This window comes from Salmo trutta, chromosome 1 (genome assembly GCF_901001165.1).
Source record: "Salmo trutta chromosome 1, fSalTru1.1, whole genome shotgun sequence".
Taxonomy (NCBI): Eukaryota; Metazoa; Chordata; class Actinopteri; order Salmoniformes; family Salmonidae; genus Salmo; species Salmo trutta.
In genome coordinates, this window is record NC_042957.1 from 54,844,850 (window position 1) to 54,986,218 (window position 141,369).

Consider the following 141,369-nt stretch of genomic DNA (forward strand, 5'->3'; position numbering starts at 1 on the left):
TGATAAATGGTATATTTTTAGATTCACTGCGCAAAATTCTGGATGAAGTACTTTTCATTGTTTATTTCCAACAAGAGAGGACTATATTTGGGCCCATATGATTGTTATTTCTTCTTTGTCAACAAATATTAATGCTGACTGTGCAAATGTTATATCAAAGCCAAACGTGTATGTGTGTGTGTGTGTGTGTGTGTGTGTGCGCGTGCGTGTGTGTGTGTATGTGTGTGTGTGTGTGTCAGCAGAGGAAGGGGAGGACCCTCCTCAGTGAATTTCATAAAAATAAAATTGTAAAACATTTACAAATGTATCCTTTTTTGTTAAAACATACTAAATATAATCACGTCACCAAATAATTGATTAAAACACATTATTTTGCAATGAAGGTCTGCAGTAGCCTCAACAGCACTCTGTATGGTAGCACCATGATGTAGCCGGAGGACAGATAGCTTCCGTCCTCCTCTGGGTACATTGACATCAATATAAAACCTAGGAGGCTGATGGTTCTCACCTCCTTCCATAGACTTACACAGTCATTATAACAACTTCCGGAGGATGTCCTCCAACCAATCAGAGCTCTTGCAGCATGACCTGACATATTGTCCACCCAATCAAAGTATTAGATAATTCATCTAGTACTGAAAGCATAAGCTACAGGTAGCTAGCACTGCAGTGCATAAAATGTGGTGAGTAGTTGACTCAAAAGAGAGAGAAAGACAATAGTGGAACAGTTTTGAACAAATTCATTTATTCCAAAATGAAGGAGAAGCAAGAGAGAGGTAGAGAGATTCTCATTTGTTTTCACTTTCTGTTTCACTTACTTAGCTAGCAAATGCAGCTAGCTAGTTTAGCTTACTCAAACACCCTGTTTAAATAGAGGGATGCTATGTTAGCTAGCAGGCTATGACTATCCAACACAACACTGGAACTCTTCCAAGTCAAGGTAAACTTTTGGTTTTACTCATTTAATGCCACCGGGGCCTGCCAGTGTAAGAGCTAAACTGCTTACTGACTGTACACTGTAAAGTTACTGCATGATTGTAGCTGGCTTACTAACGCGTTAGTTCTATTAGCTATGTTGACTATGACCTTACTTTAGCTAATACGGTGACAACGATGTAGGTTGTGTGTAGCAGTTATGATATGGTTTGGAAGGTTTTTTCGCCTGGTCACATACAGCTGATGTGTTATGTACTGAAGTACTTGAATTTGTCCAATAGAAAGTCTCGTTTGCAAATAAAATCAAATTGTATTTGTCACATACATGTGTTTAGCAGATGTTATTGTGGGTGTAGCGAAATGCTTGTGTTTCTAGCTCCAACAGTGCAGTAATATCTAACAAGTAATATCTAACAATTTCACAACAACAATACACACAAATCTAAAGTAAAGGAATGGAATTAAGAATATATATATATTTGGGTGAGCAGTGTCAGAGCGGCATAGACTAAGATACAGTAGAATAGGATAGAATACAGTATATATATATATATATATATATGAGATGAGTAATGCAAAATATGTAAACATTATTAAAGTCACTAGTGATTTCAAGTCTATGTATATAGGGCAACAGCCTCTAATGTGCTAGTGATGGCTATTAAACAGTCTGATGGCCTTGAGATAGAAGCAGTTTTTCAGTCTCTCGGTTCCAGCTTTGATGCACCTGTTCTGATCTTGCCTTCTGGATGGCAGCGGTGTGAACAGGCAGTGGCTCAGGTGGTTGTTGTACTTGATGATATTTTTGGCCTTCCTGTGACATCGGGTGCTGTAGGTGTCCTGGAGGGCAGGTAGTTTGCCCCCGGTGATACGTTGGGCAGAACGCACCACCCCCTGGAGAGCCCTGCGGATGCGGGCGGTGCAGTTGCCGTACCAGGCGGTGATACAGCCCGATAGGATGCTCTCAATTGTGCATCTGTAAATGTTTGTGAAGGTTTTAGGTGCCAAGCCAAATTTCTTCAGCCTCCTGAGGTTGAAGAGGAGCTGTTGTGCCTTCTTCACCACACTGTCTGTGTGAGTGGACCATTTCAGTTTGTCAGTGATGTGTACACTGAGGAACTTGAAGATTTCCACCTTCTCCACTGCGGTCCCGTTGATGTGGATAAGGGGGTGCTCCCTCTGCTGTTTCCTGAAGTCCACGATCATCTCCTTTGTTTTGTTGACGTTGGGTGAGAGGTTATTTTCCTGGCACCACACTCCCAGGGCCCTCGCCTCCTCCCTGTAGGCTGTCTCGTCATTGCTGGTAATCAGACCTACTACTGTTGTGTTGTCTGCAAACTTGATGATTGAGTTGGAGGCGTGCGTGGCCACGCAGTCATGGGTGAACAGGGAGTACAGGAGGGGGCTGAGCATGCATCCTTGTGGGGCCCCAGTGTTGAAGATCGGCTAAGTGGAGGTGTTGTTTCCTACCTTCACCACCTGGGGGGGCGGCCCATCAGGAAGTCCAGGACCCAGTTGCACAGGGCGGGGTTCAGACCCAGGGCCTCGAGCTTAATGATGATCTTGGAGGGTACGATGGTGTTGAATGCTGAGCTATAGTCAATGAACAGCATTCTTTCATAGGTATTCCTCTTGTCCAGATGGGATAGGGCAGTGTGCGATGGCGATTGCATCATCTGTGGATCTATTGGGGCGGTAAATAAATTGAAGTGTGTCTAGGATGTCAGGTAATGTAGAGGTGATATGATACTTGACTAGTCTCTCAAAGCACTTCATGATGACAGAAGTGAGTGCTATGGGGCGATAGTCATTTAGTTCAGTTACCTTTGGGAGAGGGAGAGATTGAATATGTCCGTATTCAGCCATATTCCCAGTCACCTCGCCATGGTTAAATGCGATGGTTCGCGCTTTCAGTTTTACGCGAATGCTGCCATCTATCCACGTTTCTGGTTAGGGTAGGTTTTAATAGTCACAGTGGGTACAACATCTCCTATACACTTCCTGTCAACTCAGTCACCGTATCAGTGTATTCGTCAATGTTATTCTCGGAGGCTACTCGGGAACATGTCCCAATCTGCGTGATCAAAACAATCTTGAAGCGTGGATTCCGATTGGTCAGACCAGCATTGAATAGTCCTTAGCACGGGTACTTCCTGTTTGAGTTTCTGCCTATAGGAAGGGAGGAGCAAAATGGAGTCGTGATCAGATTTGCCGAAGGGATGGCAGGGGAGGGCCTTGTAGGCATCCCGGAAGTTGGAGTAGCAGTGGTCGAGTGTTTTAGCAGTGCGAGTACCACAGTCAATGTATTGATAGAAATTCGGGAGCATTTTTCTCAAATTTGCCTTGCTGTCCAAAAGTTCTTCCCGGCTGTAAGTAATAACCCCCCAAAAAATCTGGGCTAAAAATGTAAGAAATAACACATAAAAAAACTAAATACTGAAAAGTTTCCTAAGAGCTAGAAGCACAGCTGCCCTATTCATCATCGTCATTTTGATGTTCTACTGTTGGGACTAATGATTACATCCTATATCAGCTAGATGTAGGCAAGAGTGTGTAAGGCGGCATTGAATGTGTCTCTGTCTGTGCTTGTGTCACTGTCTGTCACCTAAAAGAAAATGTTGACCTGTGCGCACCGACGTTGTAAACTTTCATTCATAGGCTAGGTTGTAGCAACCACATGATGGTTAGAGGGAAAATTTGAGTATCATGTAGTAGCCTAAACCTATCACTGTTACATTGAACTGGGTGAATGGAATATAAATGACAGTCATCCAATATGCTGTAATAGAAATAAGTCCATGAAGGGGCTCCTGGGTAGTGCAGTGGTCTAAGGCATTGCATTGCAGTGCTAGCTGTGCCACCAGAGATTCTGGGTTCGTGCCCAGGCTCTGTCGCAGCCGGCCGCGACTGGGAGGCCCATGGGGCGGCGTACAATTGGCCCAGCGTCGTCCGGGTTGGGGAGGGTTTGGTCGGCAGGGATATCCTTGTCTCATCGCGTACTAGCGACTCCTGTGGCGGGCCGGGCGCAGTGCACGCTGACCAGGTTGCCAGGTGTACGGTGTTTCCTCTGACACATTGGTGCGACTGGCTTCCGGGTTGGATGTGCATTGTGTCAAGAAGCAGTGCGGCTTGGTTGGGTTGGGTTGTGTTTCGGAGGACGCATGGCTCTTGACCTTCGCCTCTCCCGAGTCCGTACCGGAGTTGCAGCGATGAAACAAGACTGTAACTACTACCAATTGGGGAGAAAAAAGCGGTAAAAAAAATTAAAAATAAGTCCATGCTCATGAAAAAAATAATTGTCCGTCCTCCTCTTAAACGGCATTGACTGCCACTGGAGTGTGTGTGTGTGTGCGCTAGTAGGTTGAGGTAAATGTTTGCAATGTAGAAAGGGTCACAGGAATGAGGAAGGGTACAGTGACACTCATGCAATTTAAACGTTCATTTTACATGTGTTTATAAAAGACTGGAGACATTTTAATATTTAATCAAAAGGCAATATGGATGTCCTCTATAGCTGCACTCACTGGGGTTGGCAAACACTGAATCAATCCTTATGCATCCATCCCTAATCTCCATGGGAAGCCATGTTTAGTGCCAGGGCCTCCTGCTTCTCCCATCCTCTGCCAACACTCCCCAGTAGATACAACACTCCCCAGTAGATACCATGTACATTATCCTCATCCACACCATCACTTACATGTCTTTACAGCCAGCAGGCAGGGGGTGCTTGTCCACTAATGTGGTTCAGTTATTTTCTCTCCTTTTCAACTCAACCCATCTTGTCCACACAGTAACTCTAGAAGTGAAGGTCCCTGCATAGAACATGACTTTGGGTTAATGTTAGTCAGTTCATATTTTGTTATCTATTTACAGATCCTCAGATCATTTTGATAGCTTTTTGTGATAACTAGATTGGTTTATCTTATGATGTCCTACTTAATTTTGTTCAATCTTTATCTATATATCCCTCAGTCAGAAATAGACCAAGGCAATGTGCTTGCCATGCCATCCCTTATATTCTAACTGCTAACAAGCCTATTTGCCAGTGACTGACATTGATTTGATCCCTAAAGCCCTGAGCTTGGCACTGGATTGCTCCTAAGCCAAATTAAGCCTCTATTATACCCACCCCCACCTTCACCCCTCTCCTCCTCCTGCCATGGGAACCCTACATCTTTAATGATGATGGAGAGTTTTGAGCAGCTCCCGCAACACAAAAGCGGTGACATCTGTCTCAGTAAGTGCTGCACTCAAGATCCCCCCCATTTGTTCTATCTCCCCTTCTTGAAAATAAATCTAGAATAAAAGAGGAGTTGTGGGAGGGGCTGCTACAAGAGGAAAGAATAAATCTAGAATAAAAGAGGAGTTGTGGGAGGGGCTGCTACAAGAGGAAAGAATAAATCTAGAATAAAAGAGGCGTTGTGGGAGGGGCTGCTACAAGAGGAAAGAATAAATCTAGAATAAAAGAGGAGTTGTGGGAGGGGCTGCTACAAGAGGAAAGAATAAATCTAGAATAAAAGAGGAGTTGTGGGAGGGGCTGCTACAAGAGGAAAGAATAAATCTAGAATAAAAGAGGAGTTGTGGGAGGGGCTGCTACAAGAGGAAAGAATAAATCTAGAATAAAAGAGGAGTTGTGGGAGGGGCTGCTACAAGAGGAAGCGGGGAGAAGTTGAAACAAAGAACCTTTCTTTCAAAGTGTGTTTTCTGGATAATTCCCCATACAGCATTCCTAACGTTCAAAAAAGGTGTTAGAGTCTATACTTCTCCTCTGGCTCTGGTTTTGGCTCTGTTGCCCAGCTGCCCACTGCTGGTTCCAGGCCCCACTTGGATCTTGAAAGGACATTTTCCCCAGATTAATTTATAAATTTGAAACTCAAACCCATTGAAAAATAGTTTTCAAACTAAAAGTGGCTTGAAAGAGCGTATGATGGTGGACTCATGAGAGATGTTGATATGATCATCATAATTTAGGTCTGTGGCAGAATTTAACTTCATAAGATAACAAATAAGTCAATTATTGAGCATAGCTCTATTTCATATGCACATGCAGTAGCGGTTCTGGGGGGGGGGGGGCAGTGCCCCTGTGACAACAATTTTGGACCCCCTTGTGGCCCCCCTAAATGTGGAGTATGAAATCATTTTTACATAACACATTTTTGCTATCGTTCTTTTTTACATCCGTTATTAGACAGTGGCAACGATGATGATTATGAACATGGTCTTTTGCCTGCTAATGCAGTGAAGAAAACGATATGACAACAATAACGTCTAATGTAACTGGCCCCTCTAACAGTACAACTGGCCCCAGCTTGGCCCCCCAGTTGAAATGGTCTAGAACCGCCACTGAGCTCTTAAAATAGTGTTACCTTTTCCAGCATGACTTCCACTGATAAGACTGATTGGATACAGCCCACATTCTGTAGCATATGGTACAACATTTCAAAATGAAGGCAATTTTGACCTAAACTTCATTATATGCTATGGATACAAATTTGGCAACACAATAATATTTGTTTTAATTATAACACTGACTAGGCCTATAGCCTAAGAGTTTCAAATCAGAATTGGCAAGACTGTCTTTTGCCACAACACCTTCGATACCTCTATGATCCTCTTGCTTATGATGATGGCAACAATAAAGGACAGGCGAGGTTGTAGTCAGCTATGAGCAATCAAATGTGACGGAACGAGGGTCCTCCGAACTTTGCCACAAAAAAATGGCAACCTCCATGCTGTGCAGGAGGACAGCAATATTTAGCTGGGCTATTCGAAGGGTTTCACCCTTAAAATCGTATAATCCTGCCAGCTCACACTGCGGGCTTCTACATCAGATAGCAAATTATAACCCTAAACCACTGAAATTAAATTTGAAAGATCCATACATACCAGATAGGGAAAGCGAGAAAACTCCGGAATGGCAGAAGACAGCGAAGTATGACCGCAAGTTATTCGGGCGGTATGGCTCTTCGTCGGGAATCGACCCTGCAAAGCTGTGGCCCAGCCATGCCCAGCTCGAGGAGATGATAGCAGAGGAGAGGGAATGGAACCCTCCGCTCCAGGTGATGCTGAAGAACGTCGAGGCGAAAACGAAGGAAGCCAATGCGAAACGTCTCGCGAGGTAAACATCCATGCTAACCAAGCTAATACTATCTATCTTTTTAGGACCTGTCAAATGACATGTTTGTTTCTACGCAACGTGCCATACTAGATAACATTGAGAGAAATTGAGAATGGTAATTACTTCATGACATTTGCCTATGTGACTCAAGGCAACTAGTTACATGGGCATGACATCTCTCAATGAGAGGCCTCTTGTATGTATGTATGTATAACACATAAATATGCTCAACAGTCTGATAGGCTTTGGTTCCAATTCATATTGTTCTTTGATAGTGTTGTGGAAGTACAGCATTTTCTTGACAGGTGGATTAAGCTCTGTCTAACCATAACTTTTTATAGTAGCTTTTATGATGACATGATACTTGGCTAACACCCCCTCCAATCTTCTTTTGCAGAGAGAAACTGGTTGCAGCCAATATGGCCAAGATGCCTAAGATGGTGGCAGACTGGAGGAAGGAAAAACGGGAGGCGAAACAGAAGTTGAAAGATGAGAAGGCCCGTCGTGAAAGGCTGCTAGCCGAGGCCAGAGAACGCTTTGGCTATGCTATGGACCCCCGAAGCCCCAAGTTCCTGGAAATGGTGAGTGAAATTGAAAAGGAGGAGAAGAAGAAAAGAAAGCTGATGAAACGTAGACTAAAAGAAGAACAGAGCCATGTCCCTCCTGCTGCTTCCTCGGGCTGATTCCTCGTCATAAGGCACTGACTTTGTAAATATGACTATTTAGTCAACTTTGTAAATGTATTGTTGTCAACTGTGTTTTGAGTTTGCCTGCTATAATAAATAAAATGCACCAGAACTAGGTCTGTCTCATACTTTACTGAGTTATAGACTAGTAGCTAGTATAGGAAGAATGATTTTGTGATATAACATGTTTATTATTGTTAAACAATTACACAATATTTAAAACAGGCAAAATCCACATTACACCACATTTAGCCATTTGGCAAACTTTTCTTATCCAGAGACACAGCAGGAAAAACAAAATCACAATCTTGACTAACAGTCTGTCCTCAAACAGATTAAGGGAAGCTGTATGTCACATTAGGCATTTGACCAGGTGTCCTCTGAGGATTGCTTATAGATGCAGGGGTGGTGGGCCACATTGTTCTGTGTGTACCAATTGTAGAAGTATGCTACATGGTTGGTCCCTGGAGGTAGAATGCCAGGAGTGGTGGTGGTGGGGGGGGGTTGTGCCAGGGGTTGTGCCTTAACTGCTGCAAAAAGCTATACTCTGTGGGGTTCTGAGCAGAGGCCAGGGTTCCTTGCAGGTTGTTGCAGTGAAACTGCATGGTGCCGCTCCTTAGGAGAGTTCACATCCCTGCAGTCAGCATGCCAATTGCATGCTGACTCTCCCTCAAAACTTGAGACATAGTGGCATTGCATTGTGGGACAAAACTGCACATTTTAGTGGCTTTTGCCCCCAGCACAAGGTGCACCTGTGTAAAGATCATGCTGTTTAATCAGCTTCTTGATATGCCACACCTGTCGGATGGATTATCTTGGCAAAGGAGAAAGGCTCGCTAACAGGGATGTAAAAACAAAATGCACAAAAATAAGCTTTTTGTGCGTATGGAAAAGGTGTATCTTTGATTTCGGCTCATGAAACATGGGACCATCACTTTACATGATGCATTTATATTTTTGTTCAGTGTATGAGATACGATTAACATAAAACAGTCAGATCCCAAGACACAGGGATTGAAATTGGTTAATGTTAGGTTATGGTTACAGAGGGATGAGGCTAGGCATGGGGTTAGCAAACCACCATCTGGAACCATATGAAATCGGCAGGCTGTATATAGTGTACACCAGAAATTGAGTCTTGATCTTGAGGATTGTTCAGAGACTACTTGAGACCAAGTAAATTCAGTCATGGTCTCAAGTCCCTGGGTCTGACTCTATGTTAAAAATACCTGAATATCATTGCAACCCTAAGGTGTCAGTTTCCCAGACACAGATGAAGCCTAGTCCTGGACTAAGCTTGTTCAATGGAGAATCTCCAATAGAAAATAGCTTTTTAGTCCAGGACTAGGCTTCATCTGTTAATGGGATACCAGCCCCAAGAGTTTAGGTGAACACCCTACAATTATATCATGTATGTATTATAGGTTTTGTGTATTTGTATGCTGACTTCACAAAATGATTTTCCATATAAATGGACAAAGTATATAAGAATGTAAAACATTTATCCCCTGGCCTTACATAGTGCACACTGTTGTGCATGTAACCTTTATTTAACTCGGCAAGTCAGTTAAGAACAAATTCTTATTTACAAAGACGGCCTACTAGGGAACAGTGCCTTGTTCAGGGGCAGAACGACAGATTTTTAACTTGTCAGCTTGGGGATTCAATCCAGCAACCTTTCAGTTACTGGCCCAACGCTCTAACCACTATGCCGCCCCATGATTGACACTGGGTGTGATGTCATGATCCACTGATTAAGTTCATCAAGGAAGTAGCTGGTAAGTTTATACACAGTATACAAAACATTAAGAACACCTTCCTAATATTTGAGTTACATGGACTCTACAAGGTGTCGAACGCGTTCCACAGGGATCATGGCCCATGTTAACTCCAATGCTTCCCACAGTTGTGTCAATTTGGCTGGATGTCTTTTGGGTGGTGGACCATTCTTGATACACACAGGAAACTGTTAAATGTGAAAAATCCAGCAGCGTTGCAGTTCTTGACACAAACCGGTGCGCCTGGCACCCAGTACCATACCCTGTTCAAAGGCACTTAAATATTTAGTCTTGTCCATTCACCCTCTGAATGGTACACATACACAATCTATGTCTCAATTGTCAAGGTGTAAAAATCCTTTAACCCGTCTCCTCCCCTTCATCAATAAGGGATCATAGCGCAGTCAGTCTGTCATGCAAAGAGCAATGTTTTGTCCACTCCGTGTAAGTACCAGTCATACATCTTTATCTGTAAAGTCACAAAATGTCACCTCTTAATCAAAGTTTATTTATAGGGCAATCTGGACAAGAATGGGTTACACTCGACTGAGATAGTGTTTTATTATATTTTACTGGAGCATAACGGCTTGTAGCAAATGGACATGCCTTTCTTTGTACAAGGTCTTGAGTGAGAGTCTAAACTTTATTTGAAGTAATGAACATTAGAGGTTAGTGAGGTTAAACTTATTTCATCTGACAACTTTACTCTGTATATTGCAGCAGGGACAACATACAGTTGAAGTCGGAAGTTTACATAAACGAGTTAATGACTCCAACCTAAGTGTTTCAACCACTCCACACATTTCTTGTTGACAAACTACAGTTTTGGCAAGTCCGTTAGGACATTACTTTGTGCATGACACAAGTCATTTTTCCAACAATTGTTTAAAGACAGATTATTTCACTGTATCACAATCCCAGTTGGTCAGAAGTTTACATACACTAAGTTGACTGTGCCTTTAAACAGCTTGGAAAATTCAAGGCCTACCTTCAAACTCAGTGCCTCTTTGCTTGACATCATGGGAAAATCAAAATAAAATCAGCCAAGACCTCAGAAAAAAAAATTGTAGACCACAAGTCTGCTTCATCCTTGGGAGCAAGTTCCAAACGCCTGAAGGTACCACGTTCATCTGTACAAACAATAGTACGCAAGTATTAACACCATGGCACCACGCAGCCATCATACCGCTCAGGAAGGAGACACGTTCTGTCTCCTAGAGATGAATGTACTTTGGTGCGAAAAGTGCAAATCAATCCCAGAACAACAGCAAAGGACCTTGTGATGATGTTGGAGTAAACAGGTACAAAAGTATCTATATCCACAGTAAAACGAGTCCTATATCGACATAACCTGAAAGGCCGCTCAGCAAGGAAGAGGCCACTGCTTCAAAACCACCATAAAAAAGCCAGACTACGGTTTGCAACTGCACATGGTGACAAAGATCATACTTTTTGGAGAAATGTCCTCTGGTCTGATGTATTTTTGTTTCAACTGTTTGGCCATAATGACCGTCATTATGTTTGGAGGAAAAAGGGGGAGGCTTGCAGGCTTGGTCGCAAATGGGTCTTCCAAATGGACAATGACCCCAAGCATACTTCCAAAGTTGTGGCAAAATGGCTTAAGGACAACAAAGTCAAGGTATTGGAGTGGCCATCACAAAGCCCTGACCTCAATCCTATAGAAAATTTGTGGGCAGAACTGAAAAAGCATGTGCAAGCAAGGAGGCCTACACACCTGACTCAGTTACACCAGCTCTGTCAGTAGGAATGAGCCAAAATTCACCCAACTTATTGTGGAAGGCTACCCGAAACATTTGACTCATGTTAAACAATTGAAAGGCAATGCTACCAAATACACTCAATTAGTATGTAAACTTCTGACCCTCTGGGAATGTGATGACAAATAAAAGCTGAAATAAATCATACTATTATTCTGACATTACACATTCTTAAAATAAAGTGCTGTTCCTAACTGACCTAAAACAGGGAATTTTTACTAAGATTAAAATGTCAGGAATTGTGAAACTGAGTTTTAATGCATTTGGCTAAGCTGTATGTAAACTTTGACTTTAACGGTACATAAAACAAATGTAGCATAACCTATTGATTATCAAGGTTCTTCTAATACATTTGTTAAAATAACTCTGGGATCAAAGCAATGTCATACGTCTGTCTTATTCATTCACTAAATGGGTGCTTTTGTCAAAATGCTTACAGTAATACTCAATCACTTTTGGAGAAGCTAAAAGCAAAACTACCTCACATCAGAACATACAAGCATTACTTACATTGTTCATAAGGTCATTTCAACATGTTTTTCCCCACAAAAAATGTGGATATACTGTATTCAAATTGTTGAGCAACTGCCTCCCATCTACTGTTATGGGTAACCAGTACAGTGATATAAGTACCACACATTCAAACACTGAAGATAGAAGCTGAACCTAACCACAGATGTAGGATCAGGGTGTTCACCACTCAGTAGGTGGATAAAATGCCTCTGATCTAGAACCAGCAGGTAAAGGCAACTTCTACCAACTCCCATTGAAAACTCAAGTGTTTTAATCAGGGAGAGACCACCATCCATGAAGGACGGAGACTTACCACAAACCAAGTGGTCCCGTGTGGCTCAGTTGGTAGAACATGGTGTTTGCAACGCCAGGGTTGTGGGTTCAATTCCCACGGGGGACCAGTACGGAAAAAAATAAATAAATGTATGCATTCACTACTGTAAGTCGGTCTGGATAAGAGCGTCTGCTAAATGACTAAAAATGTAAAATGATTTGGAGGCAGTGATCAAAGTGGCTGAGGATGTAAAATAGAGCAAGTCTTCCTGGAACGTCTACACATGGCAGGGGAAGCAAGTCCAGTGCTTGCTCAGCACAATGTCACCTGTTATACTACAGTGGTGTGATTTCATCTTGGTCACTAGTGTCAGCCTTGAGTTTGGAGAGAGCAGCATGGATCCTGAACTGGGTGCGTGACTCCATGGAGTACTCCTTGTAGTTAGTTCTGAGGGAACAGAACAAAGTGGATAGGAATCATGAGTAAGACTTAGTAACATTGTGCATGTGTACACCCAAAGCTCCAAAAGTATTGGGACAGTGAAATGTTTTGGCTCAGTACTCCAGCACTTTGGATTTGAAATGATACGGGTTAAAGTACAGGCTGTCAGCTGAAAGTCTACACTTTAACCTCATCCTCATTGTAAAATTTAAAATCCAAAGTGCTGGAGTACAGAGCCAAAACAAAAAGTCACTGTCCCAATACTTTTGGAGCTCACTGTATCTTGCAGAAGTCACCAATCCTGGTCCTGTAGAGCAAAATAGTGTGCAGGATTTTGTTCCAGTCTAGCCTCAATACAACCAATTCAAATACAATTGTATTTGTCACATGCGCCAAATATACCGTGAAATGCTTACTTACAAGCCCTTAAAAATACGAGTTAATTTCATTGTTGGTTAAGAAAATATTTACAAAATAAACGAAAGTAAAAAATAAGAGCAACAAAATAACGAGGCTATATACAGGGGGTACCGGTACCAAGTCAATGTGCGGGGGTACAGGTTAGTTGAGGTAATATGTACATGTATGTAGGGTTAAAGTGACTATGCATAGATAAACAGCGAGTAGCAAAGTGTCAATGCAAATAGTCTGGGTAGCCATTTTATTAGCTGTTCAAGCAGTCTTATGGCTTGGGGGTAGAAGCTGTTCAGAAGCCTTTTGGACCTAGACTTGGTGCTCCGGTACCACTTGCTGTGCAGTAGCAGAGAGAACAGTTTACACCTAGGGTGGCTGGATTATTTGGCCATTTTTAGGGCCTTCTTCTGACACCGCCTAGTATAGAGGTCCTGGATGGCAGGAAGCTTGGCTCCAGTGATGTATTGGGCCGTATGCACTACCCTCTAGTCTAGTGCCTTATGGTCAGAAGCAGAGCAGTTGCGATACCAGGCGGTGATGCAACCAGTCAGGATGCTCTCGATGGTGCAGCTGTATAACTTTGAGGATCTGAGGACCCATGCCAAATCTTTTCAGTCTCCTGAGGGGGAATAGGCATTGTCGTGCCCTCTCGTCACGACTGTCTTGGTGTGTTTGGACCATGATAGTTTGTTGGATGGACACCAAGGCACTTGAAGCCCATCTGCTCCACTACAGCCCCGTCGATGAGAATAGGGGTATGCTTGGCCCTTCTTTTCCTGTAGTCAACGATCATCTCCTTTGTCTTGATCACGTTGAGAGGTTTTCCTGGCACCACACTTCCAGATCTCTGACCTCCTTCCTATAGGCTGTCTCATCGTTGTCGGTGATCAGGCCTACCACCGTTGTGTGCAAACTTAATGGTGTTGAGTCGTGCTTGGCCATGCAGTCGTGGGTGAACAGGGAGTACAGGAGGTGACTGAGCACGCACCCCTGAGGGGCCCCCCGTGTTGAGGATCAGCATGGCAGATGTGTTGTTGCCTACCCTTACGACCTGAGGGAGGCCCGTCATGAAGTCCAGGAGCCAGTTGCAGAGGGAGGTGTTTAGTCCCAGGGTCCTTAGCTTAGTGATGAGCTTTGAGGACACTATGGTGTTGAACACTGAGCTGTAGTCAATGAACAGCATTGTCAAGTAGGTGTTCCTTTTGTCCAATCTCTATTGCACTCTGAGTGCAATAGAGATTGCGTCAACTGTGGATCTGTTGGGGCGGTATGCAAATCAGTCTAGGGTTTCTGGGATGATGGTGTTGATGTGAGCCATGACCAGCCTTTCAAAGCTCTTCATGGCTACAGACGTGAGTGCTACGGGATTCAATCTTAGTCCTGTATTAAGCTTTGCCTGTTTGATGGTTCGTCTGAGGGCATAGCAGGATTTCTTATAAGCGTCCGGGTTAAGAGTCCCGCTCCTTGAAAGCGGGAGCTCTACCCTTTAGCTCAGTGAGGATGTTGCTTGTAATCCATGGCTTCTGGCTGCGGTATGTACGTACGGTCACTGTGGGGACAACTTCGATGCACTTATTGATGAAGCCAATGACTGATGTGGTGTACTCAATGCCATCGGAAGAAACCCAAAACATATTCCAGTCTGTGCTAGCAAAACAGTCCTGTAGCTTAGCATCGGTGTCATCTGACCACTTCCATATTGAGTGAGTCACTGGTACTTCCTGCTTTAGTTTTTGCTTGTAAGCAGGAATCAAGAGGATAGAATTATGGTTAGATCTGCCAAATGGAGGGCAGGGGAGAGCTTTGTACACGTCTCTGTGTGTGGAGTAAAGATGGCCTAGAGGCCCCCCCCCCCCCTTGTGGCACATGTAACATGCTGGTAGAAATTAGGTAAAACGGATTGAAGTTTCGATTTGTTTTTTTATACCCCTTTGGTAGGATAGTCTTGAACGGAGCTCCTCCAATTTATTCTCCAATGATTGCACATTGTCCAATAGGACGGATGGTAGAGGCGTCCCCTGTATCCGCAATACTCGTTAAAGAAAAATTGTCCAGTTCGAGGTGAGTAATCGCTGTTCTGATATCCAGAAGTTATTTTTGGGTCATAAGAGACGTGGGAGAAACATTATGTACAAAATAAGTTCCAAATAATTGGTTAGGAGCCTGTAAAAACAGCAGCCATCCCCTCCGGTGCCATTCTTTTCAACTAACCTATCAACAGAATCTTCATTAGTTTAATAAAGTGTTTTCATGTCGAGCTGGAATGTAAGCCTGCTACAGCTTGCAGGCTGTATTGGAACAACCAGTAAGAGATGACTCACTTGGCTTTCACCAGTAGTTTGATGGCCTCGTCCTTGCGGCCCGTGTCCATGTAGACCACACTGAGCTCCAGCAGAGCGTTGGGCACCAGGTAATGGTCAAACTTGATCTTCTTCTCACTGGAGGTTAGAGAACAGACGGCCATATCATTACCTCTTAGTCGTTTACACTGAACATGTTCATATATCACTGACTGTTCTAAAAACACATCTCTAGACATTATTCATAGTGCATTTCACTGCTAAGAGGTCCAACCATCCTTCATAACCCTGCATCATTCAACTTGCTATGATAAAACATCGGTGTGGTTTAATCAAACAAAGAACACATTGTTTGATTAAATACCATGAAAATATTTCCTTTTGGCATGGATGAGCTTGTTAAAAAGTGACACTCTGGACCTAAGGAAGAATAGCTGCTGTTTTGGCAACGGCTAATGGGGATCCAAATAAACCAATAAACTCATTTTATAACCTCTCAGCAAACATGTTACATATGCGTCGGCATGCATTTACCATTTTGTTATACAACACAGACTCCAGGTGTGTGTAAAAGATTCCCTACGTCACCTGTTGTACACCTTGTTGAAGCATTCCTCTGCAGCCTGAATGCGTTGCTGGTTCTTCAGACACAGCCCCTTCAGTAGGTGGATCACACAGCGGTCATCCATTGAATACTCATTTGCTTCCAAAACAAAAACACAGATTATAAAACCATGCATTCAAAATTACTCATCAACACAGGCTCAAGCAGAATGTGTGTAGAATCTGTCTTCATCTATTCTCTTTTGGTGATATTATAAGAGTGGTTATTGCTTCATGACCAGCTTAGGGAAGCAGGCTGGTTTGGCCCAGTTCAGTCTGACTGCCTGAAACTGGTTAGCCCCAGACAGCATGCAATACCGGGAGATTCCAGCAGGGTGCGCTCTGCCTCCACCAGTGTCTGCAGAACACCCTCGGTGAGCTCTGGCCGCTTGCTGATCATGGAGAAGCCGTTCCACATGTACATCATCTCCTACAGCACAGTGTAGCAAGAGATAATACTGTCAGAACCACACAAATACAAGTGACCCTTACCATTTTAGCAACAGATTTGTGCATGTCTTTATGCAGCTTTGCGTATGTGTGTTTGTGGGGTCTCACCAGCACAGGTACTGGGAGCCTCACTGGGCAGCTAGCTTTGTAACGTCTAGCCTTGCGAATGGCAAACTTCTCTGTGGGTGGAGACTTCCCTGCTATCTTTTGCTTGAAAGTAGACACCTGTCTAAGAGAAAAAGAGAAGGGGCCAGGAAAGAGGGGTGGTCACAATGAAATGGGACTGGGGAATTTCAAGTTGTTTTTGTTGTGATGAGCATGTGTCTACCTGAAAAGCTCCACCTCATCTTCCCCAAAAGGCCTAGCCTCCCCCGAAGCAAGCATGCTCAGGTAAGCAGCCTTCATGTACACATACATGGCCTGAAGGAAAGACAAGCCTTATTCAGTCAGGACCCAGCCATACAGTAAGTAGAGTTTAATAATGTCAAGTCTATTGTGGGGTTAAAATACTGCATTGGCTTTAAAAGCCATACACTTAGCGGGCAGGTCAAATTGACTGAATTCAATTAAGAGTGTCTGCTCAAGTGGTTTTGTGTCATCTTAAATTGGGTCCTAGGCTATACTCAACACTACAGCACACTCTCTTGCCTTGGACCAGCGGCTCTCATTGCTCAGTAGGTCAGCGTAGAAGTAGGCCATCCTCCACACGCACTTGTAGGTGAAGCACCACATCAGCTCCCAGTAGCACATGTGGTGGAACTGCTTCCACTGCTGCTGAGCTTTGCAGCCATCCTCAAACAGCACCACCGCCTGGTGACATATCATCATTACAGTACACCCCACCAGCACACACTGATCTCATTCTAGGCCTATTAATACAAACACCACTGCTAAATATGACTAGAAAAACAGACAGATAATACAAATAGCATAACATAGACATGTAGCTTGAGGCTCACCTCATCAATGTTCCCCTTGATTGCCTCAGCCCTGCCTGCGAAGAAGAGAAATATGGCCCCCTGAAGGGAAGTGGAGAGAAATGTAAACATTCTCTGATAACACCATATATAATACTTTGGCGGTGGCTAGCACTTGTAAAATGACATACTTACACAATGGTAGCTCAAGCATAAGCACCTCCTCTGACTAAATTACCTCTCTCGGTCAGTGCATTACTTACCCACATTACGCCCACATTGTAAAACTATTACTTTAGATTGTGTTTGCCCAGAAGTCTGCTGGTATTGGTACACATTGTGTTCCATACAGAGTTGAGTTTGCTTTGGGCTGGGTGAGAGCCTGGGGAGGAGGAGTGTCACTCACCTGTGGGTAGCGGAGCCGGAAAGGCTTCAGCAGCTTCTCAGCATCAGCCACGTCCCCCTCACCGGTCCCTGTAGAGTGATAAACAACTGAATAAGATGTATGGACAAAACCAGAAACTCACAAACACAGTCTACCCTCTCGTTCTTTCTCTCACTCTTTCACACATGCGTGTATGTGATATGTAATTGTGTCATTTCCAAACAGCCAAGTCAGTTGTGATCTCCATTCACTTCCTGGTTGTGAAGAGTAGAGTACCGAGTATGAAGGTGAGGAAGGTGTAGTAACAGAGCAACAGCAAGGCACACAGCATGGAGCGCAGGTTGTTTGTAGTGGCACCATCATTCAGCTGGGACAGACCATACTCCTGCACACACAACATACAATATATAGTGAGAGGGAGGAGACAAAGACAACCTCTAAAGCAGGGCTGCCCAACACTGTTCCTTTAGAGCATCTAGCAAACCAGACTATAATAATGACCTGCTTGTTAAGGTGAATCATGTTAATTAACTACAGCAGGCTAGCTCTCCAGAAACAGGGTTGGGCAGCCCTGCTGTAAACCAACCACTTTCTAGACACAAGTTAGAATGAGCAACTATACCTTGTCTCCAGAGAAGCCAGCAAACTCTAACATTTTGAGTAACCGAGGTGGAAACATGGAAAGAGTCTGGAAGACAGTACAGAATCCTGTGATACAGCATAAGGTCTGACTGACATGTGTGCTAAAACACGCAATGATCTAACAAATGGACCATTAATGGAATACGGGGATGCTTGTGGGACAAACCAAGTTGAATGCGCCGATCCCAAAAGACACCCCTCCCTCTAAGTGAATGTGGTTGGGTCCTTGGAGAGAGCTGTTAGACTGTAGGAAGGTGTGCAGCTCCCTGTGTCATAAAAGGCATTTATGTCATTCATAGTCTAACATAATTATATTATAGGCTGTAATAATGCCTGATTACACAATAAAAACACATCTAAATGACCGATAACGACAGACACTTACCAGAGAAATGTGCCATTATTGTTTTAACATCTGAGCAGTCTTATTGTAATAGCAGTGCATAATTTGGTAAACAGAATTATTGATTACACCTGTTGATTCACAATCACACTGTGAGCCTGTTTAATGTGAGAACCATTTCTGCCCTTTCTCCTGCAAACTTACTTGTAAATCAGGTAACTGTTGCGTACTTTGATTCCTCCTTTGATAAAACTTACCATGTTCTCATCCTTGAGGAAGAGGGAAAATAAAACATTTTAACAAAAGGTGTCAGTCAACTGGTGAGACAGTAATGTACTGTATTCAAAAATGAATGAGGACAGGGGAAACCTGTTGGATCGCTCTTTAAAAACTATGCACACAGACTCAAAACACCAAGAAGCAGGAACACAAACAATTACAATGTGTTTCATCAACCGATATCTAATCAGTTGGATACAGTTATCATACATACAGGTAACTGTCAAAATAAAGAAAACACCAGCATAAAGTGTCTTAATAGGGCCACCAGAACAGCTTCAAGCCTCCTTGGCATAGATTCTACAAGTGACTGGAACTCTAGGTGGTGGAAAACGCTGTCTCAAGCGCCGCTCCAGAATCTCCCATAGGTGTTACATTGGGTTGAGATCGGATGACCGAGAGACAGACATACACGTGCACCCACTTTAAAGCCCTTATGCTCCCTTGAGACCCCTCTTTCAAAGTAACTGATCTCTTCTAATGGGCAACTAGGCATTTTTACACATTATCCTAAGCATGATGGGATGTTCATTGCTTAACTTACTCAGAAAACACACCTGTGTGGAAGCACCTGCTTTCATTTACTCAAGTGTTTCCTTTATTTTGGCAGTTACCTGTGCATTAATGCTAAACGAAACATCAGCATTATCATTAACCAGGATCAGTAAGATTTATAGTTGAGGACAGGAGGACCCGTCTTACCTGTAGGAAGGTGAGAGCAGCCCTTTGGAGCAAGCATTCAGCATAACAAGCATCAGCATGGAGAGCTTGGAGCTGCTCTGCAAACCCACACACACGGTCAGTGGCTATTTGAAATCTGCCAGAATAATAGGCCGAGATGCCCAATTATAAAAGCGCTCTTACCTTCAGTTAGACGCTCTCCAGGTGATTTACTGATATTGCTAGGGGACTTTCGTCGAAACCTAAGAAGAAATGAGACCAACTATGAGCGTAAGACTGAAAAAATTACATCTCATTGAGCAATGCATGTTTCTCATGTTAATCACATGGGCATTAATGTGGAACATTATAATAACACATGACAGCCTTTCGACCACCTCCAGCAATCTCAAGTGTCCTTGCTTGCTGTAGGCCAGGGGTGTCAATCATTCCATGGAGGGCCTAGTGTCTGTAGGTTTTTGCTTTCAATTAAGCCCTAGACAACCAGGTGTGGGGAGTTCCTTACTAATTAGTGACCTTAATTCATCAATCAAGTACAAGGGAGGAGCAAAAACCCGCAGCCACTCAGCTCTTAGTGGAATGAGTTTGACACCTGTGCTGTAGGCCCTTCAAACTCACCTCTGGACTTCGAAGCCATTTCCAGTGCTTGTTTTCATTGTTACCATCTAAATCAGGAACTGATTTATACCTGGCAATTAATTCTCAGGTAGAACAGAAAACCAGCAGGCTCCTGACCTCGTAGGGTAAGAGTTGAATACCACTGCTGTAGGCCATCAACAGAGCTGCTCTGGCCATGCAAACACAGGCAAATTCCAGCCGGGGCGCAAAGAGACCTGGTTGCCATGTAAATGCTCTCATTTGCCTGCAGGTTATGGCTGATGGACAGGAGACTAATGGCAAATTAGGCCTCACTGTTAGAGGTCAGACCAACTGTCAGGATTTCCCTCTATTTACCTTTTCTGGACGTTGCTTGTGTCTAATATGAACTAATGTGTTAAAGAGGACATGAAACAGATGAGTGTCCATGTATAGTAGCATCCTCACCTCTGGCAGACCTCCTGGGCACTCTTCATGGTGTTGCCTGCATTGACGATGTCATCCTGCTGGAAGGTCATCATAGCCTGCATCTCCAGCACAGTGGCATAGATCAGAGCATGGTACATGCTCTCTTTCACCCTTCAACACAACATCATCATCATCATACACACCTCACTGACAATCAGAAAACAGCAAGTATTTATTGTCCAGCGAACATTTTAATTTCCTTTCGGGAAAAAAATGTGCCTTTCTTCCAATATAGAGACTGGCTTTACCTATTGATAATGAGGAAAGACAGAGTAGCCAACAGCAGACACCTAATTATTTTCCTATTTCACTCCAGCAGTATGGTGTTTATTTTCCAGGGCCTCTGTTCTGCCCGTTGAGCCCTGGGCGTCAGCTTCAGTAAACACTCCATATCCTGGAGAAGTGACGAGGCCTGATGCCTTGGGTAGCAGGAAGTGTGACACTTCACTGTACTACACCACAATACAACATAACACCTCAACAGTGCTGATGCTGCACTAAGTTACACACCACTCAACGACAAAAGGCTGCACAAATATACCTCAAGACACCTTGTACCCGCTAATTGGCCAATGGAGAGTTTGAAGCCCACTTTAGTCTAGAGAGAGTGGCACTGTTACCGTGGCCGCAGTTTGTCCAGGCTCTCACTGAAGTGGTTGTTGAGGAAGAGGTCCAGGGCCTCCATACACTCCTCAAGGCACACCTGCAGGGTCATCTGTGAGGAGCTGCGCACACACACACTACAATGGTTACATGACAGTAAGTATCAGCTTTAGTATTGTCTCTCTTCCTGAGAGAGAAAGAAAATAGGTAATGGAAGGGCTCTAAGGCCCATAGGTAAGGTAAGTTGCCTGCAATTGTGTCAATACACATGCACCCACCTGTTCACAGCACCCGTCACACAGTGTCTCTTACCTTCATTACTGCATTGTTGGGTTTAGAACTTGCAAGAAATGCATTTCCTTGTACGTGTGCACATAACATTAAAACCTGGCACGGATGGATTTGAAGCTCTCTGATGTACAGTAAAAAGAACCTTTAAGAATATCATTTTCGCCAAGCTAGTCCTGTCAATTCTCAAATGTATGCATTTATTTAGAGTCAGAACTCTTAGAAATCAGCTGCAAGATGATCTAAGAAAACCTGCCTTCTTGTACAACTTCAAGATAACTACAGTGGATTTCCCCCTCCACAAAGAGCTCAACATAAAACATATGTTGTGAGGAGTAATATGTGGAAACATGAAATAAACAAGCACTAAACTGAAACTACACTTTACTTGACAGGAATAAGTTAGAAAGGATGAGAGAGTCATGCTAAAATAAAAAGGATATCTTCAGCTATTCATGCATTGACTGGTCTTTTGTTGAATTATTTGATTAGTCATGAATCGGATGTACTCAATCCAAAATACATTTCTCAAATAAAACCTCAAAATATTATTGTTAAACTACCATCTTGACTCTGTCCATCTCAATGTCAACACAACACCAATGTAAAGAGGAAAATAACTTTTTAAATATCTTAAATAACTTCTGAATAAAGTAATGTAACAAAGTTACTTGATCACTAAGTACTTGTATTGACAATATAAAATAAATCTGCGTATTTACATTAATTAAATTGATGTTGAATAACTAACTATATAAACCGAACAACCAATATATATATATTTTTTTAAAGTTCAGTGCAGTAGGCCAAGCTGTCCCGACGTTGAAACTTACTTAGCCGCCGCAGGTGCATTTTTCCCATTGGACATTTTTTATTCCGGGCACTCTGCCCAAAACACCTGTCGAAAAGTAGCCTACTCAGAAGGGTTTGAGGAAAAACATTAACTAGCAAATTGTCTTAATAACAAGCTGGATCGAGGGTTGATTGATTCCGCTTTAAGAACAGAAGTTGCATTGAGCTGTGGAATCTTGTTGGGATTGTAATTTGAGAAGAGTTGCAGAGAAGCGTCAAGTGCTCGAAAGCGGTGTGGGAAAAGAAACGAGAATTGAAACGACTCCTCCTTCAACATCCGCAGGCTCAATTGGTCATGTCTAGAAGGGATATTGCTTTTGTCAAATTGACGTCAAAAGTATACATTTTTGTTGTTGCATTTTAGCTAACCCTAAACATTTTCGTAACTTTAACCTAATTATCCTAACCTGCTACATAAATTATCCTAACCTGCTGCGCAAGTTCTCCTAAAACTGCTACGAAAATGTTTTGACAAAAGCTGTATCCCTTCCAGACAACACAGCTCAATGCCACGAACACTTTGCAAACCTGCCATAACCTTTCATTAAAGAACATACATAATGGCTCAACGTCAACATTGCTATAGTCATTGGTCTATAATATGGCCATGGCCCATTTTATGCATATCTTGGCAAAATAATAGGATAAGAAACTGCAGTTTTCTAACAGCCAACATTTTGTATTAAATCATTAATTCGGGATTATATTATTTGTGTGTTGTTTGACTCAGAAAATAAAGGGAAATGTCACACGCCAAGCCTCTCTTATATGTAACACTGTTCTGTAAACTGTATAACTCACTGGAGATGGAAAACCCTAAAAGTAAACACCAGTTCAAATTAATTCCAGTCCCACTGAAGTTATATAGAGCCTCACGGTGGAGGTGTCATAATATCATAAAAGCTAGTGGTCAAACAGGGAAATGGTTCCAGTCGTTTTTCCACCATTCATTTTTTCCCATAGGGGATTTTAGAAACACTTAAAATAAGGACTGTGTTTCGTGTAGGCTTACCTTGGCGTGATGTTTTGATAGCCATGTAAATCTCTATCGGACAAGGTGAATTTTATCAATATATTCGGCTCTATTTACACTCAGATTCGAAAATGCTAATGAGCATCAAAGTAGACATCATGCAAAACTACAAATCCCTGCTCATCATCTGTAGCTGACACCTTTACTAACAGTTATTTTGTCAATTTAAAGCGTGCACAACAGTTCACAGAATTGTCTATTTAAAGAAATGTAGCCAATTTATTTAATTACTACATTTAACTAACATTAGATAGTTAATCCAGAGATTTTTACCTTCTCGTCCAGGTCATGGGATTTGTAGTTCTTTATGACAGCCACATTAGCAGCTTATTAGTGTTTCATTTTTGGGAGGTAAATACATGCGAGATTATTGATAAAAGTTACCTTGTCTTGGAGAGATTTACACAGTTATCAAAATGTCACGCCAGGGTAAGCCTCAACGAAACACAGCCCTTATTTGAAATGTTTCTAAAATCCCCTATGGAAAAAATGAAATGTGGAAAAACAATTGTAACCATTCGCCCGTTATACGGGTATTATGACTCACACGGTGGTACTCTATAACCAGCTGTTATAAACACCCCCATTTCTTTACATTTGATCACTGAAGAATTACTGTACAATATGTGGACTGAACACCCTTTCAATTCAGTTAGGACTTAATCTAAAGCTCAACCGGCAAGGTTGCAGTATTATTCAACTTTATGGTGAACACTATAACTGTAATGTCTAACTCTGATGTTTGCCTGTTTAGTACATGATGTATAGTACAGTACATGTTGTTGGTCTCCTTCCAATAAAGATTGGTCAAGCATGAGGAAGCCAAAGTCATACACAAAATCCCCTGTGATGTGGACAGACAGTCCTGTAAACACAGGGATTTTAGATGTGGCCTTCAAGTGTCACTTTTTGAATAAGACATATTCTACACATTACGAACAATATATGTATTTTTTTTTATCAAAGCAAAAAATAGATGTACATCAATCAGCTATTTTGTTTAAATAGAAGCAGCTATTGCATATCAAGTCTCCTTAAATGTGTCTTCTTTCTACACTTCACTAATTAATAATTTCACATGAGGGCACTGTTGTCATATTTGTGAGCACTAAAATTAAACTGAGACGATTGCAGAATACACATTTTGTTGGAATTGAACATAACATTGGGGTGGCAGGTAGCCTAGCAGTTAAGAGCATTGGGCCAGTAACTGAAAGGTCACTGGTTCGAATCCCTGAGCTGGCAAAGTGGAAAAATCTTCATTTTTGCCCTTGAGCAAGGCAGTTAACACCTAACAACACTCTTCTCCCCGGGTGCCGATGACATCAATTAAATCAGCCTCCTGCACTTCTCTGATTCAAAGGAGTTGAGTTAAATACGGAAGACACATTTCGGTTGAATGAATTCAGTTGTACAACTGACTAGGTTTCCCCTTCCCAGTGAAAACAAAGAACATAGCTTTAAAAATAATATATTCAACATTTAATATAACCAAAATAACAGATATGATTTCATCTAAGGAAAACACACTAACTTTTATTGTTTAGCAGAACTTTATTGTTGCCTGTGGGGGTTGTTGGTGTCCTCCAGGTGTGGACGGACCCTTTGGCTTCACCATGGATGCCTCATGAGCCCCAACTTCACAAACAAAACCATGGAGGATAACTGCAAAGAGGAGAGGACAGGAAAACAATGACTTGAAGCCAAGCAACATTATCTGATCAGCAACCAATTTCTATAGAACTGTCCTTAACCGATAAGTGGTTAAGGACAGTTGAAATTCGTTAGTATGCGAACAGAGGAGTTTGCTCCCTTCCTCAATTACTTTGTTCGGCAAAGGATACTGAAGCGCATCCTCTGCGAAGTGTTTTGAAATCTGCCACTCCCCCTTTGAATCAGCTGTTTACTCAGAGGAGAAAACATGCACAGATTTTAAAAGTATACGTTACTAATCTTTTTATCTAAATGTATTTTTTACCACTTTACACATGTATTTTAAGATTCCTTCTCTGTAAACGTCATCTGCCTGATGACGAGCTAGTGGAGAAAGAGTCACTTCATACCAGCACTTTTATTTTACACGTTTCCTCTCCTCGACTTCTATCCTCGAATACTTTTGACATTTTCCAAAAAGAGGTCAAATCAAAATCAAATCAAACTTTGTCACATTCGCCGAATACAACAAGTGTAAACTTCACAGTGAAATGCTTACTTACATGCCCTTAACCAACAGTGCAGTTCAAGAAGAGTTAAGAAAATATTTACCAAGTAGACTAAAATAAAAAGTAATAATAAAAAGTAACACAATAAGAATAGCAATAACGAGGCTATATACAGGGGGCACCGGTACCTAGTCATTGTGTGGGGGTACAGGGTAGTTGAGGTAATTTGTACATTTAGGTGGGGGTGAAGTGACTTTGCATAGATAATAAACAGCGAGTCGCAGCAGTGTACAAAAGGGGGGGGGGGGGTCGTCAATGTAAATTGTCTGGTGGCGACTTTATTAATTGTTCAGCAGTCTTATGGCTTGGGGGAAGAAGCTATTGAGGAGCCTTTGGTCCTACACTTGGCGCTCCAGTACTGCTTGCCGTGCGGTAGCAGAGAAAACAGTCTATAACTTGGGTGACTGGAGTCTCTGACAATTTTATGGGCTTTCCTCTGACACCGCCTAGTATACAGGTCCTGGATGGCAGGGAGCTTGGCCCCAGTGATGTACTGGGTCGTTCTCACAGTTGCCATACCAAGTGGTGATGCAACCGGTCAGGATGCTCTCGATGGTGCAGCTGTAGAACCTTTTAAGGATCTGGGGACCCATGCCAAATCTTTTCAGTCTCCTGAGGGGGATAAGGTTTTGTCGTGCCCTCTTCACGACTGTCTTGGTATGTTTGGACCATGATAGTTTGTTGGTGATGTGGACACCAAGGAACATGAAACTCTTGATCCGCTCCACTACAGCCCTGTCGATGTTAATGGGGGCCTGTTCGGCCCGCCTTTTCCTGTAGTCCACGATCAGCTCCTTTGTCTTGCTCACATTGAGGGAGAGGTTGTTGTCCTGGCACCACACTGCCAGTTCTCTGACCTCCTTCCTATAGGCCGTCTCATCGTTGTCGGTGATCAGGCCTACTACTGCTGTGTAGTCAGCAAACTTAATGATGGTGTTGGAGTTGTGTTTGGCCACACAGTCATGAGTGAACAGGGAATACAGGAGGGGACTAAGTACACACACCTAAGGGGCCCCAGTGTTAAGGATCAGCGTGGCAGACGTGTTGTTGCCTACTCTTACCACCTGGGGGCGGCCCGTCAGGAAGTCCAGGATCCAGTTGCAGAGGGAGGTGTTTAGTCCCAGAGTCCTAAGCTTAGTTATGAGCTTCGTGGGCACTATGGTGTTGATCGCTGAGCTGTAGTCAATGAACAGCATTCTCACATAGGTGTTCCTTTTGTCCAAGTGGGAAATGGCAGTGTGGAGTGCGATTGAGATTGTGTCATCTGTGGATCTGTTGGGGCGGTATACGAATTAGAGTGGGTCTAGGATGTCCGGGAGGATGCTGTTGACGTGAGCCATGACCAGCCATTCAAAGCACTTCATGGCTACCGACGTGAGTGCCACGGTGCGGAAATCATTTAGGCAGGTTACCGTCGCTTCCTTGGGCACAGGGACAATGGTGGTCTGCTCGAAACATGTAGGTATTACAGACTCGGTCAGGGAGAGGTTGAAAATGTCAGTGAAGACACTTGACAGTTGGTCCACGCATGCTTTGAGTACACGTCCTCATAATCCATCTGGCCCAGCGGCTTTGTGAATGTTGACCTGTTTAAAGGTTTTGTACATATCGGCTACCAAGAGCGTTATCACACAGTCATCCAGAACAGCTGGTGCTCTCATGCATGATTCAGTGTTGCTTGCCTCGAAGCGAGCATAAAAGGTTAGTCTGATACTGGTCACTGGGCAGCTCGCGTCTGGGTTTCCCTTTGTAGTCCGTAATAGTTTTCAAGCCCTACCACATCCAACGAGCGTCAGAGCCGGTGTAGTAGGATTCAATCTTAATCCTGTATTGACGCTTTGCTTGTTTGATGGTTCGTCTGAGGGCATAGCGGGATTTCTTATAAGCGTCCGGATTAGTCTCCCGCTCCTTGAAAGCGGCAGCACTAGCCTTTAGCTCGCTGCGGATGTTGCCTGTAATCTATGGCTTCTGGTTGGGATATGTACGTACAGTCACTGTGGGGACGACGTCGTCGATGGACTTATTGATGAAGCCGATGACTGAGGTGGTGTACTCCTCAATGCCATTGGATGAATCCAAGAACATATTCCGGTCTGTGCTAGCAAAACAGTCCTGTAGTGTAGCATCCGCGTCATCTGACCACTTCCGTATTGAGCGAGTCACTGGTACTTCCTGCCTTAGTTTTTGCTTGTAAGCAGGAATCAGGAGAATATAATTATGGTCAGATTTGTCAAATGGAGGGCGGGGGAGAGCTTTGTATGCATCTCTGTGTGTGGAGTTATGGTGGTCTAGGATTTATTTTGTCTCTGGTTGCACATGTGACATGCTGGTAAAAATTTTGTAAAACTAATTTAAGTTTGCCTGCATTAAAGTCCCCGGCCACTAGGAGCGCCGCTTCTGGGTGAGCATTTTCTTCTTTGCTTATGGCCTTATAGAGTTGGTTGAGTGCAGACTTAGTGCCAGCTTCGTTCTGTGGTGGTAAATAGACGGCTGCGAATAATATAAAAGAGAACTCTCTTGGTAGATATTGTGTACTACAGCTTATCATAAGGTACTCTACCTCAGGCGAGCAATACCTCGAGACTTCTTTAATATTAGACATCGCGCACCAGCTGTTATTGACAAAGACACACAACCCCACCATCTTACCAGAGGTAGCGTCTCTGTTCTGCCGGTGCATGGAAAATCCTGCTAGCTCTATATTCCGTATCATCATTCAGCCACATCTCGGTGAAACATAAGAATGTTAGTTTTTAAATGTCCCGTTGGTAGGATCTTAATCGTAGGTCATCAATTTTATTTTCCAATGATTGCATGTTAGCAAGAAGTACGGATGGCCTACGGATTCTCAGAAGGCTGCCTGATCTGCGGCCCCTTTTCCTTCATCTTTTCTTCACGCAAAAGGTGGGGATCTGGGCCAGTTCAGTGAAAGCAGGATATCCTTCTCATTGGACTCATTAAAGGAAAAAGTTTCTTCCAGTCCGCAATGAGTAATCGCTGTTCTGATGTCCAGAAGTTATTTTCGGTCATAAGAGACGGTAGCGGCAACATTATGTACACAATAAGTTACACAAAACGCAAAAAAACTAACAGAATAGCACAATTGGTTGGGAGAATGTAAAACGTCAGCCATGTTCTTCTGCGCCATCTTTATCAGGTGAGGAGAGGACGGAGGAGACGACGCGAGGAGTCAAGCAACACCAATTGAGATTCTCCCATAGTATACCTCCATCATACATATGCAACCAGCTGCTGATCCCAGGATGACACTCTGCTCTCTGATCACTGTGATGACCTTACCAAAGCAGCTCTGGGGGACACACAGGGGGCATTTGGCTTAAGGCTTTACAGCTTTAGAGCACCGACTGATACAACATAGTGCAGTGAGGCACTGGGTTAGGTTACCTGTGGTTGGATCAGACTTGGAGTGATGGTGATACAATCACTGTCTGCAAGGGTCTTGTTCACGCAGCAAGTCTTAGGGTAGTTCAAACCCGTGGTTGTACTGAACACAGAGCCCTTAATCTACAGTCGAGTTCTCAAAACCACAGCATTTGAACTAAGAGATGAAAAACCAAATAAAGACATCAAAGACATTAGCTGTGATAACTACTGTCTGGGATGCTCTGGTGGTCAAAGGAACCAAATAGTAAAGCCAAGGCTATTTGGACCTTTCCCCATTCAAGCTTCTCACCTTGAACATGACTGTGTTCCATGCTGTTGAGATTGGGTCTGTTGCCGCTGGGCCCATACAGGCAGTCATCAGGGAATTCTTGCTTGCATCACGTACCACTAATCTAACCTGTCACATTTAGACATCACAGCTTATTGAAAGGCATAGCCTGGCTAGGCTATATCATACAAATAAATCAATAATTTACAGTGCTCTAAATTATGATATAGGTTCGCCTACTTGATGATACAGATGCCAGCATGTTCATTTATTCTTACCAGATTCCTGTACGTAAAGACAAAAATAGTCCCAATGATTTCAGCAACAAACAGCATTGTCACGATGAAGAAAAACTGTTCAGGGTACAGGTCAAATATTGCCTCTTATTGAAGCTTGCAGGGGGAAAAGAGTGGGACATTTACAACTCTGCAGTAGTATAACACAGTAAGACAATTATTGCTTGGTGACTTGAAATTGACTGCACAACTTTTGCCTCTCACCAGCATGATAAAGAAGCGGTTCTCTTTCCAAGCCCCACAGCAGCCGATGAGACCTGTGAAAGACAGCACTGAGCCCATACCAATACAGATGTAGCTGATGTAGATGAGCTGAGACGAGTAGGGGCACAGGACATCCACAAACGTAGCTTCTCCATATCTAATCCATGCGCCAAGCCCCAGCAGTACAAAACCACTTATCTGGAGGGGAGAGGATGGTGATGTTCTTTCTTTTTTTTAATCATCAGCTAATAAATTGCATATGAGTTGTTATGGACCTGTTATTTCTTCTATGTTTTGCCAGATGGATTTCTCAGGCTAGGTAATTTTACAGTGACAACAACAGCAGTTGCTGTTTCTTCTGTGTGTTTGACTTTTGCAATGCATTCACAAACCTACATTTTATGAGAGGGCAACTATATTTCTATAGCTAGCCAAGAACAATTTACATTATCGATTATAGAAGAATGTTCATTATTTGCATTTCAAACACAGACACAGTTCAACTGGGCTTTGTTTGCTAGCTAGGCAACATTTAGCTACTTACAACAAGTATCACACAAAGCAGCAACATCAAATATTGCATCCATGTGTACAGTTTGTCATGTCTAGCCATTTTGCAAATTCGACCTTCTATAATCAAAGGAGAAAAGATATGACAAAATTATACAGAACAGTATAGGCTTATAATAATACTGGCTAATGAGACACATTTTTGGTAAACAGCTGAGAGATGGGGCTGAAGAAATTCATAGATGGAGCTATGGATGCCAAGACTGATCATCCATTAGATCCAAATGTTAACCATGTTTTGAAGCTATACAGAGTTTGTTTAAAATTACATTGTTTACAAACAATGGAATAGATATGCTTATACAATTTGGGGTTAGAATGTGGTAAAGCAGTTTAACTAACTTTAAGCTCATGATACATGTATGAGTTATATTCTTCAAGAGTAAATAGCTAGCTAATAGTATCACTAATTAAAAATATGGATACAAAAATGGATGTACCAATCCCAGATTCTCCCTTTAATAACTAACATTAACGATCAGTTCAAGCTGGCTAGTGTTAGCTAACTAACGTGGCTAGCTAACTATTAGCCTAGCTAGACTAGCTATTGTAGCTAGCTAACGTTAGTGACCTGACTATGGTAGGTAGCTAACTTAGAGGGTTGACTAGCTATGTTTAGATGTTATAGTTAAATTAGCTATCTAGCTAGCACCATTTTAGCTAGATAGCTAACGTTAGCATTAGCTAGCATAGGCAAAATGGTCACATAAAAAATAAGGACCATCTGTCCTTACTTTTAATAGGTCCAGACGATTTAGGCCTACTGCTATTAAGGCCTACTTGCTGGCAACTGTCTGTGTCTGCCTGGCCAACAGGTGTCATATTCTCGGTCCAGTCACAACACTGCGGTCAAAACCAGTACAGTATGAAGAAAGGCTAAAACTGCTTCTCCAATAGAAATCCCAGATCACACTCGTAGGCGATGTCATGGCGACGTTGCTAGCTAAACTCAAGCATAGAAAACGTCATCGGGTCTAACGGTCGTCTCGCGCCAAAATGCGCATGTGCAGGCCGTCAAAATCAATTGCACTCCTTAAAGTTTGACGAAAATGAAAACGTGTCAGTTTGTCACTTTCACGAGGTTGGAGTAATAACATGTTCAACTACTTAACACCTCTCTTGGGCATGTGGGATGGTTCACACTATTCAACAGCCAGTGAAAAATCAGAGCGCCAAATTCAAAACCACAATATGTCATAATTCAAAGTTCTCAATCAAAGGACTATTTTACACCATTTTAAAGGTACACGTCTCCTTAATGTAACCACATTGTCCGATTTCAAAAAGGCTTTATGGCGAAAGCATAAAGTTAGATTGTTAAGACAGTTCCAACACAAGAAAAAACACAGCCATTTTCCTAGCAAGGACAGGCGTCACAAAAACCAGAAAACCAGCTACAATTATGCACTAACCTTTGACGATCTTCATCAGATGACACTCCTAGGACATCATGTTACACAATACATGCATTTTTTGTTCGATAAAGTTCATATCTATATCCATAAACCCCATTTTACATTGGCGCGTGATGTTCAGAAAATATTTTGCCTCCAATACTGCCGGTGAATCAGCACAACAATTTACAAAAATACTCACCATAAACGTTGATAAAATATTAACCTGTTATTCAAAGAATTATAGATGAACATCTCCTTTATGCAAACGCTGTGACAGATTTCAAAAAAGCTTCATGAGGAAAGCACACTTTGCAATAATCTGAGTACTGTGCTCAGAAAAATACACTAGGAAATACAGATACCCGCCATTTGAGTCATCTAAAATCATAAATAGCATTAGAAATATTCACTTACCTTTGATGATCTTCATCAGAAGGCACTTCCAGGAATCCCAGTGTAATATTCATGTGTAAACATACTGAATTATAATTGGATGCATTTTACTGCGTATCATACTGTGCTATGATTGGTTAAGACCACCCAGATGGTTAGGTCATGGTCAGTTGATCATGGTTGGAGATAGGTGAATATGCCAGTTGTAGCTAGCTAATAAAGAGCTACGTTAAGAAATATCCTGTAGTACTACGTTTTATTATTTTGTACAACGCGTACAAAACAAGACATGGTGTCAGAGTAAAAGGTCTTAAAAGATGGATTTTTCTGGAGTTCCTTCACCTCGAATGGACTGGGAATCTACAAACTTACCCGATGCATAGCATAAGTACAAACAGCACGTGAAGCTAATGTTCATGGGTCCTCTGAAGGAAAGAGGAGAAGAGGAAAAGTGCAGCTACCTGCTCCTCTGGATCGGTGAAAAAGGTAGAGATATTTATAACACATGGACGCTTACCGAGGCTGAATCAAAGATACTGAAAGCATGCTTCAAAACGATCGTAGTATATGTTGTGCCAAAGACTAATGCAATTTTCGCTAGGTACAAATTCCATGAGAAAGTACAGGGAGCTAGCGAGTCTTTTGAACAGTTTGTGACTGAGTTGCGTCTGCTTGTGAAAGACTGTGATTATGCAAACAAGGATGAGATGGTCAGGGACCGTATTGTATTTGGAATACACTCACCGCGAGTGAGAGAGAAAATTTTGAATGTTGGGTCTGAGCTAACGCTGGACAAAGCTATCGACATAGCCAGATCCCACGAGCTAGCACGGGCTCGGATGAAAACCATTTCGCGCGGTAGCACAAGTGCATCACGTGAACAAGCAGGGCACGCAGTCAGGCAGACATCAAAGCACACCTCCGGTGCCCAGAGAGCGCGATTTAGAACTGAGAGAGACATAACTCCAAAACAGAGCGACACAGACTCAAAACGCCCCAAAACATGTGGATATTGTGGATACAAAGTGCATGGCAAACAAATCAAATCAATTTATATAGCCCTTCGTATATCAGCTGAAATCTCAAAGTGCTGTACAGAAACCCAGCCTAAAACCCCAAACAGCAAGCAATGCATGTGAAAGAAGCACGGTGGCTAGGAAAAACTCCCTAGGAAAAACACCCTAGAAAGGCCAAAAACCTAGGAAGAAACCTAGAGAGGAACCAGGCTATGAGGGGTGGCCAGTCCTCTTCTGGCTGTGCCGGGTGGATATTATAACAGAACATGGTCAAGATGTTAAAATGTTCATAAATGACCAGCATGGTCAAATAATAATAATCATAGTAGTTGTCGAGGGTGCAACAAGCACGTCCGGTGAACATGTCAGGGTTCCGTAGCCGCAGGCAGAACAGTTGAAACTGGAGCAGCAGCATGGCCAGGTGGACTGGGGACAGCAAGGAGTCATCATGCCAGGTAGTCCCGAGGCATGGTCCTAGGGCTCAGGTCCTCCGAGAGAAAGAAAGAAAGAAAGAGAGAATTAGAGAGAGCATATTTAAATTCACACAAGACACCGGATAAGACAAGAGAATACTCCAGATGTAACAGACTGACCCTAGCCCCCCGACACAAACTACTGCAGCATAAATACTGGAGGCTGAGACAGGAGGGATCAGAAGACACTGTGGCCCCATCCGATGATACCCCCGGACAGGGCCAAACAGGCAGGATATAACCCCACCCACTTTGCCAAAGCACAGCCCCCACACCACTAGAGGGATGTCTACAACCACCAACTTACCGTCCGAAGACAAGGCCGAGTATAGCCCACAAAAATCTCCGCCATGGCACAACCCAAGGGGGGGGGGGGGGTCGCCAACCCAGACAGGAAGACCACGTCAGTGACTCAACCCACTCAAGTGACGCACCCCTCCCATGGACGGCATGGAAGAACACCAGTAAGTCAGTGACTCAGCCCCTGTAATAGGGTTAGAGGCAGAGAATCCCAGTGGAAAGAGGGGAACCGGCAAGGCAGAGACAGCAAGGGCGGTTCGTTGCTCCAGCCTTTCCGTTCACCTTCACACTCCTGGGCCAGACTATACTTAATCATAGGACCTACTGAAGAGATAAGTCTTCAGTAAAGACTTAAAGGTTGAGACTGAGTCTGCGTCTCTCACATGGGTAGGCAGACCATTCCATAAAAATGGAGCTCTATAGGAGAAAGCCCTACCTCCAGCCGTTTGCTTAGAAATTCTAGGGACAATTAGGAGGCCTGCGTCTTGTGACCGTAGCGTACGTGTAGGTATGTACGGCAGGACCAAATCAGAAAGATAGGTAGGAGCAAGCCCATGTAATGCTTTGTAGGTTAGCAGTAAAACCTTTAAATCAGCCCTTGCCTTAACAGGAAGCCAGTGTAGGGAGGCTAGCACTGGAGTAATATGATCAAATTTTTTGGTTCTAGTCAGGATTCTAGCAGCCGTATTTAGCACTAACTGAAGTTTGTTTAGTGCTTTATCCGGGTAGCCGGAAAGTAGAGCATTGCAGTAGTCCAGCCTAGAAGTAACAAAAGCATGGATTAATTTTTCTGCGTCATTTTTGGACAGAAAGTTTCTGATTTTTGCAATGTTACGTAGATGGAAAAAAGCTGTCCTTGAAACAGTCTTGATATGTTCTTCAAAAGAGAGATCAGGGTCCAAAAGAGAGATCAGGGTCCAAGGAAATTGCCCAGCTAAAGGCAAAACTGTACTAAATGTGGTAAATGGAATCACTTTGCAAAAGTGTGCAGAGCTTACCGTGGAAAAACAGTACACACAGTGAGCGAAGATGAAATGTCAATCAATGAGTCAAATGATGAACTGTTTATTGATTCAGTGACACAGAAAAGTCACATATCAGAGACAGAATAAGCCTTTGCTGACATTGAGATAGGAACACAAGGCACAAAGCTAAAGTTCAAACTAGACACTGGTGCACAAGTAAACATTATTCCTCTGAATAAGTACCGCAGCTTGACATCTGAGTGCGAGCTACAGCCCACCATGTGCAGACTGACTGGTTATGGTGGTGAACAGCTCCCAGTTAAAGGCACATGCACTTTTAAATGTAAATACAAGGAAGGTGACATGATGTTGGACTTTTACGTTGTTGACACTAGAGCACCTGCAGTGCTAGGTCTTAAAGCATGTTTAGATATGGACCTCATCAAGCTAGTTTTATCAGTGACAGTACCACTAGAGACAGAAAATGTACTGGAGGAGTTTGCTGATGTTTTTACAGGAATAGGATTATTCCCAGGAGAATGTACCATTCACCTTGACCCAGACGCAACCCCTGTGGTCTACCCACCGAGAAAGATTCCCCTTGCTCTCCGTGCCCGTCTGAAGAAAGAGTTGGAGAGTATGGAGCAATCTGACATAGTCACCAAGGTTACAGAACCAACTGACTGGGTAAACGCGTTAGTGGTGGTGGAGAAACTACGCACAGGCAAGCTCCGAGTAAGCCTTGTTCAAGTCTCTTGGGTCAAGGCAATCAAACGCCCCCATTATCCTTTACCGATGCTAGATGGTATCACACACAAGCTAGCGGGAGCACACTACTTCAGTGTCATGGACGCTAGATCAGGCTACTGGGCTATCAAGCTCACAGAAGAGTCATCTAAGCTCACAACATTCAACACACCGTTTGGACGCTACAGGTTCCGTCGCCTGCCTTTTGGGATTATCTCAGCCAAAGACAAGTTTCAGCGAAAGATCGACAAAGTGTACGAAGGCCTCGACGGAGTTGTGGCAATTGTGGACGACATCCTTGTCTATGGTCGAACCAAAGAGGAGCACGACAGAAACCTCCGCGTGATGCTGCAAAGGTCCCGCGAGAGAGGAGTCCGGCTCAACCCCGAGAAGAGCACAGTCGGCGCTACAGAGGTCAGCTACTTCGGACATCTTCTCACAGCGAATGGAATCAAGCCAGATCCACAGAAGATCTCAGCCATAAAAGAAATGGAGCCACCAAAGAACCGTGCAGAGCTGGAAACAGTGCTTGGCATGGTCAACTACTTATCCAAGTTCGCACCCAGCCTCTCTAATGCTAATGCACCCCTGCGTCAACTGCTAAAGCAGTTCAGTGAGTTTCTCTGGGACAAGCAACACGACATTGTTTTCCAGAATGTGAAAGACTTGATCACGAGAGAACCAGGACCAATCCTTGCCTACTACGACCCCAACAAAGAGCTCAGACTCCACGTGGACGCATCGAAGTATGGACTAGGTGCAGTGCTACTGCAAGAAGGAAAGCCCATCGGCTACGCTTCCAAATCTCTCACAGACTGAAATCAACTACGCTCAAATCGAAAAGGAGCTCTATGCCATTCTGTTCTGATGTAAACGTTTCCATCAGTACATATATGGACGACAAGTCATTGTGGAATCCGACCACAAGCCCCTCGAGTCAATCATGAGGAAACCACTAGCCGCAGCCCCGCCAAGGCTACAGAGAATGATCCTTCAACTACAAAAATACGACTTCACAATCACTCACCGTCCAGGCAAAGACATCTCTGTCGCAGACACACTCTCCAGGAAGTTTCTTACCTACAAGGACAGCAGCCTCAGTGAGGGCATGGACATGCAAGTACACACTGTGTACAGCAACTTACCATGTAGTGACACAAAACTGAAGGAGATCCAAGCAGAAACAGAAAAGGACTCTCAACTCACACAACTGAGGAAAGTCATACAGGATGGATGGCCTGAGGAGAGGAGAAAATGACCTCAGAGCGTCTCAGAATTCTGGAACCATCGTGATGAACTATCACAGATCAACGGAATAATTTTCAAAGGAGAGAAAATCATTATTCCTACCAGTCTCAGAGAAGAGATTTTGGCAAAGATCCATGCTGGACACATGGGCATGGAAAAGTGCAAACAGAGAGCACGGGACATTATGTTTTGGCCTGGAATGTGCAAACAAATAGAGGACATTGTTGGTAGATGCGCCATCTGTCTTGAACGACGCCCCTTATACACCAAAGAGCCAATGTTACCTCACTGTATCCCAGACCGACCCTGGCAGGTCGTGGCAACCGATCTGTTCACCTGGAACAACGAGGACTACATCGTAACAGTGGACTACTACAGCAGATACTTCGAACTCGACAAGCTTCACAGCACCACATCTGCAGCTGTGATACACAAGCTGAAAGCAGCCTTTGCCAGGCATGGCATTGTAGAGACTTCAATATCTGACAATGGGCCCTGTTACAAATCAAATGAGTTTGAATCCTTCACAAAAGCATGGGATTTTACACATGTCACCACAAGCCCACATTACCCTCAAAGTAATGGCCTTGCTGAAAAATCTGTGCAGATTGCTAAATCACTCATGGACAAAGCAAAAGCAGACAAGAGAGACCCCTACCTCAGTCTCCTTGAATACCGCAACACTCCAGTTGACAACTTCAAATCACCAGCCCAGCTGTTGATGAGCCGCAGACTTCGCTCAACCCTTCCCAGCACCAACCAGCAGCTGCAACCTGAGGTCGTCAGCTACAAGGAAATGCATGAAAAACGTGCACAGAGACAACAACAAAAGCGATACTACGACAGGTCAGCAAGACCACTGCCACCACTGATCGACGGAGAGTCAGTTAGAATCCAGGAGCATGGCCTCTGGAAGCCAGCAGTCGTCATCCAGCCAGCTGACACTGAACGCTCATATCACGTCCGCACCGCAGAAGGAGCGGTGTACCGCCGCAATCGTCGTCACTTACTGAACACAAAAGAACAACACACTGATGAGATGAACTGTTCCCCTGAAAGAGAACGTGATGGACTAAACACACACACAGCACAACATTCACCATACTTACCTGCAACACCACAAGAGCTGTTGACTGACACAGAAGCATGCTCAGCATCATATCACACAAGGTCAGGAAGAGAGGTCAAGCACAGAGCTATCCTAGACCTGTGAAATATCAAAGGGTGTAGGCGGATCGCTGCCCTGAAAGAGTTCGACTGTAAACTTGTTATTGAAAGTTCACTTGAAATGCTTTGGTATTGTATTTGTTGAAATGTTAAAATGTAATTTCTACTGTGAAAGCTGAGTTGCTGAGAATCCCTTATTCGGAAAGTAACAGTATGTTGGATCATTGGTTCAGAGTCTGTTGATTCAGTTGGTGTAGTATGCAATATAAATGGTTACTTACCTTGAGTTCAAACTGCAGAGCATGTTTTCAAAAGAATAGCTTAGAATATGTAAACATTTTATTTTGTTTAAAAGAAGGGGGATGTAATATTCATGTGTAAACATACTGAATTATAATTGGATGCATTTTACCGCCGTATCATACTGTGTTATGATTGGTTAAGACCACCCAGATGGTTAGGTCATGGTCAGTTGATCATGGTTGGAGATAGGTGAACATGCCAGTTGTAGCTAGCTAATAAAGAGCTACGTTAAGAAATATCCGGTAGTACTGCGTTTTCTTATTTTGTACAAAACAAGACACCCAGGTCCACAATAAATGTTGCTTTGTTCTATAAAGTCCATAATTTATGTCCAAATAGCTCCTTGTTGTTAGCGCGTTCAGTAAACTACTCCAAGTGTAGGAAGCGTGTGGAAAATGTCACGACGAAAAGTAAAAAAAGTTATATTTATGTTCGTTCAAACATGTCAAACGTTGTATAGCATCAATCTTTAGGGCCTTCATCACTTAGAACTTCAATAATATTCCAACCGGACGATTGCAATGTCTTGAAAAACGTTTTGGAACACAACTAACTCTCACGTGAATGCGTTCCACTGAACGCCAGTACCTTCCTGAGTCATCAACTTCCAACTTCCTCTGTTCGCTCTCTGTTCATCATAGACGCCTCAAACAACTTTCTAAAGACTGTTGACATCTAGTGGAAGCCTTAGGAAGTGCAAAATGAACCCTAAGTCACTGTGTGTTCGATAGGCAATGACTTGAAAGGACTACAAGCACCAGAATTCTCACTTCCTGGTTAGATTCTTCAGGTTTTTGCCTGCCATATGAGTTCTATTATACTCACAGACATCATTCAAACAGTTTTAGAAACTTCAGAGTGTTTTCTATCCAAATCTACTAATAATATGCATATTCTAGTTCCTGGGCCCGAGTAGTAGGCCGTTTAATTTGGGTACATTTTTCATCTGGCTGTGAAAATACTGCCCCCTACCCTAGAGAGGTTAAGACATTGCCTCGAATCTACGTTGTGCCCTTATATTTCACTTCTCTCATTAACTTTTTAAACCACAAACCCCGACCTGGTCGGTTGTCTGTTTCGCTAGCGTTCCCCGAAGTCTCGCGATGTTGCGCCTCTGGGTTTAGTAACTCTGTTGTGGTGAATCTCCGTTTTGCATCCTTTCTGAAGACACTAAAGAAAGAATTTTCAACAGCAGATGGACACCACACAGATTGAACTATTTTAGAGAGAACTTGGACCAGGAAAGATGTGTGCCTTTGATACCAAAATGTGAGTTAAATGTATTTTAAAAACATTGCCTTTATACAATAGTTACAATGCAATAAATCAATGAAACTTATTTTCAGAGCTTTGCAAGTTGCAAACTTTTTATTCATTCTCCAGAGCATGTAGCATCTGTAGAAAATCTATTAATAAAATTATAAAAAGTGACACATATTTCCTGACAGTGAATTGATAGTTATTTTAATATAAACCTTGATGATACTGTGCAAAGTGGAATGGAATTAGGACGCAATGTATTGCTTCAATCTAAATGTAAGACAGCATCATTTTCAGGTGAAATATGTATACAATAAAAGATTTCAATACAAATAGACATTTTCACATATCCAATAATCTCGTACAGGATTTAATTTAAACTGGCTCAGTGGTGGGGCGCCTCTCCTTATCACAAAGCTTCCTTAGATTTCTCTTCAGCCTTGGTGATTTCAGAGATTCTTATGCGTCCATCCCTAGAGTTGTCCTAAGGAGGGTCCAGAGATGCCATCCAGGCAGATGTCTCTATGACCCTCTCTCCATTGGTTTTCAGTCAGTCACTCTTTGAGCTTATTATGCAGTACAAAGTCATGGAGACAACCATCGCCAATATCTAGGGAAACAGGAACAGTAAATAAATGCTTTGGTTATGCTAAAGTTTTGAACAAAGCCCACTGTACACAACTGAACACAACATCACATTATTTCTGTTGAATTTGCATCAAAGCGTCTAAATTTACATTTGTGGTATTTCAAAACAAAAGAGAATGTGACCTTGAAATAGACAGAGGGAGGGAAGGAGTCAACAGTACCTCAAGGGCAGCGATTCCCAATGCCACTGCCACAATGACAATAGTGTTTTCATCAATCAGTTTCATAAGCTTTGGGAAGCAGCCGGTGATTGTCTGTGGGGACACACAAATGTAATACAGTTATTTAGACAGGTGAGGCCACTGGGTGTCCAACTGTAAAGTGTGTTACATTCTCAAATGGGCATTCCATTGATGAGTTTGAGTATGGATGGAGTGTGATTAACTTGTTGAGGTGATGAGTTCAGAGCTCGTACCAAGTTTGGACCCGCACTGACTACAGTGTTAACTCAAAATGACACAACGACTAGGTTCCAGTTTAACAACGTTTACTTCACCGTACATCGTCACCATTATACTCAGGCCAGTTCCATCAACAGTTATACTACTGCGCAGGAGTACTAATAACAGTGATATCACCGTAATAAAATAAATCTAGGGATACTTAAAACATGAACTTAACATACAGCACTTGTATCATCACAAGAGCTGAAAACAGCACTGTGGCAGCACTGTTGAGGATAGAGATGGGTGTATTTTTCAAATGGAGAGTTGGTGAAGTCTGTATAATTGTAGAACCCACAGCACTTTAGCTAGAGTGGACACAGAGACAGATCTTATTAGAACAATTGTGTTGACAAAACTGAATAAGATTTCTAATACACAAGCGCATATAAATGACAATGTTATTTGAGACATTATTTGTAGGCCTAACATCTTATTTCCAAGGTATTAAAACAGGCCGGCAGGATATTGTAAAGTACCGTATCCATAGTAGCATTCCAGAGAGCGGTGACGTCTGAATTTTCTCCATAGTCCTTCCTAATGTTCTGAACCACTTTGGTGCCCAGTTTCTCAATCAACTGACCTACCTGAAAGACATAACACAAATCACACACTCTTAGAAAAAAGGGTTCCAAAAGGGTTCTTCAGCTGTCCCCATAGGAGAACTATTTTTGTTCCAGGTAGAACCCTTTTGGGTTCTATGTTGAACCCTCTGTGGAAAGGGTTCTCATGGAACCCAAAAGAGTTCTACCTGGAACCAAAAGGGTTTTACCGCGAACCAAAAGGGGTTCTTCAAAGGGTTCTCCTATAGGGACAGCCAAAGAAGCCTTTTAGATAGAAAAAAAGGTGCTAAGATTGTAGTCTTTTCATCAAATTCTCCACAGACAGTCTTTAACCCACTTTAGCAATATGAGGAGAGTGAATGGGCTCTATGTACGCTTACCAAGGGTTTAAACACCAGGATAACCACTGCTCCAGCCACCTCTGCAATGAACAACACCAACACAATCACAAAGAACTAGAAAGAGAGGAAAAGGAGACAATAAGAAAGAGAGATTGAGTGGTTGGACTGAGAAAACCGATTACAGTGCATTTACACACATTTCAATTATACTGAACAAAACTATAAAACACAACATGTAAAGTTTTGGTCCCATGTTTCATGAGCTGAAATAAAAAAGATCCCAGAAATGTTCCATATGTCAAAAAGCTTATTTGGCTCAAATTTTGTGCAGAAATTTGTTTACATCCCTGTTAGTAAGCATTTCTCCTTTGCCAAGAGAATCCATCCACCTGACAGGTGTGGCATATCAAGAAGCTGATTAAACAGCATGATCATTACACAGGTGCACCTTGTGCTGTGGACAATAAAAAGCCACTCTAAAAATGTACAGTTGTCACACAACACAATGCCACAGATGTCTCAAGTTGAGGGAACATGAAATTGGCATGCTGACTGCAGGAATGCCCACCAGAACTGTTGCCAGAGAATGTAATGTTCATTTCTCTACCATAAGCCGCCTACATCGTCGTTTTAGAGGATTTGGGAGTAGGTCCAAACGGTCTCACAACCGTAGAAAACGTGTAACCACGCCAGTCCAGGACCTCCACATCTGGCTTCTTTACCTGCGGGATTGTCTAAGACCAGCCACCCAGACAGCTGATGAAACTGTGGGTTTGCACAACCAAAGGATTTCTTCACAAACTGTCTCAGGGAAGCTCGTCTGCATGCTCGTCGTCCTTACCAGGGTCTTGACCCGACTGCAGTTTGGCATCATAACCAACTTCAGTGGTCATGAAGTTGCTCCTCTTTAATAGCGGATTTTTATTTGATATTTTTCTGGATTTTTTTGTTCTTATTCTGTCTCTCACTGTTCAAATAAACCTACTATTAAAATTATAGACTGATCATTTCTTTGTAAGTGGGCAAACGTACAAAATCAGCAGGGGATCAAATACTTTTTCCCCCCACTGTATACTGAATAGCTCATGTTTGAGGTGACCTACCATGAGTAGCATACACCTGCTCTCCTTCATGGCGCCACAGCAGCCCAGGAAACCTACGATCAGCAGCACTGCCCCCACAGCAATCAACAGGTATCCCACGTTTAGGATCTGTTTCATCTCCGCCGGAGCGTCTTTTATACCCTTGAGGAACCCCAGGAGCGAGCCGCTGTCCACCTTCACCCAGATCCCCACGCCCAGGATGGCAGCGCCCGCCAACTGGGGGAAGAGAGCATAGCATTGTTGGGTGGTTTCCATTAATTCAATGAAGACCACATCAACTGCTGCCCTTTGTGTCTTACCTAACATGCACATATAGTGCCTTCTGAAAGTATTCATGGCCCTTGACTTATTCCACATTTGGTTTTGTTACAGCCGGAATTCAAAATGGATTAAATTGATTTTTCCCCTCACCCATCTACATACAGAAATCCCATTTACTGTACATAAGTATTCACACACTTGAGTCAATACTTTGGCTGGGCCACTTTAGGACTTTCATATATTCTATTCTTCATATTCAACGCAGCGTTGCTTTGGATGTATGCTTGGGGTCATGGTACTGTTGGAAGGTAAATCTTCACCCCAGTCTAAGGTCGTTTGCACATCTGAAGCAGCAGGTTCTCATTAAGGATTTGCCTGTATTAGGCTCCTTTCATTGTTCCCTCTATCCTTACCAGTCTCCCAGTCCCTGCCGCAGAAAAGAATCCGCATAGCATAATGCTTCCACCACCATGCTTCACGGTAGAGATGGCGTTAGATAGGTGATGAGCTGTGCCTGGCTTTCTCCAGACATAGCGCTTTGCATTCAGGCCAAATAAATACATTTTTGTCTCATCAGAACACAGAATCTTTTGCCTTATGATCTCAGGGTCTTTCACTCCAGGCGTGCTGTCATGTGCCTTTTTCTCAGGAGTGGCTTCTGTTTGGCCACTCTCCCATAAAGCCCAGATTGGTGAAGTGCTGTAGAGACTTATCCCTCTGGCAGGTTCTCAGCCAAGGAACACTGTAGTTCTGTCAGAGTGGTCATTGGGTTCTTGGTCACCTCCCTGACCAAGGTCCTTACCCGGTTGTTAATTTTGGTCGGACGGCCAGCTCTGGGCAGAGTCTGAGTAGTCCCATATTTATGAAGACCACTGTGCTCTTGGAAACTTTCAACAGTCTTGAAATTGTTTTATACCCTTCCCCAGATAGACTTGTGATGATGCATCTATCTCAGAGAGTTCCTTGGACTTCATGGTAAGGTTAATGCTCTGACATATACTGTTAACGGGGGGACCTTATATAGACAACTGTGTTTCTTCCTACAGTCATGGCCAAAAGTTTTGAGAATGACACAAATATTAATTTTCACAAAGTTTGCTGCTTCAGTGTCTTTTTAGAAATTTTTGTCAGATGTTACTATGGAATACTGAAGTATAATTACAAGCATTTCATAAGTGTCAAAGGCTTTTGACAATTACATGAAGTTAATGCAAAGAGTCAATATTTGCAGTGTTGACCCTTCTTTTTCAAGACCTCTGCATTCCACCCTGGCATGCTGTCAATTAACTTCTGTGCCACATCCTGACTGATGGCAGCCCATTCTTGCATAATCAATGCTTGGAGTTTGTCAGAATTTGTGGGTTTTTGTTTGTCCACCCGCCTCTTGAGGATTGACCACAAGTTCTCAATGGGATTAAGGTCTGGGGAGTTTCCTGGCCAAGGACCCAAAATATCAATGTTTTGTTCCACGAGCCACTTAGTTATTACTTTTGCCTTATGGCAAGGTGCTCCATCATGCTGGAAAATGCATTGTTCGTCACCAAACTGTTCCTGGATGGTTGGGAGAAGTTGCTCTCGTAGGATGTGTTGGTACCATTCTTTATTCATGGCTGTGTTCTTAGGCAAAATTGTGAGTGAGCCCACTCCCTTGGCTGAGAAGCAACTCCACACATGAATGGTCTCAGGATGCTTCACTGTTGGCATGACACTTTACTGTTGTCATGGTAGCGCTCACCTTGTCTTCTCCGGACAAGCTTTTTTCCGGATGCCCCAAACAATCGGAAAGGGTATTCACCTGAGAAAATGACTTTAACCCAGTCCTCAGCAGTCCAATCCCTGTACCTTTTGCAGAATATCAGTCTGTCCCTGATGTTTTTCCTGGAGAGAAGTGGCTTCTTTGCTGCACTTCTTGACACCAGGCTATCCTCCAAAAGTCTTCGCCTCACTGTGCATGCAGATGCACTCACACCTGCCTGCTGCCATTCCTAAGCAAGCTCTGCACTGGTGTTTCCCAGATCCCGCAGCTGAATCAACTTTAGGAGACGGTCCTGGCGCTTGCTGGACTTTCTTGGGTGCCCTGAAGCCCTTCACAACAATTGAACTGCTCTCCTTGAAGTTCTTGATGATCCGATAAATGGTTGATTTAGGTGCAATCTTACTGGCAGCAATATCCTTGCCTATGAAGCCTTTTTGTGCAAAGCAATGATGACGGCACATGTTTCCTTGCAGGTAACCATGATTGACAGAGGAAGAACAATGATTCCAAGCACCACCCTCCTTTTGAAGCTTCCAGTCTGTTATTCAAACTCAATCAGCATGACAGAGTGATCTCCAGCCTTGTCCTTGTCAACACTCACACCTGTGTTAACGAGAGAATCACTGACATGATGTCAGCTGGTCCTTTTGTGGCAGGGCTGAAATGCAGTGGAAATGTTTTTTGGGGGATTCAGTTCATTTGCATAGGAAAGAGGGACTTTGCAATTAATTGCAATTCATCTGATCACTCTTCATAACATTCTGGAGTATATGCAAATTGCCATCATACAAACTCAGGCAGCAGACTTTGTGAAAATTAATATTTGTGCCATTCTCAAAACTTTTGGCCACGACTGTACATCTTGTCCAAACAATTTAATTTGCCACAGGTGGACTCCAATCAAATTGTAGCGACCTCTCAAGGATGATCAATGGAAATTGGATGCACCTGGGCTCAATTTGGAGTCTCATAGCAAAGGGGCGTGAATACTTACACTACCGTTCAAAAGTTTGGGGTCACTTAGAAATGTCCTTGTTTTTTAAATTAAAGCACATTTTTTGTCCATTAAAATAACATCAAATTGATCAGAAATACAGTGTATACGTTAATGTTATAAATGACTATTGTAGCTGGAAACGGCAGATTTTTTAATGGAATATCTACATAGGTGTACAAAGGCCAATTATCAGCAACCATCACTCCTGTGCTCCAATGGCACATTGTGTTAGCTAATCCAAGTTTATCATTTTAAAAGGCTAATTGATCATTAGAAAACCCTTTGGCAATTATGTTAGCACAGCTGAAAACTGTTGTGCTGATTAAAGAAGCTATCAAACTGGCCTTCTTTAGACTAGTTGAGTATCTGGAGCATCAGCATTTGTGGGTTCCATTACAGGCTCAAAATGGCCAGGAACAAAGCGCTGTCTTCTGTGAAGGGAGTAGTACACAGCGTTGTACAAGATCTTCAGATTCTTGGCAATTTCTCACACGGAATAGCCTTCATTTCCCAGAACAAGAAAAAACTGACAACTTTCAGAAGAAAGTTCTTTGTTTCTGGCCATTTTGAGCCTGTAATCGAACCCATAAATGCTGATGCTCCAGATACTCAACTAGTCTAAAGAAAGCCAGTTGATTGCTTCTTTAAATTAGAACAGTTTTCAGCTGTGCTGAAATAATTGCAAAAAGGGTTTTCAAATGATCAATTAGCCTTTTAAAATGATAAACTTGGATTAGCTAACACAACGTGCCATTGGAACACAGGCGGGATGGTTGCTGATAATGGGCCTCTGCATGCCTATGTAGATATTCCATTAAAAACCAGCCGTTTCCAGCTACAATAGTCATTTACAACGTCTACACTGTATTTCTGATCAATTTGATGTTATTTTAAATGGACAAAAAAGTGCTTTTCTTTCAAATACAAGGACATTTCTAAGTGATCCCAAACTTTTGAATGGTAGTGTATGTAAATTAGATATTTCTGTATTTCATTTTCAATAAATTGTCAAATTTCTAAAAGCATGTTTTCAGTTTGTTATTATGGGGTATTGTGTGTCGATGGGTGAGATTTTTTATTTTATTTAATACATTTGGAATTCGGGCTGTAACAACAAAATGTCAAGAGGTATGAATACGTTCTACATTTCTCTTTTCATCATTTTTTATGTCTACATAGGTATTTTCCAGTAAAATGAAATATTTTTTTTATTTAATAGCTCCTTCAAATTCTCTGACATTCATGCTGCATTTACCTTGCAGCACATCACACTATTCTACTCTGTGCCTAATCTTATTTATCTGGTCCAAAATGACATGTCTGTGTCATAAAAAGGAGTAAAAACACAACAAACGTCTGTCCTTTTGTTCCATGTTCTCATAACGTTTTCACATTGCAATTTAGATTCGGTTTTTCTGGGACAAGGAATAAGGATAAGGAGTGGTAAGTGATAAGGATAGATAAGGAGTGTTCTGATTGCCTGCAGATACATTATTGTGAAGCATAACTGAACTCCGTTGCTATTATCATCAATAATTTACTCAAAAAGATGAAAACATCTCCAACTTACAAAGATGATGCCATTAAAGACAAACATCATGATTTTGAGAAAATCGAAGCAACCCATTCTTGATGAATTATTCTGCCTGGAAGAAAAAAAAAAGAGTAAAAGGGTGAGAAAGGGAACATTGTTATGAATAATCATCTATGGTAATGATGAGAATGTTTACAAATTCTATGAGACTTCTGTATCATTAAGATGAGATCAGAGGTCAAAAGTCAACTAAATCTACTGCCTATGTCTGTAGCCTACTGTCTATAGGCCTGTTTAGAGGAGAATGCATAATGACCAAAGGTTCTCTTTAATTCATTTGGGAAGTACTATCTTAACATAACAGCTAAATGATGGACTTCTTATGTTATTTATCAATGACATTTTGGAAATTGTATGTTGAGGGTTTTGGTCAATCTTATCTTGCAAACTTACACCAGGAACATTTCTACACCTCCTGAAAAAACATTTGACTCATATTGAATGATATTGGAAGGTGACGGTTATGGTTTTGTGGACACAATCAGTCACTAAGGAAGCAAATATATATTCTGTCAAACAACAGCGACAAAACATTTCTCTACTACTTTAGCACAGAGTTGTTCCGTGTCATTTGCAATGAGTTGTTATGGCTGGCTAATTAGGTGACGGATTAACAGTTCTACACAATCCTTGATGCTGTTTGTGGTCTCTGACTTGTTAGCAGGAAACCAGCCCTTTGTCATCTACAGTAAGACGCAGGAAGGAAGGAGTGGGGAAAAACACCAGCCACTTAACTTATCACCATATCGTCCTTGAACAGTCAAGAGCGCCCTTGCTTTTTTTTTTACTAATGTCATATGACATTTACTGTACAGTCCACTTTCCCAACACCAACAAGAGTTAAGTGAGCCTTTGCTTTAGAATTAAGGAAAGTCCAAAAGGCAACGACAAGGCAGCATGTCCCACTGTATTTTCATTTAAATGGGCCCCTAAACAGATTAAACATTTTACAAGAGTCAGACCAGTCCCAAAGCCTAATTGTCAGAAAGAGTATACACAGTAATTCACTTGATGTCTCTTCCACCTGGAGCCACTAAATTCTCTATGCAAAAGACATCCAATTACAAGAAAACGATCAAAATGTTCAACATGGTCTGCTATTCAGATGAGAACAGTGTCCATCACCTGTCCAGACTGTACAAAGAAAGTGTAAGGAACTTTATCTTCCTCGCCCTCAGTGTCAATCAGGGGCCTATTAAAACACAGGAGCCCATTACACACACACACACAGAGCAGGTTTATGTCCTGTCCCGTTTTGCTAGTTAAACCATCTGTGGATCATCTCATCGTGCCCTGTTTTATGACCCCATGTGGTGCCCTTTACCACTATGTGTGTTTAGGACTGTCTGTCCCTAGTGTGTCTGACTGCATATGACCCCATACGATGGGAACAGTGATTGAGTGATTAAACGACAGCTAGTTTGTACTGTACTCTTAATAACAGAACAGTAGCACCAGTAGTGTGACAGTGAACTCTGTCAAGGAGTTTCTGATTGACATGCATGTCATTTTCTTTCTGATTTTATGATTAAAGTATCCATAATAGTGTGTTTATCTTATACGGTCCCAGATAGAGTACTTAGAAAGTGAAACGACATCGGCATACAGTACAAGTACTGAGAGATGGATGCTAAACGTCAGGATGTTTATCACTGTGTCAGTGTTTAGCCATGAGCATCAGGTTAGTCATATGAAGGGGCCATAGCGCGCATAGTAACATATCCTGAATTGGTTTTCCCTCTTTCATTCACAGAGTTTTTCCTGCAAGTGGCCACTCATCTTCTGCCTTCACAAAGCCATAGGCAACAGCGGAGTCCATAGTTATACATCACAAGGCTAACAACCACAGTCACATGCAAATGACTAACAAAACATCCCAGCCAGGAGCCATCAACACACAGTACAAAGACACCAACAGAAATGTTGAGGAGTGCCATTTTGAGCTAGACAGTGAATTACAACCTCAGGGCACTGTATTGTAATGAGTCGACACATAATGTTGGTCCTTTCATGTTTTGAAAAAAAATTGACACTTATTTACCATGTTTAAAGGCAAATGCAACACGAAGGTGAGTATAATATACAGTAGCTATGGCCCTTAGGACTTTACATGCTTTTAAAATTAAAATGCAAGAAACACAAAGCAGCTAAATAACCCACAATCCCAATGTAAAGAACATCATTTAGACAAGAGTAACCTAAAAACAAACTCAATAGCTACAATGATCAGGTGAATTTCAGGAAAGTATTCTTTAAGCTGCTGAATAATATGACACAGTGAGTGGCACAGCTTTGTTGATATCATGTTAGGAGTAATGTGGTATTCAGTCATGAAGACCGGGATAATGAATTCATCCACAACGAAGCCGGTGGGGACACACCTGGTGACAAACATTTCCCGGAATGATGATCAAGATAGCAAATGTCTGTTGACAACCATGCCAATTAACGACTAGAAGAAAGAAAGTATATACATCATATTTATCAAAGCTTCATCTCCGTCAGCTGTCATCCCATGTAACAGTTTAACTAATATGGTTCAATGAAAATTCCTAACATGTAGTCTACTCCAAAATGGGAAAGTTTTAAATGTATGAAGAATTACATTGTTGAAGGTGGGTTTCCTCATGAGCCCTGAGTAATGGGGTTTTGGCTTAATGGTAATACATGAAAATATTCCATTCCATAAGGACAAATCTAAATAATTGTCAGAAAGAGTATACACAGTAATTCACTCACAGAGACAAACCCTGTCAGACTCTCTGTCTGAGCTGAGCGTGCTAAAACTCTAAACACTGGACAAATCTAAAAGGATGTCATGAGCTATGTTTCCATCCAATTGGCGACAGATTTCATTTGAATATTCGAAAATGTGTATAAAAACTATGCGCATTTCCCCAGCAGAGATGTGTTTCCATCAAATTGGTTTGCTGCAGATAAAAGGCTGTGTGTGCAACAGTGCACATAAACATATATTTTGCAGATAAATTCTCAGTTAAATCGGTTTCCATCCCATTTTCAACTCTACTGATGGTTTTCTCACAAAAAAGTGCCTTGGGCTACATAAAGTACCACAGCAAGAAAAAAGTGTTTCTAAAAATCCCCTGTGGGGAAAAATGAATGGTGGAAAAACGATTGGAACCATTTCCCTGTTTGACCGCTAGCTTTTATGGGTATTATGACGCCTCCATTGTGGGGCTCTATAGTAAGTGTGTCCACTCTGGTATTGGCACGTGCTAAAGCGTACGTATGAGATTATTATGGACAAAAGAGCGAGATTAAAAAAAAATATATATATTTAAACGGTAGCAAAGCATCGATTATCATGTCACCATAATAAGACCCTCGATATTTATTGGGAAGGCGCATCAACACCTTTCACTATCACCACCCTGTTAAATTAATCATAATTGATTTAATCTGTAACCTAATACAGTTCATGCTTTCCCGACAAATCGTAGTGGGGGACTACAAATCATCGCCTAACTCCCAAATTTACTTCGATAGGATGGTCATTATATCAATATTTGCGCATAAAAGCGTTTCCACCTACATTTCTCGCATCATTTATTTTACCGACACAAAAAGGTCTCACCTTGTCTAGTGTATTTTGTTTTGTCGACATTTTGAAAGTTTACCGAAAAATGTTCTGTTGCCATTAGGCCTGTGCCATTTTTTTATCCGACATCTACTTTACTCGCCTAAAACGGTTGGATGGAAACCTGGTTATAGAGAGGAATAATTACAGGCTTGAGTCAAGGTCTCAGGAGAGGTACAAATAATTAATTGTCAGTGCACCTGACTACAGGAGAATATAAAACACAACATCAAATTACTACTCTATGGAGCATTTTCAACAACCAGATGAGTCAACCCTTGTTATTCTCATTTACAATAGTCTACCCTACAGTGGAGTGGTACAACAGGTTTCGTTGAGACTCAGAGAGGGAGTCTGGGCCTTACCTTCACTGGGTGATGGAGAGCGAATGTGGAAGTCAGTAAACTGGCTGATTTACCTGTGTCCTCGGAGAGTGACCTGTACTGCGTTTTTCTCTCTTCTACACACAAACTCACTCGTTCTCTTCCTGTGCTTCTCGGTGGCTGCAGGTTGGTTGTAAACAGTGAGGGAGGGGGCGTGCTGAGGCAAACAGGTGGGAGTGAGGCAGGTTTCAAGGCAAGGAGCTCACTTCCCTGTGGAGTAGAAGTCCCACCTGAGGGAGTCACAGCAATGTTACAGCTACATACACACAGGCATAAGCACATTCTTCTGTCCCATTTTTACCTGTGGCATCACTGTATATTTAAGTGGGCTTTTGGAGACATGAATGGTATGGAAGCAGAGAAAGAATATATCTATGGATTTTAAAGAAAATGTTCGATTTAATGAACCTGACTGTGAGTTCCATTGAAGTCATTGTTTTGCAGACATAGGATAATTCATCAGTCGGAATGTTTCTCTTGCTTAGAAATTTGCTCAGATGTTGACCAAAGTCTTCCTATGACAGCCTCTAATGAAAAGTAGACTTTCACAATCATGCAGGAATCTGGGTTGAGCTTTAAAAATACCCAAGAGTGACAGTGATGGAGGAATTTGGAGGAGGTAAATTGGAATAAACTATAATAACCAGATGAACTTTGATTTTTCAATTCCCCGCCTTGGATGATAAGCAATCAAACAGTATCCTACCAGTTGAAACAGAACCTTATGGAGTCGCAAGCTTCTGTGAATTGACCATTTCACGGCCTATCTACTTTTCAGCATTAACCTTAAAGTAACTGTCCATTGAAAATCTAACTTTTGAAAGTTAATATTCTGTTAACTCATACCCAAATAACATTGTTGACTCATCCTATACTCGTGTGGCCAAAGCATAAATTGGAGAAAAAAAAACACTTAAATAAAACCTACCTCAAACTTGTATCTCAAACGGACCGTTTAAAAAATGCTTGTATTTCCTCAGAGGGTGATGTCATTCCAACATAGAAAAGCTGCTTTTGAACATACTTAAAAGAAATTGGAAGTAAAACAATTTCACTTATATTGTAATTAATTACCCTATAGGTCATATTTAATAGAAATATGGAAACACTGGACAGTTACTTTAATACAATATTGTGGTAAGTATATGATTTTAGCTCAGGTCTAATGATCAGGTTAGAGCATTATCATTCAAGTACCTTGACTTACTCAACAATGAAATGATTTAGAACATTTGTCATAGCCATTGGTGACATACCTGATGTGTCTTATATTCATCCCACCATGCACTGAAAATGTTTGCCAGTTCCTTGTGTGTGTCAGTGTGACAACACTCACATTATGCCTTTCCTTGCCACATCAATCCCAAACTCCAATACAGTACTCCTTTTTTTATTTTACATTTGTCTCAAACAAATGTCTCTTCCAGAAATATGTACATAATCTATTTGGGTCATATTCACATATTTTACATTGATAATTTCAGTAATACAGAAAACAGGAAAAGAACATAACTATAAATTAGTGTTTCTGCTTTGGATCATTAGAAAAAAAGGTTTTCAAAAACTACATTTGCCATTTTAGAACCACAATACAACATCACTCTGTTCATAGACACACAGTTCAGCAGACAGACCTGAAAGATGATGCAAGACTTTCACACAAAAAGACTACTCCTTGGTCAGGTCAACGACAAAAATGAAAATTTCTCTACTTCAATGTAGGCAGCCCACTTATGTGACAACACAACTCTTCATTCTGAATCCATTGACATGTCCTTTACATCCATGTACATTGTTACAATTACTACTCAAGATGTAATTATCATTTCCCCATGAATATGTAAGTTATGTTAGTTTTGGCATTTTACCAGCAGGCATCAGTTTATGTATTGACGAGAGAACACAAGCATTAACAACAACAAAAAACTTTTTCCCAACAAGTACATTACAACTGTGGATGACAAGTGTATAAAAATGAATAAAAAAAGAGAGAATCTATGGATATGTTAATAATATGATATAGAGACAGTATGGTTTAGAGGCGTACAGCACATTATGTAAACAAATGTGCTGAAATGTACAATATCAACAGCTAGGCTGCCTCTGTGAGCTCTGCAAAGGCTGTGTCCAGCACAGCTTTGAGAGCAGGGTCTAAAGCCCATTATAGTGAGCGAGACTAAGCAATGTTCATTCAAAAGAGTTGCTCTTTCCCCAAAAGGGCATACCCATCTCTATGGGCACTCTTCTTCTTCTTCGTGTCGACAGATTCAGTCACTTTCTGGTCTGACCCTGACCAGTTGATATTTAGTGCACATTCCAGCAGCACTGTGCCTTACGTTGCCTGTTTGTCTGGGTGGCTCTTTAACTTGTGGAACTTAACACTGTCAAGCTTTTCAAACCTCTTGCCACAGTGTTCGCAGGTGAAGTTGTAGTGGGCCTCGGGGGTGTGTTTCTTCATGTGCCAGTTGAGAGATGCTCGCTGGCGACACTGGTACCCACAGATCTCACACCTGCAGAAGAGGTAGAGGGGTGGAGGAGGGAGACGAGATGAAGGGGAAAAATGTAAGATGATTCTAATCTGCAGAAAGTGTTTTTAGGAGTGCAATGTAGTCATTTCTGTTTGAGAGACAAAATTGAATATATTGTACAAAACCAAAATATAAAAATGTGTAGAGAAAATGAAAGAAACTGTCTGGGAGTAAAAACTTGAGTGATCAAAGTGTTTCACTCACTGAAGGGGCGTCTCTCCTGTGTGCGTGCGCCGGTGAACCTCCAAGTGATTCTTCCTTTTGAATGATTTCCCACATGTTTCACAGATGAAGTCTCGGACTCCTACACAAAGTTTGATGAAAAATTCTAATCAAATCAAATTTTATTTGTCACATGCGCCGAATACAACAGGTGTAGACCTTACCGTGAAATACTTACAGGCCCTTAACCAACAATGCAGTTCAAGAAATTGAGTTAAGAAAATATTTACTAAATAAACAATAACGAGGCTATATAAAGGGGGTACCGGTACCGAGTCAATGTGCGGGGGTACGGCATCTGCGACAAACTTAGTTGAAAAATGAGGGGACAAAGTTAGTTGGGCTTGGGCACGGTCTGGAGGCGCAGAATTCAGATGCTTGTAATGTTGAGTCGCCAGGACAGCTCACAACTCATATAGCCTCTCTGCTGATTTGGGCTCTCATCAATTAGATTTTATTTGGAAGTGATTCAGAAACCCCATTAGACATTAATGCTGAAAGCAGTCAATGTATTTAACAGCCATTGTATTTGGTAATTCTACATGGCCATTCTACAGACCAGTGTAAAGTCGGGTGATTTAACAACCAGGTCAGCAATCATTTCACGGGCAGCACGGTTAGATGAGAAGCGATTGTGAAGCATCACCCAGTAAAGTTCCATATGGTCAAAACCATTTGCTTTAGAGATGGGTTGACATTCAAAGCTGCATTATTTAGTACATGTCATAGCAGGATAAATATGAATACATTACTACTAGCTCATGCACCACTGTACAGTATATCAGTATAGCCCAGATTTAGAGTTGTTTGTGCCCACCTGAGTGGATGATCATGTGGCGATGCAGGTGGTTAGACAGATAGAACTTCTTGCCACAGCCAGGGTGGGGGCACACCTTGGTCCTCCCCTTCCTGTGAACCAGATTCACATGGTTCTGCAGGGAACATACAAAGAACAAAAAGTACATATTATGAATCACAGCATAAAATGGTAGTTACAGCAACATGTGTGCATTTTTATTTTCTTTATTCGTAACTTGATGGCACTACAAGGTCAAGGTGTTCCAAATCAAGGCAAAAGCTGAAGTGGAGAGTGCCTAAAAGGGCCTATTTACCTGAAAGCTGCTGATGGCTACATAGACTTGACTACAGCCTTCATACGGACAGTGGAACATCTTGAGCATTCCGTCTGCCTCGATGACAGGACCTCGTCTGCTCCTCCTACATCTGAAATAGAAAAGGGAGTGATGCCCATGGTTCGTCTACAGAAGTGCTCAGAGGAAGTCAAGATGGGAATGAAAATGGCATGTCCATCTAAGTTTGTCTCTACAGATGTGATCCCCATAATTCTCCATGCTGGCCACTCACCTGCTTAGGCCCCTCTGTAGCTCCCTTTCACAGGTGGGCTCCAAGCCATGAGACTCAACACTGGGCTGGAGCAACTCCTTGTCACTCAGGCCTGAGAGAAAAATATCTCAAACCATTGGAATAGCAAGCTATTCATCATTGATTTTTGTCAATGTCAGTATCCATTAAATAAGCATATACAACAATTACAGCATATTCTAATGCATTGTCTGTCGGTGTAAGCAAAGGCTAGAATAGTCTGTGCCAGCAGTACCTGTGATGGAGTCTTCCTCTGTCGTCCTAAAGTCTGCCACTGACTGGCACATTTGGTTGTAAGCCACACCCTCTATGACAGTGCAGGTGACCTCCTCCACGTCTCCACCCCCCATGTTGAGCTGGATGCCCTCGGATGCCAAAGCCTCGTAGCTGGGGCCAGTGATGATGATCAGCTACGAATGACAGGGAGAGGGACATAGGATAGGCTACGTGTTAATATTACTATATAGAGGCAGTGCTTTCAGGGACGACAACTACTTGATTGTGATAAAATTCCAAGACAAATGACTAATAAGTATTTTTTTTTTTACCTGAGAACCATCCAGAGTTCCTCGCTGGTCTGGTATCTCACAAGTGGTCCCCACAGTCTGTAATGTCTGAGAATCAAACAGCTCCCCTTGCCCAGGCACCTGCATAGAGGCTGGGACTGGATGGAGGTTGGTCTGAGTGTCTACACCAACTGTGTCACCCATTGTCTGTGTGGTGTCCTGCTCATTGGCTTTGTCCAGTCTGTCAGTTAAGGATGCAGTCACTACAACACACTCATAGCCATCTTGTGATGTACCCACTCCTTCATCTCTTCTCAGGTACTCCGCCTCCTCCTCTGGGTTGATGTCCTCCCCTACAGGATTGTAACCTGTCTCCTCGTCGTCAGACTCCTGGGCTTGCTGTCTGCCTGCCTCCATCACCACCTCCATCTCCCAGACAGACTGATTCTCAGAGAGATGCTCCATTAGTGGAGTGTCCCTGGATGGGGCCTCCATCCCTGGGAGCTGGCTGAGAGCTGTGGCCTGCTCCACCTGATCCATAGTCACCGGGGCTCCGGCCACTTCCAAATCCCCTCCTGCATCTAGGAAAGAGAAGGGTACAGAATACAGATGCATTTAAATACAGGTTACCTTGTTTATGTCAAATCAGTGGTTCCCATACAATTACATGTGACCCAGAGCAATTAAAAGCCAAATTAGTATCTGAATGTACTGTATCTCTTACCAGTGAGCTGTCTGTGGGCGTCTGTCTCTCTCCTCCTCCTCCTGGTCATGATTCCTCTGGTATCCTCTGTCCTTGTGTCACTATCAACCTCCTCCTCCGTCTCCATCTCAGGCTCACTGGCCCCTCTTGGTGGCGAGGAGAGGTGCTGCACAAATGAATGGTCAGCATCACACTGCCAGATAGCAGAGGTGGAGAATCCAGGTTGGGGTTCCAGAGCTCTGAGCTGCGGTTCATGTGGGCAGGTCTGGGAGTGATCCTGGTACCAGGTCACCATGCTACAAAGGCTAGACACTCTCTCCATTTTCCCTGTAATAAAATAAATATCAACAGTGACAGAAATGTATCAATCAATCCCTCATGTAGGGATACTTTTCTTCATGGGTAAGCGGATACAATACGTTGTTCTTTCTTACCTCTTATCACTTTTGTACATACTTCTGGGGTTGTCTTCCTAGCGGCCAGGAATATAAATATGACGTTATTGCATGAGGATACTGTGTTAACGTTAAGCACTATTGAGTTGATAGCCCGAGCTAGCTAACCCAATTGATTGAAGGAGGTGACCTGGGGGAAAGGACTCACATTTAACAGAGGACGAGAGAGGGGATAAGCTAGCTAAACAATATTAGTTACTATCTAGTTTGATATTCTGATTTTATGTATTATTCGTAAACATACCCTCCGTATTGTTGCTGGTATCTCTCCCCGTACGTGGAGTTGAGCAGGATTAGGTACTCGGCAAGTCCAGCGTCACTCAAACTCGTTCGCCGGCGAAGCTCACTCCAAACCTTGTGAGATTCTCCAAGATAAACTCGCCTAACATCATACTTCTTGCGGGACTCGAGGCGTCTTTGTGCTCGGTCAGAATCCGTGAGCCTGGGACGGCCTCTACAACGTCTCAAAATTGATTTTATTTGATCCCCGGCTTCTTCAGCGTCCAGGGGACCCTCTTCTCCGCCATGGCCATCCGCCATCTTGACAACAGCTGTCTGTTGTTGTCATTCCTAGCGGAAGTTGTCTTACAGGAAGTGACACCACTTGGCGGGAAACGAAAATGTTCTTTGCAGATCACGCATTGAGCAGAACGTTTTATCAACGATAAACCAAGTTCATACATGTAGATAGATAGCCAAAGAAATATATGGCCGACGCATGTCTTTAGGACATTTATCCAACACAATGGAAAAACGAAGGGTTTCAAAATCATCGCACCATCAAAATGCAGTACCTTGGTGGTCGGAGACTGTAGCGTCAACCGTTCGCTGCTGATACTTGCGCCGGGACGGCTGCCTCTGAATTGGGGCTCAAAGTCTAATTTTTCACTCAGATTCAAATTCAGAGCCTTCCAGGATCATTACAATAATCCATGTCCAACCTGAGCCCCGACAATTTGAAGGTAATTAGCTATTTACATACTACTAGGCCTTAATAACAACTACCTAACTAGCGTCCAGCATCTGTGTTATTTGGCACTACCTTGATAAACATAACGTAACACACAACACCATTGAAATCATTGGTCAGCTCACTGACCTAACAATGTCTTATGACATCAAGCACTTTTATTTTGTGCCATGTTCAATTGGAAGATGTAGCAAGTTAATTTGTAGTCCTTTATGTTTGTGAGGTAGGCCCAATGATGGATACTTATCTCTTCTCACTATTCTGCCTCCTAAGCAGATAAGAGCGCTTGCTCTAAGCACCCCCAATCAGTCACAGAGATGTGCATCACTTATCAGCACAAAACATGTCTGATGGGCCCACTGCCAAGTCCATTTTCAGGAAAATGTTTTCCTGAAAAGTCCTAAGCAAACAGTTCTGATTATTGGCATGAATTTATTGCAGAAAATCCCGTTTTCATACCCCAGGTCCTTGGTGCATGAATCAGCCTCTGGATCTGCTGCCCCTTCGTCGCTGATCATCGTGGATGGGCTGGAGGGCTACCTGCGCGGGCCTGGAGTGAGTGGTGGCCTTCAGCAGGCGGAGCAGTCTTCTGCTGCACACGTCTCTGCTCTGCTGTATGACACAGTTGCATTTCTCACACAGACCTTGGAAGAGAGAGCCGCTAGTCTGGCCCCTGTCGGGTCATAGCCTCGTTCCAGTCCGAGTGGGAAGGGCATGCTGGTGGGGACTCCTCAGACCCTGTCCTCTCAGTGTTAGACCGCTACTTCAGGTTAGGTGTACCTTGGACCGGGACTGGAACTCTGCCCCTGCTGTAGCAGGACCACAGGACACGTGGCATGTTTACCTCTCTGGTGTTGGGATCACAGAAGCCCCTATTGCTAAGGATGAGGAGGACTGAAGTCTGGCTCGAGAATGGCGACTGGTCATTTGCCCCAATCGCTCAATGGAGTTTACAATGGTTTGAAATCTATTAAATGACTTACTAGTGGACGAGGAAGAAATAAAAGACATACATTTTTTGCATATACTTATATCAAACAATTGCGTTCCCAAAGACTGAAATGCAAGGGGAACAGTTTTTTTCCAATGAACAAAATGGTTTTCACTAGTGTTTACAAAAGGTTTTCAGCAAGGTTTTTGTGTGAATTAAACCACTCCTCCGACTGAATCGTACGGTTCCTGACTGCTCTGGCACAATATAAGTTGAGTCTGTTCTCCTCCCTTGCCCTGTTGTCGTCTCTCGTACACAATGTGACTTCACATTCAACCATTCAACTCTCATTTACATGACTTTTCTGTCTAACCGTTGTGCCTGTGGCGCTTTCTAAGATTATTTGTCGAGGGAAGATTAGGCTGATGCTATAGCCGGGACAGCAGAGAACATCACGAAAAGGATGCACACGCTTCAATGGGGCAGAAGACTGTGTTGTTGTCATTCTGGATGGCCAGATAGCTAACAACAATGACAAGAAACTGCCATGTGGGGAATCTTAAGTGGCTCGTTTCAGCTAGTTTTATCTTGTTCTTGATACCATGTCTTGTTTTGACTGATGTCACGTCTACGCTAATATGGCAAACATTTGCTAGCTAGCTAACCACCAACTGTAACTGTATTTGAGACAAGTGCTCATTGTACAACATTTATGTTTTCAATAAACATTGGAGACGAAATATAGTGTACATGTTGTCAACAATCTAAGCCAACCCCGTCGATTTTGCCACATAGTTGTGCACCCTTTGGTTTTATTGCTAAACAACCAACCCATCTATACATATTAGCTGTCAGGGGCAATTAGAATGTCTCCCCACGTTTTTCTCAACTAAAGGACAACAAGAACATCATGGTACACAGTTTACAAGCGTTTCGATACACCCGCAATAACATCTGCTAAATATGTGTATGTGACCAATAACATTTGATTTGCTTTAATGCCATACATTTTTAAATCATATTAGTACAAAAAAAAACATTGTGAAGATATCTAATATGGAAGCGCATCAGAATTGATTAACATTTGTTATATTTCAGGCATTATATTGACATTTTTGTTGACCATAAAGAGATACTGAGTTACAGAAATGATAGATTGTTAGAAGTTCCGTATAGGTAATCATCACAGTATTATCATAACATGTAATGAAAAAGTCAGGAAACATTCACCAGTTTGTTTAGAAATGAACACTGAAAATAACTGAAAAGCAAAGGGTTTAAAGATAGACAAATTAGGAACTAGTTAATATTCTAAATGTTAGTAAACAAAAAATAAACAACATGTTTGATTGGAGCCTTTATTCTAAACAAATGTTCACGTTGGTTGTTTTTAAAAGATTTTCCCTTATTTACTAGGCTATGTTCTATACCTGTGTTCTGTGAGGGGATTGTGCTCCTTATCTTCTCTGAACAGATCAGAACCTCAACTCATTATGCTAAGATCTAGGTCACTCATATAAGGAAATTGTAAACTTCACTTGTTATGACGTCAAATACCCTTTTCCCCAATGCCTAGGCTATTCAACTACTGTCCACATTCTAAGGAACGGGACGATATCCTTATCTTGGCAAAGAAACAAAACATGAAACGGATTTATCTTCTTTAGGAAAACAGCCTTAATGTTGGAAGCAAATAATTTTGTTGTCATCCAGAGTCACGTTTATTTATTTTCCAAACGTTTATTTATTTTCCAAACTATAGCGCACAATATTTTACATACAGCAGGTTTATAAAGGACCAAAGAGTTTCATCTGCTTTGTGTTTTCATTTTGCCATGGAAAAAAATATTGCGATACTCTACCACCCTCAAACTAAACTCTGGACCTCAAAGCCAGTTCATCTGCATGTTTTCATTGTTCCCCTCTAGTCAGGGACTGATTTTAGACCTGTGATTCCAGGTGTGTGCAATTAATTATCAGGTAGAACAGAAAACCAGCAGGCTCCAGACCACGTAGGGTTAGAGTTGAGTATGCTTGCCCTACCACATTGAATTGCCATATTCACATGTGCCTATGTAAACAACTGTATTTTTACCAATGGAACAACTTACAATGTGACAGCGTTTTTTCAATCTGCTCATACATTTAGCCAAATCTCAATTTTTGTTTGTTGGGTGGGAGAAATTACCTACATTTTCAACAAACTGGTGTTTATTTAAACCCCCAAAAATGTCATTTTAATTATTTACAGTTTCAACAATTATGGCCTCTCAAAATGTATGATAATATGTAAGATTCAATGAGGCGACAATTAGACAAATATACAAACATTCATACACTAGAACCATCATGACTTTTACAACCTTTGTTGATCTATGCATTGCAAGCAAGAGGTGTACAATAGCATCATACTGAAATGTGACACATTGCCTAAACACATTCCTGCACATCCTACAGTACCTCTTCATTCTCGCAGGAGATTCATGTTAAGACCATGGTTACATCTTAGTGATACTCTTGTACAATACACAATAGACAAACACAATATTTACAATTTAAGTGTCAACTTTATCTAGTTATTCCAATAAAAATATAGAAAATAACCTTATAAATTGACCTACAAGATCCAGTGATCTTAGAATATACACATTACATGTGTTTTATAATATCAGCTTTAGAGTGTTTCAGTTCATGTATTTCTCAAACAGCTGCCTTCCGATTGAAGGGATATTGTGAGAATGAGCTTGTGACATCCAAAGAATTATGAAATCCTTATCAGGGATACTTTTGACTTTTCCTCACCAAAGCCTTTGAGCTTAAATTTTGGTTTGTCTGTTATCGCATAGTTATGAGAGTAGCCTACATCCTGGCTTTTTACATTCCACTGACAAGAAGATGGAGTCAATGTAGAAGCCTTGGACAAACATCCCAACTGTTTTTCAGCTTCATTGGACCTTTTAAGCCTCAGTTCATAGCCTGTTACATAGCTTAGCCTTAATTCAGAATGCAAAGTGGATGGGCGTGCCTATGGGTCTTTTGTGTGCAGGGATCTCGTTCTTGTACTCATTGGTATAGATAACTCCCTTCCCAATGTCATCGATCTTACTCGAACTCATCGGACTGTAATCCATGGAGACGCCTGAGTCGGCCACTGCCATGTAGGTGTACCCGGGGCCCTTGGGCGGCCAGGTGTGGTTTGGGTACTCAAAACTGGACTGGGACGAGAGGCGGCCCGATCCTGAGCTCTGTTGGAGGGAGCCCAAATCTGATCGAGATTCAGAGGATGTCCTTCCAGAGGCAAAGAGAACCTGCAGGGGCAAGGTTTCCTCCAATATGTCGTCCAGAGGCTCCTCCCCACTGTGGTTCTGAGCATTGAGGGTGACGTAGGCATCATGGGACTCCAGTAGAGAAGACTGGGTCCGGGGTGCAGGGTGCTGATGAATAGCCCGGAGCTGGTCCATCGGCCAGTGCTCCTGGGGGGTTTCTCTCCACCCCTCCATCAATGCAGAATCCACCCTCTTTAGCTTCTTGTCTTCATCCTCCTCCTCACCAAGTGCCTCTGAGGCCTTGGGCGGCAAAGCAGAGCTGGGTAAGGCGGGAACAAGGCTAACCTCTGAGAGCACCTCTAGTGGCGCAGGGAATTCCTCGGAATAGAAGTAGGCTGGCCTCAACCATAAGCCTCCAGTGCTGTGGCCCAACCACTCCTATTGACAAACCAAATGAGAAAGGTTCAGGAGTCTGCACTAATATTGAGTCAAGATGAACAGACTACGATACACACAAAGGATATAAATAAACACTACACAAGGTACTTCATACCGAGTTTCATATTCCAAGGATGCGAAGACTAATACTGGATTTATTTGTCTCACCTGAAAGTCACCGCCATAAACCTTAAAGAGGCCTTGGAACTTGCTTTCAGGGGTGGGAATGGTTGGCCAGATCTTCTTCAACAGGAACCTGAGGACAATATTGTACAGCCTTACTCCATAAATACATCACTGAGGATGTCTCTACAAAGGAGATCACTAAAGAGTGTAGTTATAGTGGTAGAATAAAAACTTTGGAAAGTTGTTGTTTATGGTAACTGACCTGCGATGAGACATGAGCACAATGAGAGACAGCAGGGTGAGGACGAGAGAGATAATGAGACTCAGGGACACGATGAGAGGGTCCAAGTCTGCAAATAAGATGGCACAGCAACAAGGTTACACCAGGGATGAAATCCAAGGGAGGGATCCCTCACAAATAGATCAAAGATGTTTAGCTCACGAGACAAGCACATTCTTTTGGTGACCGTGGGAATGTTGCTGCAGGAGAAAGAAGCTTACCACCAGGCACTGTTTCCATCAGTACCGGGTCAGTCCAGGCGCTCCAGAAGCCGCTGTAGCTGATGCCGTCCAGTTTGACACGAATGCGCACCTTGTACTTAGTGCCTGACTGCAGACCACGCAAGATGAGCTCAGAGCTGGCTTGCACCTCCTCCACCTGAAGACGAGATGATAATGCATTGTCATTGACACATCTCCTCCACCTGAAGACGAGATGATAATGCATTGTCATTGACACATCTCCTCCACCTGAAGACGAGATGATAATGCATTGTCATTGACACATCTCCTCCACCTGAAGACGAGATGATAATGCATTGTCATTGACACATCTCCTCCACCTGAAGACGAGATGATAATGCATTGTCATTGACACATCTCCTCCACCTGAAGACGAGATGATAATGCATTGTCATTGACACATCTCCTCCACCTGAAGACGAGATGATAATGCATTGTCATTGACACATCTCTGCCGAAGGCCAAGAAAGGAACGGCACCATTATTCACAAGGACACAAGAAACAAACGTTTCTCTTGTTTGGTAACAAACTTCTACCTCTGATATGCGTGTGTTGTTCATACCTTTCCAATGTGGCTCCCTGCCATGGCGTAGCTGACCTCGTACATCATGCTGTCACCCATGTACTTGAGGGAGGGAGGCAGCCAGCTGGCCTTCAGCTGCCCCTGCATCCCTGTACTCGTCAATGTCAGATTGGCAGGCGGGTCTAACAGGACTGACACACAGACATGAGAAGAAAATGTCATTCCTAAATCCTGAGAAAAAACTAATGGAATAGTCCCCAAAAGTTACCCACAACCAAAACTCTATAACTCACAGACAAGTTCAATGAAGAGACTGCGGTTGTGGATCAGCAGGTCGTCCCGAAACACCCGGATGTCAAGGGGCACAAATAATTGAGTCTGGGACAACCTGCAGAAATACAGCCTCTTGCCGCCTGCTGCTGGTAGGGCAGTTACGGCACACTCACTGCTGTTCTCATTCCTGCAGAGGAGGAGAGACATTTGGATTGTTTACACTTTGTATAAAGTTTCTAGGCTAAATGGAAAATTGAGGTGATCAATCTTCAAAACACATTCATAGCAGGTAGCAACCCTCTACCAAGACAAGGTGAGAAGATATGGTACAACGTAGCAGCAATTATTAACTGAGCGCTTTGCCTGATCATGACTTACTGGTATGTGTATATGAATGAGTATTGTTCAGCAGAGCCAGCCCTTTCCTCATCCTCCTCCCAGAAGCAGGTGAGGTCCGACATCCCTTCAGCAAAGCACTTTGGATTCTCTGGCTCAGCGTGGAGCAGCAGAGCCACTGTGTGGACAAGGGAGGGAAGTCTTAGTCCACAAGGAAAATGTGTGTTGGGGCATTATTGGTTTTGACAATTTAGTAAACACAGGTGAAGACTTAAAGTAAGTCTCCAAACAGCTCCAGAGGAATGACTATTGCTGATTAGTGATTATTATAACTATTTTTAACAGCTATTAAATTCACCAAATTGTGCGAGGAAACAAACTTTTGACAATTGATAACCTGTCTCTATCTTAACCCAAATCTAAAACAAACATATTATGTTGAAATACAAAATATAACATGATTGAAAATAAGCGTTGTAATTGTAAACACTTGTGATACAGAAGGTGACGAAAACAAGTAGGCTATTTGGGAAAATGTGTCCTACCTTTAGTTTCCAAAGCTTGTGCACCATGCACGATGGATGTTTTCTGAGCGCAAAACAATACACAAAATACCAACAGCTTATTCAGGTTATCATTTGTCATCTTTTTGTCTCCTCTGAGAACAAAGCGGCCTACGCGTTCTGTTGTACTGCATAACTGGTAGGCAACCAGCTCCAAACGTCTGTTTTCCCCTTCTCGCTTCGTGAGTCTGTCTCTGAGATACCATGGATAGTGCAACACCGTTGTGCGTGCATCACAGGAGATAAGGTGGGAGCGAGTGTCCAAGCCAAGCTGTTTACTTTTTACACAAACCTAACTGTAGAGGTGGAGCATAAAAAGTATTTTCACTCACGTCTGTGGGCGGGACTAGAGTAAGGTTACAACATGCTTCCAACGGGACAATATGTCCCTCCAAACCACAGGGACCCTTGGAGAAAGCTGAGGGCCACAACACAACTCTAAGTGACAACTGCATTTAGTTGCAGTGGGCTATTTTTTCACCGTGTATAATTGAGGTTCCTTATTGTGAGGAACAAAGGAGGCACGTGGCAGATATACACAGGTAATAGGGTAGGCCTAATATCTGAAAACCCACATGGAGCCAGTGAACTCACAACTCAGCGTAAACGGTCTCTTATCTCTGACCTACACCCATGTTTTTGAGCTCGACCTGCGTTATCTGTATTGCAAGGGGTAGTGTCCCGTGATAAGCATGGGGGCGTTTAGGCTCATCACAACCCTACATCATTTGAATGTAATTTAGCCTGGCATCACTTGACTTTAGTGGGCTCAGGCTGAGGATTTCTCATTTGGCACTAAGGAAGATCACTGATAGGCACCAGTATATGATGTAAGACTACACTATGATGTAAAAATATAAAAAGGTTACAAAACATTGCAAGAAGATTAACTGCAAAGGACACAAAGGCTGTGGATAACTGGTAGGTGACAGGAAAGGGCACCAGGAAACCTCTTATTGTTGAGGAGGACCACAGCAGTGTGGTTTTCTGTGTCGTTAGATAAAAAAACCCACCACAAACCCCCCCTTTATCCAAATGGGGAGGGAGGGAGGACGTAAGGCCATAAATTATAGATGGTATCACCATAAAGACTAACCTAACCACATAGAACATGGGTCTCAAGCCTTTGTCCGCTTGAATGCATAGATGTTGTGCTTTCACAAGTTCTAATCATCTAAACGATTTATCAGGATTGCACAATAAAACGACAACTCAATTTACATTTTGTAATGAAGTCTTTATTTTCATAAACACATTCAATGTATATGCCTTTTCTAATAACATTTTCCATCAAACAGAGAGTCTTAAATAGGAACAAAACAAATATACATTAAGACACAACAGTATAGTTCCCCCTTAATAGTATAACAAACCTATATAACCTATGGAATGCCAGACTACACAAAAACTAACCAATTCCACAGAAAAAAATTAAAAGGATAAAATGATTCACTTACAACTTCAGATTAACATAATTATCAAAAAATATGTTATGGGACCTTTTAATCAACTGACGTTGAAGTATTTAGATAAACTGGGTATCAGTGCATCAGCATGTGACTTAGAGAAGTCCTCCACAGGACTTTCAGTAAAACCTCACCACTTTCAATCCAGTTACCTTCAGCAGCAGAAAGAAAAACACTATTTAAATACACTGACAAACACCACCCAGGAGAAAGCTCTACAACTTGGGCATAATGCAGATGTAATGTGGGTATAGTGTTTTTACACAGCTATAAAAGGTTAACGGTTAAGTCTCCAGTAAAATGTTTCACACCACAACGAGACCACAGGAGATGAACAGGGGAGATCACTTGATACAAATCAGCCAGCTAATATCAAACAGCGAGTCAGCATCAGCTGTGCATCCAGGTGGATAGGTGTCTTTGTGATAAGCAATGGGAGAGAGTAGGTGCTCATGAATACTTTTGGCGGGCTTTGACCCAACCCCTCAGCTTTAGCAGTGCTTTGGCGTGAAAACATAAGGCTGCTATCATGCAGAGACAGTGCCTATCCCTAACTGATGGCCAGTGAACAGTGTGGGGCTAGTGATAGGGAAATGGCAGTGTCTGAGTAACAGAGGGCCGGAGAACAGGGGGAGATGCATATTTTTTCTACTGAAGCCATCCAAGCAGTACAATGGAATGTACTGTACATGCTTTAGGTGCACCATTTGTCTTTCTGTTTAAGCATATGATTTAGAAAATGAATTAGCACGGGTGTCATGCTTGGCCAATCACCACGCTTTAATTAGGCTACTTCATAGACAGTAACTTAGATGTAAGAACAGTACAGTAACATCATGCAAGTAATGCAGGCAGTTTACACTGGCACATCCAGATTACAGGACACTGTTCGAAGCCTTCTGCAATCGGGTTGGAAAGTGTAAGAACAATGAGTAGGAAGGGAGGCACAGAGGGGTGAGCGGGGACATGCCAGAGCAGGCCACGTGAAGCGTGTCAGTGTCACTAGTGTTATACGACTTCCTCCCAGACAAACATCCTGGAGCACAACATTGCTCTAACATTGTTTGGAACAGAATCTCATACTTTTTCACCTTCTCTTTCCCATAAGCCGTAGTGGTTAAAGTCTCAAGAATACTAGTGCACAGTTATTCTGAGGACATGGCAAAATGGCATCTCCAGTGTCACAGAGTAAAGCATGGAGGTCAGGTAAATAAGGAAGCAAAAGGCCAAAGCAGCAGAATAACTCCGTTTTGTGATTGTCTGGATGATGTCATCTTCATTAATAACAGTTCCATCTAGATTTTGATCAAGGACATGACAGCAAAACATGGATTTTGGTTGTATTTTTTTTTATCCGGTTTTGGGGTGCTGTTTTCTGTCCGGTTTTGGATTATGAGAAGTTTAGTCCAATGAATACATTCAAAGCAGAGCACCTAGCCAGGTGGCATCCAAAACAAAAGCACCTTCTGCTCTGTTTGAGTCTTAAACTATTATATTTTCATTAATTAAACTCTGAACACAACAATGACTTAAAATAATGACTACTGGAAACTATTTCATTATGACAAATCTTCTTCACATTGGCACTACTTTAAGCTGATTTGAACTAGCTTTGCTTTAAAAAATAAAGCCATTAAAAAGGTTTCTCACAATAAATACAGTACTTACATTTTTTTGTGTGCCAGAAGAGCAGAGGACGCCATGTGGTAGGGGGGTGAAGGCCACAGTACACAAGAGAGATGGGGCCTTTTCAGGGAATACAGAAACTAGAGCGGGGGATATGTGGGATAACACTGGATGGACCGAGGGGAAGGGACCGATGGTTATCTCAACTAGCTGCTTTATGGTTTTCATTGTAGTGGCTGTGTTAGGGGGTGTGAGATTGGGCTGTAGTTTGAGAGGTGTACTCTCTATACTTCAGGCACAGTGAAGGGGTTTGGTGTGGGGCTGTGAGGAGAAGTGAGGCGGGATTTAGCAGCCACAGCCCCCATGGTTCTCTGGAGGCGAGTCCTGTAGACTGGTGCTCCTGTGATTGGACAACAGGTTGGCATCTCCGCCCATGCTCTCGTTCATCTTCTCACAGATGACGTCTACCAGCCGCTCAAACACCTGCTTCACGTTGATGTTGTCCTTGGCGCTGGCCTCGAAGAACTGGAACCCTGTCAGACAGAGACGGGGAAATTGAGTAGAGTAATTACTTACTGTGGAGAGATTAAGAAAAGCAGATGAGATATTTAGGCTTAAGTGTTCGGTGTCCCCTGCTATATCTGTGTGTTCTCATGAGATCAGTATGCTGTGGTAGTGTGACCTCTTGCTGTATAGCCTTTGCAAAGACTGCATGCTGTTGTGAATGGTACTCACCAAGATCTTTGGCCAGTCTCTGGCTATCCTCTGTGGGGACTAGCCTGTCATCCTCCAGTTCACACTTGTTTCCCACCAGGATCACCTGTGCGTTGTCCCAAGAGTATGTCTTAATCTGAGTTGCCCTGTATGACCGAGGTGAGAGTAGACGAATGCAGTCTGAGAAGGCAGCAGGGTCAATATGGAAATGATGGAACCTTTCACTCACCAGTCCTGAACTGCGTTGAAGGAGTCCTGGTTGGTGATGTCATACATGAGCAGGAAGCCCATGGCTCCTCTGTAGTAGGCTGTGGTGATGGTACGGTAGCGTTCCTGTCCTGCTGTGTCCTGTGGTTGGGTTTGGGAACATGTTAAATTGTGTGGTATTTTGTGAGACCAGAAGGGGGCGATATTGACTAAGACCTACAGACTTGAGATGCTAGAGGTGAATATGTGTGTGTGTACGCTTGTAAATATTCAGGAGGTTTAGAAAAGACTACAATTATTATTATTTTAACATACAAAATGGATATTTGACATAAATAAACATACTTCTGTGATAGTGCTTTGTCCTTTAAATTGTCCTATCAGCCTAAACCTTCCCACCCAAAGCCAGTGTCAACTTCAGACTATTAGAAATTAAAGTGTCAGATACATGATTAAACAGAGTAACATCTACATTTGCCATGTCCATCAACATAACTTATTGTCAAACAACAAACCCTGGCCCACTATGAAAAACCCAGTAAGAACAAAAAGAACATGGAGAGCGTCAGACGTCGATAACAGCTCTCTGGTGCCGCAGAGCTGTAGAGACCTGTTTATCAGAAACATCTTTCAATTAAGTAGAGGTTGAGTGTGATGTCAGGGCTGTAGAGACCTGTTTATCAGAAACATCTTTAAGTAGAGGTTGAGTGTGATGTCAGAGCTGTAGAGACCTGTTTATCAGAAACATCTTTCAATTAAGTAGAGGTTGAGTGTGATGTCAGAGCTGTAGAGACCTGTTTATCAGAAACATCTTTCAATTAAGTGGAGGTTGAGTGTGATGTCAGAGCTGTAGAGACCTGTTTATCAGAAACATCTTTCAATTAAGTAGAGGTTGAGTGTGATGTCAGAGCTGTAGAGACCTGTTTATCAGAAACATCTTTCAATTAAGTGGAGGTTGAGTGTGATGTCAGAGCTGTAGAGACCTGTTTATCAGAAACATCTTTCAATTAAGTAGAGGTTGAGTGTGATGTCAGAGCTGTAGAGACCTGTTTATCAGAAACATCTTTCAATTAAGTAGAGGTTGAGTGTGATGTCAGAGCTGTAGAGACCTGTTTATCAGAAACATCTTTCAATTAAGTAGAGGTTGAGTGTGATGTCAGAGCTGTAGAGACCTGTTTATCAGAAACATCTTTCAATTAAGTGGAGGTTGAGTGTGATGTCAGAGCTGTAGAGACCTGTTTATCAGAAACATCTTTCAATTAAGTAGAGGTTGAGTGTGATGTCAGAGCTGTAGAGACCTGTTTATCAGAAACATATTTCAATTAAGTAGAGGTTGAGTGTGATGTCAGAGTTGCTTCCCTAGAAAAGGTTAACATGAAAAAAAATAGTCAAGCAGGTGAGGGGATTAAATTGGCATGGCAACTATCCTTGGCCGTCGCTTGGTAACCTGGCCTCGGTCCCTCATTTGCATTGGAGGACTTTACATCACTGAATAGTGGGGGGGGGGGTTATGAATGTTTCATTAGGGCTAATAGTGTGCAGGGTAGTCAGCCTGAACAAACTGCCACCGATTTAGAGATTGCAAGAAATAGAGCTGTTCTTAACTAAGAACAGGTGCCGGGCTAGAGAGACAAGTGAGTGTGTGAGACGGTGTATCCGCAGCGGTGTACTTCTGTTAAATGACCTTACCCAGAAGCAGTGGCGGTTCTAAACCATTTCAACTGGGGGGGCCAAGCTGGGGCCAGTTGTACTGTTAGAGGGGCCAGTTACATTAGACGTTATTGTTGTCATATCGTTTTCTTCACTGCATTAGCAGGCAAAAGACCATGTTCATAATCATCATCGTTGCCACTGTCTAATAACAGATGTAAAAAAAGAACGATAGCAAAAATTCGTTACGTAAAAATTATTTCATACTCCACATTTAGGGGGGCCACAAGGGGGTCCAAAATTGTTGTCACAGGGGCAATGGCCCCCCTTGGCCCCCCTCAGAACCGCTAGTGCCCAGAAGGAGAGTCTGCATCATCTCAGGGTCATTTTTGTGTAATTTATGAATGAAAGACACCAGATGCATATCTTATCTGATATGTACAGACATGATCAAATATTTGGCAAGGTAATGGATCTTACAGTAGCACTAACCAAATACACTGTCCCCATGGCTCACACCGTCTCCACTATACACCAAGTAAAGAAAATACTGTCAAAAAGCATATGCATGATGATAATGAGTGTAAAATGGTTGGGGGTCAGAGCCATCGATGTCACTAGGACCCTTCTCAGCATGCGTCACCTGGTCCTGCCGCCCACACAAAGCAGGGACACACACTAAGCCCTGGGCTTTGTGGTTCTGACACCAGGTGTGTCATTGTGCAGTTAACATATTGCCATGTGGTGTATCCTAGAATAAACAGTATGGTTCAGGTTGAGAAATATAGAAGGCTTCAAATTAAACTCATTTGTAAAACCACAAAAATATTTTCAAGCCTTTCTCATGCCACACACGAGGAGGAAAGCTTGCAGCAGTGTGGACAGGGCACCACCTGTACACTCTTCATAGAGTGGCGAGGCTCAGAGGGTTTGAGTGAAAACAGGACACTGTGGATTAAACGCCCCTGGCCATTCCACATAGGGTTGTTCATTAACTGTACACTTGCTCTCGAAGCCAGGGCTCATTTATTGGACATGGTTGCTACTTCCACACCTCCAGTGTATGAGGCAAACTGAGGAGGGTTTTATTCTCCTCTGATTTGAAACTCACTGGATGCTCATCGGATGGCATTCAGTGATCCCAGCCACCACTGACGACATTAAGCCAGATCACGTGTCCTCCGTGGAAACAGGGTCGGTGCGTCAGTCAGCTTGGTTTTGGTGTGGACACGGTTGCTGCTGATTCATCTTGATTGAATACAATACCATATAGGATGTTTGTCTTGTTTAAACAGCATTCACTGTGCGTGAAAATAGTTTCAAGGCAAACACTTTCAGGCGTCAGGGGACTAGGCTACATAGAAATAAATTGTACAAATCTGGTAGCCCTGTAATTCAAGTATTTCCACAGAACCTGATTTTTTCCCAATCAGTTCTTTTGACCAATCAGTTCAGTTCTGAAAAAGATCTGAAAGACCAATAAGTGGAAAATGGATCAGAATTGGTCTGTCTGTCCAAACACAGCCTTGGTCTCTAGAGCATGTGGTGCAAGCAGCAGCAACACATTGCAGTAGCTTGAGATGAAAAACCAAGTTTTCAGCAAAACATACGAGAAACAGAGGGTAAAATCATTGGTGGAAAAAGTACTAAATGGTCATACTTGAGTAAAAGCAAAGATACCTTAATAGAAAATGACTCCAGTGAAAGTAACCCAGTAAAATACTACTTAAGTTAAAGCGTCTGGTTTCAAATGTACTTAATTAAAATGACTAAATTGTCATACTTGAGTATGCAGAATGACATGCTATACATCTAATTCCTTATATTAAGCAAACCCGATGGCATGATTTACAGAAAACCAGGGGCACACTCCAACACTCAGACATCTTTTAAAAATGCAGTATTTGTATTTAGTGAGTTTGCCAGAGGCATTATATTGATAGGTGTGTGAATTGGACCATATTGATGTCCTGACTGAGCATTTGAAATGTAATGTATACTTTTGGGTGTCAAGGAAAGTGTATGGGAGTAAAAAGTACATATTGTCTTTGGAATAAAATGGAGTAAAATTTGTCAAATATTAATTGTAAAGTACCCCCAAACAATGACTTAAGTAGTACTTCAAAGTATTTTTATACCACTGTTTAAAACGCAAGGGCCTTGCAGATGAAAGTTGGTGATTGACCCACTATAGAATTATCAGCCTTCTGTCACAAAAACTCAATTCAATAGCGAAGGATTTGGCCTATGGATTTATATTCTGGTTTAATACAGAAGACAACTTTCCTCTTTTGATGGGATGTGTATGAGAGTCCACTATGATGTAAAAAAAAATGTGGCACAAAGGTGGCAATCATGTTGTAGAGACCATAGCTGGCATGTGGGACAAAATGCATAAGGCTAACTCACCCATATCTGTAGCTTTATCCTTTTCTCATTGCGGAAGACGGTCTTGACCTTGAAGTCTATGCCCACGGTGGAGACAAAGGCTGAGGTGAAGGAGTCATCAGCATAGCGGAACAGGAAGCTGGTCTTCCCCACACTGCTGTTGCCAATGATCAGCAGCTTGAACATGTAGTCAAAGTTCTGGTCAGCCGCATCCTTCTGGGCAGGCTGCTGCTGAAGGCGAGAGTCATTCACTGACGCCATCTAGAGGGGAAGGCAGAGGTGTGAGAGGTGATACTACAGCTCAGGGTGAATTAAACACCAAATCATCAGGTTAGAGGCTCATAAGTAAGCATTTCACTGTAAGGTCTACACCTGTTGTAGTCGGTGCATGTGACTAATAACATTTGATATGAGTCTTTGAGTTTCATACCAATACAACTCAACATTTGGTAGGTAAAATCAACAGGCCAGGCTCAGTCCCCTAAATTGTTATGATCCAGTAATGAAAGGTTGCGGGGAGTTTTCAAAACCTGCTCGTCATAGCTATTATGACTCAGTCACTTGCAGACTGCAGCATCTGCCACTGGGTATCAAATTGCACACCATAAAGACCTTTTAGTGCTTGTCACTCGTTCCTAAAAGTGGGTGTAATGACTGCAAGGAATGGGTGTGAAAGGAGAGTCCATGGCCTCCCCCCTCATCCTCAGCTGAACAATCAGGGCTGCACACCACAGCTTCCCTCTGATGAGGACTGTCTCCTTGGAAACCGGTCCAGAACATAGCCACCAGGCCCATTAGTGGGCCAGGCCAGCTAGCTCAGCATGGCCATCTTAAGAAGTAGTGATATTTAACAACAAAGGGGAATGTAGAGGATGGTCCACAGACAATGTTGTGGGGCAAAGAAAATCTCTTGTTGAAGCTGTATCTCTATGATTCCATGTTTGTGCCCACCGAGATTATAGGGGTGCGAGAGTGAGTCACTGCCCCTTACTTTTAACATGGGGGATGTGCTGTGCGGTAAATGTGTTAAATAAGGCAAATGCATGATGTAAAGGCCAAAAGGATTTTGTAAAGATTCTGTGCAAAAGGCAGGTCTGTACTATAATCCCCTATCACATGGCACCAATCAAACCTTCATCTGACCATTGCTTTGTGGGTCTGAAGTCATTGGATCATAGGTCCCACACTGTGTGTACAAAGAATATGTGGGAAACCCATTGGATCAAATGTTGTTTTCCTCTCAGAACATAAGCCTGCTAAATCCTGGTCACGTCATGCACATTTACACTGTGGCTCAAGAAGTCTTAAGGCAAAATAACATTTGGGGAAACTGTTTTTCTACCCTAAATCTGTGGCAACTGTTGTGCTGCTGAGGCAATGAGTAGCCTACAATATCCAATATCACTCAATTCAATATCCAATTGTACAATAATCATATTATATAATCCATCCCAATGCTGCAGTCATACTGTCCAAATTATTCTAAGATATTAGAGACCAAAGTTACTGAATGATGAAGTGTTGAGAAACACATGGCCAAAACTGTTTGTGGACAAGTAGCATTAGATGACTTTGACCAGGGGGTGATGAATTTAATACTGGCATGCCACCATCTGCCACAATAATCGGGTACATCTCTGACGGGACAGATTTTACATCACTGTCATCACAGAACAGGCCTCCACTTAGTAGAGTTGAAATGGGAGTTGTTATTTATGCACTGGAGAACCATTAGTTCTGTAAAACAAATAAGAGGCCATTATGGTGAATAGGCCTATTGTGGTCTCTCAGCTGGCACTGTTTGCCGAGTAAGGTCCCTGGCTGTTATAGGAAATTAACTCTTGATTGGTTGGCAGCTGTCTGTTCCCTATAAAAGAATGGTCGTAAACACAGGTGGTGATGGAAGTAGGTTAGTAAAATGTAGTGGTTTCAGTATACCTGGACAAGCTCAAATTAATAGCACAATAAGTAGGCCTATACTAGTCAACTCACTCCCTACCAATCATATTGAAAGTTGTCAAGTGTCCATTCTCCATCTCTATAAGCCCTTGATCATGACTCTCAGTTTCATTACATTACACATACGTTACTGGACAAAGGCATCTTCTGTATGGGGGAGTTCTGTTAAGAGCCCCAATGCTCAATCTGAACATTAACAAGCGTCTGTTTTGGAAGCATAAGGACCTTATCTTTCATATCAGTGAGAAATCATTTAAAAAGGTTGAATTGATACACCTTGATAGGGTTAGTGTCAGTGGAGGACGACTCATAATAATGGCTGGAAAGGAGTGAATGGCATCAAACACATGGAATCTATGTGTTTGATGCATTTTAACCATTCCACTCCAGCCATTAGCACGAGCCTGTCCTCCCCAATTAAGGTGCCACCAACCTCCTGTGGTTAGTGTTCCCACAAGGCCATATCTCCATGTTACAGAGCTTGTTTTTGAAGATAAGAGGCGACCACCTGTGCTAATTAGCTATGGAGCGTGTTCTGAACACCTGTGTGTAAGCGTAACTCGGGAGGTGTAGTTTTGTCAGATGGAGGCACCCATAGCTGTATAGATCTGTGACCAAACATGTTTTTATTTGAAGGATTCTTTCTCGCTAATGCAAAGGCCACAGCAAGCGATGATTTGACGTTTCAAAACACAGCGTCGGGATTTTAGTTCACATGAGAGTCGTGGATGAAGCTAATGGCTGAAAACGGTAGGGATAAGGCAAATGCCGCCTAGAGTTTGACAGCTATATCTCTATATGATATAGAACTGCCAAAGTAGACCCTATACAGAGAATGGGGGTGAAGAAAATCCATAGCTGACAATTTGTCCTTTCGGTACTTCAAATCGCACCAGGTGCTCGAAAACCTGTTGTCACATTATAGAAACATGTAAAACTAAGTCCAGTGTACATTACATTGAGTTAAGTAAACGAGAATACAATGCCCAGTAAACTATTTTCGTTTGGACATGAAGGAAGCTGGACAAAGGCGCAGAAAATATTGACCAAACTTTTTCCAACCACTTACCTAATCTATGGAAACGGAATTTCTTTGACTTTAACCGTCAATGTTATTTCCTTTCAAGTGAAGAGTGAAAGTTCCCTAGGGTCTTCAACAACCTGAATTCTCTTTCCGCCCACCGCTTTCTGCCTCACCGTTTTCCTCTGAGCGTTTGCGGAATAGAACAGGCAGCTCCCGGATCTCGTTTGTGTACAAAGGAGCACCCTTCGAGAGCGCAGCAGTCAGTGTAGTGATCACCTCACACGCCAGTATTCACACAGCTATAATCTCTCACACTTCCAGATAGCAAATTTCCTGTACTTTATGATCCCTCACTCAGCTCTAGCCTGTTTCGAAATAAGAGCTTTCACAAATCAAGGCAGCATATACAGTATGTTTGTTTGACTGGTTAATGTGTATTAAATTGTTGAATAAAATAGAGAATATTCTGAGCTGGGTCAGTCTTCTGATCTGAACTTCAGAGATGCTCTGCAGTCTGCCAACCTCATAATTTATTAAGTATAACTCAACATTTGATAATGCAGAGTTGCAGATCAGTAGAAATACACTAATGAGATCACTGGGCTCAGATTCTAAAATGTTGTGTAAGTTAATATTTCTGTGCAGATATGGTAGGCCAACTTTGGAAAAGCATCCACCAGTTAATAAATCAGAATTATTTCCATGAGTGAATAAGTGCACATCCTTGACACTTCCTGGTGTTTTAGACCAGGGTTCCCCAAACTCGGTCCTGGGGCCCCCTTTAGGTGCGCATTTTGTTTTTTGCCCAAGCACTACACAGCTGATTCAAATAATCAAAGCCACCAACCTCCTGTGGTTAGTGATAGGGAAAAAACTAAACGTGCACCCAGTTTTGGAAATCCTGTTTTAGACACTTGCTCATAGTCACTACTTAGGAATTCCAGAAATCAGCAATGTTTTTTCTACTACTGCACATGAAGGGTACTTTGTTTTCTAGTTCACACGGCTTACTTCCAGCAGCACCAGTTTGTGGCTCATTGACCTGCTGTGGTATCTGGGTAATGTAACATGGGAAGTGAATGAGTTTGGTTGTGGTGTACCTGTATATCTGTAAATAATTTGGTCTCTTTTCCTTTTTTTGAAAAGTAAACAAAGTGTTAGTTCACTCCAAGAGAAACTCCAGAATTGGTGGCCTGGTTTACCTCTAATTACATAGGGAGAGATTTCTCTTGAAATCTCACCTAATCAGAGTAGATGAACTTGTGCTGCTGGAGTTAAAAGAATGCTATTTCCTGTTGCCACTTAAGCCTGTCTGACAAGGCTCATCTCAAGAGGAAGTCTTTCCTTCTGATCCAAGAGTGGCCCAGACTGCTGAGAGACATACAGTATAGACATGATAAGGAATCTAAACAAGATTTCCTGAGACACTGTCACTCTCCCTGTACTTTCCATACCAAACGGTTTCATCATGATGATCTACCACTGTAAACGAACTATTCAAAATCTCAACATTGTAGTTTGACATTAACACTAATAAAGATACACATACATGCATACAGCTAAAACAACCAGACTAAAACATCACAATATGTAGGATGTAGAAGCCTTTTCACTCACTCTGAAACACCATTACAGTTTTGGGTTCTGTCCAGTTATCCATTAGTGATATTTTAACTTTATTAAGACATCCTCCCTCTCCTCCCAGGCTTGCCAGTAAAGCACTGGTCGGTCCATTTATTCAAAGCTGGGGTTTTTATTTTTACATGATGTCCATCACAATAATGAAGTTAGAACCAGTCTGTTTAAGAGGTGGGCACAAACTGCGTGGTCTGGTCTCAATATGTTGCATGTTATTGACCCTGTATTGCACCTTATTTTCTAAAGAAAATGCTCAAACTGTAGGAGTGCATTTCCTGCTTCCATCAAGGGTAACAACGAAAGCTGATCTTTTTTTTTTCTTGTTTCAACATGAAAGATGACTTAACATTATTGGTGCTATTGCATTCATTATTTGTAGGAATTTCCATAATTGTAATTTATTCACAGTACATAATTCTGTTCAACAACCCTGCGCTAAATGTTATGTTGTTAAAAAATATCCGCCTAATGATTGTAAAAAGTTTTTTTTTTGCAGACATTACCCTCTAGTGGAAGCCACAAGCAATACAATGTCCCATTTCATAACAGTCCTGAATCTTGTGCTTTTCAACAACAACAAAAATGTATCTACAGGTTCTGTGTAAGAGTTAAACCTCAGTTTTGAAACATTATCAGGATCACTGCACATTCTACTTCAGCTCTACCCTTAAGTACATCAATGTAAAATGAACAATAACTGTAGGGAAATCAAAAAGAGGATCACTAACATTAACAATTATTTTTTTTGAAATCATGTACTTCTGAAAAATATAAATCGATCTTTATTACATTCATCTTTTCCTGGTTTGACAAGGGAAAGACCAAAAATACTTTGAAATCTTTTGGACATTGTGTGCTATGTTTTCTATTGACAGGTGAAACAATTAGATTAAAAAGGCACATTTAAAAAATATGGTTAAGCGTTATGTTTGGGGGACGTATACATCAAGCGTCTCATTAGGAGTCCTGAACTTTGATCAGGCCCATATGTAATATGCCTAAAGCTGTGTTTACACAGGCAGCCAATTCTGATATTTTTTTCCCCACTAATTGGTCTTTTGACCAATCACATCAGATCTTTTCCAGAGCTGATCTGATTGTTCAGCAACCTATAATCTTATTTATTGTGATTTAAAGGCAATAATCCTACATCAGCATTCCTACTCTGAGACACTTGATACATACATCCCCTCACTGAAAGACAATATGAAAACCTGTCACCAAACACTACATATACACAATCTCTAAATGGTGTGTAAATTGAGAGCTGTGTACACTATGTTGGTGGTTGTGCAGATAAACCCAATCAGGTTGCATAGGTTGGACAGGCCATGATAGTGGCCAAAGGTGCTCTTGTAGGCCTTGTACTTGGGGTCCTGCTCCCTGAGTTTGGCGTAGGCTTCCCTCTGGCTCCCTATCCCTATTTGGTTCCCCAGGCCATGCTCCTGCTCCACCTCCCGCAGCTTGAACATGACCTCTGTGGCAGACGGGCCAAACCACTGTGCGTTTAGACCTGCCATGATGACTGCCACAAAGTACAGTGCCATCTATAGGGGAAGAACAATTTTTATTCAGAATTGTCGATGACATAGGTGACGTCTATAATGTAGATACAACCATTATCTTAATCGAAAATAATCTTTACATGTCGATTGCGCAATCTGTAATGCTTCAGCGGTACAGATTGAATCCTGCCCTAAATTACAAAATAGAATGTGATATGACCTGAAGGCTTTCGTGCCAATCCAGCAGCTCTCTGGGGTGGTAGACAGCATACACAGCAAGGCTGACAAAGTTGCTGCCCAGTAGGCAATAGAAATAGACAGGGAACAGCTTGCTTTGCACCAGCCCAAAGGTGTGCAGTGTTACCTGCTTCACCAGTGCAACACCTGTGGGTGGGAAAAGGGATAATGCAAGTGAGAGAAATGGGGAGACAAATACTGTGCCTCAAGTTCTTAATCTTGGCTTCTTTTGATATGCCACTTCGAGTGTTAGCAAAACCCTACAATCTAACAGATTTCCTCTGCTCATCCCCTATCGATCCCAATATCATCACCTGCTATAAAGGAGACCCACAACTGCATTCCCCATGTGAAGGACAGCACCAGCAGGTGCAGCACTTTCACCAAATCTGTTGGCTCCCCTTCTGTGACCATGGTATTAATCTGGGGGACAAAAAGAGAAAAAGTCCCAGATAAATGTTAGCAAGCAACCCAGATAAATTATTAAGTTCCATTACAGCATTGGGGACATAAAACCAAAAAACACATCCCCACTCAAAAGCACTCTAATTCAACAAAGACCTTTGGAAGCCCCTTCAAACAGCATAATTTGAGGACTGGAAAGTGGTCCGTCTACACGTGCAAGCTTGATTAACATGCAAGTGATAGTGGCTTCGAGAGATAAGAGTTCTGACCTGTTTACTAAGACTTCAAAGTTTGATAGCTAGCTATCTAGCAAACAAAAATTCTAAAAATGATATACTGTTAATTGAGGATTAAATACTTAATTCAATATCACATTTTGGGAATTGGAAACCATAAGTGGAATGGCATTTGTCAGATAAACTACAAATGTCGCTAGCACAACTCATCTAACGTTAGCCAGCTAATATAGTAATTCGTAGCTAGGTGATTTACACAAATGTGCGCATGTAGTGTTGTAGTGCATTCCAAAGAAAGGAAAGTGGCTTCTTACTTGTTTGTCTTATTTTTTCCTTTAAAACTCAACTGAAAAATAACTACCTGGATGTGGTATGTTGACTGAAGGGAAACACTCTTCGCAACTCCCGTTGATCGAACACTAGAACAACACTTCCTCTCTCAAACGTCAATTTCCATTAACCACGCCCACCAAGCAATATCTACAAATCACATTATTACAAAATGAATATTACGTTAAATTATAACCCACAAACCAATCATCAACGAGATAGAACGTATCCCCGCCTTGTCATTGTGACACCGTTTTTATCCACCCACTTACAATTTACTTAGCTCAGGTCAGTTGACATGGACGACAAGAGGGCCTTGGTGAGTTGAAAACACATTTGGCACTCAATGTCATACAGTACCAAAATAGTTTGTTATAATGATTTTTAATACAATGTCGATTGTTGTTTCAGTGTGAACCACCGCCCCTTCCTGCTGAAGGTGTGTAAGTGTTTTTGTGTCAATGTGATCATCAGAAACTAACATAATTTGACAATGCCTGGTGTAATACTGCACGGTCATTGTTCACTGACTTTCTTGAGTTGTCATCTAGTAGCAGTAGGTGCATCTCAGGAGTCTCTCCGAGATGTTGTGGAAAGAATTAGGTCAGAGGTTGAAACACAAGCCAAGGTGACTAACTGCTTCCTGTAGAATGTAGTATTTTTCCCATATTCACGATTGTCTACTGTTTTCTTTGGTGGCTTGTTTTGGTTACTGTTTATTCAGGGGATATTGTTTCAATTAATATTTGCTGTTTTGTAGACTATTGATTCCCTGTGCAAAACTCTAATCATGCACGAGGCAGAGAGAACCCAGAATCTCAATACCATGGCAGTCCTTCAATGTAAGGGAGGACACAACACAATCACGCCTGAAACACACCTGACTCTTGAGTCCCTGATTATTATTATTACTGTTTACTTGAGTTGAACCCTCTGTCATAAGGGCTAAATAGCACTGTCATAACAATGACTTAAAGATGACATAAACTGTCCTTCTGTCCCTGTTCCTCCAGCCGAGGTGCACCATTTGGCTGCACATGTTGCCGCCCAGCACCTTGAGGAGCGTTTTGAGGGTCTATGCTGTGAGGTCTCCACTGAGCTCCACTACCTGCGCAGTCTCCTGTCCCACTCTCCCTGCTCCTGTCCTACTCTCCAAGCCTCCTGCTCCAGCACTCACCCCTCAGACATCCAGAGGCAGGCTGCCATCAACCACATCTCTCAGGAACTCTACCACAGGTAGATCTGGATAAGGCAGTCTGGAGTGTGGTGTGGTGGGGATACTTTAGTGAACTACACTTACATGATGATAAGTAGACTTTAGCTCAGTGGGATAATGCAGTAATAACATGTAATTCCCTCTCCATTTTTTTCTGTGTATGTTGTCTGTTTCTTCAGTCGAAGAGTCCTGTGGGAGCAGATTGCTGAGCTAAGGGAGGAAGTCCACAACATTCATGGCCTGCTTAGCAAGTTTTTGATTTTATGTTTTTCAGAACAAGACCCTCTTCCATGATGTAGTTCTAATGGAGGGTTTTTTAAAAACCTTACTCAAGTTTTCCTTTCCTTTTTAGAAAAACTAAGAGATGAAACTATGCGCAGATTGACAGAGAAATACTGCAAAGATATGGTATTTCAGAGCTCACATTTCTCTCCCCCAAATCACTTTGACCTGAATGATTTCACTCATCAAACAAATGATACAAACTTTACACTTGAAACAATCTTCTGAACTGTATTTGGGCTATAATGATTTGGACTGCTGAAGCTTATCTAATGTTATGTGACATGTTCTGGAATATGTGTCTATCTGTCTCCATTTTCAGTGCTTGGAGAGGATGATTGACAGCTATCAGATGAAGGACGACGCTCTCAAACTGCAGAGGCCTCAGGACATGCTCAGGTCAAATGCAAGGTGAAAGCTCTGGGGTGAGGTTAGAGTAGACGAGCATGGCAAGCAATCTGACAGACTGTTCTCCCCTAGGTCAGATGTTTCTGAGTTACAGAATAAGTTTCAGACTATAACAATATCGAAAGGCAAGGCTCCCAATAAAACAGGTAAGATATCTGGTAATTAACTTGCTGTTTATTTACAAAAGATGCAGCATTTGCATTGAAATACAAAGTGTATTTTTCTGTTTGCTGAGATCAGTTTTTATTGATAGATCAGTTTTTATTGCTGTGTGCATGGTCTCTTGCATCGCATACTAGGCCGAACTGAACGAATAGGACAGAGGGTTATGCCAGCCAATTCAGATTCAGATGAAGGGCAAAGTGGAACATGTGCCAAAGGAATGACACCAAAGATCAAAGAGGAAATCAATGTGTCTGCCAGGTAAATGAAAGCACACTAATATCCTGCTTTGCTGTTTCTCACCTATTACTGACAACAGTAATTCATGTTATCATCTAATTAATAAGCACACTTAATTTTATGTATATGTTATAAGGGTAACCACATTAGAAGTGAATTCTTCATTTTGTCTCTGTTGCAGAAGGAAATAAAGTTCATAGCTGGAATCCTCTATCTACCTTTTGCCCTACCTTGTCTCACACTGTCTTCTTTATGACAGCCAAATAAAATAACATTTGGTCTACTCTGACAATTATTTTCTGTTTGAGCTTTGTGCATTCAACACATTTCTTTATCAATAATTCATGTAAAAGGCTGTTATTTTTTTAATCAATAATTATGTACTGTAGACTATTAAACACATGAGGTTGGTGGCACCTTCATTGGGGGGGACAGCTCATCCTAATGGCTGGAACAGAATACATTAAATGGTAATCAAACTCATCAATACATTATTTCCATGTGTTTGATACCATTCAATTTATTCAAATCCAGACATTATTATGAGTCGTCCTACCCTCAGCAGCCTCCTGTGGTAGACTACATAATCAATGTATATATTTTGGGATTGTATCAAAGAGGTTTATAAATTCTGAGAGGCGGGTTGATAATTTTTTTGACGAATGACAACCCTAAAAAGCGCCTTAATCTTCCAATCAGATGAAAGAGTTCAGAATAATTTCCGGATACAATTTCTATTTGTTAGCGTCATTACTTGGGTCATTTATCTGGTAAGAAAATGCTTAATCCAGCGTGTTTTATCACATGGCTAACATGCAAACAACTAAATTATACATCCAGCACGATTTTAAATTACATGTGTGATTCTCCTATTTTTTTGTAAAATTGTGCATAGCTAGCATATTACAAAGCCAGGGTTAGTTAGCTAGCTAACACAAGCTAACTTTGTTTTTCTCGCGCTCTAACGTTACTAGCTAATACTATCTAGCTGCCTCTTCAGAAATCATCCCAAAATAAACGGTTCATGCAATTAACAATATTGTTGGAAATGTACTTGTAGAATTTGCAGGACGTTTTGTATAAAAGGAAGTATTGTTGAGCTCCAATATTATAGCTGCAAGCTAAAAAATGCGCGATGGCGGGGAACTAGTTACTACATATTTGTGTAGTGTGAACATGGCTCCAACAAGAGAATAGTAACATTAATCATCGACATCTGACTTTTTTAAATGAGCTAAAATAAAATATAATTTGAATTTATGTGGAAAATACGGTCCAAAAATGTGTTTGTTTACACAAGAGTAACGTATTAGCTCGCACATGCGTACTAGCAGATGGTCTATAGCGGCAGAATATTGATGCATTTTTAACATCTCGTAAATTTGCAAATAGGGGCATAGGACTGGGGAAAATCAATTTCGACGCACCTCCAACTCGTAATTACTAATGGGAAACTTGTCTGTCATCCCTGTGCTCCAATTTGCTGGACTGCCCATATGATGAACTCTGTCTCTGACATCAACTACTAAGGCCAATACCTCGATAACAGCAATGTCAGCTGTTAAATTCAACAACAAAACATGATTTATAAAAGTGTTATTTTAACACTAATATGTCTATGGTTGACACAGTTTTTGCCATTAACCAGCAATCGGCATTCTCAACGAGTTCAAAGCACATGAACCCACACATCTCGTTGTTCCCAGTTTACAAGTAGTATTTTCCGAGATTACCGCAGTATATGACTTTTTGCCCAAAATCATATGAATATCAGCACCATACAGTAGATATAATATATGCTAGCTAACACGATTGACCTAATTATTTATTGAATTTGACCGTCAACAGAACTTGTTTTGTAAAATTGAGCTATTGTATTTTACAGATTGTAGATCGAGAATGGGACGCCGAAAATCAAAGAGGAAGCCACCTCCCAAAAAGAAACTGACTGGTAACTTGGACACCCAATTCACCTGTCCCTTTTGTAACCACGAGAAGTCCTGTGATGTCAAAATGTAAGTTCACTTGGTTGTGTTGGAACAGTATATGGTCTGGCTGTAAAATATGATCAGTGATTACATGTTGATACATATCCTAACACCCTATTCAAATGCACATTTTCTTTTCTCTTTTCAGGGAACGCACTCGAAACACAGGAATAATATCATGCACCGTCTGCTTGGAAGAATTCCAGACTCCCATTACTTGTATCCTTTCGATTCATTGATTGGATCATTATATTCAGTTATCTATACACCATATAGCTCACAGAATGGCTTGTGCATTTGTAAATAATAATAATAATAATAATTGTTTAAATGCTGTCTTTACAACTGTACCTCCCAAATGAACTTTTCCTTGACATTTGTCTCCAGATCTTTCAGAACCAGTGGATGTTTATAGTGATTGGATAGATGCTTGCGAAGCAGCCAATCAGTAGCAGTGGTCCCCCTGACTCTATTCCTGTCTGACCTCACCCCTCATTCCCTATGATGGGTCACATATCTCTGGCTGGGCCAGGGCTTTGTCAAGTAGTGAATGTGGAGAACAAACAAAGACAGATAACACATCTGTGAAATTTTCATTGTCTACACACACTAATGGATTTGATATGAAGAAAGATACACTTCCTGTCCTCCCTCTCTGTGGCAGGGTGGGATGGGGGTAGGGCAATGAAATGTCCCAATGGTCCTGATCTTTGAGAATCCCACTAAGTTTCAAACCACCTCATCATTTCTTATGTTTTATAGGCAAGCCTGTTGGTGGATATGTCTTTAGAGTTTCCCAAGCTGCCATGTCCCCCTTTACTGGAGAAAGTAGATTTCATTTGTACAAATGTAAAAAAGGGGTAATCCTGTAGTTTTTATTTTGTTTTATGTGATGATTTTTATTTCAATAAAGTTTTTTTTGTTCGGGAATGACTTGATCAATAAACACATCAATGTAATTCACACCTAACTGCGTCTGTCACATACTGCTGAAATGGTTAAAATATCTAGAACAAATATGAATGAAAATTAATCTGATATGGCCTGGTGGCAAGTTTTTCACCCACAACCCAAATTAAATAATTGTAATTTTGATGTGTTTTATTGTATTGCAGCTAATTTCATTGTTAAGTGAAAGCCAAATAAATACAAGATTTTCAGAATACAGAACAATTGATAGTCTGAACAACATTGAGACATGTTTTAGACCAGAGGGTAATATTGCCAATTGTATTTTGGCTAGGCACTGTTGGCTCTCATTCTAAACTAAAAATATTTTCTTAATGCACAACTGACTTCGTATATAGCTATTAGACATGTGACTATACAGAATAAGTTAGGCGCTTTAATAAAAGACACCTCTTGTGGTACATATGACTTTTACCTTAAGTCTGTGGAATGCAGTCTGTTTTTTTCCAAATGTTAAAGGGATTTCAAAACACTAGATGGCACACTAATGTAGGGGGAAAAAATGCAACATGGCCTTCAGATTATTACGGGCTCAGCATCAAACGACGTTCCCTTTAAAGTATTAAGCCTTCAAAAGTTTGACAAATCATCACTATAAATTCCAAAGGTCAGAACCTCAGGAGGGACTCAATATTTTATGTAGCTTTATCTCCAATACCTCCTATTTAAAAACATATTACAATACTGCCCAGTAACTGATATCAAGACCTTTCAAATTTAGCTTAAATGGATAGTTCACCCAAATTAAAAAATCACATTGTTTTCCTTCCTGTAAGCAGTCTGTGGACAAGGCATAACCAATCCATGCTTTGTACATGAGCATGCAAGGCATAGAGATGTGTTCTGTGGAACGTTCCAGGTGCAACACATGATCTTGAACAAACCTCTTAGCAAGCAAACAAGCCTGCTTTTCAAAGGTTTGGTCAAGCATGCACAGTTTAATGTTTAAACCATTAGCAGCTGTGTTAGGCTACATTATCCCGAGCATAAATATGTTGCAGACTTATGTTATTCATTTGCGACTGCTGGTACAAGGTGATTACTTAATGAATCCACAGAATGACTGTCACATCTTGCAGTGCTCAAAATCACATTACATTCAAGATCTGCGGTGGGTACCCCATATCATGTAGTAGTTAGTGATACAGGGTCTGCTGTATTGAGCTATGACTAAGTGGGCGTTAATTAGACCGTTATCTTGTGTATAACAGCGTGCAGATGTTATGGCTCTCAACGACCTGGCTTGTCCGCCTTCTAGTCATAAGCAATTCTATCCATGTGCATATTCAACAAGGTGATGCAAAGTGCAAATAGCGCAGTAATATATTAAAGCTGTGTGCCATGGAGACTATAGGGGGATTATAACTTGTCTCATGCAAACTGGCCTATATGACATCCACATTAACATAGCTGGCACAATGGCTAAAATTTAATCTGCATTGTTTACCACTAATGAAGTATGCGAGATGTGTTGAATACTGCTTATAATACTAAAAATATTCAAATCTATTGGCTTTTCACGATGCCTTTAGGGGCTCACATTAATTCAAGTATCAGGTTTGAGAACCCTACTACTGATCTTCTAATGATTTAAAGAATACTAGAAAAAACATTCCATCTGTGGTATAGAATGGCTGGTTGGCAGTCCTGTGAGCTAGAGCAGGGATGTCAGCGCAGTGCAGAGGTGCATACACAGGCAAAGTCATAAGGAATACATCTGATCAAAGCTTTTAGTCCATGTCCCTGTGTCCTGGAAGACTCAGTCTGATTCTGTGGGCCCCGAGTCACCCAGAGGGATTGAATCCCAGAGCGAACTCCTGTTCCTCAGGGGTTAAAGGTTAACTGCAACATGTCGGTCACTTCTTTCCATTCAAGGGACTTTTTCCTTTATTCTCAATGTTTAAGCTGGATGGGGGATCTACAACTGAAAATCTATAAATAAAAAATGACATAACATTAAAGATTGATTAAGGAATGGGTCTCTTGACATTATTAGTATTTCTTAGTATTTATTTTCACCGTATTTGAATAGAAAAATCTCCATTGCAAAGGGAGAGAGGGGTGTGGGCCACTACATTAAATTGATTTAAAATAACAAGGTCAAAGAGATTGAACCAGGCATAAATCCCCTCAAAGGACCATTTTTTTTTGAATGGTTGATCACAAAAAAACCAGCAAGGGATGAGAATAATGAAAACAGTAAATAACAGTTTGGGTGGTCTTGCTGGTGGAGAGGGGTTCTTGAGAGGAGGGGACTTGGGTTTTTCTGTTCTCTTTAGTCATAGTACATAGTACCGTCAAACTCAGCCCTCTCCCCGTTGTTGACGAATTCATCAGGGTTGGAGCAGTACTTGTTGTCGTAGACCTGCCGGGGGAGGCCGTATGTGGTCATTCCCTGTTGTGACGCCATCTTGTTGGTACCCATCTGCAGTGAGACGGTGGAGGTGTCGCATTCCTCCAAGCCCAGACTCTTGTCATAGATGTGTCTCCTGGTGCCAGGGGCCGTCATGCCAGACTGAGAGAGGAAGAAAAGCAGGGGAGGATTAGATATAGGCTACAAAGTGTGATATTTTATATCATATTAATTGCTTCCATGATAGGCAGAGAGGGAAAACTCCCAAGATGTGCAGAATGTTAGTCAATTCTATCTCTACCAGAGCATATCTATTTGTGAAATCAAATGGCGCCCCACCTGGTTGGCACCCTTATTTGTGCCCATCTGGAGGCTGATGGTGGACTGGTCCAGAGGGTTCTCCATTCCCCCCCTCGGGTCGTACAGGTGACGCCGCGTGCCATAAGATGTCATGCCCTTCTGGCTGGCAAGTTTGTTGGTACCCATCTGGACAGACAGGCAAAGGTAGTGCACTGGTTATGCCTGAACTATAATACCATTAAACCAATCCTATCGGCCAAACTAAAAACAAATGAAGGTATGTTATAACATGCTGCTACTACTACTTATATTACACCTGTAATAACAGTGATATCTTAGTGTATAAGGCGTATATGATACAAAGACTGTTCTGACCTGCAGGCCGATGACATTGCGCCCTTCCTTCAGCATGTCTGGGGCGAAACGGCGCTGGTGTGCTGTTGCATACTTCACTCCCATGTCATGCTTGGAGTGGAAACCTTTGGACTGGGCCTGGTGAAAGAGGGGAAGGTTAGAAAAAGTTATGGATCCTCACGTGAAGTAGAAGTAGGTTTCTTACAATCCACTGACAATACTTTCTACATACAGTACTGTACAATGTACTGAGATTCCTCTATGGGTTTCCACTCACAATTCCAGCCAGGGTGATGAGCGTGCTCTGGACCTGGGTGTAGTTGGTATTCTCAAACAGGTCGTTGGCCTCAAACAGATCGTATGGCTTCATACCATAAACTGTGATGGCTCGGACAAAATTGCCAATGTTTTCCAGCTGGGCAATGAAAAGGAAAAATAATTAGCCAAGAGCAAATGGTCCACTGAGGTAAAAGCAAGGGTACAAACAAAGAGGACACCAGTTACTGAGTTATTTGTTATTTTGATATTGTCATGTTTCTTTAAATAGACATTGTATTTGAGACTCAGGACTTCAGAATGATCAGCTGTGTGGGGTTTTCTTCAAAGCCCGACTCACCAGTTGGATAATCTTTTTCTCTTTTATTCCTGACAAAGGGACCACCACATGTGAGTGCATTGATTCTTAGTAACATTGTATGTCATGGATGATTCTTGGAAGTGCCTCAACAAACACTTAAAAGTGCCGTTTTCTTTTTGAGTCTCATATAAAGAGATCTGAAGACGCACACTGAGATGTGCCTCATTAAACAACGTAGCTGCAGCTTGGAATGTAAATAAATAAACACTATGCCAAGCAAAAGACTACCTATCTGGTTACATATTTTAGTGAGTTCAGTGGATGAAAGGTATGGAGTGGAAAAAACGACTGACTCTTGGCATGCTTATGCTGCTCAATACTAAGCAAAGCATCTATAATAACTATAGCCTACTGCATGTTATGATGGGCATGATGTTATATAATAATACAAAAACAATTATTCTGTCTCAGAACAAGCTTACCTGATGCCAGTTTTGTGGGGAAGTGTTAATCTTTTTCACAGATCCTGGCTGAAGTGTGTTGATAAGTCTACACACAAGGAAAGAGAAAGCACAGAACAACAGTCAAAATACTGTTCTGACTTTGAGTGGCCCAGTCATCATTAACAGTGGGGAAATGAATGAGACTGAACGATATTGGAAGCCACAGAAAGTAATATGGTGATATGACACACAATACGCTATGCCATTTTGCATGGCATTCTGCACGGCCACAGTACTGAGGAGAGTATTGCACACTCACTCGCACAAGATGACCCCATCCTTTAGGTTCTCCATGAAAGGATCAGCAATCTTCTTGCCTGTTACGTCCTGGATCCACAGCCTCAGCTCCTCCTCCTTCTGGGGGTCATACTTATGGGCCAACTGAAGAGGCAGAGGTCAAAGGTTATACAGTGCATTCGGAAAGTATTCAGACCCCTTCACCTTTTCCACATTTTGTTACATTTCAGCCTTATTCTAAAATGGATTAAGTTATTATTTTTAAGCTACACACAATACCCCATAATGACAAAGCGAAAACAACGCAGTGAAGCGGTCTGAATACTCTCCGAATGCATTGTAAATGTGTTGGATTTGACTGCATCCTAACATCTGCAGACACTCAGGTTAATGTCTCGTAACTGTCAGTTCTGCATGATGAATGATCTTGTGACAGGTGCTTGGCTACCTGAAAAATACAAATGATCTTAGAACAAACTGTAACTATAGTAAACGAGTCATTGAGCTATGATATTCATCAGAGCTATTATCCCTCCGTCTCCCTTTTCCTTTCTCATCTTGTAACAGAGGGATTACATTCCTCTCCACTTTCCCTTGAAGGCCTACCCTTTGTAATACAACCTAACTATGAAGATTAGAGTTAAAAAACAACAGGAAGAAAATTTAAAATGGCCAAGGGACATTCCTGCATGGAGAAACACTGATTCTACGCTTCCTTGTATTTCCCTATTGGCACAAACACATCCCCCTAATACCAGAAATTCTATGGTGGGTCTGTAGCCCCCCTCTCACTCTGCGCTCTCTCCTTTTCTGAATGTTCTGCTCACTCACAGTCTGGGAGAGAGCTTGTGAGACCAGGAGCCAACACAAACAGGTATTTCAAAGCAGCAGGGTTTACGTAGCTTCCAGTCCATCACACCAAACTTGGGAGAAACAGCTCTCCCTATTACTCCTCCCTGTGCTCCCTCTCTCCCTCTGGGTTTTCCGGAATCTGTCCTTTTACAGTGAGGCGATCTACTCAGGCAAACCACATCTGATAATGAGATGCCAAGACCTGCAGACAGCACTTGCATCCAGCCAAGGTATTTTGGTCTGAGTTTCATTTAACTGTGTCAGGAGGTCAGGAATGTAATCAGAACTGGTTCATTTATTTCAAAATGTATAAGCCTTTGATGCCAAAATTGGCACCTATCCATTGATTCTATCAGTGTTTTTCATGTATGAACTCAGTGGAGAGAATATACATTAAATCAGTGTAGGCCATGGCATAAGGAATAAAATGGTTTAAGTTGATACAAACAGGGGTGAAAGTAAGACAGAACTGTCCGGTATGGAGTACCGGAAAAATACAGAGTGGGTGTACGTCATACCGGTAAAACATGAACCTATCACGATTATTAAAATAAATTTCAAGAAAACTGTAGGCTATCACACTATTTATCATACCGCATGTCATTCGCATGAAAAATGAGCGAATAGACCTGAAAACTTGTGTAATACGCTCCAAAATGCAGTGTGGTTCAACAATAACACTGACACTTTGATAAGGCAGAGATGAGTGGCCAAGACCGAGATGCGCGCGGACAGCAGTGTACACATCAATTCAGCTTACAAGACCTAATGGCCCAATGAAGGACAATCACCGAATGTCATTCAGAACACTTTGGTGTTTTGTAAGTGATGTCTCTGCATTTATCAAAAGGCACTGCTGTCTGGATGCCGGAATTATTTTAGCGTGGAGTAGCCTAATAGTTGGAATAGTAACTGAAGTCTGGACACTGACTGTAGGCCTCACATGTCGCCTATTATAATGTTAACTCCTGCAGAATTAAGTGCTCCTCGCAGTAAAATTATAGACCAAATGTTAATTTTGTCCCGGGAACAGGAGTAGAGAAATACGATGTATTTATTTCAGCATCTTGAGAGAATGAGATTGAGGCTTTTAGGGACCTGTTGTGTAGCCTTAAAGTGCAATTTTCATCAGCTACATAAAAGCTGACAGTATTTCATTTTCAGCCACATTAAATATGCATCCAAGCAGTGGCGGTTCTAGACCATTTCAACTGGGGGGCCAAGCTGGGGCCAGTTGTACTGTTAGAGGGGCCAGTTACATTAGATATTATTGTTGCCATATCGTTTTCTTCACTGCAATGCAGGCATTAGCAGGCAAAATACCATGTTCATAATCATCGTTGCCACTGTCTAATAACGGATGTAAAAAAAGAACGATAGGAAAAATTTGTTATGTAAAAATTATTTCATACTCCACATTTAGGGGGGCCACAAGGTGGTCCAAAATTGTTGTCACAGGGGCACTGCCCCCCCCCAAAAACTGCTAGTGCATCCAAGACGAACTGAAATACTATCAGAAACATGTTGGATCATTTTCACAGCTTTTAATTTCCTTTAAACCGGTCAAACAGATGTCATTTGGAAATCTCCCTGGTCCCTAAACGTCCTCGCTCCGTGAGAGAAGCAGAAATGAAAGAGAAACTTTAACTATGTCACCTATACTGAACAAAGATTTAAACGCAACATGCAACAATAAAGATTTTACTGAGTTACAGTTCATAGAAAGAAATCAGTCAATTGAAATAAAATAATTCACATGACTAGGTAGGGGTGCTGGAGGGCGGGCCTGGGATGGCATAGGTCCACCAACTCGAGAGCCAGGTCCACCCACTGGTGAGTCAGGCCCAGCCAATCAGAATGAGTTTTCCCCACAAAAGGGCTTTATTACAGACAGAAATACTCCTCAGCACCCCCACTCCCCCTCCTCAGATGATCATGCAGGTGAAGAAGGCAGATGTGGAGGTCCTGGGCTGGCATGGTTACACGTGGTCTGCGGTTGTGAGGCCAGTTGGACGTACTGCCAAATTCTCTAAAACAACATGGTAGGCAGCTTATAGTAAAAAAATTTACACTAAATTGTCTGGCAACTGCTCTGTTGGACATTCCTGCAGTCGGCATGCCAATTACATGCTCCCTCAAGACATCTGTGACATTGTGTTATATGACAAAACTGCTAGTGGCCTTTTATTGTCCCCAGCACAAGGTGCACCTGTGTAATGATCATGTGGTTTAATCAGCTTCTTGATATGCCACACCTGGCAAAGAGGAAATGCTCACTAACAGGGATGCAAACAAAATAAGCTTTTAGTGCATATGGAACATTTCTGGGATCTTTTATTTCAGCTCATGGAAAATGGGACCAACACTTTACATGTTGCATTTATATTTTTGTTCAGTATAGATTGTAGATGATGCACTGATCATTCTATCAATTTATGCCATCATTAGCAAGGCATTATCTAGTATTCTAGATGATCATCAAGTAATGACAGAAGAGGAGCTTTAAGGATCTAATTATAGACAAGTTGACTAACAAATGTTACATAATAAAAAGCAGATAAATATCTAAATATAGCTTAAAAACTATTCCCGCACCTCCTGTTGTTCAGACGTACCTGAGTAACTTGCGCAGGTAGCCTACATTAGCCTTTTGAAGTAATTGATTGACAATCAGATGAAAACTCATGACAGGTCATGTTTATGCCACATTAAAAGGTAGGCTAATACATTTTAAAAGTTAAAGGACAAATCTTTACTATTAGGCCTGTAGAGATCCTATTAAATTAATAGGGATTCTATATGTAATTCTATGATTAGGCCCATATAGATTTTCTTTAAGTGTGACCACACATAGGAGGTCCCTGTACCGGGAATACATTACATTTACTTTCACCCCTGGATACAAACAATCATGTTGAAGGTTGACATTCCAGTGAATCCACAAGGCCTTGTTCTGTCTGCCTCTCCTCTGCCTCAACAGTGTTTGTCATTCCCCACTGGAGTGTAAATTGTTTACAGAGACACTTGCTCAGGTTGTAAGACAGAGCTCAGGGACACCTTAAAAGGAGGTTTAGGTTGCTGACGTACCTATCTGTCAGTCTCTGGAGCATATCCACTGTCATCGGATGTCATGCCACTGGCACTTACCATCCACAATCTGGCATTAGCATTATGATGAACTTCCATGGCCTCACAACCACCATATATATATATATATATACACACACACACATATATTATATATATACATACACACACATATATTATATATATATTATATATATACACATACACACACATATATATATATATATATATACACATATATATATACACACATATATATACATATATATATATACACATATATATATATATATATATATATATACACACATATACATATATATACATATACATATATATATATATATATATACACATATACATATATACATACACACACACATATATATATTATATATATACATACACACACATATATTATATATATATTATATATATACACATACACACACATATATATATACACATATATATATACACACATATATATATATATACACACATATATATATATATATATATATATATATACACTCATATACATATATATACATACACTGACTGATACACTATTGAATATGACCTATTTCTATACTACAGCACTAATGATGGCACTAACCATGGTGGCCAAGTATAAGGAAATGTTTGTTTGAAGAGTGCCCCTATGAAAGTAGGGATAGGAAACCACTATGTATGCAGGAACCACGGCTCTTCCAACACGATAAGGTTGATGATAGGGATAGCAAATTCAGTTGTCAATGACAGACATGGAGTTGGGAGTTCTGGAATAGTTATTTGATCCCATTGGCAGAGTCATGCTATGTCCAAGCTAAACATTGGTTGTCAGCAGTTATGATACACACACACATTTTGTGCATCAGTCATTGACTGTCACTGAAAATACAATCTCTCCCAAACATCAGTGGATGTTGACAGCACAGTCACCTACACGGTAGGCCTACAGTAGCTGGTCCATAGACTCTTGGTTGGTGTTGATGACTCATTTAGTTCTCGCCTAGACTTTAAAGGGGCAATCTGCAGTTCAAACAATAACAAAGCGGACAAACCGCCACTTATTTTGTAAAATAGCTTAGGGATGGGTCTGTAGAAATGTAACCACTGATGGGTTCTGATGATGGGGTAAGAACAACGAACTAAGCTCATGAAGGATTTATAAGTCATATTCTTCAATAATCAATGGGTATCATGAATTTAAAAGTCCAAAATGAATGTAGCGATCACAGATTGCCTCTTTAAAAAATATGTACATACTGGTAGCCTTCTAGAGACACCTTGAAATCAGGCCTTCTGGGCTCATCTGGGAGTAATTCTGTCATTGTGCTCTGTGACAGACAGGTGAGGTGATATCACTTGTAATCTAAACGACCCAGTTCAAAGTTATGAATCAGAGACAATTGGTTTGGATGCCCTCACATATTAAACGATAAAGTAAACTGTCAGAATGGTAGGCTGCCATTTATCAGTATAGACCTAGGCCCTAGGCCTAATGATTAATCCATGATCACCATTGACAGTCCAATTTGACGGTCCAAAAAACCTATTCGACAAAATCTCCTAACAGAAAGCAAAAATATATTATTGGCCCTCGATATACCATTGGTTCCCCTACAACTAATACATCTGAGAAGATGCACGTACTGACAACAAGACATGTGAGCGTCAAGTGCGCACCTTCCTGAGCGCGAGCATTCTCTTGGCCCACTGATGCAAATTACGCAAAGATCCCATTCTTTTCATTTCGATTAAAAGGAAAGCTACATGACATGCGAGATACATACCTTACTTTTGACCTCGGCAGAAAGTCCGAAGGATGGTCCACCTTTGAAATTCTTTGACATAGTTTTATCTTTGATTATTCACAGAGATTTAAAAATGGTGAAATACACCCCTCTATCCTGGCACGAGAAAACCCACAGCAAAGTCCTCTTTCTCCCTGGACTCCAATTATATGACAGACCCGCGGATGTTGCAGGAGTATTCAGATTCTGTAACGTTCTTGCTCGCTGTGGTGAGGCTGTGGACCACTTTGCAACACTTTTCTCAATCTTTTTTAAACTCTTCCCATCTGTGGATTCCTGGAGTGCGGCGCGATTGGCTAGGGCCACCATCCAATCCCGACGTTGCCTCTTCCTCTGGGTGATGTCACCAGTATGGCATTAGACTCGCTCAGTGTCACTTTTTCCACCTTAAGGGGAATTAGATGTTGGATGGATGATCCTTTTCAATTGCCTAATTTTACTGTATCCAATTTCACTTTCATTACCAAATGAAATAAATATCAATCACGTCACAAATTCATAGACCTATAGCTATTATTCCATAGTTGAGGGTCTCCATCACAATCACAGGTCAAGGCAGACCTTTAGAGTTTTGAATTACACATTTAACTTTATATTTATACAAAGTATTATAAAGTAATATTTATACATGCTGAAAGGTGTTTCATTACTGTAGATGTAGATCCTATATGACAGAATTATTTGTCAGGCCTGAAAGTATTGACCCATCCATCATAAACCTGAAGAAGCTTGGTTTATATTGTTGGGCAAAGAGGTTCAAGACCAGCGTAACCCTAATTATGGTCATGGTCAAGGATGGTTAAGAAAGCAGATATTGAAAAGGCTAAATGGATACTTTCTCACTTGAGCATATTTAATTGATCACTTTCTTATGTAAAATGATTTCAGTATGAATAGAAATATGATTCATGCTGATAATAATACATTAAATGTATCCCAAATGTATTTACGTAGTGATTCACATTTTATGTGTATTCTTCCTTTACCATTTTCAACCCTGATGCTCTACAATTCCTGTCTTAGTTTTTCCATAACAAACTTGGAACTAAATACTACAATCGCCTTTAAAAAAAATAACGTTGATATCTCTTCGAAAAGAAGCCAAGAAAAAGTTATAAACACCCTTGTTGGCAAGTGTTTTTCTACCATCTTGTCAATACCTCTACAACACCTCCATACACCCCCTATACCCACACATATAGTATAGTGTGTTCCATAGAGTTTCATTTGAGGTCATTGCTCTGACCTATATGGTTTGGGGGCCTGACGTCACTTGGAACAATCAGCCGGTTTTCCTCTTATACCCCAGTGTTTCACTCCGCTGCTCTGCTCATCCACAGGCAGATGACAAGGGAATGGAATGCAAAGCCAGCGGGCTGTGGAGTGTCAAAGGGGAACAGGCAGCACTGCTCCCCAGAGAGCAGCATGATGATTCACCCTACTGCTGTTTGTCCTGTCCCACTTTCACTCTCCCACACATATGGTGGTAATGCGTTACCAGACAGGGCATGAAGAGAAGGTTCTGGAAAGAGCACTATGAGGGGAATGGAGGATGGGGAAAAGGGTTATGGTGGAGGGCTGTGGGAGTGCTGGAATAATGGAGTTCAAACACCCTGACCCAGTAACAATACAGGCAGGATTACTGTAAACCAATCAAGTTGATGATAACATGACAAGAGTAGTATGGTAAAGCAGCAGTGACACTGTCTGCAAAGCTCACATGATTCCAAGTGGTTTTTAATATGGAGGTTCCTAGACAATAGACAATTAATGACCAATTCCAGTTACAGTGTAATTACACGTTGGAGCATATCGTTGGGACACCAATGTGTTTTTTTGCAGGGCTTCTCAAATGAAGAAGAGTGGAAGTCAGGTGGACTTTCTCTGCCTGCTACAAAGACAAATTAACTATTTCCACCAGTACACCAGTGGAGAAATATCTGTTTTATAATGGTTTCTAGAAGATCACAGACCTGCCAACATTATAAAAGTAAAGGATTTGGGTTGAGAAGAGTAATAATGCCTCAGCTCAGACGATTGCAAATGCACTGCATTTGTGTAGAAAAGGTCACACATTCTTTGACGATAAATGAGTTTCAGCCTGATAGGCTAGCTGTAGTGGTGGTAGAAGTTAGAATTTTGGCAGACATCTTTACACACAGCAGTCTATAGTGTATAAACCAAGAGAGTACGACGCATAGAGTCTTACTGAGCTACTGATCTAACTACTGAGCACCATTAACAATGTTAACAACTATGTTATAACCCAATAGTTGACATTTAATAACAGGACATAGTCATGAAGAGTTTGAGGAACACTGTGAATCTGAAAGTGCACACTTTAACAAACAGTGACCAGAAAAAGGTACACTAAGCAAAGCTTAGATAGAGCTTGTTTGTGAAGATAGGACTCATAAACCATAAAGGGCCAATCAGCAGTTGAAACAATAACCACTGTTTTGGTAAAAAGCTGAGGGATGGGGCTGGAGAAATGTAATCACTCTCAAATTCATAAACCTATGGATGCAAGGACTGACCATCCATGATCTCAACATTATAGTTTTAACCATGTTTTGAGGCTATGCAGTGTTTGTTTACATTTCATTTGTTTGTAAACATTGGAGTAAAAAAGGCTTATATTTTGGGTTCTGATGGGGTAGGACATTAAAACTAAGCTCATGATGCATTTATAAGTTACATTCTTCAAGAATCAATGGAAACATTAATTTATGTCTAAAAATGGATGTAACAACTGCTGATTGCCCCTTTAAAGCTCACCTTAAAGTCTTACTTTAGGTATGAGGCTGCGACTGTGATGACAAACTTAAATTATAGTGGAGCCTTATGTAACGTGGCCATAAACAGACTGTCAGTGAAATACAGAAGCGCACAAGCAGAGAGAAAGAGAGAGAGAGTAGCTGAGTGTGGGACCAAGCAAGGGTCTTATAAACATCTCAAGGAGAGAAGAGGCACACAGGAGGAATTTGGACACTTTATTTGGGCATGATGGAAGAAGGGCGGGCCATAACTGGCTGGAGCAGCCCAGATGTAATGTGATGTGAAAGTGGAATCCCTCAAACTGATAATGAACTACTGTTACATATTTGCTGTGCTGTGGGTCTGTTGTGGGTCATTTAGAGTGAGAGGAAGCATAGGGAACATACCACACCTCCAGATTGGAAACCTCTTATGATGGTCTGTTTATTTAAACGCTAACATACTGGAAATACTGTGTTGCATGGAGTCTAAGAACGACAAGGTTTGGATAACATAACTTTAAAGTCAAACTGAACTAGAAACACAAGAGTAATTAAAGAGCCATTAGAGGGGTTACACCTTGGTAGGAAGGACACCTAGGCTATAAACAGAGCTCAGGCAAAGGGAGATGAGAAGACTGAGGCTTTGGGAAAGCTACAAGATTCAAGAGAGGCAGACAAATTGTGCAAGTCATAATATTTGACAAAGCAAAGAAATAATGTGCACGCGTGTAGCTGGAACCGTTGAGAAAGATGGAGAAGCAGCGAGAGACAAAACTGCTGTTCTGGATGGTGGAGGGGCATTTCCAAAGTTCCAGCTCCTCCCTCTCCACACCCTCATCCACTCCGTCTGGCTATTTAGGGTAGAAGGCCTCCTCAACCTAGGCTGAGAAAAATTCAGAAGGCTGGGTTCTTAGCATCATCATTTTGCCTGTCTATGTACAGTAGGACTGAAAGTTGAAACAAATTCTGGGCTTAACTAATACATTTGTTTTGTGAATTAATACCCAAGTGTCTGGGTGCTTTTATAAAGTGTTTGTGTATAGTAGCTGATAGCAAAGTACTACTTGATAAACTGGTTAAAAGTCATGTTAAATGCCCACTGAATTGTCAAGGGTTTCAAGTACCTTGTAAAAAAAACAGTTATTTTTAATAGCCTCTCAGAAGTCTGGAATGTTGATTTCAGAGTAGTTTTTTTAATGCTGGGAAAGCTTTCTGCACAAATACCTCAAACATCCCAATACTGCATTGTTAGTTTAATGTAACAATATGTTGCTCAATAGTGCTGGCTAAAGACATGGGGAGCTTGAATGCTGAATGGAACTGCTGAAAGCTGTAAAGATGCTATGTAAAAATGGAAAAGGAGATTTCACTAATACTTAAAGACCTAAATGATTGAATCCGTGTCTTCAAATACACTATCCACTTACAGTAAACAGACGTGTGATCCAAGGAGCACCAACAGATTTACAGATTCAGTCAGACTACAAAAACATTACAAGCACTGACGTCTATGCATTTATGTTATGTACTAGTGTAGGTGGCATCGTGTGTGTGTGTGTGTTTTGAGTGTGTAGCAGAAGAGATTTTCATTGAGTCTCATGTGACCATGTTTGGTAACGCTCTCCAGGCCCAGTCTGTGACCCAGCCCCTTGACAGGCGCACATGGTAGAGCTGAATTCAATCAGAGCCAAACAGTGGTTCAGATGCTTGTTTCTCTCTAACTCCTGTAGAATGGGCAGAAGAGGAGCGGTAGCTGGCACCTCTCACACAGGTAACTATTATCTATCCTGTTGCCTAGTCACTATCCCTTTTTAATTTTTTTAATGTAATCTTTATTTAACTAGGCAAGTCAGTTAAGAACAAATTCTTATTTACAATGACGGCCAAACCCATACGACGCTGGGCCAATTGTGCACCGCCCTATGGGACTCCCAATCACGGCCGGTTGTGATACAGCCTGGATTCAAACCAGGGTGTCTGTAGTGACGCCTCTAGTACTGAGATGCAGTGCTTTAGACCGCTGCGCCACTCAGTAGCCCTACCTATATGTACATATCTAGTTACATTTCCTCAGACCCCTGCACAGACTGTACTGCTACCCCCTGTATACAGCCAAACTATCATTGCTCATTGTGTATTTATTTCTCGTGTTACTTTTATTCTGCATTGTTGGGAAGGGCCGTAAGTAAGCATTTCACTGTTAGTCTACACCTGTTGTTTACAAAGCATGTGACAATTAAAATGTGATGGACTAGACTGGACTGAGCCAGACAAACCTTAGAACCATCCAACACTGCTGTACGCATTCTGACTACGATGCATCCAACATGCAGTATTTTCATGAAATTGTCTCAGTTTCTGTGCACCAGTGTAAACAAAATACATGAAAGTCAATCAATGGTGTTTGAATTGTTACTCTGAAGCCAAAAAGCAACGATTGAGACAAATCTTTTTTTGTCTTCAAATTTATTGAAGAGCAAAACTTTCAAGTAAGTCTGAACTTTCAGTGCTACAATGACATCATTAGTAGTGGTCATTGTAGACAAATCTAAATCACATGGTGTTGAGACAGGGACCCTAAGGCCCGTGTATTGTTCTTTTCACATTAAAATATTCAGAAAATAATAATGTAACAAATGTCATTGCATTAAAATAAGAAATAAAAAAAACAACCAAAAACCCACTGGCAACATTTGATCTATGCTTTTTTCCTCATTAGTTCATGTTCACTCGTTTCATCACTATCATGTATATTAGTTATTTTCTTGACTTAATTTGTTCTCTCCCCGCACCTCCTTGTGACTTAAAGGATGTGACTGCTGCGGTCTACAGATCTGCTTCACCTGTGGAGCATGACTATTGAGAGAGTCCACAAAAAGCTGGGGCAAGAATTCATTGATTCAGTCAAAGGTTATTTACTGGCTAATCCATGGCATTTAGTATCAAATGGCTAAAAGTCTTAAGACGCTGCTAAGTTCAACCTTACAAAAGAGATGAAATGCATGCAATGCAGCTGAAATAAATGCAACCGTTCTACCAGTTCTTCCAGGAGCTACAACACATCCGTATTTCTCACCAGGGCCTGAGACCATTTGTACCTTCTATTAATACACAATGTTAGCCTTTCAAAGGGATAAAAGGCCACACGGGTTATTGCTTGCAGATACAAGTGCACTCGGGCATGATGTTACAGAAACCGCCGTGTCACTTCCTCATTTCCAAAAACCAAAACTTTTACTATTTTAAAATCACCCAGAGATCTACATTGCAATTCAACACACCACAGACACACTGAAGTCAGTGAAACACTACACATCCAATTAATGGTTTGTACAAACATTGGACATTGTGCAGAAGTACAACCTCTCTCACAGCCATCCGAAGCAGACTTAAATGCACACCACAGCCTACTGGTGAACCAGAAATCTCATCAGGCTACACATGTACTCAGTTGAAAATATTGTTTTCTTGACTGATGAATGATACAAACATGTTGCTCTATTCACAGCTTGAAGTATTGGAGGACTGGGTGAGAAGAGTGAGCTGAATGTCACTAGCTTCTCAACTGAGCTGATGTAGCTGAATAACTACATGACAATAATTACATTTCCAATCTCATCTTCATTCTGGTCATAACCAGCAGCCTCTTTAAGCCCCTTCCCACTCCTCCTAATATCACTAGAACCACCACAACATTCATATCGAGGCCCGCTCCCGTATTCAGGATTAAAACAAGCAGGCCCTACAGAGGGGTCAACTTCGGAGAATACTTGTCTGGATTCATTATTGTGCAGGGTACAAAAATATATACATAACAGTATCCATAGAGAGAAGAGACTACAATAGCGAGAAAAAAGGAAAACAGCAGTTTTACATTAAAATGTCATGCTAATCTCTACCGGACTGCTTTAGATTTCCTGTTTGCGTAAAGGCACGACAATACAACCCTCCTCGGTGGTACATGGAAGAGTTCAACAGGTAATTTCTCCATCATGGGGAGTGTGCTTTCATTCCACAGTGAAAAGTCTAACATTTCAGACCCCCCCGTCCCAAACCACGTCAACGCTTTAGGGACAGGAGGAGGACAGAGAACAAAACACTTAACATGCACTCAATACAGCTGGGTGAAAAACATCAAATGCACTGATTAAAATGAAGTGCAGAGGAACCCATAGATTAATGCAATTCATATTTATCCTGTTTAGTGATCCAAACTAGAGTATAAATCGTCATAATCCAACATTTTCTTAACAAGCGCTCAGTGATTTGAATCAATCAAATCAACTTGATTTGAGAGGACGATTTCCAACTGAGTAATACAGTAGGACTTTACACGGCTACACATATAGTACAACATTGCCAGCGTATGGCTGTTCTTGTCAGATAGGTAATTCAGAATTGATCTTACATGAATATCTATAGAAACGATTGGGGACATCATATTTCTAGCATTCCTATGACTGCCACTCTGTAGGCAGAACAGCACCTAAGACAGGAGAATGCTTCCCCCCAAAAGGGACCCGCTCTTGTTCCAAATTCAGTTCTCAATATAACACAGAAAATAGAGGAGAAAAATGGAAGTTAAAATCCCCAGAGGTACCTTAGATAGACACTAGAACAAGTGTTGTGTTTAACAGTAGTGTTACACTGCAGTGGCTGGGAAAATCTCCAGAGAAACTGAGAGAAAACGTCCTTTCCAGTCCACTGAACTAGAGATAATGGATGAGATATTTTCAAAGGCTAAAACATCTTTACAGAAGGAGAGAAAAAGTCATTGTGATTATTCTCATATGGAGGGACTGACAAGTCTTTATAAGGCAGGGGAGAGGTAGAACAGAAGCATCAAACTGGATGGATTTAACCACTCCGCTGTGACAGAGGGTTATGAGAGTGTAGTGAAGTTGTGTAGTGAAGTTAAGACGCATTGATGTCAATTCCTGGTTTTGAGGTTGAGTAACAAATTGGATAACTGAGACCCCAGAGACGCAAACAGAGCACAGCCAGACCCTGGATGATGAGGCAAAAGCGTCCAATGAAAAACATGATTCCGGAGAGTTGGCGGCAGCGGTAGGATCCAATCCCCACATCCCTGTCTCCATTTCCCCTGGATGTGCATCCAGGCTGTGGATGGGAAATCCAGTGGTGATTCAATCTGAACTGTTGCTGTGAGCGGGGGACCGCTCTGCTGGCGATGTAGGTGGTGTTCATAAAAAGGAGGCCACAGCAAATGCAGTAAGAGGCATTGTGGTGTCTCGGTCTGTCAAACTAGCACACTAACAGGTCCTTATTCTGAGGGCAAAGCAGGAGGCTCTCCTCTGGGTGGACGGGTCAGGGAACTGAAAAGGGTAAAGGATGATGGCCGAGGGAGTTTCTGACAGAGCTAGAGTATGGTTTCTTCTTTTATTGCTTTCTACCTGTCCATCACAGGCACTTCAGATGACTGAGCTTGGGTTTAAGTTGAAGGTGAACAAGAATGAGTGTGCTTAACAGCTACTCTGTCATCTCCAACCAAACCCAGCCAGGGTACCACCATACCGTCGATGAAACACTGAGGTACAGAAGCTAGTGTGGGACCAGTCTCATTCTGTGAAACTGAATCTGATGAGGACCTGACCCCATTCGGCTGCATGACTTCCGGGTATGGAGATAATAGCAAGGCTGGAGCTAGCAGGGGCTATAAGAGCCCTTGAAGTCTTTCCTGTTTCCCTTCCACAGAGTCTGTCTATCTCCCCCCCCTCCGGCCAGTATCTCTTAGTCTGTGTGGTTATTCACATGGTTCTGCTTGAGCGGGGAGACCTCTTTGGCCTTCCTGCCGCTGGCGCCCATCATGACCTTGTAGCAGCCGCGGGCGATCTTGTACATCCAGATGGTGTTGAGGATGTCCAGGGCGATGCAGGATGTGATCCAGGCCACCTGAGCACCGATGCCCAAGCGCTCGAAGGCCTCCGTACCGAAGGTGGCAAACACACGGGCCCAGTAGGGAGGCATGACGAAGATGCGCACCATGAAGAAGACCACTGCCATGGCCATGCCGTTGGCCACAACCAAGCGGTCCGAGCGAGGGTACTTCAGAACCTCGTAGAACCACCTATACATGGAGGAGAACGGAATAATGTCAACACTGACAGAGGTAGGGGCTGATAAACAGGAGGAGTATTCATTCATATATAGTAAAAGTGGAGCTAGCTTACCTTTGGTTCACAAAAGGTGTGGATAACTCTGAAATGAGACGGAAGTTGGCGAAATAGGGAAGCACGCCACGAGACTGCAGAGAGCATAAAGACATATTACCACAAATAAACATGGGCAGAAATAAACTAAAAACAGACTAAATGTGCAACATCTTTAGAAAGAAGACTTGAGTATTTCAATACCAAAACCCAAAGGCACCAAAGAACCATCTAATATTAGCCACTGTGCTCATGGTTTCCCCCCAGACTCACCAAGACATATCCATAAGCATAGAGCGCCGCCAAGTGGTGACAGACAAAAAAGCTGTCCCCCATTGTGCTCCAGTTAGTGGCCAGAAGCACAAGGTCTACACAGAACAACAAGTGGGTAGTTAGCGCACAATGTTATTTTCATCTACTGTCCACAGAGAAATGTGGATGGCTTATTGTTATACAAGAGGATAAACATGAGGAGAGAGACTCACCATAGAGCAAATAACCACACGTTATGGCCACATTAAGTTTCACTAGTCCAGGCTCCCCCCTGTACAGCAAAAACAAAACAAAGTGTTCTTTCAGAATAACAGTTGCCACATTACAGATTAATGCAGTAAAATTACTGTAAAACAGAAACAAAAGCTACTTACGATTTCACAGAAATCTAGTGAAGTCCACAAAACATTCTACATACTGTATTAGTGAAGTCTACTGCAGGGGTCTCCAATGAGAGCGAATAAAAAAAACTTCTAACTAAAATCTTTTTTCTAGCATTCAAATAGGCACATTCTTCTCATGGCCATGTCATGAGTCATAGTCTTGCTACTACTGAGATACCCGTGTCCAGGGAAGGTCCAGTTTAAACAGCACTGTGTTGACAAATGCATTGTGCTCACATACAGAGGGTGTGTTTCTGTTTGCCTGCTGTATCCTTGTGTGCTCATGGACAAATACGTGTCAGGGTGTGTGTACATGTGAGCAGTGGCCTGCATATAGTACATACTGTAAGAATGAGTACCACTGTTCTCTTGACTGTAGGAGTGGATTGTACGACTCAGTTGCTCGGACAAGGTTTGGGCAACGCCATGGTTATCAGTTCACCGTATCACATGGGCCACATTTACTGCCTAGGCGTGTGTGTCGACTGTAGTGCAAGAGGCTCTTGACAAGAGCATCGGCTAAGTGACTGTGGTCAAAATAATGTGTGTGTCTCAGTAAAGTGACAATGGAACTGATTTTGGCCTCTCTCCATCACAGGTATCCTGTTGCTGAGGGCGGGGTCATGGCTCTCTGTGACAGCACACCACGACGTGCTCTCTGGATCAGAGGGGGGCTCCACGTGACACCGCCCTCCCTCACCTCTGCCGACCTTCACCCCAACGTACCCGTTCAGGGTATGTCTGAGTGCAACATCCTCTCTGAACCCCACTCATGTAGACACGATCAATGTCATATGCAGCCAATGGTTTCTCCACTTCCTCATGTTTACTGTACATCCTGGAGCCCACCCATAAGCCTAATAATCTATTCACCCATATAGAGAGTCGAAGCCATTCGTAGATAAACCTGTGAATCTGTTAAAGCTAAGAGATAAACTTCAGATAGATCAACAGGAGGAGTCAGGATGAGATGGGTCCAAAGGTTCTCAGATTCCATCACTGATCCAGGTACTGAAGGGCAGCAGGTAGCCTAGCGGTTAGAGGCGAGCCAGCGACCGTTGCCAGTTCAAATCCCGGGTCTGCCGGAAAAAAATCTGTTGGGAAGTGAGCTGGCAACCGGAGGGTTGCTGGTATCAAATCCTAGATTCCATTGCCTGCCGTTGTGTCCTTGAGCGAGGCACTTAACCCCCCCAACAACATTTCCCCGGGCACCCAGAGTGGTAGTCCCCTGCACCTCTCCAAAACCTCTATATTTATGTGTATGTATGCATCTTTTGGAGGTGTTGGGTTAAAATGCGGAAGTCACAGTTCAGTTGGACCTTGTGTGTATTTGACCAATAAAGGGATCTTAATGTTACAGTAAGCCACACCTGGGGTTACATCATTGAACTCTGATCAACCAACTGAGCACTATTGTTTTAAACCAATTGAGTCTATTCTGCTCTCACTGGTTACATCGCACTTTTAAAGCTCAGATAAACCAATCAGGCGATGTGAGGAAGGCAGATTTGGAAAACGCTTTGGATTGATTGGATTACGACGACAAAACCCAGGCAGAACCGCCAGAGTGACGTGAGAAGCTGAATCTGTCACAATGCAGGTTTTGTGGGCAGTTAGTTCTGTGAAGCCCAGCACAATGCCAGTCTGTGGCATGTCTAAATGATGCTGTAATACAATCAGATTGTCTGAGGATTAATGCTTACGCCATACAGTGTTGCAATAAGAGGAACTAGCTACTGCGCTAGCAAAATAACATGGCTACCAGTCTAAATAGAGGAAAAGTAAGAAACTAAAAGAGATGGGCAGGAAAGCAAATACATAAGAGACAAAAGGACAGTGCCAATACTACACAGACAAAGACCAAAACAAAGGAAAAAAACAAGACAACATGACTTGGGCTGGGAGGGTACAACAATTACACCCCTATTAAACAAACCCTATGAGAGTAAAGGAACAACAAAGAAAGAAGGAAAAAGAGAGTAGTCTAAAATGTGAGACATTTGGACACAGAGCAGATGAAGGGGGGTGGCAGGACTCCTCCCCATTGGCCCTTCACTTCCCCTTTTCTCCGCTCCATCAGCGACAGACAGACAATGAGAGCGAGGGAAGTGCTGTATTGATCAGACAGCCAGAGACGCAGGGTGCTGCTGGGGGTCAGAGGGACTCAGGGGAGAGGGTCACCAGAAGGGGAGGGAGGAGGAAGAGGGGGCTGAAGACTGGGCTGCTGTTTGCTATGAAAAGGAGCCTTGTTGGCAGGACTCTGGCCTGTCTGATCAGAACAAGAGAGGAAGAGAAACAGAAGGAGAGAAACACGAGAGTGGAAGACAGAGAAAGAGGAGAGAGAGAAGAAGACAGAAACAGAAGGGAGAGGGAGAGATAGGGGGAAATTACCATTCCTCTCTTTCAGGATACAATGATGTAATCACACAGTCAGCAGTAGGAGAGAGAACATAGAAAAGACAATGAAAGGACAAATCCACTGAATCTACACCTCTCTGGAGACTCCACTGAGATTTCTCTCTGACAGTGGGGAATGGCAGCATCATCCTTCCCTCCCTCTTGGGGTAGGCTGGTAGCTATGGCTGCTAGAATGACAGACAGCAGACAGTAATGCAGTTCATCTTACCAGACGGGGTCTGCGTTGACAGCATCATCAAACCACAGGATGTAGAGACAGAAGAGGCCCACGATCAGAGCATGGACAGTGGACACCAATCTGGGAAAGCACACAGAAACAGGGACAGTTAGCGCAATGGCAGAGAATGATGCAAGACTAGCACCACGGCAGCAGTAATACTAATAAACAGTTCAAGTAACATAACAATAACATCCTTTATAGCACTGAGAACACAATGAAGAAACCTCAGCTCATTTGAGCCGTGTGGAACCTTGGCAATGGAACTAATTTGAAGGAGAATCGTGTGTGTGTGTGTGTGTGTGTGTGTGTGTGTAAAACTAGTCAGGTCTCGTTGACCTCTGGGACTCTTTATCTGGGCTAGTGAAGAGAACTCCAGTGCTACCACGGCTCTTATCTCCCCTCACCCGCACACACAGTCCCCAGACCCTGGGCACACCAGCTGTCCCACAGGCCTAGCAATGCTGGCTCCACAGACCAGCCACTGTACAATGAACATTGTTATTTTTAGTGTCACCATTATAACATGACTGTCAGAGTGTATAACTGCCATGATCAAGGAGGAGAGTGGAATTTGAGAGTCTCTTACGAAGCAGAAGGGGCAAGTGCATTTGCTCTCCTTCTAGCCCATTTGAATTGAACATCTAGCTAGTGACGTGTTCCTTAGCCTACGCCTCAGGCTTACATCTCTGCTGTGCATCTTTCTGTAGATATTCTGTGTCTCTTTACAAGCAAAGCTTTAATAAATAATAACACACTGACACACTGGGAGCCATTATGCAATGAAGGGTGGGTAACTTTGAATCAAACTTCAACCACTATCAGTGCGTCACCTTTGGCTTGTTATGCCATGGTACACACAGCCTGTAGCAGCGTTCAGTGTGCATGATCCCTGTATGAACTGAGGCTCAGCACTGCCACGCAGAAGAAATATCAGCCCACAGGGGGAAGCACGAGATTGAACTTCTCTCAACTTTCTAGAGCAGTGGTCACCAACAGGTGAATTGCGATCAACTGGGCGATCTCCAAGGCATTCCTAGTCGATCGACAAACATTTCTGTAAAAAACAAAGACAACGATAAAGCCTTGTGTTCCTATTTTGTTTGTCTCGGGCTGTTGGTGGTAGGTGCAACCGATTCAGCTGCCCTGTGTGCCAAGTAAGTGAACTGTTGCCATTTTGAACCATTTCATGTGTCTGAAGGTACAAACTCTGCCTTCCCGGCGGTGCCGGAGAGCAAATCAAGTGAACTACAGGCCTACCGCTGACCAATCGGGTGGCTCAGATTACTGTGTTGGCAGTAACGTAGCGGCATTAAAGAAAGCTACAGTAAAGTTGATACTGTGAGATTTGAAAACGTTTAAAACCATGACTAGAGAGAGACTGTCAACAAATACAGCAAAAAGCTGCTGTTTTATGAGTGAGTTCACGTTAAAAAGTTCACTCAGCACTGTCAACACTTTGTATTCAACACTTTTATAAGCCATAAAACATGTGTCCTTCCCATTTCCACTCAGCGCTACAACACGCACTGCAGCAGTAACGAATGAGTAAGAAAGTGTATCTATAGGCTTGCATTGCTGTTATTATTAGCGGCTTGGGTCTTTTAATATTTCACTCTCTCTGTTCATAGGAGTAACAACATGAATTTGTGCACGAGGAAGAAATAACGGTGCAACTCGAGTTGCCATCAGCTGGAAGACGGTGTCCCTTTTTGGTCAGTATCAGTGGAGGAAAGGGAGAGCGGAGAGATGAGTGGAGGAAAGGGAGAGATGAGTGGAGGAAAGGGAGAGCGGAGAGATGAGTGGAGGAAAGGGAGAGCGGAGAGATGAGTGGAGGAAAGGGAGAGCGGAGAGATGAGTGGAGGAAAGGGAGAGCGGAGAGATGAGTGGAGGAAAGGGAGAGCGGAGAGATGAGTGGAGGAAAGGGAGAGCGGAGAGATGAGTGGAGGAAAGGGAGAGATGAGTGGAGGAAAGGGAGAGATGAGTGGAGGAAAGGGAGAGATGAGTGGAGGAAAGGGAGAGATGTTGAGTGGAGGAAAGGGAGAGATGTTGAGTGGAGGAAAGGGAGAGATGTTGAGTGGAGGAAAGGGAGAGATGTTGAGTGGAGGAAAGGGAGAGATGTTGAGTGGAGGAAAGGGAGAGATGTTGAGTGGAGGAAAGGGAGAGCGGAGAGATGTTGAGTGGAGGAAAGGGAGAGCGGAGAGATGAGTGGAGGAAAGGGAGAGCGGAGAGATGAGTGGAGGAAAGGGAGAGCGGAGAGATGAGTGGAGGAAAGGGAGAGCGGAGAGATGAGTGGAGGAAAGGGAGAGCGGAGAGATGAGTGGAGGAAAGGGAGAGCGGAGAGATGAGTGGAGGAAAGGGAGAGATGTTGAGTGGAGGAAAGGGAGAGATGTTGAGTGGAGGAAAGGGAGAGATGTTGAGTGGAGGAAAGGGAGAGATGTTGAGTGGAGGAAAGGGAGAGATGTTGAGTGGAGGAAAGGGAGAGATGTTGAGTGGAGGAAAGGGAGAGATGTTGAGTGGAGGAAAGGGAGAGATGTTGAGTGGAGGAAAGGGAGAGATGTTGAGTGGAGGAAAGGGAGAGCGGAGAGATGTTGAGTGGAGGAAAGGGAGAGCGGAGAGATGTTGAGTGGAGGAAAGGGAGAGCGGAGAGATGTTGAGTGGAGGAAAGGGAGAGCGGAGAGATGTTGAGTGGAGGAAAGGGAGAGCGGAGAGATGTTGAGTGGAGGAAAGGGAGAGCGGAGAGATGTTGAGTGGAGGAAAGGGAGAGCGGAGAGATGTTGAGTGGAGGAAAGGGAGAGCGGAGAGATGTTGAGTGGAGGAAAGGGAGAGCGGAGAGATGTTGAGTGGAGGAAAGGGAGAGCGGAGAGATGTTGAGTGGAGGAAAGGGAGAGCGGAGAGATGTTGAGTGGAGGAAAGGGAGAGCGGAGAGATGTTGAGTGGAGGAAAGGGAGAGCGGAGAGATGTTGAGTGGAGGAAAGGGAGAGCGGAGAGATGTTGAGTGGAGGAAAGGGAGAGCGGAGAGATGTTGAGTGGAGGAAAGGGAGAGCGGAGAGATGTTGAGTGGAGGAAAGGGAGAGCGGAGAGATGTTGAGTGGAGGAAAGGGAGAGCGGAGAGATGTTGAGAGGCGGACCCTCAGTCTGCTATTCTCTCCTGAGGCTGACCATTATATGCAGGCACCATCAGCCCAGTAAAATAAAAATAAAAGACAAATTATTTAAATGTATGCTCAATCAGCTGTGCCTCAAGTAATGCAACAATGGCTCTATTACCGGTGTGATCATTTAGCCTTCCTCAAATTTTGAAATATATATATATATATATTTTTAAATGGCCCAAACAACGCATTGGGCAATTCAAGCAAAACCAATATGAGGTGATAATGTATTGTGCCTATAGCTTACTGCACAAACTTATTGCTACAGTACTGTTTTTAATTGGTCAATGTTGCATAGGCGTACGTTTCTTTTGTAATGTTTTTTAAAAAGCGGAGCGGTAATTCTCGGCTTGCATTTTGACTCAGGTGATATTGACATTGGCTTATGTTTTATTAAGTAATGTAAAAAATAAAATCTGAGCTGTAGATCTCGGCTTGCATTTTGAATGTGATCTTGACTCAGAAAAGGTTGGTGACCACTGTTCTAGAGTTTTCCCTGTTAACACTATCAACGTTTCCCTTTACTGTGGCAATTGTGATCAAATCAATGCAATCGGCCATAATCGGTGTCCAAAAATGCCGATTACCGATTGTTATGAAAACGGCCCTAATTAAATCGGCCTTTCCGATGAATCGGTCGACCTCTTTTTCTGACCTCAGATCAGTGTGCCTGGGTTAATGTCTGATAGAAGTGTGTTACAGCAGAGACGGAACAGTACTAGTCTAAAATGTGAAACCTGTTAAGAGGCCTGTTGGAAGGGTATTGTACCTGGAGTTCCACTCAGTGAGCTTGGTGGAGGGCAGGCGGCCGTAGCCAGGGGTGAAGGTTGAGGAGAACAGCGGGCTGGCCACGGAGAAGAGCAGCTGAAATCCCACGAAGCTGCCAGCCACCACGGTTAACTCTCTCGTCTCCATCACTCACCTACAGTATACCACACCAGGAGAGAGACGGGGTGAGATGCATGTACTGTTACTGTACAGAAGACACAATACCCCTAGACTGGCAAGGGGAATGTAGAGGGGGGGCAGAAGGAATAGGAGAAGAAGTGGAAGATGGAAGGAAGCAAAACAGGGTGGCAAAGGATGGACAGGAGGGCAAGGGAGAGAGCCATTGAAAAGGAGATGGTTGTAAAAGAGGAGAAATTAGAGAAAATAAATCATTCATTATTGGAGAAATATTTTGCACAGGGATTAAATGTGTAATTGTAGCTAAGAATTGAAAGAAAAGAGGATTGTAAAGATGGAGCTAGAGGTTCCTGTTGGTGAATGAACGCTATCGAGAGGAGGAAGAACATTTGTGATGAGAGATGCAAAAACACAAGTAGAAAGACTGACTAAGTCTAGAAACTAGCAGCGTATGTGCGTCTGTGTGTAGGGGTCATCGCCCTGCAGTGTCCAGTGGTGGAGAGTATAGTTGAGTAGCCTGAGAACAGACATGGGTCAACTGCAGCACTATTACATAGTATCAACAGACCTTGGGGTCCATGCTCCCTGTTTACACTGTACTAAGAAACAGCCACTCACTCCCTTGATCTCGTTTTCTCAGAAGAGGGATTATGTTTCATGAAGAATTGGATTTTCAGTAAACTCAAAAGGTCCTCAGAGCTACTGGCTCTTTGACTGAGGTCCATGACTGGTCGTGTCCTCACCTCGACCCTCAGAGTACTCAAGTAACTACAATACTAACATTGCAAAACCTGCATCTGGGACCATTAAATCCACAAGAATCTGAAATCCAGAGAAAATGGCTACTTGGATGAAGCAACAACAATAGTCTCCAAGGTTCTAACTGCTTATCCAAGTACAAACAATGTGCTGCCGATTACAATTGGGTAAGGCAACTGATTAGATGACTGGTCACCAACGGAGATTCTAGTGATACTGGAGAAAGTCTATTCTTTCTCCAATATCACAAGACCTAAACCTAATAGGCTTTAACCTCTGCCCCAACTGGCACTTTAAACTTGTACAGTAGGTTCTAATACTCAAAAAATCTAATGTCATGATACCATGTCATGACTACAAACTGTTCTCTCCCCCTATAGGCTTACATCCCTCAAACTCAACTCTGGACCTCGAAAACAGTCCCACGGCACTTTTTCGTTGTTCCCCTCTAGTCAGGGACTAATTTAGACCTGTGACACCAGGTGTGTACAATTAATTATCAGGTAGAACAGAAAACCAGCAAGCTCAGGACCTCATAGGGTAAGTTAGTACCCCTGGCCTAAATGTACAGAAAATAGGACTGGACCCACAGAGCGACAGCCGGACAATAGGGAACACCCCACTCAGTGTCTAGTGTCAAAATCAACACACATTTCCAGTACAAAGGAGCATTGGTACAGTACAGACTAATGCCACTTTAGTCTGATACAAACACATTTACTGTTTAACATAGGCTACTACAAACCACAGTTCCATGTGCTCTGAGCATGGATGTGAGGACAGGCCATTGTGTCAAGCTGATCAACACTATCACAGGAAACCGGTAGCTTAGCTACTGCAGTGGCCCATGCAATAACCCCAGCTCTCCCTGGAATAGGCCTAACTCTGTAAGCAATCAGGAATTTGAAGTATTATCTAGATAGCATTTTGACCAATAAAATAGCAGTGTTTAAGAGAAGCCTCATTGTTCCAGAGCATGCTGATCATATGCTGCATGTGCTTCAATTATTCATTAGCATTATTCACCTGACAAGCTGGTTCTGACTGCCTAGGAGGGCAAAGGCCTGCATACCGACAACCACCATCTACTTTTGACCTTGTTCTCCTGCACTATATGCTGTTGTAAGCAAACTATGACCCTTTGGTATATCGACCAAACACAAATAGCGGTTCAATTTCCCATGTTCCAGTGGAAATATAAAACGGCCCCTCTCAACCTGCAATACATATGCCATTGAGGTTTATAGAAGACAGATTGTGCAAAAATACAATGAATGTAATATTTGTTTAGTCTAATGCAGCTCATGTGACGGTAAAATTACGACTGGCATTCTAGACCAACTGACAAGTGATGAGATTTCCTTTCAATTTAATAACGCAAATCTTGGGATGCAGACAAAAATCCCCTCACCAACGCTTGGGCTAATGAGTACAATTACTTGCCCTGGCAATAATGAGAATATTAAACATAACGAGTAAATGGACACCTTTCTTGCGGTTGCAGATAGCTACATCGTCATGCATAACTTGTCAGCACAGTCCCTTGTTCTCTGCGGCGCGTGACACAGCAAACGTGTGCACGACAAGAAACGTGTAAAATCCTTCGATTTTCGGAAACATTGTCGCCAGTAGTACACTTTCCAGTTTAGCCACAAGTAAACTAACCAAGCTAGCTACAAGAATTGTGGGAGCACAGCTACTGACTAGAAAACAGTGCCACAACCAGGGTCGTATTCATTGGTCGTATTGCGGTCACTAGCTAGACGTTTAATACATACAAATTGCAGTGCATTAGCTCAATGTATCGCTGTGTTGTGAACAAAATAATAAGTGAAAGGCTAGCTAGATACATAACTACCTGATATCATTCGCATAGGTCTGAGTAAGTTGGTAAAGCTTCGGTTCAGCTGCCGTCTTCTCTCACTTTCTTAGGTAGCTAACTTAGCAAGTCAGCTAGCTAGCAGTAGCTCACTAGCTAGCGCTCTAGTGTACGTCCTCGTGAAAAAGGCTATACGACGAAAGCAGCGGCATTCATGCATAACTATTACAGTAGCTAGATAATTGCGGATTCCAGGCTAATTTCCATGCCACCGTGAGTTCCAAGTTTGCCTAAAATATAAAGTTGTTAGACGTTTTGTTTTGCAATTGACAGCTAGCACTAACCTGTGACGCGAACACGCAGATACCACCCACCTTCTAGCTCACACCCCTTGGTGTGGCCACACCCACAATAAACAAAGGCCACATTGATTACAGCGTTATATTCTTCAACGACAAAGACACGGAACAGCTGATACCACTACCAATAACATGCAAAGGCTTAGTTAGCATCGTTGCTATGATGAAAACTGCATTTGTATGATGTCCACAACTAAAACATGTAGAACTGCAGGCAGCTTGACAAGCTATTGAATAACACACCACAAATAGATAGGTCATATTTTTACACTTGCCATAGGCCAATTAAATCAAGGCTACATTTTTTACATTAGCACATTTCCACGTGTATTTTACTTATTATAATTGGAAACTATAAGGGTTTTACAGACAGATATTATGAATCCAATGTATTTTGAAAAGAGTGGTTATTTCTGTAATTGTATGGCTCTGCGCTGTCACCTACTGACTACTGAGTCATCCTGAGTCAAGGTTGTCTGTCTGGTTTCCCCAGCACAGGAGGCTGCTAAGGGGAGGACGGCTCATAATAATGCCAGGAATGGCGCAAATGGAATGGTATCAAACACCTGGAAACCATGTGATTGATGTATTTGATATCATTCCAATCCAGCCATTACCATGAGCTCGTCCTCCCCAATTAAGGTGCCATAACATCCTGTGTTCCCTGCACTTCCCATGTTGACACTTAGGTATTTGGCATTGATTATAGGCTAGATTAGAGCCTTCTTGTAAATAGAAGGCCCTGGGCTAGAGATCCAGTGACAAAGAGAGTGAAGTGCTGAAAGAGTGGATGGAGACAGATGACACCAGTGAAAGTAATCCTATCACTAACAATCAAGGGCTTCAAAGATTAACCAAACATGAACTGCTAATCAGAGCAGATTAAACACCACTCAGTCTTCCAAACAATCACATCCTTGGGAGACATAATCCAATCACATGCAATGGAAATATGAAATGAAAACTACTTCAGGAATTTTTACAAATGCTTTTTTTGTTATCTAACACTTTATTGATCGTGAAATATTGCACACAGTAGCACGTGTTTTATTGACGTTCAGTTTAAAATTTAAGGGAAATACTGTTTCCCTTCCTGAGGTTTCATGGTCATGAGTGCAGGCAACATTCAAAACTTGCCCTACAAAAACTGTGTGAAGGCAGTGCTTCGCCATGCCCACTGTTATCGGTATGCCTAGAGAAAGATAAAGGAAATTCTTATGGCAGGCCTCTAACATGTAGCCACTTATTCCATAAAGGCTGCTTGTAGCTAAATGAGGAAAACAGTATGCTATACAGTCCATTATGGTACAATAGAGTGGTAAAGTACATTGCTTATTCCATAACATCTGCTTTCTGCTAAACTATGTGAATTCCTCAGATTGCTGCATTGACCTTTGCTCATACCACAGATGTCTCTACTGGGGATGTGTTTTTATAATTATACTTAAAATGCAGAATGCCTGCTCTTTGAACATAGCCTGTAAAATAACTGGCAGATAATTGACACCAAAGTGCTGCCTGGTTGTTTTACCATGTTTCTATCAGCACTAAGCAGTTGTGACTAGATAGGTATGGACGGAAGTAATTTTTTTGTAACAGGTTAGGAGAGCATTTTACCTAACCCTAACCCTTTCAATAACCTTCATCTAATTATCCTAACCTTCTAAGTTAATTATCTTAACCTGCAGCTTAAATTCTACTAACCTGCTACAAAAAAGTAACTTTAATCCGTAGCTGTATATCATCTAGTCAAAACCATTCTTATCATTTTCTCCTGGTGCATGATGGGAGGTTGCTGTGTCTACCACAATCAAGGCTGTCAAACAGATTTAATTTCTGACAAAATCAAACTCAAATTGCCAGTAACACATTCTTTAAACACATTGTCACTCTTATTTTCGCAACATACATTTCTTTAACGTAATTAAATCCATTAGATCATGATAATGATATGTGTATGAGAGCAGCTATTTTAAGGAAGCTATTCTAGGCTGATGCTAGCAAAATTCTCCTGTGAATGTGTCACCTTAATGCTGTGCCAATTGTGGGTGTCCTCAGTAATGATAAGCAATGAATCTTAAGCACTACTAGCTGGAGGGCAGAGTAGATTTCAAGATACTATCTGAATCTTTGGGCGTGTGCCAACAGGAACAGTGAACCACTGTCAAGTTCAGGGGAAGCATAGGGAATAGAGAGTGGATTGTGTGATGTCACTGGCAAAGAGGAGGTCCTGGATAGTTGTCATCCAGCCCAGGAAAAGGTCGTCGATCGGCAGGCTGAGGAGAACATGTTTCTGAGGAAAAAGAAGAAATCAGATGAGAGTCAAAACTATGACAGAAACACATACATACATAGCCTTGGCCGTGGCCTGAGGAAACAGCTGTTTGGGACTTGATCGGATTTCAGGAAGATCTAGAGGTGGAGGTCAGCAGCTGAGAAAGAAAAGGCCCCTCCCAGCTAAAGTACTTTGTGTCATTCAATTATAGTGCAACGAGCATCACATGTACTGTAGAGACTAAGAAACAGGTTATTTTGCCCAGTAGGGACAGAATTGATGATCCATGAGATCCCTCTGCAATAGATACAATCTTGCGAGAAGACGGTACTCAATTATGTGAGAGAAAGTAAGTGGGTATTCAATGTGGCTGAATGAAAGGAGATGGGAGGAAAGGAGTAAAATAAGTCGGTCTAGTGGCTGATGGAAAATAACCACATAATGTCAGTGGTCACTTAATGGGCACAATTAGGTAACATGAGGGAATTTTGAAAAGCTTTGTTAGTGCATAATGATCCGTGGGAAGGCAACTACTGTGTCAATTGTGTCTGGATGTGTGACAAGAAATGCAGGTTATGCAGGTGTGAAGGAAGCGGGAGAGTTCAAACACACAGGCATGCACACATTATTACATGCCCATTGCCAACAAACTCAGATAACAATACATATAAATAATAATAGCTCTAAAATAACTGTCTCGATATATCACAAACGGGATAAAACGGACTTACAAAACAACCCGAGCCAAAATAAGAGAATGATGGGTAACATTGCTTTCTCTTATGGCCATTTGTCAAGAAGCTGATTTGTATGTGGTTCAGAAAAGACAATGGAAGGGTCACTTATGAGCAATGCAACACCAAACTCCATGTTCAATTGCGTTAGCCTACTGTCTGAATATAAAAGGTTCTGTTAGTAGCTTATGTAAGTTTAATTAGCTCATCGGGGTGCTAATCAGTAGCCTTAGTTCATTGCAAGTACCAATTAACTTGTAAAAGAAAAATGGAAACAATTATAGAATTTTAATGAGGACAAACTAACCTGGAACATGCTGACTTCATCCATAATGACATTAGATTAGCAGTTTTAGTAAAGTGGCCCAGTTGTTTGGACCTGGGGCTTAGTGCTGACTAGCCCAAGATTGTGAGTAAAATGTCCACAAAATCTGCATATAAGGAACATGTATGCTAATTGTATGCTAAACTACCGTATTATTATTGTAATTTATATAAAAAAAGAAAGGTCAAAGGCCAAAACGAGACAAAGCTTTCAAAATATGTGAAGGCCTTGTCGTACCGGTGAGGAACACAAGATGGCATCATTGTTATCTTATAGTAACAGGCAGCAGCTCTGAAGGGAGTCGAGATGTTTATTGTCGTCAATGACTCCTGTGGTTGTGAAATTCGGCATTATGAGCACCAATATTTCATGATGTAAGAAGTGAATATAGCAAAGAAACAAATTATAAACCATATTTACCAAACCTTTGGTCTCTTTGCCCTCATCCCAAAGGAATACATTCAGTGTGTACATTCAGTTTATGCAACATTATGTAATATTCTGCTATTAATGTAAAACAGTTGGAATGAGATGTGTAGCAGTACAGATTTTGCCAGGTCTCTGTGTGTGGGGGCGTGTGTGGAGGCGTCTGAAAGGGAGGGCGGTAGAAGGTGCCATAAATTGTACTGTGCCATGCACAATCTATTCCATGCAACACCTACACACACACACACACACACACACACACACACACACACACACACAACTAACAGAAACATGCACATACACACAACCAAGCAGAGCACACATTCATATAAAGCATGAAGCACAAATATTGCACACAGGTCACATAGACGCAGACACACACACAATGACCACAAACAACATCTCAGCCCATACATTTGCCCTGATGAATGTCAAGCAGAACTTAACCCTGTTTACCGTCTATCACAAGGCCTGCCATGCCCAGTTTAAGGGCAGCCATCAGACGAGGCGCAATGTGTTCTCTAAGCAGCTGGGCTCTGGTCTGTTATGACTCTCACCGACACATCTGTGGAGCAGCACATCTGGCCTGAGATGGCTGCTCTCCATCCTGAAGATACCCACACACCTGTCAACCTGGCTTACCTGGAGCCCAACTCCCAGAGGCTACTTTACATCCCTGGGGCTCTAGCTACATCGACTAGTCTAAACACTGGTGCAAAACACCTGCAGATACTACAGTCCAGACACTGTGGTGCATGTGGGTCAGGTGTAGAGTTCAAAAGCACTGCCAGTGTTTGGTTTACAGTCTAAATGAGAATCGTGAACAGACATTGTGTACTATTTATGCACTTTAATTCATTTTATCTGTATCTGGTGAATGTGCAGGTTTGACCTGACTGACATACTGTTGTGCTATATTCTGCCCATCTTGGTTGAATAACCAGTGAACAAAGAGGAAACTCCAATCAGGAATAAAGAACATATTCATGAGGGTTCGGAACCAACAAGCAAATACTGTATACATGTATACATGATCAAATTACTCACTCATCTGTCCCATGGTCTGCCCCATGGTCTGCCTCCCCCTGCTCTCTCTCTCTCTCTCTCTCCTCTCCCTCTCTGTGTCTGTATTTCTGTGTGTCTGTCTGTGGGTACAACTGTCAGTAACTCTAGATCTGTCTCTCACTGCACTCAGCCACTGAAAAATCTCAACGCTAATTAACGGAGATTACACAGCAATTAGCAGACCTATTCACTCACTTATTAGTTTAGCCATGCAGACAGAGGAAAGAGGGGAAAGATAAAGAGAAAGAGAGATATAGAGTGAAGAACAAGGATAGAGATAGAGAGATGGAGAGGGAAGAGAGAGGCCCTCCTCTTGGCAGAGCAGCTCACATAATGATTTCACACTGCCTTCTGTTTCACATAGCTTCAGGAGCAAAACAATGCCTTGCTGATGAATACAGGTCTGCTGAGTATGCATGTGTGAGAGATTGTGTTGAGTAGATACTGTACGTGTTTGTGTGTCTGTAGGTGGGGGTGTGATAGAGTGAGTGAGAGAGTGAGAGTTTGGGCTTGTGTGAATGTGTGTGTGTGTGCAGGCGAGCAGCAGGAGTGTGTGTGTGTTAGTATCTGTGGTAGTGTAGTGTGCTTGTGCTAGAGGGGAGAGGTTGAGAAGGAGGAGTGTGAAAGAAGAGGTTTCAGAGGATGAATATCCATATTATTTGGCCTACTCTTTTCCATCCCCCCTCTCTCTCTCTCTTAGCTCCCCTCTGCCCCCCACCTCTCCTCGTCAGCAGGAGGGGTCAAATGTTATTCCCTCCTCGTTGGCATGGTTGCCAATCACCTCACATTCGGTAGCAACTGTTGCCATGGCAACCAAGAGATCCGGTTGCCAGGCACCAAGAGCAATGCATGTGATTGCATCTTATTTATTTAATTCTATCTTTATCTATTTCTTCACTCTAAATGCATCCAATCACTCTCGCACACATGCATGCACACACATAAAAGGATGCAAACTCTTTTTTCTCTTCCACTCTCATACACACACACACACACACACACAAACACACACACAAACACATTCACAGCCCCCACACACGGTTAGTTTACATTTACCACAGGTGCAAACGTGCGCGTCGTTGGATGACAAATAGTGATGATCATTGCAATAACGGTCATCATCTCCATGACTCTCTCCTGGCCTTCTGTTCCCTCCTCTAATCTGCCACATCTCATAAGAGCTCCTCCATGATAAAGACAGGGTCCTAATGAGAGGGCTCTTATTGCACAGTGATTTCCTCCCTGCGGCCGGCTGCTCCCGCACACAGCCTTTTGTTTGTCTAGATAAATATTACAGGGTAATTGTAATGGAGTGACCCATCCAGGGGAAATTACAGCTATCACCACCCAGCAAATCCAAGACCTCCTTATTTATTCCCAGTCTTTTGTCTCTGTTCTCTTTGCTCACTGGGATGGTTATTAGGAGAAGTGTACAGAGAGACAGGCTTTAGTGAGACTTGTCCGGTGTTGTTTTAGTTGCTCATTGTGAACAATATACAGTAGCATACCAGCTTCATCACAGATGTAGACACGGTAGATCTCATTAGTGATATACTAGTGTCAAGAGCATGCAAGATGCACAGAAAATAAACATGGTCAGTTGATATAGCCAAAATAGAAAAATAGTAAATATGACATTACTGTAACATTGTTGAGTGAAAGACCATGGGAGTGGAGGGAATAACAGAGTGAGCAATCTCTTTAGCATTTATTGATAACCTGAATACATACAGTACTGTATGTATTAAGTAAACAAACCCAAATCTTGGGCATCTTACCCGCCAAGTCTGTAGTTTACTTTCTAGCTTTCCATTACATGGGGTCAACATGGAATTTGGTTTATTACGGACAAATTAAGTTATTAAAATGGTTAATGAGCGGGGGCTTAGAGATCAAGTTCTATCATTAATTAAAGCATGGAGGAAGAGACTGGAATAAAGAGTCTGGAGGCTTGTGCTAACCTTAGGCCAACTGTCTATCACACACACACACACACACACACACACACACACACACACACACACACACACACACACACACACACACACCTCCCTGAGAGAGAGGAGCTCATGTCAGTGCTGTCTCTAGGGGCTGCTGTGGAGAATCCTCTTGGCTGAGTGTCTCCAGTGTTTAGTACAGAGACGCTGTCAAAGACCCTTTACATGGATGAGACCCAGACTCCTCCCACTGTGAAATCAAGGGATTTACATAATCTTATTACACCCGATTAAAAAAACACTAAAATGAAAACCACCATGGTGGGAAGTTATTAATTTGACCACCCTACACAACCCCACTAGTTCTCTTCTGCTTGTCCACGTACAGGTGCAGTTAAAACAAGTGGAAGTATTAATAAAAAAATGGAACAGAAAATGAATGTACATGTACAGTGCCTTGTAAAAGTATTCAGACCTCTTCGATTTCTTCACATTTTATTGTGTAACAAAGTGGGATTAAAATGGATTTAATTGTCATTTTTTTGGTCAACAATCTACATAAACTCTAATGTCAAAGTGGAAGATTGAAAAAAAAAGTAAGATGAATACAATAGTTATAAATGAAATATAGTCGTTACATAAGTATTCAACTCCCTGAGTCCATACATGTTAGAAACACGTTTGGCAGCAATAACAGCTGTGAGTCTTCTTGGGTAAGTCTCTAAGAGTTTTGTACACCTGGATTGTACAATATTTGCCTATTATTTAAAATTATTCAAGCTTTGTCGAGATGTTGGGGATCATAGCTTGACAACAATGTTCAAGTCTTGCAATAGTATTTCAAGCAGATTTAAGTCAAAACTGTAACTTGGCCACTTAAAAACATTCACTGTCTTCTTGGCAAGCAACTCCAGTGTAGATTTGGCCTTATGTTATAGGATATTGCCCTGCTGAAAAGTGAATTCCTAAAGCGGTTTTTGCTCTAGGATTTTGCCTGTGCTTAGCCCTATCCAATTAATTTTTATCCTTAAAAACTCCCCAGTATCATGCTTGAAAATAAGGAGGCAGTTACTTAGTGATGTGTTGTGTTGGATTTGCCCCAAACATAGGGCTTTGCAATAAGGCCAAAAAGTGTATTTCTTTGCTATGTTTTTTTGTTGCAGTATTACTTTTGTGCCTTGTTTCATACAAGATGCACATTGTGGAATATATTGTATATTTGTGTTTTTCTTTTTATTCTGTCATTTAGGTCATTATTGTGGAGTCACTACAATGTTGCTGATCCATCCTCAGTTCTCTCTCATCACAGCCATTGAACTCTGTAGCTGTTTTAAAATCCCCAATGGCCTCATGGTAACATCCCTGAGCAGCATCCTGCAGCTCAGTTCAGAAGGATGACTGGTTCTTTGAGGTGTCTGGGTGGTTTAATACATCATCCAGAGCATAATTATTAACTTGACCATACTTAAAGAGACATTCAATGTCTAATTGTTTTTTTGTAATAAAAATGTGAAACACTCCCTGGTCTTAGTAGTTGAATATGTGCTTGAAATTCAATACTTGACTGAGGGACCTTACAGATGTTGTATGTACAGTATGGAGGACAGAGGAAAGGTCAGTCATTTAAAAATCCTGTCAACCCCTATTATTTCACACAGAGTGAGTTCATGTAACTTTTTATGTGATTTAACTAAGGCTTTCCTAAACAAAAGCGCTGAAAACGTATGCAATGACTATACTTTAGTTATAATATTTTGTATAAAAAATAAATGTTCTTCCACTTTGACATCACAGAATATTTTGTGTAGATTGTTGACCAAAAAAAAAGACAATTTAGTCCATTTTAATCCCACTTTGTAACACAACAAAATGTGAAAAAAATCTAATACCTTTGCAAGGCAATGATACTGTTTTGTCAAATGTCTACATTTGGATGTGCGTTACAAAAAGGTAGTTTAACCAAGATCACTGTATCACAAATACACCAGTTCACACACACATCCTTGGTTGGAATGCTTGTTAAATCTCCCACACCATTCAGCCTAGACTGTCCTTCCCTGTTGCCCTGCCTCAACCTGCCCGTCTGACTGTCCCTGTACCTCCTCCAGCCAGCCTGGAAAACAGCGTCCAGGCTGAGATTTATCTTTATGCTGTAATGCATTCAGTCCATGCTCCTACCTGCCCGTCTGGATATTGGATTTGCTCTTTGGCTGTGACCTTATTCGCCACGAGCCACAGGAGCTGCTGCTGGACCTCTGATGTGTGGTGTGGTGTCGCCCAGGCCCACTTCCTCACAAACTCTTATTGGATTCCCCATTCACCACGCACTGCCTCTGATAAGGGCATCTGTCAAGCGGAGGAATAATCAGAGCAAAAAAGGGATGTGATATATGTCTGGGAGGCGCTTACCTTCTGAAGAGGATGTCTGGTTGGGGCTCAAGGTACCGGTCACAACACAGCTCCGAGAGAGAGAGTGTTGGGCAGCGTTGAGCCTGCTTGGATCAACACTGAGGGTCCATATAATGTAGAACATTTAAAACAAATGATAGTACAAAAGTGAAGATTGATCTTTGGAGGAGGATCTTGCTCCTGTATGTCTATATGACTCCAGAAGGAAAGGTTGGTTGAGGAAAATGGCTTCCACTCAGCTACGCGTATTCTCAAGCAATAACATCGACATCTGTATTATCAACCCAAGAATACCCGTGGTCGAGACAGGAGCAAACGTTCCGGCCACCTCCTCCCCTCCATCTTCTCTCCTCTCTCTCTCCTCTCCCCATCCCCCCATCCATGCTTCATTACAGTGGAAGAGAGATGGAGGGGTGGGCGGGGGTTCATTTACCGCTAACATTGTCCAGGTCCTAGAGAAAAAAAGAAAAACAACTTGCAAAGGAAGAATCGTCTTTCAGTTTGGAGTAGTAATATAGAATTAACAGTCAATGAATGAATAAGTCTCCCCTTTCTATGTTTTCTATATGTCTATATGTCCTGTATCTATGTCTTCTATATGTCTATATCTCCTGTATCTATGCCTGTAATAGTATTAAAATACAGTAAGTCTCCCATATTTAGTCCATATCTGACATCTAGTCCATATCTGACATCTAGTCCATATCCCACAGTGTGGGGTGAGTGAAAGGCCAGCTGAACGTGATGTAACTGCAAGCTCACGTGTGCGGTCACCTTGTCACACCACACCAGTGTAAAATAAAGTTGGCAGTTTTTGAATTCCCGGCCCCTGACTGAGTGCAAGCTGTGAGGCTTGCCATCCCTGTCCCTGCGTTTATCAGTGAGAGCCACAGTCACACACACATCTGAAGGAGTGTGCTGCCCCTGCAGCGCCGGGAGCCCAGGCCCCCACGCTGAACACATGAGAGAAACGGAGAGAGAGAGAAAGAGAAAAAGAGAGAGAGCGTAAAGGAGGGAGCAGGGAGTGAGTGAGAGATATGTTTATTGGGACAGGCAGACTGTAAACTTAAAGGGCCTGCTATCGCCTGGCTTTGGACTGGCGTTATGAGCTGTGATTGGCTGTCAGTGGAGATAAGGAGACTTCACATCCTCATGCCCTTGCTTCCTCAAGGGGTTGGAATCAAACCCAGAAAACACTGCTCTGCACGTCTCTGCTAAAAGGCGAACACATGAAAGGAATGAATCCAGCTCTATTATTCTAAACACCTCTGCATGTGACATACCACACGGTTGGAAGAGGAGTGAAAGAAGGAAGACAGAAAACCCTGAAAGGGTTTAAATGGGAGGATTTTGGTAGCAGTCTGATAGCATCCTTGTGATTCCAAGGCCTGAAATCCAAAGCTGTCTTTTTAGCTCGACTCCCTCTTTAAAACTGCCTTAGGCTCTCACACAGGAGGGTGACTTAAAGGGAAGGATGGAGAGGGGCATTCTCCCATATCCCAAACGAGATGTAGCTAGTACTGTAGCCCTGAACCAAAGATGTCATCTATAAAATGTACATGATCATGGAACATACTGTATGAGGTATACAGATGGGCCTTTATGATATATACTCTAGGCTACTGTTTATATGATTTCTATTTATGCCTATATGTCTATACTGTGTAGAGGTATATACACAATATAATGTCTATACTGTGAACATGACAGGGCTGTTTAGCTGGTCAGAACTGTCTAACAGGACTACATCCTGGGTATGGACACCTAAAGTAGAAGAGGAGATACAGACCTACAGCTATACGCCTATCTACCACTGACAGTCTGTGGGATTCCAGGAGCATCAGTGCCACTCCAAACCAGCTCCCCACTACGCATTACATATATTATTCACCATATTTATCTATGCAATTTAATGGCCGCTCCCCTCTAAAGCTCCTAAAAAATTGTGGAAGCTGCTAATATGGCTTCTGGGTCTCGGTCTCAAATCACCACACAACATACAGAATGCTCAGAGGCTATGGTGGAAAGGCTGTAACAAGCAAGCTTGGCTGTATGATAGTATTCAATACCCACTGGGCACAGACGTCAATTTAACATCTATTCCACGTTGGTTCAACATCATTTCATTGAAATGATGTGGAAACAACATTGATTCAACCAGTGTGTGCCCAGTGGGTAGTCTCTTATATGACTACCAACAGTGATTTTTCTTTGTAAAGAAGTAGAATAACTGTTTACCAATGCGACCAATGAATAGTATAGTGCTGTATGTTTCCAAATATGAAACCTGTGGACCCTTTACCAACACAAAAATTATTTGTCAACCTAGCGCCCCTTCCCCCATCAGTTTAAATGCACAATAACACACCTTTGTTTTCCTCTCCACCAAACCGGCACTTAGCATGACCCAAGCCGAGGAGCCAGGGAAGCCAATTATCAAACAGATGTCAATGTATGTTTTACAATACTAAGGGGAGCCCAAATACCACACAGATGTTTTATTTTCACATGACAAGGTGGTGTCGACAGATACGGTAGCCCTGTTTCTAGCTCCTAGACTCCTTTGCAATATTTTTGTCTTACATTATTTGCTCAAAACGTTTATTTTATTATTACCTACAGCCGGAAATAACTTTGGGATATTAGATCGGCAGTCACTCACCAGAAATTTGAGCAGAAACCTGGATCCTTTGTTTGAACTTCCCGAGACAGGAGCTATTCATCCTGGGGGCTGCACCAAAATGTTGATGCCAAAGAAGAATGGGGCCCTAGTCAGGAGTGGGGCCTTAGTCAGACTCAGACGACGTGCATACCATCCACTGCTTCCGAGTATATTACTTGTTGGACAATAAACTGGACAATAAAAGGTAGACAAGTTCAGGGCGAGGATCTCCTTCCAGAGAGACATCAGGGATTTGTTCTCCCGATCTGGAATACCTAACCATCAAATGCCGACCGCATTTACCTCCCAAAATAATTTGGTCATTGTCACTGCCGTGTATACTTACCCCCCCTCCCAAGCCGACACAGAGACGGCTCTCAACAAACTACACTGGACTGTGCAAACCATATATCCTGAGGGTGCATTTAGATTAGCTGGGGACTTTAATAAAGGAAATCCTGTGCTACACGCGCAACACAGACCCTGGATCATTGTTACTATCCCTATGAGGACAGCGGCAAGGCCCTTCCCCCGCCCTCGCTTTGGCAAATCCAATCACGCCTCCATTCTGCTCCTCCCCACCTATAGGCAGAAACTTAAACAGGAAGCTCCTGTAGTAAGGACTGTTCAACGTTGGTCAGACCAATTGGATTCTATGCTGTTTTTAATCACTGAGACTGGGAAATGTTCCGGGTCGCCTCTGAGAATACTATCGACGTGTACACTGACTCGCTGACGGGGTTCTTCAGGAAGTGCATAGAGGATGTTATTCCCACTGACGATTAGAACTTATCCAGACCAAATCCCGGGGATAGATGGCAGCATTCCTGCAAAACTGAAAACGCAAACCACCGCATTTAACCATGGCAAGGTGACTGGGAACACGGATGTGTACCAACAGACCAGCTACAACCTCCGTATGGCAATCAAAGAGGTACAATTACAGTACAGGGACAATGTGGAGTCGCAATTCAATGGCTCGTGACACGAGACATATGTGGCAGGGACTCCAGACAATCACAGATTATAAAGGAAAACCCAGCCACATCGCATACACCTTCTTTGCCCGCTTCAAGGCAAACAAAATAGAGTCGCTGACACGGGCCCCTGGTGCTTGCGAGGACTGTGTGCTCTCGTTGTCAGTGGACAACATAAGTCATTTAAGCATGTTAACTATCGCAAGGCTGCCAGCCCAGATGACATCCCAAGCCGCATCCTCAGAGCATGTGCAGACCAGCTGGCTGAAGTGTTTACTAACATTCAATCTCTCCATATCCCAGTCTGTTGTCCCCACTTTCTTCAAGATGTCCACCATTGTTTCTGTACCCTTGAAAGTGAAGGTAACTGAACTAAATGATTATCACGCTGTAGCACTCAGTTCTGTCATCATGAAGTGCTTTGAGAGGCTAGTCAAGGTAAGAACCATATCACCTCTACCTTACCTGACACCCTAGACCCACTACAATTAGTATATTGCTCCAACAGGTCCAACCGCCATTGCACTGCACACTGCCCTATCCCAACTGGACAAGAGAAATACCTAATAATGTGTTAATTATTACTCGAATGTCAGTCATATGAGCTTGGGACACATACTGCCTATAGACTGGATTGGATTGAATTAGTAGCATTTGCAGGGAACATTGTGAGTGTGCGTGTGAGCGTGCAAGTGTGTGTGTGTTTGCGCATGTGTGTATATGCATATGCGTGTGGAGTGTGTGAGTGTGTGTGTGTGTCAGTCTCAGTCACACCGGCCAGCATGAACTCCCTGAACTCAATCCTTGTCCATTAAATTCATAGTAAGCTCATCACTAAGCTTGGAGGGCACTGGGTCCTGGACTTCCCGACGGGCCTACACCAAGTGGTGAAGATAGGCAACAACACCTCCACCATGCTGACCCTCAACACGGGGGCCCCACAGGGTTGCATGCTCTGCTCCCCCCCATGCTCCTTGTTCAACCATGACTGCAATGCCAAAAATGATGAGACAGCCTACAGGAAGGAGGTGAGAGCCCTGGCGGAGTGGTGTCAGGAAAATAATCTCTCCCTCAACTTCAACAAAACGAAGGAGCTGATCATGGACTACAGGAGACAGCACAGAGAGCACGCCCCCATCCACATCGAAGGAGCCACAGTGGAGAGGGTTAAAAGCTTCAAGTTCATCTGCGTGTACATCACTGACAACCTGAATTGTTCCCTTCACACAGACAGTGTGGTGAAGAAGGCGCAACAGCGCCTCTTGATCCTCAGGAGGCTGAAGAAATTTGGCCCCTAAGACCCTCACAAACTTCTACAGATGCACCATTGAGAGCATCCTGTCGGGCTGTATCACTGCCTGGTACGGCAATTGCACCGTCCGTAACCACAGGCTCTCCAGAGGGTGGTGCGGTCAGTGCAATGCATCACCGGGGGCAAACTGCCTGCCCTCCAGGACATCTACAGCACCCGGTGTCACAGTAAAGCCAAGAAGATCATCAAGGACCTAAGCCACCCGAGCCAGGGCTTGTTTACCCCGCTACTATCTAGAAGACTGAGACAGTACAGGTTCATCAAAGCTGGGACCGAGACGGCCTCCCAAGTGGCGCAGCAGTCTAAGGCACTGCGTCACAGTGCTAAAGGCATCAATACAGATCCGGGTTCGATCCCAGGCTGTGTCCCAGCCGGCCGCAACTGTGAGACCCATGAGGTAGCGTACAATTGGCCTAGCATCGTCCGGGTTAGGAGAGGGTTTGGCCGGCCAGGATGTCCTTGTCCCATCACACTCTAGCGACTCCTGTGGCGGGCCAGGTGCATGCACGCTGACACAGTCGCCAGTTGGACGGTGTTTCCTCCGGTGCGGCTGGCCTCCGGGTTAAGCGAGCAGTGTGTCAAGAAGCAGTGCGGCTTGGCAGGGTCGTGTTTCGGAGGATGCATGGCTCTCAACCTTCGCCTCGCCAGAGTCCGTACGGGAGTTGCAGCGATGGGACAAAACTGCAACTACCAATTGGGGAGAAAAAGGGGTAAAAAGTACCAAAGAAAAATACTACATTAAGCTGTGACCGAGAGACAGAAAAACAGTTTCTATCTCCAGGCCATCATACTGTTAAATAGTCACCACTAGCCTTAGTTACTGTTCTACCTTGCACCCTATGGATGAGAGGGTCTCACCAAGTGGGTGAGACTATGGCCTCCCAGGCCCACCCATGGTTGCACCACTGCCCAGTCAAGTGAAATCCTTAGATTAGGGCCTTATGAATTTATTTCAATTGACTGATTTCCTTATATGAACTATAACTTAGTAAAACTTTTGAAATTGTTTTATTGTTGCGTTTATATTTTTGTTCAGTAATACATACATACATACATACATACATACATACACTATATGTATATATTCCTGTCTCTGACATTGCTCGTTCTGATATTTCTTAATAATTTTTTTATGATTATTGTTTTTCATTATTTATTGCTAGGTATTACTGCATTGTTGGAGCTAGAAACACAAGCATTTCGCTGCACCTGCAATAACATCTGCAAATCTATGTATACAACCAATAACATTTGATTTGATCCCTCACTCGCCTTTTCCCAACATGGTATGTTCAGAGCCCTCTGAGGATACCCCCCCCCCCCCACACATACACACACTACTTGCCAAATGGAGAGGCTGAGATTGTCAATTAGCGGGGGGGGGGGGGGGGGGGGGGGTGGGGGTGGAGGAGGGTTGGAGCACAGATCAGAACCAAGGACAGCTCCCAGTGGAGAGATCTGTGCTGGTTTACTAAATGGATGTCCCGCTTGTTTGGCTTTTAGAGAAACACACACACACACACACACACACACACACTTGTCAATTTACCTCTCCTTTTCTATTTTCCCTTGGTTTCTTTTATTCCTCTCTGTTCTCGTCTCCTTCCTTAGAGAAGGTACACTCACAGCTTCAAGCCCAGTCCAAAAACAGATGTGACGGAACTCTATGTCTCTCTCTGCTCCTTGATCAATATGAATTTAATGGACAAGGATTGAGTTCAGGGAGTTCATGCTGGCCGGTGTGCCTATGGGCAAACTGACTGCACACTGAGACTGACACACACACACACTCACACACTCCACACGCATATGCATATACACACATGCGCAAACACACACACTTGCACGCTCACACGCACACTCACAATGTTCCCTGCAAATGCTACTAATTCAATCCAATCCAGTCTATAGGCAGTATGTGTCCCAAGCTCATATGACTGACATTCGAGTAATAATTCACACATTATTGAATTATGTATCTCACTAGCGGGTAAACCTATAGGATAAACCTTGGACGTTTTATTGATGGGCTAAAATTGATTGACTGACTGAAACAAAATACCTTGCCTGCCTCAAAGATGTTCATTTAAATATACAACATAGAGACTGAAATGCAAGATACATACAAATAGGATCAAGAGATACAGACAATTCTCAACCCAAAAAATGTATGCAGGACAAATGCAAATAGTTACAGTGTTTCTAAAGATTATCATTCAACTCTAAATAAGACTGAGGAAGAATATGACTGACACATCAATCCCTTTCTTTTTAAAGCAATGATGTTAACCGTGTAGCGACAAAAATTATATTTATTTCTTTAAAAGCTTGAACACATATCTTTAAAAGCTTGAATACATATCTTTAAAAGCTTGAATACATATCTTTAAAAGCTTGAATACCTAATTGAAGCAATAACAAAGCAGCCACCCCACCTCAGTTTTGGTAAAAAGTTGAGGGATGGGCCTAGGGAAATGTTATACCACTCTCAAATTCATAGTCAGAGCTATGGATGCAAGGGCTGACCATCCATGATATCAAAATGATAGTTTTAACAATGTTTTGTGTTTTTGTTGCAACACGGTGTTTGTTTACATGGAGTAAAACAAGTTTATATTTTGGTTTCTGATGGAGTAGGCCCTACTACAGTAGAAGCTCAGGAGGCATTTATGAGTTACATTCTTCGAGAATCAATGGGGCACAGGAGGTTGGTGGAACCTTAATTGGGGAGGACAGACTTTTGGTAATGGCTGAAGCAGAATGAGTGTTTTCCATGTGTCTGATGCCATTCCAGTCGCTCTGTTCTGGCCATTATTATGAGCCATCCTCCCCTCAGCAGCCTCCTGTGCAATGGGTATATATCATTCATTTAAAACAAAAGAAAATGATGCAGCAATTAAGAATTCTAGCTTTAAGACTAAATATACTGTTACGTTTTAGGTGAATGAATATCATTCATCTGTGTGTTGCATTGTGCATTGGGTTGCCACCTGCTACACATATTCAATATGGATAGTCCTGTTTCATTTGTGGCATTATTTTAAACCAAATAACAAACCTTTAAAAAACAAAGGGACCGAATAGAGAAAAATCACAAACAAGCAACACTTTAAACTGTAGGCCTATTGATCAAACTAGTTTCACATTTAATTTTAGTTGGCTACCTTTTCCAAAGGTTTAGGTTATTGAGTGTTGTATCTATATCAACTTCTCTTTACAAACAATAACTTGAATCTACTGTAAAACAAACAGACATGGTATAAGTACATCATTGGCAATACACTAGGCCTCACTCTCAACATGCATTCATAAAGTCGCTCGTGACATCTCGAGCTGTCTATTGAGGAATACGAATTTAGTACAAGGTAGTCTACCAAGTCACGTAGGTCTATCTCTGAATGCATAGACTAGCCTTTACAAAAACAGTCGGTCCTGTTAAGGGAATTTGAGATCAAACAATTACATTTCAGATAAGTAAAATGGAATAACATAGCTTGAGAAGTCAAAGCACTGTTGGCTTTGTGATGCGCTTCAAACACTCAGCGCTTTTTCCACTTGATGATGGAGGGCTATCCTTTACCATGGTCAAACAAGTATTTACCATCACGTGTAGCCTACATAGCAACCAGTTAAGAGTACTGTTCCTTACTGTATCAATGAAGTTCAATTGATCACAAATGTTTGGTTAAAAATATGATAATTTCAACCAATCTATAAATCCTCGTGGGTTTCGTGATTGTAAGCCACTGGGGTATTTTGTCAGCAAGAGGAGAAAATATAAAGCATGACCAAATATTACATTCAGATGTCATATACTCACCAATTGTTTTTAGTCCTGTCAGTTTTCCCTACTCAAGTAGACGACACGATGTTGACAATGTATTGGAAATATCTGATAATCATAGCCAGGAGAAACGCCCCCTCCAACTCTCTCTCCCGCTCTCTAGATACTCCATCCCAATGCCTCTCCCTTTTGGAAAAAAAGAGGAAGATCCGGGAGGCAGAAGCCACACGCTTACACCCTTTTTCCTTCGTTATCTCTTGCATTTCTCTCGCTCACTCTGTCTCTCTTTCTCTATGCCTGTCTCTCTCTCTGATTCTATCTCGCGTCTAACCTCCCATTGTTGAGATTCAAACGTGGTCAAAGGGGCGCGGCGGAGGCGGATCAAGATAATGAGAGTTATAAGTGCCAAAAAGAGCTGGTGATGACTGTGATTGTGTCATAATAGCCTAATAATAATAATAATCCAGTGAAGTCTAATGCCTACCATTTTATTGTAATCAGCCAACTGCCTTCATTGTATTAATACCCACATTAAACAATGGTGCTAAAAATGCAGGACAATTATTCAAATGTAACCTTCAGAAAAGTGGTCGAATTATAAAACTGCACACCAGGGACTCTAATTACTCCAGTGCCATGTTGCTAAGAGACCTCCCTCTCTGAGCCGTTTTGCCCTAAACATGACCGTGGTGTGCGATAATTACCTGTAACTTAAAATTACAGATGGTCCTGAATTTAGATTCAGGGCAGACTGATCGACATTTCTGTTATAAATTCATGCCCCACCTCGCCCTTGCACTGCAACATGGTTATAAAACAGGGATCATCAATGTTTCCTTGAGCGTATGGTCGGGGTGACTGAACATAGTTTACATCATTTCTACACTGGAAATTGACCGCAAGAATCAAAAACAGATAAAACAGTATTTGACAAAACTTGATTACCTTGGGTGGGATACAATCATTTACATTTTACATTTTAGTCATTTAGCAGACGCTCTTATCCAGAGCGACTTACAGTAGTGAATGCATACATTTCATACATTTTAATTTTCTTACGCACAAATGCCTTTCTATTTATGAGTGGGAATACTTGGGAACAGACTTCCTAAATTAAAATCACTTTGAGCTGATTTCCTGGTGATTTTACAGTCTACGTAAAAAATTAAAATAAAGATTGTCTTTTTGCTCAGAAAACATAGGGGCAAAATAAAATGAAGGCTGCCATAACATTGTTACCTAGATGCTGGGTATACTATAAAACATATACATAAAATTACAGGACTAATAAAGAATATTTAAATATATCTTAATAAAGACCAATTTTTTAAACGTTTTATTTAACTAGGCAAGCCAGTTAGGAACAAATTCTTATTTACAATGACGGCCTACCCCGGCCAAACCCAGAAGACGCTGGGCCAGTTGTGCACTGCCCTATGGGACTCCTAATCATTTTTTAATAAAGGATAACATACAGAACATATGAGGCTATGATGGATATATCATTGCAATGAGTGCATATGTCTTGCTAGTGCATGCAGAGTCCTATGCAGTGGTTACTCCATGTTGCCTGAGGAACACAGTAGGCTGTGAGTGACAGTGACGTCTCAGAGATGGGTTGTATCCACTCTAATCCAATCTCACACGATTTCCAGGTGTGGCATTTATACACGGACAGCTTCAATTCTATGATCCCTGCTTACCAAATCTCCCCAAACCATCCTCATCCTCTGCGGGATAACACAGGCCTGCACCATGGATAGCCTGCTCTCTATGCATCTGGCCATTTCACAGCTCCCCATTGGCCTGTAGATCTGCCATTAAAAAATATAGCAATGGATTTTGTCTGTCAATCAATTGATATTGTGTATTTTGTCACAATTTATTAGAGATACAAATGAGTATTTCTGAAGTGAAACTGTCAGAGGCTCAAATAAATCTGCCTATACAATGGAAGGCAAAAAGTAAACATTTTATTTCAAATCTACGCCTAAAAAACGTTTTTCCTTTTTTGTGAAGAGAATTTCCACTTCTCTTATCTGCTACCCAAGAGACTAAATATGCAATGGCAAAATAAAAAAATAAAAAAATGTAATTTCTTTTTTTTCTTAACCAAAAATAAAAAAATTGCATTGTGGTGTGTGCAGTTTCAAATGGCCGGGTGAGGACAGCTGAGTACTGAACAGGAGTCCCGTATGCCTCTAACCGCCCGCCCGTCCTGTTCTGTTCTGTTCTGTCTGACTCTACCCCTCTCCCCTCTCTTTCCTCTTTTGCAGTCTCCTCAGATCCCTGTTGGAATGAGCACATTTCTCATTCCTTCTATCCTTCTCTCCCGCTCCCTTGCTCCTTCCAGATTGCTGCTTTATTAAACAGACTCTCCCTATCTTTCATTTGTCAATCTGCTTCCCATTCCCTCCGCTCTCCTTCACTCTATTTTTCTCTTTTACTCACGCACGCACACATCCCTGCACACACACAGAGCTGGATACATCAGTACAGCACATCAGTCATCGCTCCATGTAGTTTCTGCTCTTGCTCTTTCCTCCATATTCTAGTTCAGAGAGAGAAGAGAGAGAAAGAGAGATAGAGACAAAGAGAGAAAGAGAGAAAGAGAAAGAGAGCAACGAGCAGCAGCCCCACAGAGAGCTCCACGCTGCTCTCTGTCTCCTCCTCTCCACTCCTCTCCTCCTCTCTTCCCTGTGCTCCGTCTCTCCCAGAACCGGCCAGGGCAGCTATATTTAGAGCCAGGTTAACTGCTCCTGTCAAAGGTCTGATTTGTATTCCTTGCATGTCTGTCTGACTCAGGGCTGGGAGCAACACAAACAAAAGAGCTAGTTTGAATATGCACTGAGCCACTGGCTTAGAAATCAAAGCCCCTTTTGCCTCATTGCCAGTGGTGCCACCTGCTCTGGGGGGAACTTAAAGTCAAGCCCATTCACTCTGAACGCAATCAGCAGAGAGGACTGAGCTCAAAGCAACACTTCAGTTTGCTCTATCACATAGTCAAATGTAGGATAGTTAGATTGAAGAGGGATAAGGCAGCCTATTGGCCGTCTACCATTCCCCTGAAATGTCTTCAGAGGGCCCATACAGGAACATCTTACTTGGAGTATTTCTTGACATTTACCCCCAGCTGAAATGACAGAGGAAATTGTATTGAAAGACACACACACACACACACACACACACACACACACGCACACGCGCGCACACACGCACACACGCACACACACACACACGCAAAGACGTGTAATGTTCAGTTGAGAATGAGTTGTGATGCTTGCTGCTGCTCACCTCTCCTCTCTTCCTCTCATTGGCTCTGACTACAACTGTAGAGCAGGCTTCCCACAGGAGCCTCCTCACTACTCCCAGCCAGACTTGAGCTCCAGCCCCTGGGGAGACAGACCCACTCCGTGCCCACTGCAGGCCAGGCTTCCAGCACCACTACTTGGTTCCAGATGCCCAGACTCTAGATGGGAAGTGGATCCCGTAGAGACCCTGACAGTCTGTCTGGTCCGTGATCGGCTGGAGGTACTGCCTGAGGTATGGACTCACATTGCAAGTTTATTGCTGTCTCTTGACATGGAAATATCAACCAATCCATGTTTACACCGGTCCAACTGCATTGGATCAGAGATTACTTCAAGGAAGAGAGAAAGGGAGGGAAGGAACTCAGGCCTCTGTCCTGAGTTCACTTCCTGACTGGCTTGTAGTGTGACAAGGGACGTTCCTATGCAGAGCCCCAGCTGGGTCTGTGGTTGGTTGGTTGGTTGATGCTTCCGATGCTTCCTCCTGCATTCAGAGTTCAGACAACAGACACTGTTTGTTATCAGTGTGGCAGAGTCACAAGAGCACCTTTGTTCCCACCTGTCATCCCTTCAAACACTTTTGCTTTTCACCAAATACATAAGACTAAGGCAGTACCCTGTACCCTTTTCTCTTTCCTGTTCCGTAACAGTATTGCATTGATAGTACCAATGTGGTGGGCTTTCACCTTAACAAACTCTAGTCCTTAGTGGATGCATGTTCAGTTGTAGGACATAACTAATCACACCCAGAAGATTCCTCTGACAGCATGTGCTCATGGGCCATTACCTTACTGTGTTCTCCCTCTCCCTCCGTCTCTCTCTCTCTGTGTGTGTGTGTGTGTGTGTGTGTGTGTGTGTGTGTGTGATGAGGTCCTGATCCTGCCATCAGTCAGATTAACAGCAGGCAGAGAGAGGCATCTCATTCCCTCAGGTCACCGTCTCTCCCACAGGCTCTGATGGTGGCTCACGCTGATGATGTCATGGTATAGATCAGCAGGGCGTCTGTTCTGGGGTTGGGTGTCAGCGCTGGCTGGGATAGAGGAGGGAGGGAGAGATGGAGGAGTGGGGGGTAGGGACAGCAGAGTGCCTCACTGGCTGAGAGTGACTCAAGCCTTTTAGCCAACTTCCAGAGACACTGGGGAAATGTGAGGAGGATGAATCCACACATTACTTTCAGCTACTGCTCATTCTCATCCATGGGTGGGTCAATATGTTAACTGTAAAACTGTTGTGTTTCCATCACACAGACAGTGAGTGGGGTGAAGTGAGTGCAGCATCATGCCCTCCAGGGTGGTGTGGGACAGAACAGTGACACTGTGTCTCTAAGGGCTGCTGGGCTCTTGACTGTAGCTCCGCCTGCTACACAAAACTATCCTTCCTTCCTCCTCCTCTTCCTCGCTTCGCAGTTTCAATCCCACTCTCTGTTCCCACTTCTTGGAACCAGCCCGTGCAATTGGATTTGGTCTCTGTCCGTCGGTGCATCTGGCTTGTCTCAACATCCTCTTCACTCACTATGGCTCTCCGTTCTCCCCTGCCCTGCCTTTTATCGCTCTCGTAATTGGCCAGTGGTCCATTGCAGTCTGTTACAACATGACTGTGCAACAACAACAGCAGAGATCCATATGTACTTGTGCTGATGCTCTGTACTGAGCCGCGGTACGCCTGCTGCTGCCTCTAGGAGCCTTTGTGTGATGTTTGATGCGTGCTCTGGTGTTACACTGGCTGTTTGTGTTTAGATAGCTAGGAATCGGTTGGGGGGGATGGAGAGATAGACAGTTCATTGTTTACATTCATCGATTGCCAGGGAGCCTCTCTCTCACTCTCTCTCTACCCATCTTTTCCACCAAAACCTCTTTATCAGTGCACCCAGTACCCTGCTCCCTATGCAGCTGCAGGCCCGGGGTTTGGTTAGATCAGGGTAATGGGTGTAGAAACAGGCTAATAACATTACTGACACTGTAAGGAGGGGGGGGGGGGGGGTCAGAGTGGGATGATGGGAGGAAGGGGTAGGGAGGGAAGCTGGGAAGGGGGAGGGGGGGTCAGAGTGGGCTGATGGGAGAAACGGGTGGAGAGGGATGCTGGGAAGGGGGAGGGGCAGGTGCATCACTAATAGCTTTTTAAAAAGGTTACAGCATGTCGCTCCCTCTTTATAATGGGCCCTGGCTGTGCTGGAAATGCAATTTCCGGGAAAGATAATGCGCAAGTGAGAGGGGGGAAGAGTGTACCTTGTGCTTGTGCTTGAGAAGGGGAGGGAGAGAGAGGGGATGGTGAGAGAGAAAGACATATAGAAAACAATAGAGGGAGAGAGAGAGAGAGAAAGGCAGGTGGTGAGTAGAGGTGTAGCGAGTGTACTCTGTTTATCACTGCAGTGTAAAGGGTGGCGGTGTAAATGTAGAAATACTTAATGTGAGCATTATCCATGGACACTACACTGTCATGTATCTGAACAAACATGATTCCTGAGCTTCCTGCATGTCTGATTCAGCCATGTACACTAATTAACCTCGTGCCTCCACTGGATAGGAGTTTAAACATAGCTGGATTACGTGCGCATGCTTTTCCAAGGGTAAATGTAATTGCTAGTCATGTTCCGGAGACAACTTCATTGCACACTACCTATAATGATACTCTTCCAATTTCCTTCTCACTCTCTGCATTTTACATGTAGGCACAGAATTGATTACATTTATCATTTCTATTTCATTGTATCAAGAATGGAGTGTAAGACTGTTGATATGCCAAACTGAACAATTATAATCAATATTGACCTTCAGTTAGCGTGTGTGTGTGTGTGTGTAGAGAGAGAGCACTGAAGAACAAGTCACAGAACATTGCCTGGGTTTCTCTCATCAATCAGCTTCCCTCCATCTCTTTCTATCTTTCTATACCTCTATCACCTAATCTATCAACCACGGAACATCCGGGTCTGTCTGTCACTCTCACCTAATCTATCAACCACGGAACATCCGGGTCTGTCTGTCACTCTCACCTAATCTATCAACCACGGAACATCCGGGTCTGTCTGTCACTCTCACCTAATCTATCAACCACGGAACATCCGGGTCTGTCTGTCACTCTCTCCTAATCTATCAACCACGGAACATCCGGGTCTGTCTGTCACTCTCACCTAATCTATCAACCACGGAACATCCGGGTCTGTCTGTCACTCTCACCTAATCTATCAACCACGGAACATCCGGGTCTGTCTGTCACTCTCTCCTAATCTATCAACCACGGAACATCCGGGTCTGTCTGTCACTCTCTCCTAATCTATCAACCACGGAACATCCGGGTCTGTCTGTCACTCTCTCCTAATCTATCAACAACGGAACATCCGGGTCTGTCTGTCACTCTCTCCTAATCTATCAACCACGGAACATCCGGGTCTGTCTGTCACTCTCTCCTAATCTATCAACCACGGAACATCCGGGTCTGTCTGTCACTCTCTCCTAATCTATCAACCACGGAACATCCGGGTCTGTCTGTCACTCTCTCCTAATCTATCAACCACGGAACATCCGGGTCTGTCTGTCACTCTCTCCTAATCTATCAACCACGGAACATCCGGGTCTGTCTGTCACTCTCTCCTAATCTATCAACCACGGAACATCCGGGCTGTCTGTCACTCTCTCCTAATCTATCAACCACGGAACATCCGGGTCTGTCTGTCACTCTCTCCTAATCTATCAACCACGGAACATCCGGGTCTGTCTGTCACTCTCTCCTAATCTATCAACCACGGAACATCCGGGTCTGTCTGTCACTCTCTCCTAATCTATCAACCACGGAACATCCGGCTCTGTCTGTCACTCTCTCCTAATCTATCAACCACGGAACATCCGGGTCTGTCTGTCACTCTCTCCTAATCTATCAACCACGGAACATCCGGGTCTGTCTGTCACTCTCTCCTAATCTATCAACCACGGAACATCCGGGTCTGTCTGTCACTCTCTCCGAATCTATCAACCACGGAACATCCAGGTCTGTCTGTCACTCTCACTAAATCTATCAACCACGGAACATCCGGGTCTGTCTGTCACTCTTACCTAATCTATCAACCACGGAACATCCGGGTCTGTCTGTCACTCTCTCCGAATCTATCAACCACGGAACATCCGGGTCTGTCTGTCACTCTTACCTAATCTATCAACCACGGAACATCCGGGTCTGTCTGTCACTCTCTCCCCTTCCTCTCTGTAGAGTGTTATACACCATCTCCCTCTCTCTCTTTCCCCATCATGACTCATCCTGCCTGCCTCGCCTCCTTCAGTTAATGATGATGATGACACGTGTGACTTCCTCAACAGAGCGACTCAGCTGATCGCACATAACTTCCTCTTTGACAAGGGAATCTGCTGCTGCCTCAAGTCACTGCACCTGGAGAGACTTCAGGGTTGAGCAGTACGGGTCTGGGGTTGTATTCGGAATGTGTAACATTAAACGTAATAAATATTATTCTGACCTGTTTTACAACTTCTATGTATGTTAAGGGTCAGGAATTTAGCACCGTTTAGAAATAAGAAAAATCAATAACAGAATATACACACGGAATTACACTCTCAACTGATATTCAGAACATTGTTCAGACTTTAGAGCACTCAGTCCAGGTTTAAATCATCCTGAATAAACCCCGGAGGAAGTGCAGATGGAGTCAGGCTGTGAGCGGAACATTTCTCCTCATAGGGTCTTTCAACCTCTCTACATGGAGTCTTTGGTTCTTTATATTCATTTACCCAGGTTTAGAAATTGCAGGTGCAATTCTAAAAGGTCTTGAAGCTTCTGCAATCATTGTGAGTCAAAGCTTATTTTCTAAGATTTCAATAAAAATCTAAATTTGTAGTAAATGAGGTGAGCCTAAGAGAGCCAATGCTACTGTGTCATTGGAATACCTTAAAATGTTCACAGCTGTGATATTGGAACGTCACCTAGAAGAAACAGGAATGACAACCTCGTAATCAGTGATGCACTCACTGATGAGTGCTTACCTTGCATTAACACAGGTACTTTGCCTCCCTGAATAACACAGTGATAGCGCCGGTGGAAATATCTGATATAGGTCGCCATCTTGTGGCCTTCTACTGTCGCTGCATAGTCAACGGACGTAATCAATAAAGCCTAGTTCTTGCTATTACAATCTGTAGGGTCTTTGCTATTACTG

General features: G+C 42.5%; 10 protein-coding genes, 2 long non-coding RNA genes and 1 pseudogene across 26 annotated transcripts; 3 read left to right on the forward strand and 10 right to left on the reverse strand.

Annotated features, from left to right (window-relative positions):
- Positions 1-6,628: 6,628 nt before the first annotated feature.
- LOC115201017 (growth arrest and DNA damage-inducible proteins-interacting protein 1-like) lies at positions 6,629-7,855 on the forward strand. Its single transcript, XM_029764207.1, has 2 exons — positions 6,629-7,054; positions 7,452-7,855. Exons 1-2 carry the CDS (start codon positions 6,654-6,656, stop codon positions 7,735-7,737), a joined length of 687 nt encoding a protein of 228 aa, XP_029620067.1. The 5' UTR covers positions 6,629-6,653; the 3' UTR covers positions 7,738-7,855.
- Positions 7,856-11,535: 3,680 nt separating this feature from the next.
- Positions 11,536-22,602, reverse strand: LOC115201023 (tetratricopeptide repeat protein 39A). 3 transcript variants are annotated; one of them, XM_029764218.1, is made up of 18 exons: positions 22,328-22,602; positions 21,224-21,343; positions 20,583-20,714; positions 19,722-19,780; positions 19,560-19,636; positions 18,783-18,847; positions 18,402-18,501; positions 18,216-18,281; positions 17,870-17,978; positions 17,615-17,682; positions 17,251-17,310; positions 16,940-17,101; positions 16,620-16,711; positions 16,400-16,520; positions 16,160-16,271; positions 15,827-15,941; positions 15,260-15,376; positions 11,536-12,530 (listed from the first exon to the last, which is right to left on the reverse strand). In XM_029764218.1, exons 1-18 carry the CDS (start codon positions 22,360-22,362, stop codon positions 12,419-12,421), a joined length of 1,722 nt encoding a protein of 573 aa, XP_029620078.1. In that variant the 5' UTR covers positions 22,363-22,602; the 3' UTR covers positions 11,536-12,418. The 3 variants fall into 3 exon arrangements, with proteins under 3 accessions (XP_029620078.1, XP_029620087.1, XP_029620097.1); XM_029764227.1 differs by having other exon boundaries at positions 21,224-21,328; positions 22,328-22,601; XM_029764237.1 differs by lacking the exon at positions 22,328-22,602 and having other exon boundaries at positions 20,583-20,659; positions 21,224-21,305.
- A 6,133-nt stretch (positions 22,603-28,735) lies between these two features.
- Positions 28,736-29,698, reverse strand: LOC115204120 (tetraspanin-16-like; annotated as a pseudogene).
- Positions 29,699-39,706: 10,008 nt separating this feature from the next.
- Positions 39,707-51,473, reverse strand: LOC115201034 (tetraspanin-1). Of its 3 annotated transcripts, none has more exons than XM_029764269.1 (8): positions 51,394-51,473; positions 47,296-47,371; positions 42,712-42,927; positions 41,648-41,722; positions 41,184-41,291; positions 40,887-41,012; positions 40,423-40,515; positions 39,707-40,223 (listed from the first exon to the last, which is right to left on the reverse strand). In XM_029764269.1, the coding sequence occupies exons 2-8, from the start codon at positions 47,350-47,352 to the stop codon at positions 40,164-40,166; spliced, it is 735 nt and encodes a 244-aa protein (XP_029620129.1). In that variant the 5' UTR covers positions 47,353-47,371; positions 51,394-51,473; the 3' UTR covers positions 39,707-40,163. The 3 variants fall into 3 exon arrangements, with proteins under 3 accessions (XP_029620129.1, XP_029620112.1, XP_029620120.1); XM_029764252.1 differs by having other exon boundaries at positions 51,336-51,457; XM_029764260.1 differs by having other exon boundaries at positions 51,283-51,457.
- Positions 51,474-52,674: 1,201 nt separating this feature from the next.
- On the reverse strand, positions 52,675-57,669 carry LOC115201050 (zinc finger protein 653). Its single transcript, XM_029764280.1, has 10 exons — positions 57,342-57,669; positions 57,077-57,114; positions 56,664-56,969; positions 55,982-56,520; positions 55,669-55,843; positions 55,416-55,506; positions 55,163-55,274; positions 54,868-54,982; positions 54,033-54,132; positions 52,675-53,810 (listed from the first exon to the last, which is right to left on the reverse strand). Exons 1-10 carry the CDS (start codon positions 57,635-57,637, stop codon positions 53,633-53,635), a joined length of 1,950 nt encoding a protein of 649 aa, XP_029620140.1. The 5' UTR covers positions 57,638-57,669; the 3' UTR covers positions 52,675-53,632.
- On the forward strand, positions 57,623-59,459 carry LOC115201057 (uncharacterized). Its single transcript, XR_003879675.1, has 2 exons — positions 57,623-58,059; positions 58,532-59,459. It is a non-coding gene; the product is annotated as an uncharacterized LOC115201057 (long non-coding RNA).
- A 518-nt stretch (positions 59,460-59,977) lies between these two features.
- LOC115201064 (erythropoietin receptor) lies at positions 59,978-65,333 on the reverse strand. Its single transcript, XM_029764298.1, has 8 exons — positions 65,029-65,333; positions 64,526-64,661; positions 64,168-64,334; positions 63,914-64,065; positions 63,330-63,486; positions 63,091-63,178; positions 62,871-62,958; positions 59,978-62,702 (listed from the first exon to the last, which is right to left on the reverse strand). Exons 1-8 carry the CDS (start codon positions 65,126-65,128, stop codon positions 61,998-62,000), a joined length of 1,593 nt encoding a protein of 530 aa, XP_029620158.1. The 5' UTR covers positions 65,129-65,333; the 3' UTR covers positions 59,978-61,997.
- A 929-nt stretch (positions 65,334-66,262) lies between these two features.
- On the reverse strand, positions 66,263-76,363 carry LOC115201072 (ras-related protein Rab-3D-like). Its single transcript, XM_029764311.1, has 5 exons — positions 76,126-76,363; positions 73,119-73,358; positions 69,082-69,200; positions 68,874-68,998; positions 66,263-68,671 (listed from the first exon to the last, which is right to left on the reverse strand). Exons 2-5 carry the CDS (start codon positions 73,356-73,358, stop codon positions 68,484-68,486), a joined length of 672 nt encoding a protein of 223 aa, XP_029620171.1. The 5' UTR covers positions 76,126-76,363; the 3' UTR covers positions 66,263-68,483.
- Positions 69,368-69,872, reverse strand: LOC115201078 (uncharacterized). Its single transcript, XR_003879679.1, has 2 exons — positions 69,791-69,872; positions 69,368-69,669 (listed from the first exon to the last, which is right to left on the reverse strand). It is a non-coding gene; the product is annotated as an uncharacterized LOC115201078 (long non-coding RNA).
- A 1,376-nt stretch (positions 76,364-77,739) lies between the features above and the next one.
- On the reverse strand, positions 77,740-80,563 carry LOC115201115 (transmembrane protein 205). Of its 2 annotated transcripts, none has more exons than XM_029764415.1 (4): positions 80,463-80,563; positions 79,775-79,883; positions 79,444-79,607; positions 77,740-79,265 (listed from the first exon to the last, which is right to left on the reverse strand). In XM_029764415.1, exons 2-4 carry the CDS (start codon positions 79,872-79,874, stop codon positions 78,963-78,965), a joined length of 567 nt encoding a protein of 188 aa, XP_029620275.1. In that variant the 5' UTR covers positions 79,875-79,883; positions 80,463-80,563; the 3' UTR covers positions 77,740-78,962. The 2 variants fall into 2 exon arrangements, with proteins under 2 accessions (XP_029620275.1, XP_029620283.1); XM_029764423.1 differs by having other exon boundaries at positions 80,416-80,527.
- Positions 80,564-80,705: 142 nt separating this feature from the next.
- Positions 80,706-85,692, forward strand: LOC115201084 (transcription elongation factor 1 homolog). Of its 8 annotated transcripts, none has more exons than XM_029764368.1 (11): positions 80,716-80,750; positions 80,843-80,870; positions 80,983-81,059; positions 81,192-81,273; positions 81,445-81,667; positions 81,827-81,894; positions 82,000-82,055; positions 82,252-82,340; positions 82,410-82,483; positions 82,637-82,760; positions 82,921-83,031. In XM_029764368.1, exons 1-11 carry the CDS (start codon positions 80,730-80,732, stop codon positions 82,928-82,930), a joined length of 852 nt encoding a protein of 283 aa, XP_029620228.1. In that variant the 5' UTR covers positions 80,716-80,729; the 3' UTR covers positions 82,931-83,031. The 8 variants fall into 8 exon arrangements, 7 of the variants coding, with proteins under 7 accessions (XP_029620220.1, XP_029620209.1, XP_029620228.1 ...); XM_029764376.1 differs by having other exon boundaries at positions 80,986-81,059; XM_029764360.1 differs by lacking the exon at positions 82,921-83,031 and adding an exon at positions 84,625-84,706 and having other exon boundaries at positions 80,706-80,750; positions 80,843-81,059.
- A 121-nt stretch (positions 85,693-85,813) lies between these two features.
- Positions 85,814-96,021, reverse strand: LOC115201083 (calponin-1). Its single transcript, XM_029764333.1, has 7 exons — positions 95,759-96,021; positions 90,043-90,164; positions 89,763-89,829; positions 88,981-89,118; positions 88,725-88,841; positions 88,389-88,535; positions 85,814-88,211 (listed from the first exon to the last, which is right to left on the reverse strand). Exons 1-7 carry the CDS (start codon positions 95,816-95,818, stop codon positions 87,972-87,974), a joined length of 891 nt encoding a protein of 296 aa, XP_029620193.1. The 5' UTR covers positions 95,819-96,021; the 3' UTR covers positions 85,814-87,971.
- A 4,966-nt stretch (positions 96,022-100,987) lies between these two features.
- LOC115201124 (transmembrane protein 56-B) lies at positions 100,988-115,058 on the reverse strand. Of its 3 annotated transcripts, none has more exons than XM_029764447.1 (7): positions 114,983-115,058; positions 111,924-112,076; positions 107,991-108,080; positions 105,194-105,252; positions 104,982-105,076; positions 104,730-104,803; positions 100,988-104,626 (listed from the first exon to the last, which is right to left on the reverse strand). In XM_029764447.1, exons 2-7 carry the CDS (start codon positions 112,067-112,069, stop codon positions 104,290-104,292), a joined length of 801 nt encoding a protein of 266 aa, XP_029620307.1. In that variant the 5' UTR covers positions 112,070-112,076; positions 114,983-115,058; the 3' UTR covers positions 100,988-104,289. The 3 variants fall into 3 exon arrangements, with proteins under 3 accessions (XP_029620307.1, XP_029620298.1, XP_029620316.1); XM_029764438.1 differs by lacking the exon at positions 114,983-115,058 and adding an exon at positions 114,678-114,976; XM_029764456.1 differs by lacking the exon at positions 114,983-115,058 and adding an exon at positions 114,307-114,648.
- Positions 115,059-141,369: the final 26,311 nt, after the last annotated feature.

What these genes read in the sequence shown, in the direction of transcription:
- LOC115201115 (XM_029764415.1), bottom strand. Translation starts at nt 79,874, where the DNA reads ATGGTCACAGAAGGGGAGCCAACAGATTTGGTGAAAGTGCTGCACCTG. An exon ending in GTGGGTCTCCTTTATAGCAG is followed by an intron (nt 79,608 to 79,774) that starts GTGATGATATTG and finishes TCCCACCCACAG; the next exon opens with GTGTTGCACTGGTGAAGCAG. An exon ending in ATTGGCACGAAAGCCTTCAG is followed by an intron (nt 79,266 to 79,443) that starts GTCATATCACAT and finishes CTTCCCCTATAG; the next exon opens with ATGGCACTGTACTTTGTGGC.
- LOC115201124 (XM_029764447.1), bottom strand. Translation starts at nt 112,069, where the DNA reads ATGGAGACGAGAGAGTTAACCGTGGTGGCTGGCAGCTTCGTGGGATTT. An exon ending in CTCACTGAGTGGAACTCCAG is followed by an intron (nt 108,081 to 111,923) that starts GTACAATACCCT and finishes GTGCTTTCCCAG; the next exon opens with ATTGGTGTCCACTGTCCATG. An exon ending in GTGTGGTTATTTGCTCTATG is followed by an intron (nt 105,077 to 105,193) that starts GTGAGTCTCTCT and finishes TGTTCTGTGTAG; the next exon opens with ACCTTGTGCTTCTGGCCACT.
- LOC115201064 (XM_029764298.1), bottom strand. Translation starts at nt 65,128, where the DNA reads ATGACAAATGATAACCTGAATAAGCTGTTGGTATTTTGTGTATTGTTT. An exon ending in ACAAGCTTTGGAAACTAAAG is followed by an intron (nt 64,662 to 65,028) that starts GTAGGACACATT and finishes TTGTCCACACAG; the next exon opens with TGGCTCTGCTGCTCCACGCT. An exon ending in TTTATGGCGGTGACTTTCAG is followed by an intron (nt 62,703 to 62,870) that starts GTGAGACAAATA and finishes GTTTGTCAATAG; the next exon opens with GAGTGGTTGGGCCACAGCAC.
- LOC115201017 (XM_029764207.1), top strand. Translation starts at nt 6,654, where the DNA reads ATGGCAACCTCCATGCTGTGCAGGAGGACAGCAATATTTAGCTGGGCT. An exon ending in AATGCGAAACGTCTCGCGAG is followed by an intron (nt 7,055 to 7,451) that starts GTAAACATCCAT and finishes CTTCTTTTGCAG; the next exon opens with AGAGAAACTGGTTGCAGCCA.
- LOC115201050 (XM_029764280.1), bottom strand. Translation starts at nt 57,637, where the DNA reads ATGGCGGATGGCCATGGCGGAGAAGAGGGTCCCCTGGACGCTGAAGAA. An exon ending in TACCAGCAACAATACGGAGG is followed by an intron (nt 57,115 to 57,341) that starts GTATGTTTACGA and finishes CCTGGCCGCTAG; the next exon opens with GAAGACAACCCCAGAAGTAT. An exon ending in TAGCCATCAGCAGCTTTCAG is followed by an intron (nt 54,983 to 55,162) that starts GTAAATAGGCCC and finishes TGTTCCCTGCAG; the next exon opens with AACCATGTGAATCTGGTTCA.
- LOC115201072 (XM_029764311.1), bottom strand. Translation starts at nt 73,358, where the DNA reads ATGGCGTCAGTGAATGACTCTCGCCTTCAGCAGCAGCCTGCCCAGAAG. An exon ending in TTCAACGCAGTTCAGGACTG is followed by an intron (nt 68,999 to 69,081) that starts GTGAGTGAAAGG and finishes TCGGTCATACAG; the next exon opens with GGCAACTCAGATTAAGACAT. An exon ending in GAGACTGGCCAAAGATCTTG is followed by an intron (nt 68,672 to 68,873) that starts GTGAGTACCATT and finishes TCTGTCTGACAG; the next exon opens with GGTTCCAGTTCTTCGAGGCC.
- LOC115201034 (XM_029764269.1), bottom strand. Translation starts at nt 47,352, where the DNA reads ATGGGTTGCTTCGATTTTCTCAAAATCATGATGTTTGTCTTTAATGGC. An exon ending in GCAGGTGTATGCTACTCATG is followed by an intron (nt 41,723 to 42,711) that starts GTAGGTCACCTC and finishes CTCTCTTTCTAG; the next exon opens with TTCTTTGTGATTGTGTTGGT. An exon ending in GGAATGCTACTATGGATACG is followed by an intron (nt 41,013 to 41,183) that starts GTACTTTACAAT and finishes TGTCCACTCTAG; the next exon opens with CTAAAGTGCTGTGGGTTCTA.
- LOC115201023 (XM_029764218.1), bottom strand. Translation starts at nt 22,362, where the DNA reads ATGTCCAATGGGAAAAATGCACCTGCGGCGGCTAA. An exon ending in TCAAGGGGAACATTGATGAG is followed by an intron (nt 17,102 to 17,250) that starts GTGAGCCTCAAG and finishes ATATGTCACCAG; the next exon opens with GCGGTGGTGCTGTTTGAGGA. An exon ending in TTCAACAAGGTGTACAACAG is followed by an intron (nt 15,377 to 15,826) that starts GTGACGTAGGGA and finishes TCTAACCTCCAG; the next exon opens with TGAGAAGAAGATCAAGTTTG.
- LOC115201084 (XM_029764349.1), top strand. Translation starts at nt 80,925, where the DNA reads ATGCCTGGTGTAATACTGCACGGTCATTGTTCACTGACTTTCTTGAGT. An exon ending in AGGTTGAAACACAAGCCAAG is followed by an intron (nt 81,060 to 81,191) that starts GTGACTAACTGC and finishes GCTGTTTTGTAG; the next exon opens with ACTATTGATTCCCTGTGCAA. An exon ending in TACCATGGCAGTCCTTCAAT is followed by an intron (nt 81,274 to 81,444) that starts GTAAGGGAGGAC and finishes CTGTTCCTCCAG; the next exon opens with CCGAGGTGCACCATTTGGCT.
- LOC115201083 (XM_029764333.1), bottom strand. Translation starts at nt 95,818, where the DNA reads ATGTCAAAGAATTTCAAAGGTGGACCATCCTTCGGACTTTCTGCCGAG. An exon ending in CTGCCGAGGTCAAAAGTAAG is followed by an intron (nt 90,165 to 95,758) that starts GTATGTATCTCG and finishes CTGCCTCTTCAG; the next exon opens with TTGGCCCATAAGTATGACCC. An exon ending in CCCCACAAAACTGGCATCAG is followed by an intron (nt 89,119 to 89,762) that starts GTAAGCTTGTTC and finishes TTCATTGCCCAG; the next exon opens with CTGGAAAACATTGGCAATTT.